The following is a 125,631-nucleotide window of genomic DNA, read 5'->3' on the forward strand; positions in this document are numbered from 1 at the left end:
AATTTCTGCAGCCATCGCCATAAATCTTGTGCTGTCCGAGCCCATACACTTAACATGAACTTTTCCCGAGCAGGTTCATGCATTACTCATATAAAAACACAGGATCTCTTTGTGTTTGCCTTGGACCTGCTTAATAACAAAGAGGCTGCAGGATCGCCGTGCCCGTGAACGCCTCACAGAGCTGCTGGAGCGTGAAGTGCCGACACCTCCACTTACCTCCACGTGTGAACATCTCTCCTTTTTTCCACTCCCTGCTCCATAACACGGCGTCGCTGGGATCAGACATGTTCACAGCAGAAAAACAGGAACTTCATGTGGCCTTCTCCTCTACGGAAGCCCGTCTCCACCAGCAAAAATAAATAGAACCTTAGCATTTAAAACAATTCTAAACCTATACCAACTCATAAATAATAATCAGCAGACTTTTACTGAAAACGTCAGATCGAGCTGTCAGATTTCTGTGATTCAAAGATAAAGCTGTGTCATTTTCTGCTGCATGTTAGCCTCCATCAGGGCTGCTGTCACCAGTTTGTGATTTTATGGACAGGATCTGAAGGTGCAGCAGGGGGTTGGGAGGTTTCTGGTTCCAGGATTTTTGAATTTCAGCTCAGTTTTGTGCAGATGATGTGGCTCTGTTGGCTTCAACAGCTGTAGGTCTGCAGCCAAAGCTGCTGTGATGAGGATCAGATCTTCTGAGGCCGTGGTTCTCTGACAGAAAACACCGGCTCGCTCCTCCAGCTGAGCAGAGTGTCAAAACCCAAAGAGAAGAGGCTGAAACCAGGGTGACAGATTAGACTAGAGCTGGGCAATTAATCGAAAAATAATCGAAACCGACATTTAGAGCCTATAACTGACGAACACCTGCCATGTCAATTATTTCATTTTTTTTCCCTTGCAATATCTCGCTCTACTAAAGCACCACCCCCTTAAAAACATGTGATAGGAAGCCAGTAGTTTCATGTCAGCTGTGTATTTTGATTTCAGTTGTCTCAGTAAATAACCATGACTTTTTAATCTATGCATGTTCCTCTCAGTTATTCGTTTTAAAATTATACAAATATTTACAGAACAAGAGTGGGAGGTTGGGGGTGGAAGAATCCTTAATTGACTGTAATTGAGGTAAAAAGCCCAAATAAACCAATTCAAGGGCCCTGAAAATGCATTTGTTCTCCACCATCCATTTAACATCCATCCATGCATCCATCCATCATCTATCATCCATCCATACATCAATGTAATATCCATCTATCCGTCTATTTATCATCATGCACCATCCATGCATGCAAAGATAGTTGATGATCCATCCATCAACCATCCTTCAGCCATTCATCCATCTGTTCATCATCCATCCATCAACCATCATCCAGCCATGCAGTCATTGATTCATCATCCATCCATCCATCCTTCCTCCATCCTTCCATCAGTTCATCCATTCATCTTTCCATCTATCATCCATTCATCCATCCTGAGGTGTTCTCAGCCAGGTATGTAAACCCTGCAGAGTTTTGAGTCTACTCTGGGTCTCTTCCCAGCAGGACATGCCCTAAAGACCTCCACAGGTAGGTGAACAGGATGACTCCAGATCCTCACCTTCCTCCTTTATATTTGAAGGAGCAGCAGCTCTTTTCTCCAGGCTAAGCCCAGCCCTGATGAAATGTTTGTATCCATGATCTCTGTCAAAGCTCATGAGGTAGAGGTTAGAGCTGGAAAGAAGATCAACCGGTGAATAACAACCTTCTGCCTTCTGGCTCTGTTCCCTCTCACTATTGTGGTAAGGATGGAGCAGCTATTTCAGCTTTAAAAGCGATTTTCTTTTCAGGCTTGTTTTTCTAGAGGAGGTTGGGGGTGAGAGAGTGAGGACTATCTGTGGGAAAGGAGCCACAGGCTGGACTTCTACCTGGTCCCCTTGATTATCTCTGAATTTTAACTTTTACATCTTAGGTTAATGCTTTATGACATTATTTTTCCCCATCAACGTTTCTCTTTCATTCATCGTTGTTTTCTACTGGCAGTCTTGGGTCTCTGTACTTTTCTTTGACTCATTCCACCTCCACCTTGAGCTGTAAGAGAAAAACCCACAAACACTTTCACATCTTCAAATCAGCAATTAAAACCTCAAAGAGCACATTTGGTTTTACTTTGGATAATTCGGCTGAAACTCTGCGCAGACGGGAACTTTTACGCCGCCACCAACAGACGAGCAATTAAGCAATTAGAGTGGTGTGATGGAGCGAGCCATAAACACCTCTGTGCTGCACAGAGGAGCAGCTCAGCACGCTCCACGTCAGCCGCTCCCCTCGCCATGATTAATAGTTTAATTTCTCTAAATTATTTAGACACACAAATAATTTGATACAACCAGGGGCTATTAGCACATCTAGTAATAGACATGTTACACTGATGAAAGCTTTAATTTGTTTTTAGAGCACTTACAGGGTTAGAAAGCCACCACACGCCCCATCATCAATCATGTGTCACTTAGCAGCAGAGCTAGATCAGGGCAGAAATGCAAATATGAGCCTAAATGCATGCTGTCCAACAGCAGGCCTCGTTGAATCTCTGAGAACTGTTTTCACTGTAAAGAAAATTACAAGCAGCCATCCATGGAGGATTTATCAGCACAGAGGACGGACAGATGGATGGATGGATGGATGGATGAATGGATGGATGCATGGATGGATGGACGGATGGATGGATGAATGGACGGACGGACAGATGGATGGATGGATGGATGGATGGATGGATGGATGAATGGACGGACGGATAGACGGACGGACGGACGGATGGATGGATGGATGGATGGATGGATGGATGGATGGATGGATGAATGGACGGACGGATAGACGGACGGACGGACGGATGGATGGATGGATGGATGGATGGACGGACGGACGGACGGACGGATGATGGATGGATGGATGGATGGATGGATGGATGGATGGATGGATGGATGGATGGATGGACGGACGGACGGACGGACGGACGGACGGACGGATGATGGATGGATGGATGGATGGATGGATGGATGGATGGATGGATGGATGGATGATGGATGGATGGATGGATGGATGGATGGATGGATGGATGGATGGATGGATAGATGGACGGACGGATGGATGTATGGATGAATGGATGGATTGATGATGGATGGATGGATGGATGGATGGATGGATGGATGGATGGATGGCTGGATGATGGATGGATGGATGGATGGATGGATGGATGGATAGATGGACGGACAGATGGATGTATGGATGAATGGATGGATGGATGGATGGATGGATGGATGGATGGATGATGGATGGATGGATGGATGGATGGATGGATGATGGATGGATGGATGGATGGATGGATGGATGGATGATGGATGGATGGATGGATGGATGGATGGATGGATGGATGGATGATGGATGGATGGATGGATGGATGGATGGATGGATTGATGATGGATGGATGGATGGATGGATGGATGGATTTTGACTTTTAATTTTATACTTTGAGCATCTCAACTCAGTTTTGAGTTTTCTTATAATATTTAGAGCTTTAAGATTCATAATTCAAATTTTTAATCCATATTTTGACCTTTTTACCCAATTATTTCTTTTTACCTCATATTTTCAACCTCAAACTTTGACTTCATTATCCCATAGTCTGACCTTTTAGACTCACAATTTAAAATTTTGAATCATATTTTGAGTTTTAATTTCATGATTTTAAATTTTTTTTTGTATTTTGACCTTTTAAACTCATGATTTTGACTTTCTTTTATTATATTTGCCTTTTAAAAAACATTATTTTTCAATTTCTATTTCATGTTTTGACCTTTTTAAACTAATAGATTTACTTTTCTCAGATTGTGAGCCTTTAAACGTATCTTTTCAACTTTTTAAATGTCAAAATCATTGATCATCATATATATATATATATTATTACCAATGAAACAAGGTTGACAGTTTCTGGTTAAAAAGGTGACCCTGTTAGGCCCTCAGATAGTCCTGAATCCAGAATCTGGCCCCTGCTTAGAATGAGTTTGACACCCCTGATTTAGAAAAAAATGTTGGAGTTTGGACCCTAAATTAATAATTAAATTAAATTACACAAAGAGACAGGATAAAACACGTCATTACAGAAAGACATGCATGCAGAAATACATCGTATTTTTTTAATTTTTCCCAGTATAGTACAGTACAAATAGGGCAGTTATCCAGAAACTTCCTTCATATCCTGAAACAGCTGTTATCCACAGAAAAGCAGTTAAAGAAATAATGAGACAAACACTGAAATTTACCAGAGGAAAACCCCAAAAATACATTGATGAATTTAGGTTTCTTGTCACACATTAGCAAACTGCTGGAAAGAGCCTTGTGACCCACTTTTAGGTCCAGACCCACCTGTTTAAAACCACAGTCACAGAGCACCAGATCAGCCAGGAGAAATTTATCCACAGCATTCAGTTGCAGTAGAAGGTTTCAACCTGTAGAGGGCAATCAAGCGCACATTTTTAACAGATAATGTAGAATTTAAATACTTTGTTCTAAAAAAGAAAGATTTGGATCCTGACTGATCAACAGGAAATACACAGATACATGAGGTTACATCTGGAAACGGGCTCTGAGGGTTTAGGTAGTCCTTAAAGATGAACATGAACTTTGTTTGACTTGAATTTCTGTTTCCATGTCGTCGCTGGGAGGAGACTGTCTCGTCTGAGGTGTGTTTGTGTGACATGTTTGGGTGCAAAATGAAACAAAAGCAGAATTATTCAGACCATTCAATCCCTGCTGGTACTGACTGAGAGCTCAGTGTTGCATGAAGTTCAGACGGACTACAAAGCTGCTGCTCAAGGTCGGCCATGTTCCCCTCATCCCCTCCTCCTGCTCTCACTTTAACCATTATTTTTTTAAACAGATGTTTTGTTGTGAGGTTCAAAAGGTGGCAAAGCTCACAGAGGATCCTGTATTACATCTGTCCTGAGGTTTTCCTCCTGAACCGGCTCACATCTGTCCTGAGGTTTTCCTCCTGAACCGGCTCACATCTGTCCTGAGGTTTTCCCCCTGAACCGGCTCACATCTGTCCTGAGGTTTTCCTCCTGAACCGGCTCACATCTGTCCTGAGGTTTTCCTCCTGAACCGGCTCACATCTGTCATAAAGGTTTTCCTCCTGAACCGGCTCACATCTGTCATAAAGGTTTTCCTCCTGAACCGGCTCACATCTGTCCTGAGGTTTTCCCCCTGAACCGGCTCACATCTGTCAAAAAGGTTTTCCTCCTGAACCGGCTCACATCTGTCCTGAGGTTTTCCTCCTGAACCGGCTCACATCTGTCATAAAGGTTTTCCTCCTGAACCGGCTCACATCTGTCATAAAGGTTTTCCTCCTGAACCGGCTCACATCTGTCCTGAGGTTTTCCTCCTGAACCGGCTCACATCTGTCATAAAGGTTTTCCTCCTGAACCGGCTCACATCTGTCATAAAGGTTTTCCTCCTGAACCGGCTCACATCTGTCCTGAGGTTTTCCTCCTGAACCGGCTCACATCTGTCCTGAGGTTTTCCCCCTGAACCGGCTCACATCTGTCCTGAGGTTTTCCTCCTGAACCGGCTCACATCTGTCCTGAGGTTTTCCTCCTGAACCGGCTCACATCTGTCAAAAAGGTTTTCCTCCTGAACCAGCTCACATCTGTCAAAAAGGTTTTCCCCCTGAACCGGCTCACATCTGTCAAAAAGGTTTTCCTCCTGAACCGGCTCACATCTGTCCTGAGGTTTTCCTCCTGAACCGGCTCACATCTGTCAAAAAGGTTTTCCTCCTGAACCAGCTCACATCTGTCAAAAAGGTTTTCCCCCTGAACCGGCTCACATCTGTCAAAAAGGTTTTCCCCCTGAACCGGCTCACATCTGTCAAAAAGGTTTTCCCCCTGAACCGGCTCACATCTGTCAAAAAGGTTTTCCTCCTGAACCGGCTCACATCTGTCCTGAGGTTTTCCTCCTGAACCGGCTCACATCTGTCCTGAGGTTTTCCTCCTGAACCGGCTCACATCTGTCCTGAGGTTTTCCCCCTGAACCGGCTCACATCTGTCCTGAGGTTTTCCTCCTGAACCGGCTCACATCTGTCCTAAAGGTTTTCCCCCTGAACCGGCTCACATCTGTCCTAAAGGTTTTCCCCCTGAACCGGCTCACATCTGTCCTAAGGTTTTCCTCCTGAACCGGCTCACATCTGTCCTAAGGTTTTCCTCCTGAACCGGCTCACATCTGTCCTAAAGGTTTTCCCCCTGAACCGGCTCACATCTGTCCTGAGGTTTTCCTCCTGAACCGGCTCACATCTGTCATAAAGGTTTTGCTCCTGAACCGGCTCACATCTTTCCTGAGGTTTTCTCCTGAACCGGCTCACATCTGTCCTGAGGTTTTCCTCCTGAACCGGCTCACATCTGTCCTAAAGGTTTTCCCCCTGAACCGGCTCACATCTGTCCTAAGGTTTTCCTCCTGAACCGGCTCACATCTGTCCTAAGGTTTTCCTCCTGAACCGGCTCACATCTGTCCTAAGGTTTTCCTCCTGAACCGGCTCACATCTGTCCTGAGGTTTTCCTCCTGAACCGGCTCACATCTGTCCTAAGGTTTTCCTCCTGAACCGGCTCACATCTGTCCTAAAGGTTTTCCCCCTGAACCGGCTCACATCTGTCCTGAGGTTTTCCCCCTGAACCGGCTCACATCTGTCCTGAGGTTTTCCTCCTGAACCGGCTCACATCTGTCATAAAGGTTTTCCTCCTGAACCGGCTCACATCTGTCATAAAGGTTTTCCTCCTGAACCGGCTCACATCTGTCATAAAGGTTTTCCTCCTGAACCGGCATTTCCAGCGTCTTGACAGCCTTCAGGGTTAAGATGTTCTGAATTAGATTTGAATTACAACCACTAAATGCCCCTGTCAAAGCTAATTTCCTCCTGAACCGGCTCACATCTGTCATAAAGGCCCTGAACCGCTCTTATAGGAGAGGCTTAAACAAAGAAATACTTGGAGGCAGCGCCCCAGAAATTGTCACAGTGTAAAAGGGTAATAGGGAGGTATTTCTCAGCTAAGAATGCTAATCCACGCTCGCTCTGCTGTGGTGGTTTGGCTCATAAAAATCAGTAGAAATTTTTCTTCAGAGTTGTTTATCTGCAGATAATTAGATTTGAATTACAACCACTAAATGCCCCTGTCAAAGCTAATTACGGCTGACACTGGCCATGTGCGAGGGGCCGCCTCGCTCTTATAGGAGAGGCTTAAACAAAGAAATACTTGGAGGCAGCGCCCCAGAAATTGTCACAGTGTAAAAGGGTAATAGGGAGGTATTTCTCAGCTAAGAATGCTAATCCACGCTCGCTCTGCTGTGGTGGTTTGGCTCATAAAAATCAGTAGAAATTTTTCTTCAGAGTTGTTTATCTGCAGATAAAAGCCAAACTGCATTATTTAGAGGGAGGGTGGCTTTTTATAAACTTCAGTTTAACTTTTTTTTTTACTGATTCTAAGCAGGTTTAACCATCATTGGTCCACCAGATCCCTCTCAGTTTGCCAATGGAGAAGGAATTCCACAGAGAACCTTGATCCTACGGTGGCCCTGAGGGTCAACTAATGATTATGCCTACAAGTTTCTGTAAATGCAGAAATATTTCCTAAAACCACTGCTTACTGTTATGAATAAATAATAATAATAATAATTATTATTATTATATATTTTTTTTATTATGTTATATTTCGTAACTGCAAAAATATACCAACACTATGAATAAATAAATGTCGCCACATTTTTCAGCAACAATATTTTAACATTGCAAGCTTTTTATTTTAATCATAATTGAACTTCCAAAAACATCCCATCCATAAAATATGTAACTCTTTGCAAAAAAGAAAAGAAAATTCACCAAATAGGAAAAAACAAAAATACTCCGCAAGCAGTATTCAATCTTCTACATCAAAATATTTAATCTATTAAAAATAATTCAGTTCCTGCAAAGAATATTTAGTGTTGGGCAGAAACATTTACATTTTTCTAAGTCTGAACTCTTTTTAAATGCTCTGCATGAATATATTTAATAAAAATTATTTCAAATCTTGCAGCAAAAAGAAGAGAAAAAAAAAACAAAAACACCCACACAAGAAATGTCTGCCGAACAGAAAATATTCAGAAATATTGTTCACCTCTTTTGGTAAAAAAAAAAAATATATATATATATATATATATTTCAACTCCAGCATCCAATGTATAGTAATTTCCAAGAAAAAATAATTATTTGATGTTATGTCAAAAAAGCTGTTTAGAAAATGTCTTTTTTTGAAGCAAATATTTTAACTTCCACAAAGAAGTCCACCTTTTTTGGCAGACCAGCTAATAAATGTTCTAATGCTTTCACCTTCTGTGAAAATATGTCAAAGCCATTAAAATATATTAGACCTTCCACCAGAGCCATCTCTTGTGAAGGGGGAAATGATTCACTTTATTGCAAAGAATATTTCATCTTCAAAAATGTTCTCCTCTTGATGTGAAATCTATTTAAACTCCTGCAAAAATGGCCCTTAAAAGGCAAAAAAATAAATACATTAATAAATTAAATAAATAATCTTATCTTGAAAGAAAAGTCACCCTCCACAGAATAATTTCCCACCTATGTGAAAAATGTTTCACCCTCTGCAAAGAAAATCTCCTCTTCTGCAAACAGTTTCAGCTTTTGTGCCTTGCACAACAATCCCCCTCCTCCCTGCTCTTCTTCCTCACATCAGGAACATTTCTCTGTTAGAGCACACTCCTGTAGGTACACAGTTTGATCCTCTAGGTGGCGCTATGAATGTCGTTGGTTTGAAAATCCACCAAGAGGAAAGAAGAAGAGAAGACCATGGACCCACTCTGGTCAGTATTTGTTTATGTATGTGGACCATGGAGTCTATCCTGCTACTGCTGATCCTTTTAGAGACTCCCACAGCTCCCCTCTTCCTACCTCCACGTCTACCGTGCAGCTCAGAGGATAATGTGCTAGAGCACGGCGGCATTCACATTTCCCACCAGCTGTGACTGAGTAAACATGGATCTGGATTGATACTGCCTCTATAAGTGAACAAAATAAAGCCTAAATATTCTGAAATGTTTGTGTAGTCCATTGAAACATCTTTGCTTGATTTTGAAATGTATTTGTATTCATAAAACATTTTAGTCTTTAATTTAATTATGTTTCTTGTTGTCATGAACTATTTTTACAGTTGACCTTCAGGGCCACCGCACGTTTAAGAGGGACAGGCGTTCAGAAGCAGCTCCATCTCTCTCGGCGGCTGCAGATGTTTAAGCTCACTCTTCCTGACACGGTAATTGCCCGGGGAGCCGAGGTATCGTTAAACGACGCTCAGCGTGGCCTGCAGAAATGAAAGGACGATGAAATGAATTAAAATTCTTGTGTGAAAAGCTGAAAATAAACAGCGAGCCTGACGTGGCACCGACGGCCCACAGAGATCGACTCTGGGATTTCTCACAGTTCAGACTTCCAGCACTGACACGGCGGCGAGGCCGGAGTTCTCCTCACCTCTGTGACAGCTCAGGTGTGAAAGTTTCACCATCAGGAGTCCCACCACCCCAAGAGCCTGGAATTAAACCAGACCAGGAATAAGACCAGACCAGCAATTAGACCAGACCAGGAATTAAACGAGACCAGCCGGGAATCAAACCAGACCAGGAATTAAACCAGACCAGGAACTCTAGACCAGACCAGGAATTAAACCAGACCAGGAATTAGACCAGACCAGCAATTAGACCAGACCAGGAATTAAACGAGACCAGCTGGGAATCAAACCAGACCAGGAATTAAACCAGACCAGGAACTCTAGACCAGACCAGGAATTAAACCAGACCAGGAATTAGACCAGACCAGCAATTAGACCACACCAGGAATTAAACCAGACCAGGAATTAGACCAGACCAGGAATTAGACCACACCAGCTGGGAATCAAACCAGACCAGGAATTAAACCAGGCCAGGAACTCTAGACCAGACCAGGAACTCTAGACCAGACCAGGAATTAAACCAGACCAGGAATTAGACCAGACCAGCAATTAGACCAGACCAGGAATTAAACGAGACCAGCTGGGAATCAAACCAGACCAGGAATTAAACCAGACCAGGAATTAGACCAGACCAGCAATTAGACCACACCAGGAATTAAACCAGACCAGGAATTAGACCAGACCAGGAATTAGACCACACCAGCTGGGAATCAAACCAGACCAGGAATTAAACCAGGCCAGGAACTCTAGACCAGACCAGGAATTAAACGAGACCAGCCGGGAATCAAACCAAACCAGGAATTAAACCAGACCAGGAACTCTAGACCAGACCAGGAATTAGACCAGACCAGCAATTAGACCAGACCAGGAATTAAACGAGACCAGCTGGGAATCAAACCAGACCAGGAATTAAACCAGACCAGGAACTCTAGACCAGACCAGGAATTAAACCAGACCAGGAATTAGACCAGACCAGCAATTAGACCACACCAGGAATTAAACCAGACCAGGAATTAGACCAGACCAGGAATTAGACCACACCAGCTGGGAATCAAACCAGACCAGGAATTAAACCAGGCCAGGAACTCTAGACCAGACCAGGAATTAAACCAGACCAGGAACTCTAGACCAGACCAGGAATTAAACCAGACCAGGAATTAGACCAGACCAGCAATTAAACGAGACCAGGAATTAAACGAGACCAGCTGGGAATCAAACCAGACCAGGAATTAAACCAGACCAGTAACTCTAGACCAGACCAGGAATTAAACCAGACCAGGAATTAGACCAGACCAGGAATTAGACCACACCAGCTGGGAATCAAACCAGACCAGGAATTAAACCAGACCAGCCGGGAATCAAACCAGACCAGGAATTAAACCAGACCAGCTGGGAATCAAACCAGACCAGGAATTAAACCAGGCCAGGAACTCGAGACCAGACCAGGAATTAAACGAGACCAGCCGGGAATCAAACCAGACCAGGAATCAAACCAGGCCAGGAACTCTAGACCAGACCAGGAATTAAACCAGACCAGGAACTCTAGACCAGACCAGGAATTAAACCAGACCAGGAATTAGACCAGACCAGCTGGGAATCAAACCAGACCAGGAATTAAACCAGACCAGGAACTCTAGACCAGACCAGGAATTAAACCAGACCAGGAATTAAACCAGACCAGGAATTAGACCAGACCAGGAATTAAACCAGACCAGGAATTAGACCAGACCAGCTGGGAATCAAACCAGACCAGGAATTAAACCAGACCAGGAACTCTAGACCAGACCAGGAATTAAACCAGACCAGGAATTAAACCAGACCAGGAATTAGACCAGACCAGGAATTAAACCAGACCAGGAATTAGACCAGACCGGGAATTAAACCAGACCAGCCTGGAATTAAACCAGACCAGCCTGGAATTAGACGAGACCAGGAATTAGACCAGACCAGGAATTAAACGAGACCAGCCTTGAATTAAACCAGACCAGGAATTAGACCAGACCAGGAATTCTAGACGAGACCAGGAATTAGACCAGCCCAGGAATTAAACGAGACCAGGAATTAGACCAGACCAGGAATTAGACCAGACCAGGAATTAAACCAGACCAGGAATTAAACCAGATCAGGAACTCTAGACCAGACCAGGAATTAATCCAGACCAGGAATTAGACCACACCAGCTGGGAATCAAACCAGACCAGGAATTAAACCAGACCAGCCGGGAATCAAACCAGACCAGGAATTAAACCAGACCAGCTGGGAATCAAACCAGACCAGGAATTAAACCAGGCCAGGAACTCGAGACCAGACCAGGAATTAAACCAGACCAGCCGGGAATCAAACCAGACCAGGAATCAAACCAGGCCAGGAACTCTAGACCAGACCAGGAATTAAACCAGACCAGGAACTCTAGACCAGACCAGGAATTAAACCAGACCAGGAATTAGACCAGACCAGCTGGGAATCAAACCAGACCAGGAATTAAACCAGACCAGGAACTCTAGACCAGACCAGGAATTAAACCAGACCAGGAATTAAACCAGACCAGGAATTAGACCAGACCAGGAATTAAACCAGACCAGGAATTAGACCAGACCAGCTGGGAATCAAACCAGACCAGGAATTAAACCAGACCAGGAACTCTAGACCAGACCAGGAATTAAACCAGACCAGGAATTAAACCAGACCAGGAATTAGACCAGACCAGGAATTAAACCAGACCAGGAATTAGACCAGACCGGGAATTAAACCAGACCAGCCTGGAATTAAACCAGACCAGCCTGGAATTAGACCAGACCAGGAATTAAACCAGACCAGGAATTAAACGAGACCAGCCTTGAATTAAACCAGACCAGGAATTAGACCAGACCAGGAATTCTAGACGAGACCAGGAATTAGACCAGCCCAGGAATTAAACGAGACCAGGAATTAGACCAGACCAGGAATTAGACCAGACCAGGAATTAAACCAGACCAGGAATTAAACCAGATCAGGAACTCTAGACCAGACCAGGAATTAATCCAGACCAGGAATTAGACCAGATCAGCCCAGGAATCAACCCAGACCAGGAATTAAACCAGACCAGGAATTAAATCAGACCAGCCTGGAATTAAACCAGACCAGGAATTAGACTAGACCAGGAATTAAACCAGACCAGGAATTAAACGAGACCAGCCTGGAATTAAACCAGACCAGGAATTATACCAGACCAGAAACTCTAGACCAGCCAGGAATTAGACCAGACCAGGAATTAGACCAGACCAGGTATTAGACCAGACCAGGAACTCTAGACCAGACCAGGAATTAAACCAGACCAGGAATTAGACCAGACCAGCAATTAGACCAGACCAGGAATTAAACGAGACCAGCCTGGATTCAAACCAGACCAGGAATTAAACCAGACCAGGAACTTTAGACCAGACCAGGAATTAAACCAGACCAGCCTGGAATTAAACCAGACCAGCCTGGAATTAAACCAGACCAGGAATTAGACCAGACCAGGAATTAGACCAGACCAGGAATTAAACCAGACCAGGTATTAAATCAGACCAGGAACTCTAGACCAGACCAGGAATTAAACCAGACCAGGAATTAAACCAGACCAGGAACTCTAGACCAGACCAGGAATTAAACCAGACCAGGAATTAGACCAGATCAGGAATTAAACCAGACCAGCCGGGAATCAAACCAGACCAAGAATTAAACCAGACCAGGAATTAGACCAGACCAGGAATTAAACGAGACCAGCCGGGAATCAAACCAGACCAAGAATTAAACCAGACCAGGAATTAGACCAGACCAGGAATTAAACCAGACCAGGAATTAGACCAGACCACAAATTAAACGAGACCAGGAACTCTGGACCAGCCAGGAATTAGACCAGACCAGGAATTAGACTAGACCAGGAATTAAACCAGACCAGGAATAAGACCAGACCAGGAATTAGACCAGACCAGGAGATGAACCAGACCAGGAATTGAACCAGACCAGGAATTAAATCAGACCAGGAATTAAATCAGACCAGGAATTAAATCAGACCAGCCTGGAATTAAACCAGACCAGGAATTAGACCAGCCCAGGAATCAAACCAGACAAGGAATTAAACCAGACCGGGAATTAAATCCGACCAGCCTGGAATTAAACCAGACCAGGAATTAGACTAGACCAGGAATTAAACCAGACCAGGAATTAAACGAGACCAGCCTGGAATTAAACCAGACCAGGAATTAGACCAGACCAGGAATTAAACCAGACCAGGAATTAGACCAGACCAGGAATTAAACCAGACCAGGAATCAAACCAGACCAGGCATTCTAGACCAGACCAGGAATTGGACCAGCCCAGGAATTGGACCAGCCCAGGAATTAAACGAGACCAGGAATTAAACGAGACCAGCCGGGATTCAAACCAGACCAGGAATTAAACCAGACCAGGAACTTTAGACCAGACCAGGAATTAAACCAGACCAGCCTGGAATTAAACCAGACCAGGAATTAGACCAGACCAGGAATTAAACCAGACCAGGAATTAGACCAGACCAGGAATTAAACCAGACCAGGAATTAGATGAGACCAGCCTTGAATTAAACCAGACCAGGAATTAGACCAGACCAGGCATTCTAGACCAGACCAGGAATTGGACCAGCCCAGGAATTAAACGAGACCAGGTATTAAACCAGACCAGGAACTCTAGATCAGACCAGGAATTACACCAGACCAGGAATTAGACCAGACCAGCCGGGAATCAAACCAGACCAGGTATTAAACCAGACCAGGAACTCTAGATCAGACCAGGAATTAAACCAGACCAGGAATTAAACGAGACCAGCCGGGAATCAAACCAGACCAGGAATTAAACAGGACCAGGAATTAGACCAGACCAGGAATTAAACCAGACCGGCCGGGAATCAAACCAGACCAGGAATTAAACCAGACCAGGAATTAGACCAGATCAGGAACTCTAGACCAGCCTGGGAATTAAACCAGACCAGGAATTAAACGAGACCAGGAATTAGACCAGACCAGGAATTAGACTAGACCAGGAATTAAACCAGACCAGGAATTAAACGAGACCAGCCTGGAATTAAACCAGACCAGGAATTAGACCAGACCAGGAATTAAACCAGACCAGGAATTATACCAGACCAGAAACTCTAGACCAGCCAGGAATTAGACCAGACCAGGAATTAAACGAGACCAGACAGGAATCAAACCAGACCAGGAATTAAACCAGACCAGGAATTAGACCAGACCAGGTATTAAACCAGACCAGGAATTAGACCAGACCAGGAATTAAACCAGACCAGCCGGGAATTAAACCAGACCAGGAACTTAAGACCAGACCAGGAATTAAACCAGACCAGGAACTTAAGACCAGACCAGGAATTAAACCAGACCAAGAATTAGACCAGACCAGGAATCAGACCAGACCAGGAATTAATCCAGACCAGGAATTGGACCAGACCACAAATTAAACGAGACCAGGAATTAGACTAGACCAGGAATTAGACCAGAGCCTGGAATTAAACCAGACCAGGAACTCTAGACCAGCCAGGAATTAGACCAGCCCAGGAATTCAACGAGACCAGGAATTATACCAGACCAGGAGTTAAACCAGACCAGGAATTAGACCAGACCAGCCATGGAATTAAACCAGACCAGGAATTAGACCAGACCAGGAATTAGACCAGACAAGCCTGGAATCAAACCAGACTAGGAATTAGACCACACCAGGAATTAAATCAGACCAGCCTGGGAATTAAACCAGACCAGGAATTAAACGAGACCAGGAATTAGACCAGACCAGGAATTAGACTAGACCAGGAATTAAACCAGACCAGGAATTAAACGAGACCAGACAGGAATCAAACCAGACCAGGAATTAAACCAGACCAGGAATTAGACCAGACCAGGTATTAAACCAGACCAGGAATTAGACCAGACCAGGAATTAAACCAGACCAGCCGGGAATCAAACCAGACCAGGAATTAAACCAGACCAGGAACTTAAGACCAGACCAGGAATTAAACCAGACCAGGAACTAAAGACCAGACCAGGAATTAAACCAGACCAGGAATTAGACCAGACCAGGAATTAAACCAGACCAAGAATTAGACCAGACCAGGAATCAGACCAGACCAGGAATTAATCCAGACCAGGAATTGGACCAGACCACAAATTAAACGAGACCAGCAATTAGACTAGACCAGGAATTAGACCAGAGCCTGGAATTAAACCAGACCAGGAACTCTAGACCAGCCAGGAATTAGACCAGCCCAGGAATTAAACCAGACCAGGAATTATACCAGACCAGGAGTTAAACCAGACCAGGAATTAGACCAGACCAGCCATGGAATTAAACCAGACCAGGAATTAGACCAGACCAGGAATTAGAACAGACAAGCCTGGAATCAAACCAGACTAGGAATTAGACCACACCAGGAATTAAATCAGACCAGCCTGGTAATTAAACCAAACCAGGAATCAAACCAGACAGGGAATTTAACCAGACCAGACCAGGAATTAAACCAGACCCGGAATTAGACCAGACCAGGAATTAAACGAGACCAGCCTGGAATTAAACCAGACCAGGAATTAAACCAGACCAGGAGATGAACCAGACCAGGAATTAGACCAGCCCAGGAATTAAATCAGACCAGCCTGGAATCAAACCAGACTAGGAATTAGACCACACAAGGAATTAAATCAGACCAGGAATTCTAGACCAGACCAGGAATTAAACCAGACCAGGAATTAGACTATACCAGGAATTAAACCAGACCAGGAATTAAACGAGACCAGCCTGGAATTAAACCAGACCAGGAATTAAACCAGACCAGGAATTAGACCAGACCAGGAATTAAACCAGACCAGCCGGGAATTAAACCAGACCAGGAATCAAACCAGACCAGGAATTATACCAGACCAGAAACTCTAGACCAGCCAGGAATTAGACCAGACCAGGAATTAAACGAGACCAGACAGGAATCAAACCAGACCAGGAATTAAACCAGACCAGGAATTAAACCAGACCAGCAATTAGACCAGACCAGGAATTAAACCAGACCAGCCGGGAATCAAACCAGACCAGGAATTAAACCAGACCAGGAACTTAAGACCAGACCAGGAATTAAACCAGACCAGGAACTTAAGACCAGACCAGGAATTAATCCAGACCAGGAATTGGACCAGACCACAAATTAAACGAGACCAGGAATTAGACTAGACCAGGAATTAGACCAGAGCCTGGAATTAAACCAGACCAGGAACTCTAGACCAGCCAGGAATTAGACCAGCCCAGGAATTCAACAAGACCAGGAATTAGACCAGACCAGGAATTAAATCAGACCAGCCTGGGATCAAACCAGACCAGGAGTTAAACCAGACCAGGAATTAGACCAGACCAGCCATGGAATTAAACCAGACCAGGAATTAGACCAGACCAGGAATTAAACCAGACCAGCCTGAAATTACACCAGACCAGGAATTAGACCAGACCAGGAATTAAACCAGACCAGGAATTAGACTAGACCAGGAATTATACCAGACCAGGAATTACACTAGACCAGGAATTAAACCAGACCAGGAATTAAACCAGACCAGGAACTCTAGACCAGACCAGGACTTAAACCAGACCCGGACTTAAACCAGACCAGGAACTCTAGACCAAACCAGGAATTAAACCAGACCAGGAATTAGACCAGACCAGGAGATGAACCAGACCAGAAATTAGACCAGACCAGGAATTAAATCAGACCAGCCTGGGAATTAAACCAGACCAGGAATTAGACCAGACCAGGAATTAAACGAGACCAGCCGGGAATCAAACCAGACCAGGAATTAAACCAGACCAGGAATTCTAGACCAGACCAGGAATTAAACCAGACCAGCCTGGAATTAAACCAGACCAGGAATTAAACCAGACCAGGAATTAGACCAGACCAGGAATCGGACAAGACCAGGAATTAAACCAGACCAGCCTGGAATTAAACCAGACCAGGAATTAGACCAGACCAGGAATCGGACAAGACCAGGAATTAAACCAGACCAGCCTGGGAATTAAACCAGACTAGGAATTAGACCAGGAAATAGACCAGACCAGGAATTAGACCAGACCAGCCTGGAATTAAACCCGACCAGGAATTAGACCAGACCAGGAATTAAACCAGACCCGGAATTAGACCAGACCAGGAATTAAACGAGACCAGACCAGGAATTAAAGGAGACCAGCCTGGAATTAAACCAGACTAGGAATTAAACCAGATCAGGAACTCAAGACCAGCCTGGGAATTAAACCAGACCAGGAATTAGACCAGACAAGGAATCAAACCAGACCAGGAATTATACCAGACCAGAAACTCTAGACCAGCCAGGAATTAAACCAGACCATGAATTAGACCAGACCAGAAACTCTAGACCAGCCAGGAATTAAACCAGACCAGGAATTAGACCAGACAAGGAATCAAACCAGACCAGGAATTAAACCAGACGAGAAACTCTAGACCAGCCAGGAATTAAACCAGACCAGGAACTCAAGACCAGCCTGGAATCAAACCATACCAGGAATTAAACCAGACCAGAAGTTAAACCAGATTAGGAACTCTAGACAAGCCTGGAATCAAACCAGACCAGGAATTATACCAGACCAGAAACTCTAGACCAGCCAGGAATTAAACCAGACCAGGAACTCAAGACCAGCCTGGAATCAAACCAGACCAGGAATTAAACCAGACCAGGAACTCTAGACCAGACGGGAATTAAACCAGACCAGGAATTAAACTTGACTTGGAATTAAACCAGACCAGAGCTTTAGACCAGCATGGAATATCCCCAGGAGTTCAATTCAGAGCACTTAGCTAAAAATGTTTTAAAAAAATAAACAGGAGAAAATTAACATCAGAGTGATTCTAACTGTTGAGTGATCATCAGATTGACTCTGTGACTGTTGAGTGGTCATCAGAGTGACTCTGTGACTGTTGAGTGGTCATTAGAGTGACTCTGTGACTGTTGCATGGTTTTCAGATTGACTCTGTGACTGTTGAGTGGTCATCAGAGTGACTCTGTGACTGTTGAGTGGTCATCAGAGTGACTCTGTGACTGTTGAGTGGTCATCAGAGTGACTCTGTGACTGTTGAGTGGTCATCAGAGTGACTGTGACTGTTGCACGGTCATCAGAGTGACTCTGTGACTGTTGAGTGGTCATCAGAGTGACTCTGTGACTGTTGAGTGGTCATCAGAGTGACTCTGTGACTGTTGAGTGGTCATCAGAGTGACTCTGTGACTGTTGAGTGGTCATCAGAGTGACTCTATGACTGTTGAGAGGTTACCAGAGTCACTTTGTGACTGTTGAGTGTTTAAAACAAGATAATAAGATAATCAGGAATAAACCAGAACTTTGCTCGTTTGTCCTCAGGTATTTGTTTTGTGATAAATGTTTTATTTAAAGTTACTATTTTTTGTTAATTATCTTGCCCATTTATCTTTATCACCTGTTTTTTCAAAGCGTTCAGATTGTGGCATGTGCAGCTGATGTAATGAAATCAATGAGTGATGGAGTTTATAATTAATATCAGTGAACACATTTGTGATTATGATTTCTGCCATAAAGGAGCAGTCCTATTAGAGCCTTTATATTTTTATTTAACATGTAGTACTCTGTATTCCAGTTTCAGAGCTGTTCCTGTGAAAGTCAAATGAAATCTGGTCTGCGTCCTATCAGCTCTGGGTGCTCTGGCTGGGCAGGGACACGTTTATGTCCGTTACATTTTTGTTTATAGAGGAGAATAAAAGTTTAAATCAGCTCTATCGCTGCCAAATGAAATCTCAGAATGTTTTTTAACACTCAGTATTAATGCGTTTGCGTCATTTTTGTACAGACGTATTATTGTTTTCTCTCAAATGTCCTTCTGGAGCTTGGAGTGGTTTATTCGTGTTTACAATGGCTCTCAGGAGCTCTGATGTCATCCCGCTCTAAAACAGCGCTCCAGCAACACCTCGTTACTCGGCCCGCTCGCCCTGCTGTTGCCTTTGCCCCCTCAACCTCTCGAGGTGCCCATTTGGTGACGCACACAGGACCCCCTTTCTGCAGAAGCCTGCCCCTGACCCGCTCAGCTGCCCCCCCCGGTCCTTGGTGTGCATTACATACAGCAAGTGCAAATTAGGTTAGTGAGTAATATCCAGCAGACGGGGGCCGCCGGGGCCCATGCCAGCGCTCATGAGTACGTTAAGGAAAACAGTTACCGAGCTGTGATTATCAGGGGGGGGATTAGAGCGGGATTTGGCCGGCCGTAAATATATCACAGCTTCATTAAACATGGACAGAGCCAGAGGGAGCAAACGGGATGAGGGCTTTGGGACAGGGGCTGTGGGGGCCTCTAGTTTGGTTTGCAGGATCGGGGTTGGGGGTCTGGTCAAGGCTTAGCTAATTCTCTTAGAAGGGGGGTTGTGAGGACTGAAAAACCCTCTGAGAGCTCTTCATTAGGAAACCCCCCCCACCCCACACCACCAGTGCAGCAGCATGAAACAGCTGAGGGTGAAAGCTGAGAGGAGCCTTGATTTGGAGCGTTTATGCCTCATCACTGTCCGGTGGGGGCTCAGTTTACACCGCAGGGGGGCCGGGTCACCAGTAGCCAGATTAGCTTTGATGCAGTTTGGAGAAATTTCACAAACAAGCAGCAGAGTTCAGAGGGATTATTTTGTCTGAATTGATTCAAGAAATGTGCAAAAATGCAGCACAGTGGCAAGACACGACTTTTGGTTTTTGATTAAAAAAACGGCAGGAGGTAAAACTTGGATGACCATGGAGAGCAGTGGTTTTCAATGGTGTTGCCTGGTTGAGGCAAGTCTTGCTGTTCCTTGAGATTTTGGTTTGATCTCAGGTGTGCTTTGGGCAAAAAAAATTTGAAAAACATGGATGACTGTGCTTTTATGCTGCTAAAATCACCAAAAAGCTGATTTCATTACATTTTTTATTAGAAGACCATGGCTCAGTCCCATTTTTAAGTTCACCTCCACCCCTTGATTCTGAGAGCCTCCTTTCCTCATCAGACAGAGGGTGGAGAGGTGAAATCATCCCTCTATGAAAGAGGATGGCCCTCCAAGATCCTAAATTTGTGTCCAGCAGTCGTTAACAAGGCCACACATAGAGGGGGAAAGGTGAAAGCTTTCTGGTGCTGAAGCTTTGGAGGGAAAACGTACATCTATACAAAATGTATCAATCTGATCTACATTCTCATTATCACTACAGATGCGTGATACTGGACGTTTGTTGATATCTGATTTTCCAAAATTAACAGTGTCAGTGTAGCCAATACAGAAATCAATACAAAAATATAGATCTAGTTAAGGTATAAGACTTCAGGCCATTTAACAAGAAAAAGGTCAAGGAATGAGGATGAAAAAGGACAAGACTTAATATCTGTTGGTACTGACTAAAACTCTATTCATTTAGTGCATATGGCAGATATTTAAGGCTAATAACAGCCCATATATACGGCTGATTTAGAACATTATTTACAGCTGATAAAAGCCAGTATTAACTGATCATATAGTCTGATATTCTGGCTAATAAAGACTGATAATTACAGTAGATGTAGACTGATAATTAAAGCTGATATTGGCCCATATTTAAAACTGCAAGAGTCCCAAATGCACAAATGAAATAGGCTGAAAAGCCTAGGTGATGTATGTTAATATTTAAAGCTTATTTAGAACTAAAATTGTGGGTGATTAAAGCTGACATAAGCTGGGATTTACAGCCAATATAAGCCATATATACAGATGATTTGGCCTATTACAACTAATGCAGTCTGATAATTACAGCAGAGATAGACTAATATTTAGAGCTGATATTGACTAGTATTACAGGGGCCAGTGCTGGAGTATTTACAGCAGGGGCCGATACTGGAGTATTTACAGCAGGGGCCGATACTGGAGTATTTACAGCAGGGGCCGATACTGGAGTATCTACAGCAGGGGCCAGTGCTGGAGTATTTACAGCAGGGGCCGATACTGGAGTATCTACAGCAGGGGCCGATACTGGAGTATTTACAGCAGGGGCCGATACTGGAGTATTTACAGCAGGGGCCGATACTGGAGTATTTACAGCAGGAGCCAATACTGGAGTATCTACAGCAGGGGCCAGTACTGCAGTATCTACAGCAGGGGCCGATACTGGAGTATTTACAGCAGGGGCCGATACTGGAGTATTTACAGCAGGGGCCGATACTGGAGTATTTACAGCAGGGGCCGATACTGGAGTCTCTACAGCAGGGGCCGATACTGGAGTATTTACAGCAGGGGCCAGTACTGGAGTATTTACTGCAGGGGCCAGTACTGGAGTATTTACTGCAGGGGCCAGTACTGGAGTATTTACAGCAGGGGCCAGTACTGGAGTATTTACTGCAGGGGCCAGTACTGGAGTATTTACAGCAGGGGCCGATACTGGAGTATTTACAGCAGGGGCCGATACTGGAGTATTTACAGCAGGAGCCAATACTGGAGTATCTACAGCAGGGGCCAGTACTGCAGTATCTACAGCAGGGGCCGATACTGGAGTATTTACAGCAGGGGCCGATACTGGAGTATTTACAGCAGGGGCCGATACTGGAGTCTCTACAGCAGGGGCCGATACTGGAGTATCTACAGCAGGGGCCGATACTGGAGTATTTACAGCAGGGGCCAGTACTGGAGTATTTACTGCAGGGGCCAGTACTGGAGTATTTACTGCAGGGGCCAGTACTGGAGTATTTACTGCAGGGGCCAGTACTGCGGTATTTACAGCAGAAGGAGAAGCCACCATAATAACACTGTAATATTAGACTCCTGCTCCTTATTTTTCTTTCAGATCCTGCATGTGTCATGTTGGGCTCCCTCCTACAAATAGGAATTGAGGGTATTACTCCGTGGTATTCCAGTCTGGCTCATGAACAGACGATCCAAATGGAAGCCAGGTCCCATCTCTCTGCCACAAAATGGCATGGCTGTTAAGAAGGAAAATAGAAGAGACGAGAGGCTGGGAGATCAGATTATCATTAAGTAGCACCAGATCTGCTGGTATTTTGTCGAGAGATTTGGGTCTTAAATCTCTGCTTCAAAGTGGCTAATTACGCTAAGTCCTGATTTCATGGTCACAGCTGCTCTTTATTACCAATCACAACAGCTCAGCAGACTTCTGCGGCCGCTCGGCAGCACGAGAAGCTGCGGCTTATCTCTGCCGTATCCATGTCAGAGAGACGCTCAGCAGAAACATCTGGACTGATAACTCTGTCTCGTCTTCATCATCATCAGCAGAAACACCAGATTCCAGGGATTTACCTTTACTGTTAGTACAAGAGCAAAAAACCCTGTGAGTTCTTGCTCATCACCTCCCTGGATCCCTCTCCCTTCATGCTCCGTCTCACCACTCGCTCGCACTTTAAAGCAGCATGTCACACTGGATCAGCAGCCGTGGAGGCTCCAGTTAGAGCTCAGACGTCTACACGCTGTTCAACTTCCTGCAGTCATCGGCTGTCAACAGCACGTCACGTTTCTGAGCCTCCCTGCGAGGACGCTTCAGCCTGCTGGGTATGAAATGGAGGGATGGATCATACTGGGCTTTTGTTGACCTTTAATATGCTGATAATTCCAGACTCTCCCCAAAGAGAGGCTGAGTCAATCAGAGTTGAGAGAGGAAGTAGACAGTCTGAAAAACTATCCCCACTCCTAATTTATTTCTTTCTTTGGCATATTTGCCATACTTAAATGTTTAAGATCATCAAAAATAATTTAAGATTACACAAAGATAACCAGAGTAAGGACAAAATTCAGTTTTTAAATGATGAATATCAATTAAATAGAACCAGTCTGATGAAGTGAAATGTCATCATGGCGCCATCTAAAGAAATTCAAGAACAGATGAGAAGCAAAGTCAGTCTGAAATGTTACAAAGACATTTCCAAGGCTTTCAGACTCCAGCCAACCATGCTGAGAGCCATTATCCACAAATGGAGAAAACTTGGAAAAGTAGTGAACCCTCCCAGGAGTGGCTGGCTACCAAAATGACTCTAAGAGTGCATGGATGACTCATCCAAGAGGTCACCAAAGAACCCAGAACATCTCAAGACCTGCAGGCCACAATGACTCAGTGTTCATGATCCAACAATAAGGAAGAGACTGGGAAAAACATCCATGAGAGAGTAACAAGGCAAAACCACTGCAGACCAAAAAGAACACAAAGGTTCATCTCACATTTGCCAACGACTATCTCAATGATCCCCAAGACTTTTGGAGAAATATTCTGTGGACTGACGAGACAGGAGGTAAACTTTTTGGAAGGCGTGCGGCCTGTTACATCTGGGGTAAAAAATCATCATAGCAACAGTCAAACATGGTGGGGGTAGAGTGGTGGTCTGGGTCTGCTTTGCTGCTTCAGGACCTGGACCGCTTGCTATGATTGATGGAACCATGAAATCTTCTCTTTAGCAGAAAATCTTGAAGATAATGCTCGTCCATTGAAACACACCAGCTAGTCCACCTCTGAAAGAAACATAAAAGGAAGGTTTTGGAGGGACCTAGTCAGAGATAAGGGGTCTGGCTGCAGACTATTCTTCTGACGGCCACTCTCACAGACCACTCTCTAATCTGAGAAGCCATATAATCTTAGGAAGGAAGTGCCATAAACTGCTGGTATAAAATATTTCCAGTTTTAGATAAAACAAAAACAATCATCTTTATTCAGAAACTGTCTGCCACTTACATTCATGAAATAACCACATTGCAAATGTTACAGACTGATTAACATGTCGTTATTAAAGCAGAGGAAAGGCTCAGAACTCTAATCCAGGGATTTCATTATTTTAAAAACCCATTTTAGAAATAGTTACATGAACAGTAGCTTGCTTTAGCTTTGTTAGCCTTAGCTAAAGCAAACGTAGCGATCCTAGCTACATAAGCCATTGCAGCTATGTTTGCTTTAACAACTCAAGATTTAGCAAACATGGCTAAAGCTACTGTAGCTAGATAACTTAGCGACATAGATAACATATCTCAGTAGCTTACATAGCTGCTTTGTGGCTTAGCTTTAGCTAGATTAGCTACATAGCTCTGTAATATGTAGCTAAGTCAGCTTTATAAACGTGAGCTTTTGCACTCATAGCTAAAGCTAACTTAGCTATGTAGATAACAAGGATATGTAGCTTACAAGCTGCATGAGTTTAGCTTTTGCTATGTTAGCTACATAACTACATCAGTGATAGCAAGGCTAGCTACATAACTGTTATCTATAGCTTAGCACATTTTAGAAAAGTTAGCTTCAGCAAAATTAGCTGAGGCTAACTTTGCTGTGTACATAATGTAGAAACATGGCTTACATGGCTGCTTTGCTCATTTAGCTTTAGCTACATTAGCCATGTAGCTCTGTTATCCATAGCTACATAATTCACATTACTACACAAGCCAACGTAGCTAAGCAAATTTTAGCGATGTAAGTGTCAGCAAATGTAGCTAAAGCTAACTTTTGGATGAAGATATTGGTAGCTAACATAGCTGCTTTGTGAGCTTAGCTTCAGCTACGTTAGCTGCATACAATACACAGATAACATACAGAGCTTAACAAATGTATCAGACCAGCTGTCATCTCTGTCTCAGAGACCATCCAGCATCATGAAGTGCTTTAATGCGGACTCTTTCATTTTCAGTCAGCTCTTCACATTTTACCATTTTTAACAGGAATGAGGAATTTCAAACTGAATTCACCCAAATTTGAGCCGGCTCACTGGGCTTCTCTGAGAAGTCAGAAATGAATCAAGCATAACATTCAACCACTAAAACTCATTTTTCTGTTCAGGAATGACAGTAAATAACTATAATCTGACATATTAATCAGAAATATTAATGTGCTTTACTATTTTTTCAGTTTTTTTGTAAATCAGTAAATTTGAAAATTCATGGATAACAATAATAATTCTATTTAGCATTAAAAATATCATTTGGGTTAAAGAGCTTCTACATATTGGTGTATTAACCATTGCAGAAACATCAAAATGATTTTGGTAATTACCAATGCTGTTAATTTAGGGCAGCTGTGGCAGAAACCTGACTGTGGTTAGGGTTAGGGTGGGCTAATACATTTGTTAAGCACTGTATCTCCATAGCTTACATATCTGCTTTTTTGCTTAGCTTTAGCTACGATAGCTACATAGCTCTGTAATCGGTAGCTAATTCAGCTTTAAAAACGTGAGCTTTTGCACACATATCTAAACCTAACTTAGCTATGTAGATAAAAAAGATATGTAGCTTACAAGCTGTTTTGTGAGTTAAGCTTTTGCTACGTTAGCTACATAACTACATTAGTGATAGCTATGTTAGCTACATAACTGTTATCTATAGCTTAGTATCCTTCAGAAATGTGAGCTTCAGCAAAATTAGCTAAGGCTAACTTTGCTGTGTACATAGTGTAGATACATGGCTGACATGGCTGCTTTGCTGGTTTAGCTTTAGGTACATTAGCGATGTAGCTCTGTTATCTATAGCTATGTAATTCACATGACTACATAAGCCAATGTAGCTAAGCAAGCTTTAGCAATGTAAGCTTCAGCAAATGTAGCTAAAGCTAACTTTTGGATTAAGATATTGGTAGCTAACATAGCTGCTTTGTGAGCTTAGCTTCAGCGATGTTAGCTACATAGCTTATGTAGCTAACATAGCTATGTGAGCCTTGCTGGCTGTGTTAGAATGACCTTTTTTCTGTTCGCAGACTGCTTACTCAGCTTTATTTAACGTTTTCTAACCAGGTTCCACTGGTCAGGTCTTTTCTAACTTCTGGTTTCCCAGCTGTTACCTCTTAGCTTTAGCAGAACCCTGAACGTTTTAGTGTGTATGTCTGTTCTGAGATATGAGGTGTCTCAAATGAACGGCCTGTGAGAGTGGCCATCAGAGATGAACAGTCTGCAGCCAGACTGTCTTGAATCAAACCTAAAATCTGACTTAAATCTGACTGATGCTGTGGCATCTTAATCTTGCGAAGCAGATGGATTTGCCCATTTCCTTGTTTCTCACTGGCGAATCCATCTTCAAAGCTCCAGTCTGAACCGTTTGGGCCCGGTTAGAAAGTGACAGGACCAATCAGCTAGGAGGGGCGGTACTTTCAGTTGCAGCAGAGTCGTGACGTAAACAGGCAGCAGCAAGAGCTGGTGCAGTTATGGAGGAAGAGATTAGCGTGGATGCTGCTGAAGCGCCAGTTTGATCAGAACTTGACCACATTTCTTTGTTGAAAGAAGAACAAAGAACAGCAGTGAGTTGTTTTCTTTTCAAAAACCACAAAAGTCGAGTACTGACATGTCTATAGTCGTCATGTTTCGCGTTATTCCTCAGGAGCTGCGCACGCGCAGCTCAATAGCGGCTACGTCACGTTTTGTTGCTCTGATTGGCCTGTAGAGATGTGACGGACAGAACGTTCATCCAATCACACTCCAAGTTTTTTTCAAAGCCTCTGCCTTTTCTCAAACATTTCCTATTGAAGCTTTCCCAGATGGATGTGTGAAACTAATCCATCTGGCGTGTCCGGTTAGTGGCATCTTGACATTTAAGCTGATATGAAAAAGGATGTTATCTAAATTTGCATTAGTTGCTCCGCCTTCTTTAAAATTCAAGTAAACAAGAAGGTTTAGCCAAATTTAAGTCTGTTTCTCAGTATCTAAGACTTTAATGACCTTCAGACCTCCTCATGTACTGGTTAGTCATTATACAGTCAGATAATGCTCTGACAGCGTTACCCATGATGCTCTTTGTCTAACAGCCGTCTCTCTCTGTCTCTCAGAGAATAAAATCCTCCACGTCTCTTCCAATCCGTCTCTCTCTCTCCCTGACTTTGACGATGTGCAGAGTGAACCTGATACTCCGACAGAGGAGTTTGACGTGATCAGCGTGTGATTGAAAGCGACACGCCGCTCTCTGTGGTCCAGCGCTCTGAGCTCACAACAATCACTCGACTTAGTTTCTCTTTAATAAAACATGTCTGCTGCTGGCGTGCTTGGCCTCCACCATTCCAGACGCAATCAGACTAATATTTTTGTCTTGAGTTACTAATGACTAATAATCACAGGCTAACATAGTGGAAACACTAAACTCTGCTTCTCTCTGCTGCATGAATCCTCCTCAGAGGCAGGATGACATTTTGGCTGAAGATCCGTCGTGTAACGAAGCGCAGCTCCAATAAAAAGTCCCTGATAAACTCTGTGTGCTCTACCTGCTCAGCGTCAAGTCTGATAATGGGGCTGGATGTGGACTTTATAACTGTATGAAGCTATGAGTCAGTGGTTATGACAACGCTCCACAAAGTCAAAACCCTTCTGCAGAAATGATTGGCCCTTAAACCTGGAAATGAATTAGCATTTTAGCATTGATTGTACTTTCTTTATGTGTCAAGTGCCTGACCCTCATTGGTTTTATAAGACACCAAAAATACCCCCCAGAAAAATCTGTGCATTACAGTCAATGACAAAGTCGCATGATCTTTTCCCTGCTCAGCTTTTCTTCCAGGCTCTGCACATAAAATCTTTAACAAAAAAAGGTTTCTTCTCCAAAGCAAAACTCATGTTTTGCTGCTTTTCATGTTTTTCATAAACGCTTAACGTTCCGTCTCCATCTTTCTTGAAACAATTACGTCAAACATAGCACAACCCACTTACCCTGCACGCGCATATCGAACTAAAACAACAATGGCGGATCACAGGGCTGTGTTCGTGCTGCAGAAGCTACTGAGCTCATTAAGGCTTTTACAGCACAATCTGATGCTCTTTTATCACCACCAAGAACAGTGGACACCAGATGTTCTTAGATCCTCCGTAGAAAACAACCAAAAGAAAAATTTCTGTCAGTTTTCTGTGATCTTCCCTTTTTTGGTGCATTTCCGTGGCAGTGTTACAGCACCACTTACTGGCTTGGCATATAAACTACAGCGTTTCAGTCATTTTCAGTGGTTCCATAACCTGACACTGGGAATCCATCTGGGAAAGCTTCAATAGGAAATGTTTGAGAAAAGGCAGAGGCTTTGAAAAAACTCGGAGTGTGATTGGGTTAATGTTCTGTCTGTCACATCTCTACGGGCCAGTCAGAGCAACAAAACACGTGACTGCTATCGAGCTGTGCGTGCGCAGCTCCTGAGGAATAACGCGAAACATGGCGACTATAGACATGTCAGTACTCGACTTTTGTGGTTTTTGAAAAGAAAACAACTCACTGCTGTTCTTTGTTCTTCTTTCAACAAAGAAATGTGGTCAAGTTCTGATCAAACTGGCGCTTCAGCAGCATCCACGCTAATCTCTTCCTCCATAACTGCACCAGCTCTCGCTGGCCTAGAGAAGTCTTGGACTGAAAAATATCAGTGTAGCGACACCGCCGGCCATCAGGCGAACTACAACAACATTGTGTGGCTCGCCGACGACGGCGCGCTCCTTGCTCATGAACGAGCCTCCGGTTTATCAGCTGATACGCAGACCACGGTGATTTACCGGCATCATGTATACAGAGGAGGTAAGTGAAGTTAAAAGTTCCACAAACTAAAAATAAAAATGAATAAAGTATATTTGAACCTCTAGAGCGGACACAGCACAAAATTAAAGGACGATATTTTCGGGACCATTTTTATGAATGAACAACTTCGCTACTTAGTGCAGCATTGACCAATTTTATTGTCTTTTTACGTGTGTAATGTGTGATGTGTATTGAATGGGACGCGTTTTAGAGCAGAAACAACAGGGCTAACGTTGCTTAGCTCTGCTAATGGAGCCTCGACCACAGATATCAGATAGCTGATGTGTTGAAGACATTTTACAAACTAAGTATCAAAAATAAACTCAGTAAGTTGAGTCCAGTGCCAGGAAGCAACAAAAAGATGCAATATTATCCGGAAAACACTAAATGAGCAACGTGACATTCTCATCATTTGGATAGCATCTTTGTAATCAAGCTAACGTGATGTAGCATATGGCATAAAACACTACATTGTATTTCATGGTCCAGAGTGATGCCTAACCTCCTCAACAGAAAGACGGCCATCTCTGGATCGGTATTTATCCCGAGCGAGGCTCCCTCCATTTCTCATATTTATCCATATTTATCCTCGATGTCCCCCTGCGTCGGTCACACTCTCTTTTAGCTTGACGGGCTTCAGCAGATAAAACTGTCTTAGTTTTTTATGTTTTCGCAGAGTTTGTGTGGGTGTTTGGGCTGAGCTAGCAGAAGCAGCCTTCTCCATTCAACACGCCGTTGTCAGGTATAAACAGAGCAAGGGGGCGCGCATTACGTAGTACCCGACGTCACTTCTGTTGAGATTTCGTGGAAAATTTGTCCCGAATTCCCGAGAAACGACTCCACAGGCTTATACAGGCAAACAAGGAAGACATAAAGAGCCTCATTGTTCACATCGAGATAGGTGCGCACCGTTATATACTCAAAAATGGGAAGTTTTAAAGCAAAAATCTTACATAGAGCCCTTTTAACGGGAACACTGATAAACCTGGTGCTGGTTACTGGTTAGACTGGAATGAAAACTGGAGGCTGAGACTGGCCTGCATGGAAAAGGCAAGGATGGAATGTTTTCTAAAGGTTTTCTCTATTGAATTCTCTCATCATCTTTCTTAAGCCTGTTAAAGACTTCAGTGTTGGTGAAGCTGGGGATGTTGGGGCTTTTTCTAGAGTAGGCCATAGTTGTGGTTTGAGCCTTTGAACAGAAAGCTGTGCTAAGAGACAAAACTTGTGACACGACTTTAAAATGATTCCTGGTCATTCTTGATGGATTTCTGCTCCTTGGAGGTTTGGTATCACGCTGTGTATCTCCAGTGATGAAAACACTCTGTGTGGGTGGAATAATATCAGGTTTTTTCAGTTTGAATGAAGTGAACAATTAGTGTAAATGCAGCGAGAGCGTGACAGCTTGAGACCTGAGATAACAAGACACCGGGTGTGATATGTTTTTGATATATTATTATCTGTATAATAAGTTTTTTTCCTCCATGATGGTGGCCGTGAGTGTGTTTCCCTCTCCATCAGCAGACCTAATATCAGACTCTGACTCCTCTCGTTCAGCGGCCTCCTATCATATTTAAAGCCTGATGATTGACTCCCCCCCTCCTGATGATGGCATATTTCTCATTTAGGTTAAATCAAAGAGACGTGGTGTCAGGCCTAACCGCTGCTCATTACCGCCATCGCAGGAGTACAGGGAGCAATTTACCTGCAGAGCAGCGGTAATGCTGAGTGGAAATAGACCGAGCAGGAGCTGAAATGATGTTTTTAATTATGTGGCACCTCTCCAGGCGTTCCCATGCTGAAACACGGGCCGCTGACATCCAAACTTCATTTCAATATTTGCAGACAGATGGGGGAAGGAGGGGAGGTGGGGGTGTTTGAGGGTGTGTTAGACATCTTTACACAGCGACCTCTGCTCAAACAAAACAGCAGCATCGCACAAAGTTGTCATGGCGTTGATTATCTGTTTAAGCGGGCGCCGTAGGCTCGTTTTCCTGTCGCTAACTCTCTCTAAGGCTTCAATCAGCAGCTTGATTCTCATTCATCTCCACTCTGAGCTGGTTATCATGACCAAAGCTGATCCTGCTGTGAGATCAGAGAGAAACTGTTAGAGATTCAAATAAAACAAGAATCAGAGAAATTAAAAGTCCAAAGTCCTGATGAACCCTGAGACCGGTCTCCACTCCCACTGAGGACAAAAACACATTTATGAAACATTAGAACGCTCCATCACGGTTCATCAGATGGTTAAAGATCCAGTTTGTTAAATAGATAAACTATACATGTATGAATAAAAAATAAATACAGTACCTTTAAAAAAATTCACTCCTTTAGATGTTTTACCCTTTTATCAGTCATGGTCATTTTAATTCTGATTTTCTGACAAAATCCATAAAACTCTTAAATGTCACGGTGAAAACAGATTTCTACAGGTAATGTCAACCAAGCAAAAAATATACAAAATAAAAACTAAAAAAGCACTCAGAGAGCACAGACCTCCACCATCAGCCCTCTTTCCCAATAGTGAAGACTCCTTTAAAAACATTGCTGGATCCAGACGGTGATCACTCCCAAAATCAGTTCTTCTTTATGCCATTTCTGACATTTCCTGAAAATTTCGTGAAAATACACCCATAACTTTTTGAGTTATGTTGCTAACAAACAAACTAACTAACTAACAAACGAACAAACCCACCCGATCACATAACCTCCTTGGCGGAGGTGATAACTTTTTTTGTATAGTACAGGTCCATCTAAAAACTGTAGAATATCATGAAAAAGTTCAACATTTTTTGTCACTCTTTTCTGAAAGGTAAACCCATGTATTATATAGACTCATTACACATAGAGTGAAATATTTCAAGCTTTTATTTCTTGAAATGTTGCTGATTATGACTTACAGATAATGAAAACCAAAAAATTAGAAAATTACTCAGAAAATTAGAATATTACATAAGATCAGTTTAAAAAAGGATGTTTTAAACAGAAATGTCAGGCTTCTGAAAAGTACGTTCACTTCTATGCATCAATACTTGGTTGGACCTCCTTTTGCATGAATTACTGCTTAAATGTGGCATGGCATGGAGGCGATCAGCCTGTGGCACTGCTCAGGTGTAATGGAAGCCCAGGTTGCTTTGATAGCAGGTCATCTGCATCATTTACGTTCTCATCTGCTCTTTTTAACCCTTTGCTGAAGCATCATACACATCTTGACTGAAAACAGAATCCCTGGTTGTTTGGACTGTACAAGAAGCTTTTCCCTTCATCAGTCCTTACAGATGTTTCATTTATTATTATTATATTTACTGTGATAGAAGACGACAGTGGAGAGATTTGGAAACAGGGAGGAGAGTGGGGAAAAACATGACAGCAAAGAGCCGCAGGCCGGATTCAAACCCGGGCCGCCCGTGTACATGGGGCATGCCTTAAACCACTCGACCATCTGCACACACCCCTATCTATGATTTTGTGTTGGATTTCAGTGATTACCTCTCCGGTCATCACTAATGATGTGGACTGTTTTCCCACTGACAGCGTGCTGCTTTGTTCTGATTCAGATGATAAAACGATAAGGTTGCTGTGTTTTTCTCTCAGGCTGTAATGTGTAACCCTACTACTGCGTTTAGATAGACCTAGCTAGTGGAGACGTATGAGTCTGTTTAGGTAAAGACCCAGATATTCATCACCTCTGGCTCAGGCCCTGCTGGTGTTAGTCTACACTGAGGATGAACCACAGCTGATCCAGAAGCAATAATCCTGATCTACCTGTCACACACTAGTTAATCAGGGTATATCTGACTAACAGGGAAGGAGTAATGGATTAAAATTTACTTTAACAATCTGCAGCAGTGGCACAGGGCATTAAAGTTTAACATTGAATGTAGACATTGAGGTGTGAGTGCTGAGTAGCTGCAGCTCCAACAGCAGACTCTGCAGGTCACTAAAAGCCCTTTATTTCAGAGGGGAACCACTCACAGGGGTCTCTCCTTCATCCAGCATATTTATTTGAGCTCTCTGTTGTTTTTACAGCGCAGAATAAATGGATCATGTGACACAGCAGGAGTCTGCACATTATCAGCACAGCTAATAAGTCACCATTAAGCCGCTCATTCCCACACAGACACAGGCCTGATGTCATTCAGCTCCCAGTCACAGGTTCTCAAAACTCTGCTCCATTTCTCTGGCAGAGAGGAACAATAAAAAAGATTGAAAGTTAGCTGGACGAGGAAATGTCGAGGTTCAGAAATCAGCTGCTGCTATGAGACGTTCGCGCTAACCTGACCCGAGGCGTCATTGTCCTGCTGCACAGATGAACAAATCTGATGCTCTGGCGAGTCATTAACCAGCCGGTTAACCAATGAGAATGCTCGTTCACAGCGCGGTGTAAAGCCGTGATATTTACATCATGTGACCATGCACTTAAAGCATTCCTTTAAAGGCGTTTAAGTGAATTAAAACAATCCTTTTGTAGTGTTTGTTAGTGTTTGTGTGCATGTGGGTGGGGAATGATAACTACTTCCTGAATTCATGGTCACATGACAACACCTTTGTTCCACATAGCCCACCCCCCCATCACTACTTCAGCTGTCCAGTGTATGAGGGACATCATGATAGTCACCTGTCTGCAAACTGTCCACATACAACCTCAACTCCAAAAAAGTTGGGGCGCTGTGTAAAATGTAAATAAAAACAGAATGCAATAATTTTCAAATTTCACACATATTTAATCTACAATAAAGCATAAACAACACATCAAAACCTGAAAATGAGAAATGTTACCATCTAATGAAAAATATTGGCCCATTTTGAGTTTGAAGGCAGCAACACGTCTCAAAAAAGCAGGAACAGGGCAACAGAAGGCTGGAAAAGTAAGTGGTACTAATGAAAACCAGTTGGAGGAGCATTTCACAACTAGTTAGGTTAGTAGGCAACATGCAGTTTAGTAACATGACTGGGTATTAAAGGAGCATTTTAGAGAGGCAGAGCAGGGGCATAGCTGGGGATTTTTGGCCCCAAGAAAGAATATCCCCCCCCCCCCATCCAACTAGCCAAGCAACAAATGTTGCTTCATTTTTACAAATCTGTGCATTTTAATGCATTTTTGAACAATGATTTCCCAATTTATGAGCAATACTTTTTACAATGATTAAATTAAATTTACTTGCATTATTTTGCAGCACTGGACTATACCATTTGGACATTTTTAAGGGAGGAGCAGGGCCCTTAGTATTGTATTTTACCCTATTTAAAACAAATTTCAGTCCAAGAAATAAATAGATGAAAACACACTTTTCATTGCAGGCTCCTGAAGGGCCCCTCCCTACTGTGGGCCCAGGTCAGTACCACTTTAATCAGTAATCAGTACCCTTTCCCCCCTGTGCTACACCCATGGGCAGAGTCTTTTAGAAGTAAAGATGTGCAGAGGTTCACCAGTCTGCTAGAGACTGCATCTAGAAACTGTGGAACAATTTCATAAAAATGTTCCCACAACATAAAATTGTGACAATTTGAATCTCCCTCCATCTACAGTCCATAATATCATCAAAAGATTCAGAGAATCTGGAGAAATCTCTGTGCACAAGGGACAAGGCTGAAGATAATACTGGATTCTGGTGACTTTAGGGGGCCCTGCATTAAAACAGGCATTAACTCTGAACCAAAAATCCCTGCATGGGGCTCAGGAACACTCATTGTTTGCTGTGTCATCCACAAATGACCATTAAAGCTGGATCATGTGAAGACGTCACATGTAAACATGATCCAGAACGGCTGCCGTCTTCTCTGAGACAACTCATTTAAAATGGACTGAGGCAAAATGGAAAACTGTTCTGTGGTCAGATGAATCACAGTTTGAAAACATTTTTGGAAACCAGTCGTGCAGGCTGAGCAGATATTTATTGATCTTTGGTGAGATTGTTAGTCTGGCATATTCTGGACAGGTGTTTTTATTGATCTTTGGTTATATTGTTAGCGGTATTTGCTTTGTTGTTGTGGGCACTTCTGCATTTTCATTCAAAGAAATACTCATAATGAGGAGTTTCAAACTAAATCCTCAGGTTAAGCTCTTCATTCTCCTCTGTGTCATATCCCTAACCTTCAACAGTAAAGACTGTTTAGTTTCTCTGTTAGCTCAGTGTGAACTCTGCCTCATGGTGAGTCCTCCTCCTGCAGCCCGACTCTGATCTTCGTCAGCAGCACCCTCTTTATTGGCTCCGTGTGAGGGGCCGTCGCAGTGTGAGCAGGACAGCAGGTTTAACGGGCCCCGGGGAGCCAGCAGGTACACAGGATCAAGTTTCAGCCTGGATTTAATCTGCTTACAGTCAACTTATCTGACCGTCAAATGCTCCTTAAACCAGCCTTTATACTGCTCTTTATTCATAAATGTTCATTTTTTCATTTTTGATCATGCAACTGTGGATACATCTCCAAAAGGATGATCATATCGCGGTGTCAGGAACAGTTTTAAAGCATTAATAATAATAATAATAACTTTATTTGTATAGCACTTTTAAAAACATGGGTTTACAAAGTGCTTTGAAAAGTGCAGAAGCAAGTACAAAAACAAAGCAACAACCCAGACAAAAGACAGAAACAGAACATGACATCTAGACAGATAATAATTCATCTACATCGATAAAGAGCGACAATATAGAACCAAACCTAGATGACCTGTGATGCCATGCAAACTAAGACATCACAGACGTCAATCAGAGTGCAGTCATGAACTGCACAGCTAAGACATCATGAACATCAGGATGCAGGCAAGACACAGACATCAGTACCATAAAATGATAGGAACCCAGGCAAAGCAGGAACCCAGCTACACAGGCTGAGACCGAGAGGACCAAAATTAAAGACATAAGAAATTAAAAGAGAAACAGTAAAATGTAAATAAGAGGGCAAAACAGATATTAAAACAGGGTGAAACAAGCTCTAAAACTGTAAAAGCAGTAAAATTGATAAGTATTATAACAGAGGTAAACATAAGGGGAAGCAGTAAAGGAGAGATTAAGAGGAAATTAGACTAGAATATGTAAGAATCTGTGAGAGGATAAAAATTATAAAAATTAAATAAGAAGATGAGATGAAGATGAGACGACATCACATAAAAGCCACTCTATAAAAATGAGTTTTAAGAAGTGATTTAAAAGATGTCAATGATTCTGCATGCCTTATCTCCTCGGGCAGGTCGTTCCAAAGTCGAGGGGCTCTGATGGAGAAGGCCCTGTCACCCTTAGATTTGAGTCTCGACTTTGGAACGACCAGGAGGTTCCCACCCGAGGATCTGAGGCTGTGGGCTGGGACATAGGGGAATAAAAGTTCTGTAATATATTCTGGAGCCAGACCCTTCAGTGCTTTAAAAGTAATAAGTAAAATCTTAAAATCAATTCTAAAAGTAATGGGTAGCCAGTGTAAAGATGCTAAAATCGGGGTGATGTGATGTTGTCTGTTAAAACCAGTGAGAAGCCTAGCTGCTGCATTTTGAACCAGTTGAAGGCGAGAGAGGGATTTTTGGCAGAGACCTGACAGGAGAGAGTTGCAATAGTCCAGACGGGAAAAAATGAGAGTGTGGATTACCTTTTCCAAATCTGTCTGGTGGAGAATTGGTTTTATTTTGGCAATTGTGCGTAAATGAAAAAAGCATGACTGTATAACTTTATTGATGTGTGTTGTGAAGGTGAGGTTGGAGTCAAATTCTACTCCTAGATTTCGAGCTGTTGATTTAATGTTTGTGGACAAAGGACCAAGGCTGTTAGTGATTGTATTGGGAGAGTTTGGAATATTGAAAAGAATGATTTCGGATTTGGAATTATTGAGTTGTAGAAAGTTTTGTGCCATCCAGCAGTTAATATCATTAACAATAAGATCCTGTGTCTACAGCTCAAAACCAATCAGACCACTTCTCATCATGGTTTATGTTGTTGACTCCTGTTTTCATCAGTAGACTTCATAAGATGTTTGAGTTTTACCGTTTTTGTTTGACTCACTTCCAGCTCCTGACTTTCTGGTGTTTGAAGAAACCCAAAATAATCCTTTGTCTTTGCTTTCAGCTTGCTGGCAGACACGCACCATGATCCATGTCAGCAGTGTGGGGGCCAACTCAGTCTGGCATGTGAGAAGTGCTCTGCATCATGAAGTTTTATGGCTGCTGCCATCTGCTGGTTTAATGGTTAACTACATCTTAAAACCACACTACATTAACACTATTGAATACGGCCATTTCCATGGCCGTAGATGTTGTCAAAGCATCTTTGTCTCTATATTCAATAACCCACAAGACCTCGGTGGTAGTAATCGTAACTTTACTTTATTGATTCAATAACCCACAGGAGCTCAGAGATAATAATAGTAAAATTACTTTATATATTCAATAACCTCCAAAAGCTCAGTGATAATGATGGTAACATTACTTTAATATAAGATTTTCCTTTATTAGTCCCACAGGGGGAAATTCTGATTCAAAAACCCACAGGAGCTCAGTGGTGATGATCGTAACATTACTTAATGATTCAATAACTCACAGAAGCTTAGTGATGATGATCATACCATTACTTTATTGTCGATATACTGGGCTACAATTATAAAAAAAAAAAGAAAAGAATCCAAACAAACAAAATTAAAGGTATCTGTGATCCATAAGGTGCAGACCGCAAACCACTGCAGCTCGGTATTACAGTATGATTGAGGAGTTTCTTTTCCAATGTCCCTTACACGCTCGCTGCAGGTTATGATGGCCCAAAATTCACCGCACTGACATCATCAGTCCATCACCCAATGACACGTTCAGCTCCACTCTGCTGGTGTTGGCCCACTCTGAGGGCTCTGAGCTGGATTTATGTGCTCATTTCATGCTGCCACTGTTAAACAAAGGGGATTTAATCCACCGTTCACATTGATCACAAGTTTTTCCCCGAGCTTAAAGGAAAAATCCACCCAAAAAAACTTGCAGTGTTTGAAATGGTGCTGGAAGTCTTCATTATTGGGTCGGTCAGATACCTGGTTGAAATATCCATCACAGAACTTTTGAACATCTAACATTTCTTCTTAGAATAAACTCATCAAGATGATTCAACATTAAACTTGATTAAGAACAAAAATCAGGGCAAACATGCACATTAATACTCTTTGGCAAGCAACATTTCTATTCCAAAAAGGCAGAGATTTAGTCAAAGATGCCCATAGGTAGAATGGTTTATTCACTTCATCTGTGTTCAGTTTAATGAGCTGTACCTGGGCCCAGTTTCTGCCTATTAAAATGGAGAAATCTTAGCAGAGCCATTCAATTATTTCATGGTCCCTTTTGGGACATCAAAGTTTAGTAAATTATGTCTAAAAGAATTAAAGATGGTAAAACTGTTTGACTTTCTCCACTTGATTGAGCCTGCAGCTGTTGAAGCTGCTGTTAAGGCTTCGAGTGATCAGATTAAAACTGACAGGATGAACTGTCGAAGTTCTTGTTTTTATCATTCTACCTCAGAAAACAGAAGTTGCTGCTCTCCCTGCTGTTTGTTGTGTTTAAAATGAGCCATTTCTTTTTGACTAATGCTGCACAATCTCAAATAAAAGCAAGTGTCAAAAATATCTACATCTATTCACAAGAACACGGAAACGTCTCATTTCAAGACCAGAGAAGCTAACTAGGGCAGCTTTACTGTAAATATCTGCCAATGGGGTGAGAACAATTTGCTCTACTGTCTTCAAATGTTTTAAAATCTTGTTTCAAGCCTGATTTGGCTCCAAAGCACAAGAACAATATTGGGTGGATTTTTCCTTCAAGCTTGAATAAAGGGCTGTGGAAGGACTGACGAACACAGCTCCGACTGTGATGCGAAACTGTGTTTTTAGGATTATATGGTCATGATACCAAAGTAGTCAGTCAGTTATTCAAGGGTCATTTAAGTCATTTATGGGCATGTTAGGCCGGCCACACAAAGACGATTCTCAGTTAAACCACAGACAGGACAGCCCTGCCCAGAGCAGTCCGTCCATCAGAGTCAGTCTTACAAACGTGAAACCTCCAGAATGCTTAGGCTACGATCATGAAGCTAGTCTTCCTTTGTTTGACAGGGAACATTAAAATAGTCATTTTTGACTAAAAACTTGAGTTATTTGGCCAAATTATTGATCTTAAATTTGTCCTCTGATCATTGGTGGTGGGTCATAAAGTCATCTAGAGCGTAGCTAGTCCTGAATTCGTCCAGGTTTTCTCTAGTCTGCTGATGAACTTTCCTCCCACAGCCCCTCCTCTAGTCTGTATTTGAAACTCGATTCGTCAAACACCGGCAGCAGAGACTGAACCACCAGTTAGTCCTCTTTAACATTTCATATATACACTTTTTTAATTCTGTTTCCTCCATCGTTCACTCCCTTTCACACTCTGACATGAGGTAAAGTATGGCGCCCAAGTGCAATGCTCATTGTGCTACATGTACAAAAAAGAAAGGAACAAAATGAAAAAGTCAATCCGCCTGTACGAGAAAACCGCTCTGAGAAACACTCCTCTCTCCTGCACCCCCCTCCTTAAAAAACAAAAACAAAACCAGAGACCGTCGTGGTGTTTAAAGCCGGGTTCAATTATTTCTGATGCTTACTTTCAGTCACAGAGCGAGCGTGGCGCTGTACGAGTGATTCACATTCTGTGTTAGTAGCCCCGCCCCCCGTTAACGTGGAGACTTGCTGTGGTTAGTGTGTAGTAGCTGGGTGGGAATTTGTGTGTTATGGACTGTGACTCTGTCATCAGATTGCACTCTTTTTGACAGAGATTGATCATTATTAACATTTTTACTGAGTTCCTATTGTTTTTATATAATTTTATAGCTAGCTATAGCTAGTTATGATTGGAAGATAAATATAAAAATGGTCTGAGACCTTAGTGGTGGTAAGCTGTTAGCAGGCTACAAAAATGATCGTCAGATTAAGCAAAGAGAGAATTTTAATACAAGCTATCCTTGAAAACTATGAATTCACAGATACAGATTATTAGTCGCTTACAAGGGCAATGACTGTTATTTGCTAGGCACTGATCAAGGAAAATAAAGAATTTAGCCCTAGCTCTATCAGGAACACTGGAGGACATGCCAGACCCTCACTGTCTCAGTGGCACCCAGGATTGAGCTCTGATTGGCTACTACTCATGTGACAGCTAGCCAATCAGATGGTGTTGTCTACAGGAAATGTGGTGAGGCTGTGAAGGGTGAAAGTAAAGCCAGAGGGGGAGACTAATTTTGCAGTGGAACCAAAGTACATGACTTTTGGATTCATTGACCTTATTGATTATCTGTAAAATACATTTCCAGTACCGCTAAAATATCAGCCTCAATAATGGGCCAGCTTATTAGTTTGATTATGTAAATCCTGTTGGATTTATCTCTTTGTTTCATAAAGTCTGAGCTCCAACCGCACTTTAAATAAATCCTGCTTTGGTCACATATTGTCGTCATAGAGCTGATGGTTGGGAACCACTGGTTTGAAGTGAGAAGATTTTTTTTTTTTTTTCTAACGAGGCAGAAACAGAACAGCTCTAAATGTTCACATTATGTCCGGGTAACTGGGATCCCTAAAACAACAACTCCAACTGTCCCTGGAGATGCTCAAAGCATGAAAATCTGCAGTGGACACTTTATTTAAGGGATTTATTTTGCCAAAACTTTCAGCTAAGGACCATAGCTTTATTTATATTTTATTTACAGGTACTGGGAGCTTGAAGGCTTGTCTTCTTGTGTTGGGGGCTAGGGGGCGCTGTAAACACAGAATGGGGGAAACATAGAAAAGGGCCTTTAGAGCCACCAGTGAACTTTAGCAGCATGTATTTGGTCTGTTAGAAGAAGCTGGAGAGAAGACTCCAGTTTGATAACCTTTTCAATAAGGTTTCAAATTCCTAAAATAAGCTTCTTCTGTTTTTTGGGGGTTTTTTTTTTGTTTTCTTTTACCTCCATGTTGAAAAGAGTGCAATCTGATGACGTCTACAAGCACAGACCCATCTGATCAGTGAGTCTGGTTTCTTTGAACCAGAACACTAAAACCAGATTCTTCACTGATGAAACTCAAAGCTAATGAGAAAAAAAAACCAACAGTTCTGTGCAGAGGAGTAGACTTCCTGCCCCCCTCCCCCTCCCCAAAAAAGTGTCAACCTCAAGTACGGGAGGGGGGAAAAACGCCAACGCAGCTCCCTTCTACAGCCTGATGGCCGACCAAAAGGACAACCAAACCAAACAGATTTCCAAAAATTAAAATTAAAAAAGGTCAAATAAAGAGGTATTATAGTTACAGTGCAAAAAAGATGAGAAATTCAAGCTTAATACAAAAACATAGCACCAAACAAAAAGAAAAAATAATAAAGACAAGAAAAATGCATGCAATTAACTGAGGTATTCAGGTGAAAAAAGGGCTTATTGATGAGAAACAAAGACATTTAGCAATAAAAGGCTGGTATCCTTCTCCTTAGGAATCGACTTCTTCAACCTGTCACATGGGTCATAGCTTTGGTAGGATGTCAGGAACACTCGATTCTGCACGTGGGATTGGTAGAAAAGTCTGCAGCATTTATCCAAAGTGTGATATGTCTCTCTTTTTTATATCAAAACTGGATGATTGGCTGAAAGACGTTTTCATCGGCTCTTTGAATCCAAACTGACTGGTGGAGATAATGCCATAAACATTTGATGTGGATAGAGAGGATATCCGTAGATTCTAACATTTACAGAAGCTGTCCAGTCGTCATGGTTACACAGAAGCTACAACAACATGCAAGCAACCTCCATGTGGTTAAAAAAAGGAGTTTAAATTACAGTAACTGGGAATGTTGAGACAGGATATGAGGGCGAGCCTCATGGATTCTTCTTAGAGATTTATTTAGAGACTTTGCTACGTAGATGATTTTGGTGTCAAAGTAACAGACCCTAATGGAAGAAGTGCAAAAATGATTCAGAATACCTTTTCAAGGCAGAGGTGCCACCAGGTTCTCTTTTGTTGCTCCAGTGGTATCCGTTCGCCACGTCTGCCGTTAAAACTGACTGGCACTAGTGCACAGGCTGAGGAGTTTAGCGTTTTTGTTTCTTTTCTTCCCACATACTCTGGTTTACACCGTTGATTGAACTATGTACAGTCTATTAATGATAAGCAGAAGCATCGCCTCACTGACACCGAGGTTAAAACAAATCACAAACAGTGAGGGGTAGACGCCGCCACCTGACCTTTTTTTTTAACACTTAGCTAAACGTTAATAAAGCACTCGTGATAACACAAGCAGAGAGGGAAAGGAAAGATTGTGTTTGCGCAAAAAAAAGGGATTAAAAAGAAAAAAGGTAGGAGATGGGATGTGAAATCTGTTGAGAGATCAGTCTGCTTCTCTGGCGTCTGCATCTCCATGGCGAGCGTCACGCTGGGTTTTGGGAAGCCGACGTTGCTTTTTCTCCGTTAGCGTCTCTAGCTTAGGTGCTAATGCTGAGCTCAGTTGTTTTGGACCTGAGGTTGATTGGCTTTGAGGCTGCGCAGAGCTCGACGTGCCGCTGCCGACTTGGCAATCCGGTAGCTGCGGCCAACTCCTTTGAACTTGCCCTTACCGACGACCTCCACTGTTACCCGGACTTTCCCGTCGTACGTCCTCTCTGCAGGGCTGCACACAGAACAGAGGATCCCAGTGAGAACCAGGTTTTAACCGAACCCTAACCACTGGACTGTTAACCCTTTCATCCTTAGGTCCTTTTTCAGTGTTCAAGCTTGAAACTGACATACCCAAATACAACTGAGTTTCTCTGCAACTACAAAGTCGACATGAACACGCTTGGCATCAGTGCTAAGAGAACTCTTCACAGGTTTCAGCAGACGTGTAAAATCCTTGTAGGAGTTACTGGGACTGAGTAAATAAAGATGGAAATTAGCATAACTGATTTTTTTTTCTACCGATAAATTGTTACAGAGTAACTCTCTCCTGTGTCACTGGCATGAAATATTGTTGAAGTATTGCTATGACTTAGATCAGGGGTGTCAAAACTCAAACACAACAGGGGCCGGATTTTGAATTTGGGTCTAACAGGGCCAATATTTAACCATTGAGTGTCAACCTAAATGATTTTGAGATTCTAAGGTCAACATCAGAAGTTAAAAACTCAAAATCTGAGATAAAAAGTCAAACGCATAAATTTTAAATGTAAAACATGACATTTAAAGTCAAAACAATGTTTTTAAAAAGCAAAATATGAGATAGAATACTGAAACTATGATTTTTAACAGACAAAATATGAAAAAGTCAAAATCATGAGTTTTAAAGGTCAAAATATGAAATAAAATTAAAAATCATGAGTTTTAAAGGTCAAAATATGAAATAAAATTAAAAAATCATGAGTTTTAAAGGTCAAAATATGAAATAAAAGTGGAAGTTAAGAGTTGAAATGGTCAGCAAAATGGAGATAAAATTCAAAATCATGATATTTAACAATCTAGATATGAGATAAACATCGAAATCTAGAGTTTAAAATGTCAAAATATGAAATAAAATTAAAAATCATGAGTTTGAAAAGTAAAAAATGAGATAAAAGTCAAAATTATGACTTTCAAAGGTCAAAATAGGGTTTTAAATTAAAATTATCAATCTAAGAGGTAAAAATATGAGATAAAAATTAAAAGTTATGAAATGTAAAAGTTAAAATATGAAACAAATGGTGAAAACCATAACTTTTAGTCATTATTGTGAGATGCAATATTGAAAATATAGAGAAAACAAATTTCTCCTATGTTCCTGAATTTGTATTAAATTATTTTTACTTTTTCTAATTTTTATGACTCAGCAAGGATTTTATAAATCATCAAGGTTAAGTTTACATTTTTATGCTGGAGGAAATCTGCAGACCTCATACCAGTGGGCCAGTTTTATTAAAGATATCGTATGATCTGGTGGGCCGGGTATAACTGTACTAGGGGCCGGATTTGGCCCCCGGGCCTTGAGTTTGACACCCCTGACTCAGATAATTATGCTCTGGGGCTAACGGCTTGTCTAAAGCTGTTTATATTCCACGTTTAAAATAAATATCACTGTTAAAATAAGCCTCATAAACACGAATCATAATTTTAAATTGTACCAGTAAATGGCTCTGTAAAACAGATCAGAATGCACCAGAGAGATGTTCTGTTTTTAAAATGTTCTGCCAATAACCTTGACCCCCTCACCTGATGGTGGAACGATGAGTGAAAAATATTTAAATATTTAAAGGATTGACCAGAAGAACAATAAATAAATGATAATAGACTTGACTTGTAAACTCAGTATTTGTGCAAAGAACTTGTTTTTTTGGACAGTAGCTTAGAAATTAACCTTAAAAATCAGAATAAAATGAACCCTGATATTATTTGAGATTTTGATTTAGCCCTAAAATAATCCTGATATGATATTTGTTCCAAACTCCATATTTACATTTTGTTTAAGATATAAAATGCAGCATCTTTGCTTTCCTAGCATTAAAACTACAGGACTATTAGCTATGAAAGTGATGTTGTACCTGAACTTGGCAGTTTCTGGTTCCATCTCCAGCAGCTCCCTCACAGGAGAGCGTGGCACATTGGCAGAAAATTTCTCTACAAAAAGAAAAGACAATTTAGAAATTAAAGTCACAGAGGACATCATGAACATCTGTAGGTGTTTAATTCAAATGTCTCTATTCCTGAGTATTACAGATCACAGTCACTGAATCAAATACAAAAGCAGGTAACCCTTTCCTCACCTATGAGAGGCCTCATCATTGGATAATAAACCTGCCACACAGTCTCCAGGGACATCCTGCTGTCCATGTAGATCGCTCCAGCTAAAGACTCAAAGATGTCCCCCATGGCCTTCGGGACCTCAATGTCTTCCTCTTTCTCCTCGTCTTCTTCAGAGCGGCGCAGCTGGAAGTTACAAAAAATATATATATTTTTAGAGCTCCAGTGGTTGAAGGATTATTGGAGTTAATCTGAGAAAGCAGCTTCAGCAGCTGCTACTGACAATGCATTCATCTTTACAGCTGGGTTTGATGCATTTGGACTGAGTACTAGGGCTGGGCAATTAATCGAAACTTTGATTAAATCGCCAGATAGTCTGCAGCAATTTTTGAACCGCAGAAGGTGCAATATTTTTTAACCCTGAATTTGCGTCCAAATACTGGTTTGAAACTTTTTTGCGGCATCAGAGATGTTATGTGTTACATAAAGGGCTAAACAATTTGCAAAATTGATTTTTTTTTTCCAATATTGCGATTTAATATGCGATCATTATTAGATTACTCAACTTGTGCATTTTTCAACAAATTCAAGCAATAAATCAATATTCTGACCTACATTCAGCCAGGAACACTCATACATTTAACCATTTCACTGCAAAATGGATCTACTAGAGTTTTACTCTGCAGAGAAGGATCTGCTCTAAAGATGCTGCCTGGGTTAGTCAGCAGCCGCTTTGACTTTTAGAGAGTTCATAGCTAGAAACCCTCATATAGATGGACACATAGATGACCATGTGTACTGAAATAATTTCAGAATCAATTAATCCACAGTAGCATGAACCTGAAAATGAGGGTGAAACAAGCTTTAAGCTATAAAGGAGGCAGCTGGGGTGGAGGAAGTTAAACTTTTAAAGCTGCTGCAAAAAATGAATGTATTATCCTTGTTGAATGTTATATGTATGTCTATGTATATTGTCCCTTGAATTGTGTACAACGGAGCTGCTGTTTTAATGCAAAACAAATTTCAGATCTTGCATCTCACAATAAAGTATTATTATTATTATTACTTAGATTATTTTCCCCAGTCCTTCAGCCCTACTGAGTACTAACCCTAAAATCAGTCAAACTTCAGAATAAAGGCATCGTTTGAAAACATGAGTATTCTATCATTGAAACAAGACTAGGTTAAACCAAACGGCAACCTTCAGTCCTAAAAAATGAAGCCAATGCGGAAGTGCAAAAAATTGCTATACCGCGAGTGTCCACTTGAGGCTGGCTGCAGGAACACCAGAAGTTCCGTCTGCACACATGTTAAACAGCCAGTTTTGACACTAGAAATAAACTGGTTTACAGCCTGGTTCAAAACACCAAACGTGTCTCATTAGCTAGTTTCTTATTGTGCTCCCTCTGTACGGGGGGTGAATTTTTTTATAGCTATCTGGGATGCCTGTAGAAAAGCCTGACTGAAGTGTGTGTTCTAGCAGAATGATGTTTTGCTGAGGTGTGCTGTCCCTAATGTCTGTGGGCTGAGAATTTAGGAATCCCAGAAGTTCAAAACATAAAGCCCTGTCAACAGGAAACAGCTAACCTGACACGCCAGATCAACTCATATCCATTGCAAGAATAAATTCGACATACATCTGAGAAAGCTAAAAATAAATTAGGGATGCATGATATTGGATTCTTGCTGATATCCACATACTGTCCCCCCTAAGGTGAGTCTCCAGTTGCCCAGGGCTGAGTGGTCAAACTCCCCACCAGCCACTGCCAGGCCAAGCACTTGATACCAAAGTAGACAGCCCCCTCACCAGGTAAGGGCAACAACGAGCCCTTCGCCTGCAGCCACCAGTGCGGGGTTGTTCATAAACAATGATGGGGGCTATCGTTTAGATGTGTTGGAGATGTAGGACATAAACCCATTAATATGCCTGCTCTGGATAAGGTTTTAATGTGTTGTTGATGTTTATTACCATAATGAAAATGCAGATGTTAGAGACACACCTAGATGCCTTTGATTTTTAAAGTTTTTCCCCACAGGGCAGATGGCTCGTGTCATGACTGTGTAAATTTTGTCTTTATGTGAAACTTAAGCAGAGAGTCTGACTTTGATTGCATGTTTTAAATATATTGTTATTTTTTTTAGAACTTCTTTTAAATGTTTGCCTTTACATTGATCAGACGGCTAAAAAGAGACAGGAAACTTGGGGAGAGAGACAGAACCATGATTGGGATTTGATCCTGTGTACAATGCGTCAAGGACTACCTCTGTTTTCTGACGCCCATTCTACCACCTGGGCTTAACTGACGCCCAACATGTTTTAAATTTAATAAGGCAGGTTTGAGTGTCAGAAAACTTATGAAGCAGCTTTTAAGACCTGGTTAAAAACTGTTGACAGAGTGAGATGATTCACTGACAGACTGACAGGAGCATGTTACGGTTTAAAACATGCATTAGCAGCTTCATGGTGTTATTGTTCCTCTGATTTGATGCATAGTGAGCAGTGGAGTGGTACCAGATCATTGCAGCACATTGCTTTATTTCTTTCAGCTGTCTTTCTTTTCAGGATGCTTGTGTATGTGCCTGTTGAGCCTTAGGCTCATAAGTACCTCTCCTGCAGAATGAGAGGAGATCTGGTGCCAAGATAGCCATTTCCAGGCAAATTAAATCCAACTGCATTTTCTGCTCAGTGCTGAAATCTTTGGAATATGAAACAGATTCATAGAAGCTGACAGCCGTGTTATTCAGGCAGATCTCTCTGAATGCTGGGGGAGAAAAAACATCTACAACAGCACAGATAAGGTTTCTTCCTGCCAGCTTTTGTTGTTCACTTCTGATGCAGAAATAGGACTTACCTCAGAGTCCATGCCCTGCATCTCGTTCTTCTCTAGCTGAAACTGCACAAAGTCGTCGATGACATGGAACAGCTCAGGCGAGATTGCCTTGAAGTACTTGTGGTAGTCGTACTTGACGGCCAGAGAGGCAAAGATGGTGTTGTTGACGAGAGCAGAGCGCAGGTCCGTCAGCACGCCAGGGGAGTGCTGCCGTGGGTCTTCATAAAGGTGCTTTGTTATGAGGTAGTCTAGAATTGCATCTCCGAGGAACTCCAGCCGCTGGTAACAATCTGACGAGAGAGGGCGACAAACACCAGGGCAGGGTTAAAATCAGAAGAGATCTGGTGAACAGGGGCGTAGCAGATATGTTGGTGGGTATGGTTGAAAGCATGTGCCGATATTATCTTCATCCCTAGTTTGCATTTAGAATATTTGAAAAATACATTTTTTCCTTTTATAATTCTGAGGTTATTATTTTCAGAACCTTTTCAACAAACTGTTTTAATTCATATTAAAAATTAAACCTCTTTATCACCTTACTCTCTCTGTTTGTCCCTCACTCTCACACATCTCTGTTTTAAAAAAATGTTCTTCAGATTGTACTGCTGGGATTTTGAATCTCAGCTTAAATATGACCAGCAGCCTCCTGTGCCATTAAAACAAATGTTTTATGGACTGAAACTAACGTAACTTAAAAAGAAACATACAAAACATTTGTACATTATGTACTAGTATACAGTTCACCCTACAGTACTATTATACAGTTTACCCTACAGTGATGTTCTAGTATATTCCATTTCCCAGTGATGAAGCCGTGTCCAGTCTGACCTGTGATGGTGTTGTAATGGTATGAGGCATGGGTGAAGGCCTGCAGCAGGTAAGCCTTGTTCTGAAAGGTATAGTTGATCTTCTTTTCAAAGTTCTCAAAGCCAGAGATGAGGTGGTTGAGGGTCCGCTCTGCATCCGGATGGTCCAGCATGCAGCGTGGAGGGATCTTCAGCCAGCCATAGCACTGGTCGACAGCTGTGTGCCGGCTCTGCCCCTCTGCACTCGTCAAGGTCCCTCTCTCCAACGGCAACACCTGAAGTCAGATGAACAACTTTTAAGAACTCTAGATACAGGGTGTGTAATTCATCAGTTTCATCACCACACCATGAGGTAAAATATAATAGGTTACAGTAAGATCAGATAAGATGAGGTAAGCTAAGGTAAGGTAGGGTTTGGTTCGTACATTTGCTGCATTTGTTTTGTCGTTGATAAGTTCAGGGCTTATTGTACAGAACAAAGCATCCTAAAACAATGTCTTCATGAACCAAAGACCAAGACTGTGGTAAAGCTCAAAACCAGGACACCTGAGCCTGATGCTCAGTGATCTGTAAACCAGTCTAACCAGTTAAACCAGTCTATAGTAGACCATAATTTGTAAACCAGTAGTAGTAAAGCTGCCTAACCAACTAGTCCAGTGGTTCTCAAATGGTGTGCCTTGAAACAAGTCTAGGTGTGCCTTGAAAATTAGTCTGACTTTACATAAGTACTACAACTATGCAAAAACTAAAGAGACTATAGCCAGTGTCTTTACTGCATGCAAGCGATACATGTTCTTTTGCATCATATAGCATTGCATGCTCACTGTCTGTTATCCGTGAAATATGCAAATGTAAATTTGCATATAAAAATATGACATCTCATGCTTTTACTTAGAAAATCGGAGGTATGGTGCCTCTAACAGCTGTGAGCCATATAGTTTTGTCTCCATGTTAGCATAAGTCAGACCATAAAAATTCATAAATGGGTATGGAGAATATCCATGCAACACAATCCTCTATGTAAAACAAGCTAAAAAGTTTCAGGAGTGAGAAAAGTAGAAGAAAATGAAGAATATCCTCTGGTGGGACACTCCTGGTGTCTTGTCATCCTTTGTGCAACCTCTCCCCTTGCTACTTGTCCATCTTAATAGGAGCAACAGAGAGAAAATAGGAACAGGGTGAGTGGGGATAAACCTGGGGAGCTGCAGTGCATCACTTGCAGAATGTCAGGATGCTACAAAAGGAAACTCTGTAATCAAACTGATGTAGCTGGTCAGCTTGCTTTTTGGTGTGCCTTGGGCAAAAAAGTTTAAAAAACCATGGAACTAGTCTGTGGCTGACCTTGAGACCCAGGGAGCAGAGGAACATCTGAGCCGCTCTCTCTCCACAGCTGGTCAGGTAGCAGCCCAGCAGCGCCTCCACACAGTCGGCGATGCTCTTGTCAGCGATGCACTGCTCCGTGTGAAGGTCGTACGAGATAGACTGCTTCCCCAGCTCGGCTCCACAGTTCTCCTCCGACGGATTCCAGAAGCCAACCACAAAGTCGTCCTCTTCTCCAGCCTTACTGGGGTCCAGGTAGCACATGGCGTCCCAGGAGCTATAGTCAAACTCGTCAGCAGGGGGTCCACTGGGCGCCGGCTCAGAGGGGAAGTGGGCCGTGGTGGGATGGAGGGGCTTCTTGGGCGTCTTCCACTCGTATGAAGGTGCAGAGGCAGGGCTGAGAGGGGGAGGGAAGCCGCTCAGAGAGATCTTCTTCCCAAAGGCTCCAGATCCCAGGAGCATGTTGTCAATAAACTTGATGTGCTCCTTGTAGTACTCCAGGTCATCCTCCATGTTCACTTCATCCTTGGGCTCGTCCTTCAGCATCAACTCAGCCTCATCGGCCACCTCCTCGACCTCCTCCTCATCCTCTTCATCGTATTCGTTTCCAGAGCGCCCGTTGGCTAGAAGCTCCTCTTTGGCCTGAAGATGATGAATGCATAGAAAAATAAAAGAAGAGAAACTCAAATTAAACAGATTTATGACCCTTTACAGGATAAATTGTCTGCAATAAGATGATGAATGAGTTCAGAAATCTGTTCCCCATTGGTGGCTCAAAAGGAAGAGTTCAACCACAGCTGATTACAACTTTTCTTGGAGTCATGGTTTGGTTTGGCTACTTCCCTCAAACACTACAGGGACATTGTAGTTGTGGTTTGGAGAAATGGCTCATCTAATGAAAAATGAAGCTGTAAAACAAAAGCTGTGAAAACAAGCATCCAGACATAAAAAAAATCAATCATAACCGACTGAAAACATCTTTCTGTGGTCTGCTTTGAGCTGAAAACATGATCACAAATCTAAACCACAACAGCAACAATCAGCTCATTTAGGAGCTTGTTGAGGCCTGATGGGTCAGTTTGAGTGCTGAAATTACTCCATGAATCGTTGTCCTTCCAGATTTTTCTCAAGAGCTGCTAGGATTTTTTTTCAGGAACAAATAGGTGTATGTTGAGGTATGAATGAAGTATATTTTTTTGCAGAAGAAGAAAGAAGAGACAACCATGGGAGTCACTCGGGTCAACATTTGTTCCTGCTCTTTGTGGACAATGGAGTCCATCCTGCTACTGTGGATGTTTTTATTATTTTTGAGACGCAGCTCGGGGGAATAAATGGGCCCCTGCTGCACGGATGTGATGGTCTACGAAGAGACAGCAGAAGTTTAGAGTGACTCTACTCATTGACTACCCTATTACTAAGATAATAACTCCCCCTTACCATGCATGGGTACACATTAATCATGCCCCCCAGCACCCCTGTTTACTACACTTGACAGATATGGATCAGACCAGAGATGTCAAACTTAATCACAGCAGAGGCCGAATTCTAAATTTGGGTCCAACCTGAGGGCCAAACAAGGTCAACATTTAACCTTAAACTGTCCACCTCATTTTCACCAGCAATGAATTATGGGAGGAAAAAACCTTAGCACTGATGATAAATGATTTTGCGATTTAAAACAGTAAAAGTGGTAAGTTTAAAGGCTCAAAATCTGAGAAAAAAATTCACACTTTTTAGCTCAAAAGGCACTTAAAGTCAAAATCATGTTTTTAAAAGGCAAATATATAAGAAAGAAAGTTTAAATCATGGTTTTAAATGGTCAAAGCATGAGATTAAAATTTAAAATCATGAGTTTTAAAGGTCAAAATATGGGATAAACTTCAAAATCATCCGGTAAAAATGTCAAAAAATTTTTTTTTGAGTTTTACAGGTCAAAATATTACTTAAAATTTAAAATTGAGGATACAAAAGTCCAATTTATAAGATAAAAGTGAAAGTAAGGAGCTAAAAAGGTCAAAACTTGAGAAAAATAAATCTAAATCGTGACTTTAGGGGTCAAAATATTACTTAAAAATTCAAAATTGAGAATCTAAAAAGGTAAAAAATAAAATAAGTTAAAAATGTAAATTAAAAAGGTCAAAAAATGAAATAGAAGTCAAAACCATGACTTTGCGTGATAACTGTGAGATGCAAAATCAAGAATATAAAATGAAAACAGAAATTTATTTTCCCACATTCCTGACTTTATAACTAGTTTTTCTATTTTTTTACATTTTTATTTATTTTCATGACAGAACAATGATATATTAAATCATCAGGGTTGGGTTTACATTTTTAAATGGGAGGAAATCTGCAGACCTCAAACCAGTGGACCAGTTATAATACAAATATGATATGACCTGGCGGGCCAGGTATAACTGTACCATGGGCCAGATTTGGCACCCAGGCCTTGAGTTTGACACCCCTGGATTAGACCATTGGTTCCCAATGGGGAAAAATGACTCCCCAGGACCCCTCCGCTTTTCTGAGGTACACGCAGGAGGGCTCCAAGGAAAAATGGTCAGAAAACACCGGATTAGACAACTGTTTCTGCACAAATATGGTGAATCTGTGTTGTACAGGAACCCACCAAACAACTATTTTGTGGAACATCGAGATAAGAACCCCACATATTCATTTTGAGACTGGGAGTCATGGAAAGGAGTCTGAAAGGCTCGTTTGAGGCAAGACCCTCGGCCACATAGAAAGCATGGAAGTAAGCTCACTCTACATCCTGGATGTTCTGCCCATTTTATAACAGGAAACAAACATGAGACCCACAGGCATGAGAATAAATGGAAATTTAAAAAACAGGTAATTCCATGGAAAGTATTCAAAAGAGATATGAAAACGAGTGCATTTAGAACCCAAATTTGCATTTATTCTAATATCTGATGCTCTTTTATGCACATAGAGTTCTGTCTTCAAACCGTCTGTGCTCTAGCCTTAATCTTGCCCAGTGTTTTAGTCTTTGCTCTTAACGTTCCTCTCATATGATCCTTTTTGTGGCTTGGGAACTTGGAGAACAAATATGTGGAGGTCAATCTGACCATACTGCTTATTATCCAGAGGTCCAGTCTTCATTTTCAATAAAATAGTAACTGTCCTAGGTGCCTACATCTCAACGCTTCCTCTGAATTGCATAATTATCTGGATTTTTTTCAGCAATGTGAACCTAAGTGTGGCGGTTCGTTTGCGCCTCCATCATGACCTGCGTGTAGCACGCTACGTCACTGTAGGCTAAAGAACGCCTGAGATGGCACACAGACACATTTACCCTGAGTAATAATAAGTAGAACAATAGCCAAAAACTGCTGACCGACATGGACAATATGAACAAGAGGAACGGTCGTCTGTTTTATGTCTGGTGTTCAGTTTAATGGGTGACATGTTCACTGATGATAACGACTTGAATGAGTCCATGGTTGTCTCAATAACAGCCTGTTGAAAACTTAAAAGGTCTGCTTCGAGGTTTTTCCCCAAAGTTTTATCTTCTAAACATATTTTAGACATAAAAGAAAACATTCAGGGTTTTAACAAAGCTGTAACTACGAGTACCAAAGACCCATTCAGCAGAAAAGTCACCAGTTAACACGGTCACTGGTTAAACCATAACACCTGTTCTCCTGCAGCATCATCAACAGTGAGAGCTTTAGATTTATCATCATTTTTTCCCTGACAAGCTTTGATAAATACTTTTCTTACTCATGTTTACACGTTTAAACACAAATAAATGCTCTCATCGTTTTAGGTTTTACTTCATGAATTTATGTTATTGTTATCAGCTGATAAAATGCTACAAGTAGGCAAAAAAACAAACAAATCTTCTTAAACACATTTTTAAAAATATCTTTTTAATGTCAAATAATTACTTGCAGCTCTTTAGAGCAGGGGTGTCAAACTCAATCACAGAGGGACCAGATTCTGAACTAAGGTCTAACCTGAGGTCCTACAGGGTCCACATTAAACCAAACTGTCAAGCTAATTTTCACCGGTAATAAAAAATAACCCTAACCCACCCTAAGCACCGGGGAAAAAATAAGCACAGATGATAAATTATTTTGAAAATTAAAAAGTCAAAATGATAAGTTAAAAGCCTCAAAATCATTTTAGTGCAAAAGGTCAAAACACAAAATTAGATGTAAAGATAACGCTTTAAAAGGCAAATATATAAAAAAGACAGTCACAATCATGATTTTAAGGCCAAAATATGACTTGTAATTTAAAATTGTGAACCTTAAAGTTCAAAACAGGGGATAAAAATTCAAAATTATAAATTGAAAAGGTCAAAAAAAGAGATAAAAAGTCAATTATCCATAGAAAAAAACAAAATATTAGGCAACAGTCAAGATAATAAATTGACTTTGGCCATATATGAGATAAAAAATCAAAAAATACATGGAAAAAACCTAAATAGTAGCGAAAAGTCAAAATAATAAATGTAAAAGGTTGAAACATAAGATAAAAATCCTAATAATAGATAGAAGTCATAATTGTGCTATGCAAAATTGAAAATATGAAATGAAAACAAAAATAATGTTTTTTTTCTAATTATTTTTAATCTTTTTTTTTCTACATTTTTATGACTTCAGGATATTTGATACTTTCAAGGTTAAGTTTACATTTTTATACTGAAGGGTAATAATAACAATAAAAATCTTTCTTTATCCTCACTATCCTGTCCTATCTCAGTGTAATAATACCTTTATTACCTCTGACAAACATCTGATCACAGAAGAGAGACAGATAAACTAATCTGACAGCTTTTTAAACTCTTTATGGAGGTCAGCCTCAGCCAAGAATATGGATATTCTGCCATCACATCTCTTTACCAGAGAACTTCTTTTCAGCTGGAGCTTTTCTGTCAAAGATCATGTTTACTTAATAAATCTGTTTAAAAATGCAGTTTATTCTAAAAAAAAACAGTTAAAGTTAATTTGTAATCACTGCAATAAAGAGTAAAAACATAGATTAATAAAACAAAAAGATCTGGTCTCATTGATGAACATTTCTCCTCAGAAAAATCTTACAACCAAAAAGAGTAAAGTGTCTATGTGAGCCTTAACATGTGACACAATCATCCACAGGTAAAATACTGGCTGAGCCAATGAATACACTTGTCCTACTGACACATTTTCTTTCTCCTAAAGTTACATTTGTTTCACCTTGTGTTGCATTTCTGGATTACTTCATGGCCTTTAAAATAAAATCTATGATAAATGAATAAAGTTTTTTTAATTGTTTAAATGCGTGTGCTTTCACCTCAGTTATAAGCCTGTTATTTGTTTGCATTTTTCTTTTTCAGCTGTTTGGTATAAAGTCCTTTATTTCTGGTTTGTAATCTATGTTTTCCCTTTTTCTTTATATTTTTCAGGACTCAATGAATAAGCAGAGCTGAGAGTAAAGGACTGTGAGGCCACAGAATTAAAGCCTTGTTACAAAACAAGGTCCAAGTCTGCCCTCTAGTGGCACGAAAACAGAACAACAATGACTAGCTTTATTTCAGTCACCGACCTCCTCTGAGTCCAGTTTGTCCGTGCTGCTCTTGTCCTGGTTGACCACGTATCCGGGAGGCAGCCAGTTGACTGGGGGGTCAAAGATGGACACCACCATCCTGCTGGGGAGACCTTTCTTCTTCCCCAGACGGTACAGGTTACAGTTACTCACCTGGGCAAAGACACATCAGCACATTAGCAGCCAAAACCTAAAGTATATAAAACAATCACAGTTGGTGGTCGAATTCAGGGTTCCTGCACACTTTTAGAAATCTAATTTAAGACCTGAGCAGAGAAAAGTTACAACATTTTACACAGAAAAAGGTCAAAAATTAAGGGTTGGGGGATTTCTCAGTACACCAGACCAGAGCAGAATTTTCCAATTTAATATCCTGTTAAATAATTTTAATGGTATCGGACATAAACACTCAAATTAGATGATTTTTGGTATAATTAATTTAGTCACTATACAGTATAGTGATATTTATCCAAACATATTTTATCAGGTGTGCTGTGAGGAAACTGTGGGGAAACCTAAACATTTATGAAGTTTGGTTTAAATAACTGGACTAGTGTTTCACTACAGTTCAGGCTTTATCTAATCACATCCAACACCTCACTGCATTCTGGGGAATCTTCAAGCAATCTGTGGTGAAAATTCAGTGACAAAAACAAAATTATTGATAAAAATGTCAAAATAAGAATACAATTCCCTTTATAATGCTCTCCTTCTAGCTCGTTTGATTTTTTTGATTGTATCATTGCCATTTTTAAACATGAGAGGGGTCTCTAACTGTTTAACTGAAAAATTCTGCTTCAACACCTAAAATCATCAAGACTTTTTGGAGCAAGCTGAGGATTTCACCAAAATAAGAGGATTAGGTTGTAAATGTTGGGCAGAAATACTCTTTAATACAAGTTTTTATTAACGTCTTAATAATCCATTTTAAAGGTTTGTAATCCACATAAACTCTGTATCAGTCTTTCCCTGCATCAGTGACTGCTTTGACAGATTTTAGATGATTTCTCTTGTTTTTGCTGTTCAGGTATAGATAAATTGTGTTTATTTATTCTGTAAAGCATGCAGTGTAATTGCTAAAATCCTAATTTGTTAACTTTGATCTCTACTTTCTCTAAAAAGTAATAAGCCATGGCTCTGTGAATTTAATCGTTGGAAAATATATATGTAGTTTCTCTACAGAGACACAGACATGTGAACATATGAACAGGGAGCTTCTAAAAGCCAACTCTTTCCTGCTGTTTTCTGGAGCAGAAGTCTGTCTGTGTGGTTAAAAACATTTCTTCTTTCTTAAATTATTTTACTGATATCTCTATAACCTTGGTTCCCAACCTGGGGTCTGGGAACCCCTTAGGGTGGCACCAGAAATCTCAGGGGGAGAGGGGCAAGGCTCTGTCTGCCCTGAGGTTGTTAAAATTAGATTTGCATATATGAACAGAAGTCATGGTATATCACTTAGAAATAATTCAAACAATGTTTTTTGGGTAAAAGAGACTGTGTTTATGGCTACTTTGTTTGAATGTACACAAAAAATAATGACAATTTGTATTAAATTTGGCCACAAAGTATCACTATTTTTTTGTGTGTCAGTCATGGGGGGGGGGCTCAAGTTTCCTTAGATACTTAGATATTCTCTCAGCTATAAACTGGCTATAACTACCTCTTACTGTAGTGTGCAAACAAGAATAATTAAAATCCTATAAATTTAGCAAGAGAACAAAGATTTGATAAAGACACGTTTTAGTCAAGGGCCTTTCAAAACTGTAGACATCTCAGAAGTAAAAATCAGACTACATAAGGCTGTCCAAGGATCCACAGGAACCCCAACATGGCCACATAGGCTGTTTCATATCTCTGCTGCATGGCATATATATCACATCTATCTGGGAAATCTCCCATACCAAGTGTTTGGGCAGGTTAGCTCAGGTATACGCCAGTTTGTCACCCCTGGTCCTGCACTGCTGCTTTTCTCATGGCCATCATCCAGGCCTGCCCAGTCTCTACAGGAATCCTCCCAGCTGACCGCTCCACAATGCATGCAGCCACCCCAAATATCTGATCCAGCCTGCCGGGTCCTAGGCACTCAGTATGCGCTGAGCAGGATCAGGCCTGGGAAAGCACGCCAGGTGCCTGCAGAAGCACAGCTGCTACCCCTGTAACGATCAGCTCACCCTTCCCATCCCCGCTCTCCTGACCACGACAGCATTAGACACGCAGCCTAACAAGGGCAGGACTTTCAACTCACATGTTTCAGTCCTACTTCAGACTAAAGATTCAGGACTAGACATGATGAAACTCACAAGTGTTTATGGTGGGCTGCTCTGCAGTGTTGACCAGTTCACACTCCTGCAACTAGAGGAGGCGATGCATCATTTCCAATGACTCTCACTGTCACACAATTTAGAGTAATTTATTTTTTAAGATATTGCATAATAAATCCATCTCTACAACAGAGACAGTCCTGAACATTCACAGTTTAATGTTTTTGATAAGCATAAAATCAGAGTGTTAGATTCCTGCTCATCACTGTACACTGTCAAATCCACTGTCCTCACCACTGTAGGGTGATAGTGCAATTTCAAAGCATATACAAACAAAAAATGCTTTACTCGCTCGGTCTTGTTATAAAAAAAAGATATCTGCACAGGATCATTTATTTAGATAAATTTAGCTCCTACAGCCTTATTAACTCATAGAGCACCATGCATCCTGCTTACAGCTGATGGAGGAGACAGGAGTGTTTGCAGGGGTAAGTTTCTGGGTGAAAAGTTAGAAAATTTATAGAAGTGATCATTTTCAAAATTCACAGCATGTATATGAATGCTCGCTTTGTTATGACCTTTCAAACTGAGACTCCTCTTTTACATTTATCTGATTATAACATCCTAAAACCAGCTGTCAGCGAATCACAGGAAACATCATCATCCGACAGCTGCAACCGTCTCCACTGACATCCTAAAATGGTCTTGTTGCATCTGAACCGGACTCTAAGAGACCACAGCCATTACATGCCTAGACTGTACTTTCTAAATCTCATGCACCGTCATCCTTATGATTAGCCCCACTGTGTCTCACCTTCTTGCTCCTCATGTAGCTGAGTCGTCCCTCATGAGCGTCAGGGTAGGTGCAGAACAGATACGTGGTGATGGCATGTTTAAGGAAAGAGTCTCCCAGCATTTCCAGCCTCTCCAGGTTGAAGCCGTCGCTGGCGTTGGATAGGGTCAGGGCCTGCAGGATAAGGCCCGGGTTCGGCCCCAGGCTTTTGGGGGAGTCCCCCGCCTCGGCTCTGTGCTGGGGGGCAGCAGGGAGGTGGGCTGCCCCGCTGCAGACTGAGGTAGCTTTATTTCTGTGGTCTGTACATTCATGACTGGGCTGCTGAGGACTAGAGCTGGGACAGGGCTGCACACAGACTGAGGTAGAGCTTTGTATTGATTCGGGGCTCTGCAGCTCGGGGCCACCGGGCTGCGAGCATTGGCGATCGTCACGTTGGTGAAGGTGCTTGGGTTGGTGGCCGCTGTCGTCACAGTTGGCGACCTGGGCAGTGCCGTTGGTTAGGTTCCTGGTGCAGGGGGTCTCCCCAGGTTTGGAGGGAGAAGAGTGGTGGCTGTTGGGTTGTGTGAGGGGGTCGGGGTCAGCGGTTAGAGTCTCTTGGTGTGTGCAGGGACCCTCGTCATCCTCCCCACAGGACTCGGAGCATGTGATGAAGGTTTTACTGTCGATGGATCTCTTCCAGCCAAAGTCCAAGTTTGGATACCTGCACCAAAAAGACAACATCTAGATGATGACACTGGCTAGACGTAGAAGAGTAAGAAAACCCAAGGTAACTAAAGCCAGAGTAACTAAAGCCAGATTAACTACATCTAAAGGAACTGAACCCCAAAGAGTAACTGAAATGAAAGCAAAGAGTTACAGAGTAACTACATGTAGAGTAAATTAACCCAGAGCAACTAAACCTAAACTTAAACTGAAGCCAGTGTAACTAAAAATAGAGTAACTACAGCTAATGTATCTTAAAGCCATAGTAACAAAACCAGAGTAACAGAAGTCAGTGTTTCATACAGAGGTTAAAATTTAGCTGATAACAATGACAATGTTTTAAAAAAGATTTTTAGCCAAATTCTATGCTGATACTGGTATTTTTCTCAGATACTTCTTTTGAAGAAACACTCCAAGTAGGCTAATATTTTCCCTCACATTTGATCATGAAGTCAGATCAGAGTTCAACTGTTTTCTGTTTTTTTTTTTTTTCTTTTTTTTGCCCTGCAAAAATCTTATTGGATTGGGGCATAGAGGGCCTAGTGGTTGGGTGGCACCGACATCAGCTGATGCTGAATCGCTGCCTCTGCATCTCTGAAAACTGGATTTATAAAACATATATCTGACAGTGGTTCGTTTTCAGAACACAATGATTTCATGTGTCAGACCTGAAGTCAGGGGGGAGGGTCTGGGCTCCGACTCCAGCTTCAGTAGCAGTCTGAGCTCTGAGCTCCTCAGCTGTCAGGAGGCAGTGAAGGCGGTAGAGGATGCTGGGTAGACACACTGCTTTCCTCCACAGAGAGGCTGGGATTGGATGGATGGCACACAGCTCTGGAACCAGAATCTGGGAAAAAAAAAAAAAAACTCTTGGTTCACTTAGGGAACAGTTTGACTACAAGAGCCACTGGTTAGTAGTGATGATGATGATGATGATGACGACGATGGTGATGATGATGTTTTATAGCTTAACATAGATCTCTCTGCTTAGCTGAAAAAAGGCTTTAAGGACTTTCAGAGCTCCTGTGGGTGCAGCTGTTACCTGTTTGTTCTGCAGACTCTCCCACTTGGCTTTCCTCTTCTCTGCACTGCTGAGCGGCAGAGCTTTACCCTTCTGGTTCAGGTGGCGTGGGGTCAAAAGGTTCAATCTGAAAGCACAAGAACCAGTTTATTCCAGCAGTGTTTACTTGGATACCTACTGACAATGTGCTGTTGGCGACTGCTAATCAAACTGAAGCCAGAGGAGGGATCAAACCAGGTTGGAAAACACAACAACGTCAAATAAATCATTGCCATAGCAAGTTACATATTTTTCAATGTACCATTTTTCTAGACAGCAAACTTTGTCCTCTCAGGGTGACTAAACTTTATTCTATCTCATGTAATCAGGACAATGTAATATAAAAGTTTAATACAGAGCATGGCACTAATGTACTGAACTCATGCTGTCCAAACCTTTCTGTTTATTTATTTGAGGGTTTTTTTGTTAGCTCACATCAGTCTTTCTATAGCAGCAACACGGGAGATTCAAGCAGAGGCTCACTAGCAGGGATGGAGGTGAGAAACTTGACTAATGACCAGTAAATGTCTGGCCAATTAACCAACTTTCTGTAACAGTGAAGGTTTTGAACAGATTATTACGTAGGAGGATGGATTTGTATCAAGAGTATCAGTATGATTCAAACTTCACACATCTATGGATGACCCATCATTTCATTTTTAAATCCCATCCATTAACATTTGACTGTGGAAATCCAGGTTCTGCTGACCTAGAGGAGGTGTGGTCCACATCCAGAAGAGGCTGGTTCAGGTTCGACAGGTCCAGGTTGTACTTGGTTTTGTAGTACTCAGCAAACGTCTCGTACTCCGGTGACGGGAACTTGCTGAGCGGCGTCAAGTCTGTGTACACGTCAGCAACGTAAAAGCGGTGAGGCTGGTCGAAGTTACGATACCTGAGAGAGGAACAGAGTGGTTATATAGAATTATTAAGGAGGAACAGAGTAATTATATAGACTATATGATGACACTGTAACTTGCATACTCTCTATATGTCTCATTTAAAGCCACAGCTGTACCTTGGAATGATGACAGCATCCTGGTAGTCCTCCAGTTTGAAGGTGAAGGGGTTCTGCTTGGTGTACTGAGTGTTAGGAATGCCAGTGCGTGCCTCAGACTTCTCAATGTCCTCCATGAACTTAAAGTCCATATCAAGTGTGTTGGTGTCCCCAACTAAAGACAACAGAACAAAGAATTCAGAAACACAACGTGTCTCTTGAGGTAACAACCCATATAACACCTAAAATACAATATCATACATTTGAGTAAAAAGTGACTCTGCTGACCAACATTCAGACCTACACTCACTTTACTGACCAACATTCAGACCTACAGTCACCCTGCTGACCAACACTCAGACCTAAAGTCAATCTGCTGACCTACATTCAAACCTAAAGTCACTCTACTGACCAACATTCAGACCTAAAGTCACTCTACTGACCAACAGTCAGACCTAAAGTCAATCTGCTGACCTACATTCAAACCTAAAGTCACTCTACTTACCAACAGTCAGACCTACACTCACTCTACTGACAAACATTCAGACCTAGAGTCACTCTACTGACCAACAGTCAGACCTAAAGTCACTCTACTGACCAACAGTCAGACCTAAAGTCACTCTACTGACCAACAGTCAGACCTACACTCACTCTACTGACCAACATTCAGACCTAAAGTCACTCTACTGACCTACATTCAGACCTAAGGTCACTCTACTGACAAACATTCAGACCTAGAGTCACTCTACTGACCAACAGTCAGACCTTAAGTCACTCTACTGACCAACAGTCAGACCTTAAGTCACTCTACTGACCAACAGTCAGACCTACACTCACTCTACTGACCAAACAGTCAGACCTACACACACTCTACTGGCCAACAGTCAGACCTACACTCACTCTACTGACCAACAGTCAGACCTAAAGTCAATCTACTGACCAACATTCAGACCTACACTCACTCTACTAACCTACATTCAGACCTACACTCACTCTACTGACCTACATTCAGACCTAAAGTCACTCTACTGACCTACATTCAGACCTACACTCACTCTACTGACCAACATTCAGACCTAAAGTCAATCTGCTGACCTACATTCAGACCTAAAGTCACTCTACTGACCAACATTCAGACCTAAAGTCACTCTACTGACCAGCATTCAGACCTAAAGTCACTCTACTGACCAACAGTCAGACCTAAAGTCACTCTACTGACAAACATTCAGACCTAGAGTCACTCTACTGACCAACATTCAGACCTACACTCACTCTACTGACCAACAGTCAGACCTACACACACTCTACTGGCCAACAGTCAGACCTACACTCACTCTACTGACCAACAGTCAGACCTAAAGTCACTCTACTGACCAACATAAAGACCTACACTCACTCTACTAACCTACATTCAGACCTAAAGTCACTCTACTGACCTACATTCAGACCTACACTCACTCTACTGACCAACATTCAGGCCTAAAGTCAATCTGCTGACCTACATTCAGACCTAAAGTCACTCTACTGACCTACATTCAGACCTAAGGTCACTCTACTGACAAACATTCAAGACCTAGAGTCACTCTACTGACCAACAGTCAGACCTACACTCACTCTACTGACCAACAGTCAGACCTACACTCACTCTACTGACCAACAGTCAGACCTAGAGTCACTCTACTGACCAACAGTCAGACCTACACTCACTCTACTGACCAACAGTCAGACCTAAAGTCACTCTACTGACAAACAGTCAGACCTACACTCACTCTACTGACCAACAGTCAGACCTAAAGTCACTCTACTGACCAACACTCAGACCTAAAGTCACTCTACTGACCAACAGTCAGACCTAAAGTCACTCTACTGACCAACATTAAGACCTAAAGTCACTCTACTGACCTATATTCAGACCTAAAGTCACTCTACTGACCAACAGTCAGACCTAGAGCCACTGTACTGACCAACACTCAGACCTAAAGTCACTCTACTGACCTATATTCAGACCTAAAGTCACTCTACTGACCAACAGTCAGACCTAGAGCCACTGTACTGACCAACAGTCAGACCTAAAGTCACTCTACTGACCAACACTCAGACCTAAAGTCACTCTACTGACCTATATTCAGACCTAAAGTCACTCTACTGACCAACAGTCAGACCTAGAGCCACTGTACTGACCAACATTCAGACCTAAAGTCACTCTACTGACCTACATTCAGACCTAAGGTCACTCTACTGACAAACAGTCAGACCTACACTCACTCTACTGACCAACAGTCAGACCTAAAGTCACTCTACTGACAAACAGTCAGACCTACACTCACTCTACTGACCAACAGTCAGACCTAAAGTCACTCTACTGACCAACAGTCAGACCTAAAGTCACTCTACTGACCAACATTCAGACCTAAAGTCCCTCTACTGACCAACATTCAGACCTAAAGTCACTCTACTGACCAACAGTCAGACCTAGAGCCACTGTACTGACAAACATTCAGACCTAAAGTAACTCTACTGACCAACAGTCAGACCTACACTCACTCTACTGACCAACAGTCAGACCTAAAGTCACTCTACTGACCAACATTCAGACCTACACTCACTCTACTGACCAACATTCAGACCTAAAGTCACTCTACTGACAAACATTCAAGACCTAGAGTCACTCTACTGACCAACAGTCAGACCTACACTCACTCTACTGACCAACAGTCAGACCTACACTCACTCTACTGACCAACAGTCAGACCTAAAGTCACTCTACTGACCTACATTCAGACCTTAGGTCACTCTACTGACAAACATTAAGACCTAGAGTCACTCTACTGACCAACAGTCAGACCTACACTCACTCTACTGACCAACAGTCAGACCTACACTCACTCTACTGACCAACAGTCAAACCTAAAGTCACTCTACTGACAAACAGTCAGACCTACACTCACTCTACTGACCAACAGTCAGACCTAAAGTCACTCTACTGACCAACACTCAGACCTAAAGTCACTCTACTGACCAACAGTCAGACCTAAAGTCACTCTACTGACCAACTTTCAGACCTAAAGTCACTCTACTGACCAACAGTCAGACCTAGAGCCACTGTACTGACCAACATTCAGACCTAAAGTCACTCTACTGACCAACATTCAGACCTACACTCACTCTACTGACCAACAGTCAGACCTAAAGTCACTCTACTGACCAACAGTCAGACCTACACTCACTCTACTGACCAACAGTCAGACCTAAAGTCAATCTGCTGACCTACATTCAAACCTAAAGTAACTCTACTTACCAACAGTCAGACCTACACTCACTCTACTGACCAACATTCAGACCTTAAGTCACTCTACTGACCAACAGTCAGACCTTAAGTCACTCTACTGACCAACATTCAGACCTAAAGTCACTCTACTATCCAACATTCAGACCTAAAGTCCCTCTACTGACCAACATTCAGACCTACACTCACTCTACTGACCTACATTCAGACCTAAGGTCACTCTACTGACAAACATTCAGACCTAGAGTCACTCTACTGACCAACAGTCAGACCTTAAGTCACTCTACTGACCAACATTCAGAGGTAGAACGCAGTACGCTGAATCAGCCATTGTGGGCTTGAACTCCAGTGCAGGTTTCTCCAAGCGGAGGATGTGGGAGAAGATATACTGGTGCAGGCGGGTAATGAGGTCGAGTTGGGAGGTGGTGAGAGAGAAGCCGGATTTTAGCAGCTCGATGGAGATGGTCACCTCACCCGAGCGAGTGTACACGGGGAAATGTGGGATCTAAAGCAAAGAAAATATGAGCATCAGTTACCATCAAGAACACGGACTGAAAGGACGAAATACTCTAATAGAGGCTAAGATGGCCACATACTCGAGGTATGGGTTTGGCAGTCAGGATGCCGAAGCACCTGGTGGTGTCCTCAGGTGGGTAGAGCTTCCTCCTGCGGAAGTTGAGCTCGTCAGGGAGAGGTGTGGTGAGGACCATCCCGATCACATATAGGTAGTACGTCTGCTCTGGGACGGCGTAACTGTCCCGCAGACACTCTGGTATCTGAAGAGGACATGTGGATGGAGAGACTTTGAATTCTATGGTAGAATGAAAAACTAATTTTCAACCACATTAATGCAAGCTCTACATATTGTCTCTATCAGGATTCTCAGGATCCCAGTTTCTCTTGATTCAACTGTTCATACCACTTCATATTTTGGATGTTTGGAGGAGGGACACTTGATCTGCTCTGCCCAAAGACTGCGTGATAATCAGGCTGCTGGGTCTGCAGCAGAGCCTCCTGTCAGAGCTGACGGCAGTGTTGTGCTTAAACGGCCTCATATGTAGATGAACAGTGAACCGAACAGTTTGATTTTAAATTCATGCATGAAATGTGAGAGTAGTTTACTGTGGAGACAGAGAATGACTGCTCACATTGCGGGTTACCCAGAGCTCTGAGAGCAAAAGTCGTTTCAAAGTACAAGCTTGATCTTTGTTTCCTGCTATGAGCCAACTGCATTTTCACACAGTGCTTTTGATTTTGAATCGTTTCCAGGGAAGATAAGTGGATGAACTCACTTGAAATTTTTTATGTTCTGATGGAGTCCCTGATGAACCATTCTTAATAATTAACAATAATCATAGCCTAATAATAGTAGTAATAATAATTAGTGTTGCTTCACATTTCTTTATTTCCCCTTGTACCTTAGTTATGCACATGTTTTTCATTTTCTAAAAGTCAAATACCCGTAAAACAACTCTAATAACCTCTGAGCAGGTATGGCAAACAGCCTGAAATATTACTAATATGTCTATCTTAGCCCTTTCTATAAGTGGATACACCTCATCTGCAGTCTAATATTGCTATTTAACAATGACAAACTTGAAATACTCACCAAACACCTCTTTTATCTCTGATATCTAATTTGCAACACGTGTGTGTTTAAAAAAAATATGACTTTTCAACACAAGGAATAAACAGCAGTTTAGTACTTTTATCGTGTCTCCTTTAGTGTACAGTGCTTAACAAATTTATTAAGAGTAAGAGTAAGGTTTATGCCACAGCTGCCCTAAATTAACAGCATTGGTAATTACCAAAATAATTTTTTATCTTTCTGCAATGGTTAATACACCAATATGTAGAAGCTCTTTAACCCAAATGATATTTTCAATGCTAAAATAGAATTATCATTGTTATCCATGAATTTTCAAATTTACTGATTTACAAAAAAACAAAAAATAGTAAAAGTACATTAATATTTCTTGATTAAAATGTCAAATTATAGTTATTTACTTGCATTCCTGAACAGAAAAATGAGTTTTAGTGGTTGAATGCTATGCTTGATTCATTTCTGACTTCTCAGAGAAGCCCAGTGAGCCGGCTCAAATTTGGGTTTAAAAAGGTGAATTCAGTTTGAAATTCCTCATTCCTGTTCAAAATGGTAAAACGTGGAGAGCTGACTGAAAATGAAAGAGTCTTCATGATGCTGGATGGTCTCTCAGACAGGTGGTCTAATAAATTTGTTAAGCACTGTGTATGTTGGCTAACTCAGCTGCATTACATCCATGATAAACACATGAGCTTTCTCACGGCTTTAGGGTAGCACTGCCTCCTCTTGGTAGAGCCAGGTCGGCCTGGTACGCTGGTCTCTTCCTCGTCATGAAGGTCCAGCTCCTCCTCGTACTTTACCGTCTCCTTCCCCACCGGCATCAGGTGATCATCCAGCTCACCTGGAGAGCAGATAATTACCTTACAGGATACAGGATGCAGCCTACAGCTCTGCAACTTCCACTTTGAGGTTGATTATGACTTTACCTATTTTGTGGAGTTTCTCACAGCATAGTAGTGCAACAGCTTTCTCTGCCAGTCTGGCACAGTTCATGATAGGACCCTGTAAAGACAAATCAATGAATGTATGAGGCTGGAGAAGTGGATGAATGATTGTCCAAGTTACCAAGAACTTATTAGTATTTATTATGCATATGTGAATAAGCTTCAATCTCTGTATGATTCAACTGCCTCAGAGACATTTCGTTAGACTGGCTTGTTGGTTTTGTCTTTTAATCTGTTAAACCCAGTGCAAAAGTTTTCATAGCTGATCAAACATTCAGGAAACAGCTGCAACCATCCACAGAACTAAACCCTTACCTTAACTGGGACTCTGAGCGGGGAGTTGATGGGCAGGTAGAGTGTGGACTGGAAGCGTCCGTCCTGCATCTCCACAGTTCTACATTTAGGTGCCAAGTGTGTGAACGGGTCACTGGGCAGCCGAGCACAATACCTAAACACCAGAGAATCAGAGAAACCATCAGAGGATGCTAAACAGTGAGTCAGATTATAAACATTAGAGAAACCAATAGAGAGGGTTCTCAACAGTTAATTAATTTCTTTACTAGCCTTTCAGTATCATCACTCACCTGTTGATGTGTCCAATGGCTGTGTTGATAGTGACCCGCGGACCTCCATCCTCCGGGCGAAGCACATAGGGAGGGAGGATGTTGTCATCGTCCAGAACCTGCTCCACCTCAAAGTCACTGACCTCCACTGACTTGGAGCACTTGTTCCTTAAGATCTACGAGCAGAGTAAGACCTGTGTGACTACTGAAATCCCTTTGAATCATCCTAAAATAATGAAGTATAACTTAAATTCCTTTGAATCTCTGGTTAATAACGAAGTATAACCTGATCACTTTAGGATTATTAATGCTATTATTAGAGGAACCATCACCTTCTCTATGGCCTTGTAGGTAGTGAGATCGTCCTCGAAGGCTTTGGTCCTCTCGCTGTCAGCCAGCATGATGTAGTTGGAGACAGGGGCTCGAGCTCGGCCTTTGGACTGGACATAAGATCTGTATTCTGTGGGCAGATCGAAGCGCACCACCAGGTTACACTTTGGGATGTCCACACCCTCCTCCACAATGCTGGTGGCGATCAGCAGGTTGGTTTCATGAGCACGAAATTTGCGGAGCACCTGTTAGACAAAGAAAAGGACCAAAAAAGTTGAGGTGGAGTTTAAGAGTCCCATCACAGCAGGAAACAGGGCTTTTAAAAGACAGTATCACTTTCCTGTTTTCGTCATGGTAAATGAGCTGAAGCTCTTCACATTGCAGGTGACACACCCAGGCAATCGATACTGTTCACTTTGCCTCTTGAGCCCTCAAGTTAAGTTGATTTGACTTGTACAAGTGCTTTGTGGACGAGGTGCTTCAGCACAGTACAATTGCTCATGGTGTTTAAGGTGCATGTGAATTATAATCGATACCATTGTTCATTGGGACAGTCTTTTAAGAATGGAATCTTCATGATCTTTCCTCTCACCTCCTCTTGTTTCCTGAATTCAACCTCCATCTGTTTGTTTCTCGGCTGGTTTTTGCCGATGCTGTGGCCAGTGATGAAGTTGCTGCTGATGTAGGCCAGCTCCGGGTCCTGTTTCCCTGCCTCTTTGATGAGCCTGATTAAAACAAAGGAAAAAAACACAGAAAAGTCAACTATTCTACTGCATTCACTGCAAGACGGGGGCTTGAGGTCTTTTATGAGGATTTCATAGAACAGGTTAACATGAAAGTAATGAAAACTAGTTCTACAGCACAGTAATAACTAAACAAATAAGCAGAATAGTGAATTTCAGAAAGACAGTAATCAGGCACTTCCTTGAAAATAAATACTATCAATAACCCCATCCAAAAATGGAATACATCTCAACTGTAGATGTTTGTACTTGATCAAACATAGCCGTAATAACAACAAAGATGTACCGGTTCAGGACGACAGCGGTGTATCTCCTCTCCACAAAGATGATCCCACACAGGATATTAGTAAAGGGTGAGGGGAAGTTAGCTTCAGGCCTCTCTTTAGCTTCCACCTCCTCATCCTCGTCCTCATCCTCCGAGTCGCTCCAGGACACGTAGTTGTCCTGGTTGCGGTTGTTGTACCACTCCACGCTCTCAAACTGCTGCCGCTCGAAGGGTTTGTACTCATGCAAGATCTCCAGCAGCCGCAAGACTTTGGGGGTGACGAACTTGAGGTCGAGGGAGGCGGGGGAGAAGTGCTCCTCACAAAGCGCGTGCACTTTGCGCAGGATGGTGTCGGTGAAGAGCAGAAACTTGCGGTTCAGCTCCTCCTGTTCGTGTTTGATGTACTTTTGAAGCTCTCGCACCATGATGCCCGCCGCCTTGTCAGCACACCACGGCCCCAGAACCTGCAGCACGGCCCGGCAGTCACTCAGCACCTGGACAGGAAGGAGACCAGACTCATTATTGAGGACCAGAATCAAGCTTGACTAGAGCATTGTTGAAAATGAAAAGGAGAGCTGCTTGGACCAGTGGTAGCCTCAGGACCCACCTCCACTTCTCAATGAGCAATCACGACCCAATTTTCTGAACATCTCAAAGAAATCCAGTTTATTAAACAATATTATTACATATTAAATTTTATGGGGCCCAAGCCTATGGACAAGCATGTCATGTTCTCAAAATAAAGCCAAGAGCCTTTAAGACAACAGGATTTGTTTCGGCTCATTTTACCTGTTTAGAGATGAAGGTGGGGTCACGGTCCTCCCTACAGACAGGCATGTTGCAATCATTCAGGAAGTGGAGAGCTTCATCCAGTTCCTTCTGCAATCGAGAGGAGAGGCCACTCTTGTCCACATAGGGACCACAGTCCAGAACCACCTCTCTGGGCTGAGAGGCATACCTGAAACAGAGCACACATTGTCACTTTTACTGGTTTTAAAAGGTTTTTCCCTGATCTCAGGCAGACAAGAGTTGCAAGTCGATCTACTACCCATCATCTGAAAATATCAGACATTTATTTCTATATCCACATCTCTTCAGAGGCTCAAAAATTGCCTCAAATATTTTACTGTTAAAAATTTTACCATTATAGTCCTCCAAAATTATGCAAATAGGGATACACAATATTGATTTGTTGCTCATACCTGATATGCCAAAATGTACATATTCATTTCAGCTGCTTCTGATATCAGTAATGGTATAAAAAGATAATTTAGATCTATATCAGTCCATTATAGTCTGTTGGTCCCAACTAAAACCCCAAAAACTTATTCCTAAATAAAGCGGATATTGACAGCCAATGCAAGCCAATATTGAAAGCCAATAAAGGCCAATATTTACAGCTGACATGGCTCAAAATTAATAGCTGACATAGGCAGATATTTACTGTTGACATAGGCAGATATTGACAGCTGACATAGGCAGATATTTACAGCTGACATAGGCAAATATTTACAGCTGACATAGGCTGATTTTTAAAGCTCACATAGGCAGATATCCACAGCTAATATAGGCAAATATTTACAGCTGACATACGCTGATATTTACAGCTAACATAAGCTGATATTTACAGCTGACATAAGCTGATATTTACAGCTAACATAAGCCAATATTTACAAATGACATAAGGCGATATTTACAGCTGACATAAGCCGATACTTACAGCTGACATAAGTTGATATTTACAGCTGACATAAGCCGATATTTACAAATGACATGGGCTGGTATTTACAGCTGACATGGGCCAGTATTTACAGCTGACAAAGGCAGATTTTTACAGCTGATTTAGGCCAATATTTACAGTTAACATAGGTCGAAACTGACAGCTGACATAGGCTGATATATACAGCTGATATAGGTCATTATTGACAGCTGACATAAGCCGAAATTTAAAGCTGGCATAAGCCGATATTTACAGCTGAAATAAGCCAATATTTACAGCTGACATAAGTTGATATTTACAGCATCCTTAGTTGATATTGACAGCTGAGATAAGCCAATATTTACAGCTGACATAAGCCGATATTTACAGCATCCTTAGTTGATATTTACAGCTGACATAAGCTGATATTTACAACTGACATAAGCTGATATTTATAGCTGACATAAGCCGATATTTACAGCATCCTTAGTTGATATTTACAGCTGACATAAGCCGATATTTACAGCACCCTTAGTTGATATTGACAGCTGACATAAGCCGATATTTACAGCTGACATAAGCCGATATTTACAGCATCCTTAGTTGATATTTAGAGCTGACATAAGCTGATATTTACAGCTGACATAAGCCGATATTGACAGCTGACATAAGCTGATATTTACAGCTGACATAAGCCGATATTTAAAGCTGACATAAGCCAATATTTAAAGCTGACATAGGCAGATATTGACAGCTGACATAAGCCGATATTTACAGCTGACATAAGCCGATATTGACAGCTGACATAAGCTGATATTTACAGCTGACATAAGCCGATATTTAAAGCTGACATAAGCCAATATTTAAAGCTGACATAGGCAGATATTGACAGCTGACATAAGCCGATATTTACAGCTGACATAAGCCGATATTTACAGCTGACATAAGCCGATATTTACAGCTCACCTGGGCCAGTATTTAAAGCTGACAAAAGCAGATTTTTACAGTTGATTTAGAACGATTTTTACAGTCAACATAGGTTGACACATAGGCTGGTATACACAGCTGATATAGGTTGATATTGACAGCTGACATAAGCCGATATTTAAAGCTGACATAAGCCGATATTTAAAGCTGATATAAGTTGATATTTACAGCCGACATAGGCTGATATTTACAGCTGACATAGGCCGATATTTACAGTTGATATAAGCTAACGTTTACAGCTGATTTAGGCCGATATTTACAGTTGATATAAGCCAACGTTTACAGCTGATTTAGGCCGATATTTACAGTTGATATAAGCCAACGTTTACAGCTGTTTTAGGCCGATATTTAAAGCTGACATGGGTTAATATTTACAGCTGATCTTGACTGAGGATTATAAAGTTAAAATCAGTTCAAGTTGTCTTCATGGCCATGGTTATGCCCATGTTATCAAAATCAGATAAGAATTGGAAAATCGACTCATGTTTAGCCAGATAACTAAAACATGGGTTGGCAGTATACACAGAAAAGTAGAGCCCTGGTTTAGGTGTAGAACAGGGCTGTAATAACCTGTCCAGGACGACCAGGTCAGTGGCAGTTTCAGCATTGCTCTTCAGGATCCTCTCCAAGTTCTGGATCTTGTGCTCCAGCTCTGACGGGTCACACTTCCCATTCAGAATGGAAGCTGTTAGGCCAAGGATACGAAAGCTACCTGAGCAGCCCTCAAACAGCTGCAGACACGCCAAGAAGAGACAAAGAAGTCATTTACAATTCATCTAGAGATCAGTTTATTTGTTAGTTTTACTGCCACAGCCTCACCTTCATGATGTCACAGTATGGGTGGTCTATGATGGCCAGGTGACAGTCATCAAACACCACCAGGTTGATTTTAGACAACTCTAAGATTCTGTTCCTTAGAACGTGCAGGAATATGTGGCAAGTCATGACCAGCACCTGGTGGAGAGAACACCAACGATGACAAAGAGACAATATTATTCTCAACAGAGAGTACTGCTTCATTCAGAACTATTTCATCGGGGATAGGGATGGGCAGTATGGCCTAAAATTTATATCACATCATATTTTTGCGATATTGCAACACTATCACAATGTTTTGAAATGTCCTCTTAGTAGCTGTATAATGTTTAATTCAGCTATAAATGACACCAGTAAGGGGATTAAAATAGATTGTTTAGTTGAGATTTAAAAATAAAAAATGTATGCAGAAAGGGGGAAAAAATCCATTTCAAATTTAGCGCACCATTTCATTAAAAAAAAAAACACTTCATTCAAGCCTTTACTAAAAAAAATCAAAAATACATAATCATGAAATACTCGGTCTTCTGTACTGTATGTATAAAATGTTTTCTGTGTTGTTTACTACTGCTGATTATAAAATGATTATTTCCCTCATTAAGGGTGAAGCAAACCTACACAAAACTCACCAATCCTGCATGAAGGCCCAAACCCTGCAGTCTAGTCCACCATTCAGGACAAAACCCTTTTCTGACAGGTTTGTAACACGGGAGCGTCTTTAGACATTATTCAATAAACTCTCCTTTGTGGTTATAGGGAAAAAGCTCATTTGGAGGTAGGAACTTTTAAACTCCTTGTTGTCCGTGTTTTGAACTGTTAGGCTGAGATAAGGCTCTGTAGTTGTGGAGAAGAGGATCACATTTGTCCGCTGCTGGGCCGTCTTCTCTCGGACATGTACAACTCTAGCAGGGAGTTTTCAGAAAAATGTTTGCACCCAGGCAAATTACGTATCCTGGGTGGAGTGTATGAGATTTTGAATCCTGGCTTTTCAACAACACTGGGCTTATAACTTTAGCAACATGTTGTGTTACTGCCACCGTTATCTCGGCATCATCTTGCGGCATATTTCAATGATTACTGTGTTTAGTTCAACCTCTTCCTTTTTAGATCTGAATCACTGCAAGATGACAGATCCAGCACTGTTCCTTGTCTGTCTCTGAATGCCGCTGACTCACTGCTTGAGGTCCCTCCACACCAGATGCAATTTTTTTAAAGCAAATTATTTGCACAAAATATTTATTTTTTGACCCTATAGCAAGTCAATGCAAGCTTCCAGCCCTAATTGGGGATTGAATATTAAACCTAACCAACACTGTTTAAAAATCACAGTATGATGGTGTGGAGCTGACTTATTTAGACAGGACCAGCTCACCTGATTCTCCATTATCTCCTGACTCCACTGTTGATCGGGCCATGCTGAGGTCTCCTCCAGATCTGTGTACTCTCCTACCTGGAGGTCTGAGTGAGTCCGGACTGCAGCTGCCTGCTGAGCTACAGACAGAGCTGGACAACAAATACCAAAGAATAAAACAGCTTTAATTAATAAACACACAAACAACAGAAGGGTGTAAGAATGTGTCCTAACAACAGGACAGGTCAGAAAGTAGACTGCATCAGGCGGCATTGAATGATTTTACTGTCCAAAATACAGCCATTAAGCAGGCCTTGAATTGAGCTGCTGCATATTGAAGTTTGGAAAAGGCTGGGCTAGGCTATCTGCACCCTGAATTCTTTATCAGTTCATGCCTAAACTCAAAGCCAAATGCTGCATCAAAACTGTAAAGCAGCTGCCCATCACTAGTGGCCCCTGTAGTGCTAGTTAAGGGCCACTACCATGCAGTCTTTATGCTCCTTAACTTAAATGTTAACAACTTTCACAAGGGCTGAACCATTCTGAAAAAGTGTCCAATCATGACTTTTTTGACTTATCTTGTAAATTCAGTATGAGCTGTTGTATTAAAGGGAATGATAACTTTTATGCTATTCTAAATTTGATTAGCACACAGCAGGGCCTTGATGTCATATTTTACCTTCAGCTCAGCTCACTTGGAAACTCACCAGAGGCAACACCAAAAAAGAGCAGCTACTATCACTAATGAAAAAAATAAAAAAAACAAAAAACAAAAAAACAAGTAAAGTGGAGATGAGAAAAGCTCCATCATCTCTGCAGGTACCTGAGTTCACCAGAAAAACCGTCCTCTTGGCATTTTCTTGGTAACTTCCCCGGATTTGGTGGGAGAGCTCTTTTGTTAGAAGTACTGCTATAAAGGTCTTCCCTGAGCCAGAATTCAAGCAGACAATAGTATTATGTTCAAGAGCTGCTTCAAGAAGTTCTACCTGTGGAGAGAAAGTCAAGAGGCAGACGGTGAGCTAATGAGGAGTCAGAATAAATACTGGACTACACAAACTAAAGACAGAGCACACCAGCAGCTGGTAAACACACTGTCACCTGATATTTCCTAGGCGTGTAGATGTTATCGTGGATCGCCTCCTGCTGCCACGGCAGACCAAAGAAAGGCCCCATGGGTGAAGTGGCAGGGGTGACAAGCTGTAGGCCTGCCATGCTTCAAAGAGGACTGGGCTCCTCCAGTCGTCCACTTTATCTCATATCATTATCCTCTCCTTCACCGGTTCACTGAAAGAGAGGAAAAGATGCTGCTTTAATGTGAGGGCATCAAAGTTGGTCTCGAACTGAATAAAGAAAGGTACAAAGACCACTGTCCCTTTCACCATAACCACAGAAAACAGAAACATAACCCTCATTAAGAAGGGCACAAGCAAGACTGTCTTACTACTGCATCTACTGTAATTACTGCCCTCACCATTTTACCTACTGTAACAACTGTAACCACATTCCTAACCCTTGCAACCACTGTAACAACTGTATCCACTGCAACAACTGTAACAATTGTATCCACTGCAATCATTGCAACCACTGTAACAACTGTATCCACTGCAATCATTGCTACCACAGTAACAACTGTAGCCACCACTGTAATCACTGTTTCCACTGTACCAAACAATGCAACCACTGTACCCACCATTGCTACCACTGTAACCACTGTACCTTCCACTGTAACCACTGTACCTACCATATTAACCACTGTACCCACCATATTAACACTGTAACCACTGTACCTACCATATTAACCATTGTACCCACCATATTAACACTGTTACCACTGTACCTACCATATTAACCACTGTACCCACCATATTAACACGGTAACCACTGAACCCATCATATTAACCACTGTACCCACCTTTGCTACCAATGTAACCACTGTACTTACCATTCTAACAACTGTAACCACTATTGTAACTACTGTAACCACTGTACTCACATTACTACCACTGTACTCACTATTGTAACCACTGTACCCACTGTACCTACCATTGCTACCCCTGTACCTACAAATGTTACTACTGTAACCACTGTACCTACCAAAGATACTACTGTAACCACTTTACCTACCACTGCTACCACTGTAACCACTGTACCTACCACTGCTACCACTGTAACCGCTGTACCTACCAAAGATACTACTGTAACCACTTTACCTACCACAGCTACCACTGTAACCACTGTACCTACCACTGCTACCACTGTAACCGCTGTACCTACCAAAGATACTACTGTAACCACTTTACCTACCACAGCTACCACTGTAACCACTGTACCTACCACTGCTACCACTGTAACCGCTGTACCTACCAAAGACACTACTGTAACCACTTTACCTACCACAGCTACCACTGTAACCACTGTACCTACCACTGCTACCACTGTAACCGCTGTACCTACCAAAGATACTACTGTAACCACTTTACCTACCACAGCTACCACTGTAACCACTGTACCTACCACTGCTACCACTGTAACCGCTGTACCTACCAAAGATACTACTGTAACCACTTTACCTACAACAGCTACCACTGTAACCACTGTACCTACCACTGCTACCACTATAACCACTGTACCTACAACTGCTACCACTGTAACCACTGTACCTACCACTGCTACCACTGTAACCACTTTACCTACCACTGCTACCACTGTAACCACTGTACCTACCACTGCTACCACTGTAACCGCTGTACCTACCAAAGATACTACTGTAACCACTTTACCTACCACTGTTACCACTGTAACCACTTTACCTACCACTGCTACCACTGTAACCTCTGTACCTACCAATGTTACTACTTTAACCACTGTACCTACTAATGTAACCACTATAACCCATATTGAAACCACTGTAACCACTATACCTACCACTACTGTAACCTCTGTAACTACAACTGTAACCACTGTACTCACTATTGTAAGCACTGTACAAAGCATTGCTACCACTGTAACCACTGTACCTACCATTGCTACCACTGTAGCCACTATTGTAACCACTGTGACCCCTGTACCTGCCAATGTTACCACTGTACCTACCATTGCTACCACTGTAACCACTGTAACCCCTGTACCTACCATTGTTACCACTGTACCTACCATTGCTACCATTGTTACCACTGTAACCCCTGTACCTACTATTGTAACCACTGTACCTACCATTGCGACTACTGTTACCACTGTAACCACTGTACCTACCATTGCTACCACTGTAACCACTCTACCTACCATTGCTACCACTGTAACCACTCTACCTACCATTGCTACCACTGTAGCCACTATTGTAACCACTGTGACCCCTGTACCTGCCAATGTTACCACTGTACCTACCATTGCTACCACTGTAACCACTGTAACCCCTGTACCTACCATTGTTACCACTGTACCTACCATTGCTACCATTGTTACCACTGTAACCCCTGTACCTACTATTGTAACCACTGTACCTACCATTGCTACCACTGTAACCACTGTACCTACCATTGCTACCACTGTAACCACTCTACCTACCATTGCTACCACTGTAGCCACTATTGTAACCACTGTGACCCCTGTACCTGCCAATGTTACCACTGTACCTACCATTACTACCACTGTAACCACTGTACCTACCACTGCTACCACTGTAACCATTGTACCTACCACTGCTACCACTGTAACCACTGTACCTACCACTGCTACCACTGTAACCATTGTACCTACCACTGCTACCACTGTAACCACTGTACCTACCAAAGATACTACTGTAACCACTTTACCTACCACTGCTACCACAGTAACCACTGTACCTACCACTTGCTACCACTGTAACCACTGTCCCTTCCAATGATACTACTGTAACCACTTTACCTACCACTGCTACCACTGTAACCTCTGTACCTACCAATGTTACTACTTTAACCACTGTACCTACCATTGCTACCACTGTAACCGCTCTACCTACCATTGCTACCACTGTAGCCACTATTGTAACCACTGTGACCCCTGTACCTGCCAATGTTACCACTGTACCTACCATTGCTACCACTGTAACCACTGTAACCACTGTACCTACCATTGTAACCCCTGTACCTACCATTGTAACGACTGTACCTGCCATTGCGACCACTGTTACCACTGTAACCACTGTACCCACTATTGTAACCACTGTAACCACTAAATCATACCAGAATGTTCTGATAGTTTTTTCTGATGTTGGAGTTACATTGCTGGCTGAGTGACATTTCATGGGTTTTTCTGTTGTTGGGGTTTTGTCTTTCTTGTGATGTTTTGCTGTTTGTGTTTGATGCTTTGTTATTGTGATTTTGTTTATTGTCAAAGCACTCTGTAAACCTCTGTTTTTAAAGGTGCTTTACAAATAAATTTTTTTATATATTTTATTTTAATCCCATTTTAAACAGCGTTTTTCCCAAACATATCACCCGCATTCTCACATTTTAAGCACTACTCCATGTCAGCTATGTGTCCCAGCGTAATTATGCATTACGGATGAAAATGATTATTTAAATACCTAACCATGCAGACTGATTATGATCCAATGCAAGTTTATGTTCCGTGGTCCTTTATAGTCAGCTCCTAAACACACACTCTCTAGGTTTATACAGTTAAACAGATAAAACACTCCTCTTTCTGTTAAAACCTTAACTCAGCCGAGGTGGTCTAAAATATTTCATATGTAAGAAACTAATGTTTAATTAATTTCCTCTCCCCCATTTTCCTGAAAAATTATCCTAAATCTCCCACAGTATTTATCAAGTGATATTATGTGTACAACTAAACTTTTTTAATTACTGAAGGCAGCCTGTCTATTTTATTTTTAATATAAAAGGGAGACCTGGCCTGGGAATTGAGCATTTCCTCCACTCTAGATGGATAAATGCTGACCTTTGTGAGGATATGACCATATGCCCAGATTTCTGTCATACAAGTGTCTGATTAATGAGCACCAGTACTCCTGCAGACGTTACTCAGACCCTGGCAGTCACCAGTGCATCAGAGTGGACTAATCACAAGGCTGGAGGTCTGCACGGTTTTGAACAGTGCTTACATTATTTAGGAGATGCATGTCGGCTACTGTTGAGGGTTCAAGGCTAAGCTGACCTAAGGACAGACCTCAGAGAGGGGCTCACTCCTAGCTTTAGATCTAATGTGCTACCAGAGGAATGTCAGAGCTGGAAAAATGCAAAAAAAAAAAATACTTGTTTTACACATTGAAATACTTACAGATAATATGTGAGACTTTCTGGATAGGCAGACAAAACTCAATCTGGGCTTCATGATCAGTGTTCTCTGTTTCAACACCTGATGCTTCCCCTCATTTAGGCAGAAACACACCTGAGCAACAAAGAGGAAGAAACAGTGTTATTCTCATATACTTCAGACTTATACCACAATTCAGTTATTTACAAAGCAGAGTTAGACTGGCTGATGAATGGGTTATACTCAAGAATCCCCTCAATCACAATGCATAGAACATGATGGGGAAGGATTCAATTAAGTTTGGCTTCAATAAAAACAACTTATCAAGCCCACTCTCTAAAGTCAAAGATCTCACCTCTCCACAGGAGGACAGGGGCAGGGATTTTTGCTGAGGCTGACGTTTCTGCAAAAATAGAAGCACAGCGCAAAAAGAGAAGGTGAGGAACAACGAGCGAAGCTGAGTTTGATCTGCAAGGTTTTCAACACATTTTAGTCCAAATTTAGACTCCCAAACATCATAAGGAGGCGTTTCACCACAGCTGTATTGTAGGGATGCATGATATTTATTGGCATAATGTCAGACCTCTGTTTCTGTAGTGAAACTTCTCAGTATTACTGTGTTTTTACTATCATACCAAAGGTAAAGCGTCCGGTATTACAACAACTAAGGCTGTCAAGACGTGGAGACTTTGATACCTCCATATACTTTAAACTGGTTCAGACTCAGGCCCAGCCATCTAATCCTTAAATCTGGTTCAGCCCTTTTCAACCAATCAAGTTTATCTAATGAAAAAGTCCTACTATGGAATAAGGACAGTACCAAACATTAGTCTGTAACATCTTGGCTGTGTTCTGTTTCATCTGGAATCTTTTTAAAGCTAAAACTGCATTTTCTTCAATCTGAAGTCATTTTTACATGTTTAACTACATTTTCGTTTGACCTGGACTCTTTTTCACAGCTTTAAAGTTGTTTCTGTATAATACAGAGTCATTTTAACAGCTTTAAATGAGTTTCTGTTGAAGCTGAAGTCTTTTTAGGGACTTTAACTGCGTTTCTGTTTCGTCTTGGCTGTTTTTAACAGTTTTTTTATTGCTCTGGACCCTTTCAAACAGCTCTAACAGTCGTTCAGATTCATCTGAAGTCGTTTAAGCAGCTTTAATATTGGTTTAGTTTCCTCTGGAGTCTGTGCAACAGCTTCAACATCATTACTGTTTCCTCTGGAATCTTTTTAGCAGCGTTTCTGTTTGAGCTGCACTGAAATCGTTAGTCAGGCTATCTCCACCTGCTAGCATGGCTAACGAGACGGCTCGCTGCTGTCTGTAATAATCAGGCTAATTATCGGTTATTAACCTGTGTTAGTATTAATCAGTGAGCCTGTCTGGGTTATTGATAGGGCTATTTTTAGAGAGAAACACCAATATCACAGCATGTAGAGCCACTGAGATCTACCCAGCCACCGTGTCAGACTGCATGCTAGCCACGTTAGCCTACAGCTGGGTTATAATTAGCCAACAGCTCGCTCCGCCGACACACCGCATACTGAGCCATGGTCCTCGGTTCATTATCTCACCTGTTGTCTGTTTCTTTGTTGATAACGTCGCTTTAAACACCTGTATTAGTTCGTTCATTCACTAATGCTGTCCTCCACGGTGGGACCGCTTCCTTCCGCTGGGCCTCTGCTACGCTAAATATTACGCCAACTGCGTAACTGTCCGACCGGAGGTCTGCGCGCGCAGATTGGTGCGTGACGTAGCTGTCCCCTGACGGCCGAGCTGACTGCTGTTCCCACAGTCCAGGCAGACTTTTACATTCTGCAGCAGAAACGCGCCTTAGCGTCCGACTACAGCAGTGATACTCAGCGTGTGGCTGTTTTGTCCGGATTTGTGGCTCCTTTATTTCCTAATTTCAAATATTATCCCCACAGAAAATCTTAAAAAGGAAAACTTTGGCCTCAGAAATTATCCAATGCAAGTCACATTAGTCAGTTTGTTTCCAACACATATACAGTGATTGTCAAAATAAATTGCCAGCCTTTTTTTTGGTCTGTTTATTGTCATTGTCCTTATGTGCAATTTTTTTGCACCTTTTTTTGCCATTTGTAATCAGTTTTTGCTGCTTTTAGCCCATTTTTGCTACTTCTTTTTGCCCCTTTTTACCAGTTTTGCCCTGCTATCCTGCTTTTGAGATTTGCAATTTGTTTTCCCTATTTTGCCACTTTTCGTCAAGTTAAGCTGCCTTACCATTAATTGCCCTTTTTTGGCCTATTTTTGTCCATTTTTGTCAATCTTTGCTGCTTGTTGCCCATTTCAGTCACTTTTTGGACTTTTTTGCCATTTCTTGTAACTGTAACTAATATCTTTATCACTTCTCACCCATTTTTGCCACCTTTTTTCCTTATTTTTGTCACTTTTCACCAGTGTTTGCCTCTTTTATCCTGATTTTGCCATTTTTCTCCCTTTTTTGCCATGTTTTTTCTGTTTGAGCTGCCTTTTGCTATCAAATGCCACATTCCCCCATTTTTGCCACCCTTTGCTCATTTCCCCACCTTTTTGCTACTTTTTGCCAATTTAGTCACACAGCCCCCCCCAAACCATGTTTTGGTCACATTTTGCCATTTTATGCCTATTTTGCCCCCTATTTTCAGCTATTTTCATGCCACATTTTTGCTGCTTTTCGACTATTTTTGCCAGCTTTACCTTATTTTTATAGCCACTTAAGACCATTTTTTTCGCTACTTTTCACCACTTACATTGTGTCTCATGCAAAGCTATTTTTCATCTATTTGGCTCTTTGGTTGAGCAGGGTTGAGTAACACTGCTATAAAGGAAAAGGGGTGGCGGGCTTTCGGATGTGTAATTGTGGTATCAGATCAGTGGGTGGTGTTATTTTACAAGGAAAAATTAAAGGTAAAATTTTGAACGCACATGTTCTTGGAGGATGGGTAATTCTAGTTGTTGAAGGGCTAATGGACTCAGTTTTTTTTAACAAAGATACAACTAACAGATCCAGAATAGACTTGTGGTTATTCTAAAATATATTTCATAAATACAAAAATACAACCGGCAGTCTTTACTGACCACAAAATAGTTTCTTTTAATTTCTTGTAAAAAACAATGAAATAATTCATTTTGTAATCATCCTTAATGAATGACAACCAAGCTTTAGTTACCCAAACAGTGATTAGCTACTGCTGGATAATGACCTTAGTCAGTAAGACTGAGGTTAAGACTCGACACGATTATTGATGACAGTCTGAGATTATATGAGGAAGACCGATCAACAGACATCTGCAGTAAGATGCTGCAGATGTTTTATCAGTCTGCTGGGGAGGCAGTGGAAAACACAAAGATGCAAGGCGTCTGGACAAACTGGTTAAAAAAGCTGGCTCTGTGGTCGGAATCGAATTGAACTCATTGGAGGATGAGGAGGAGAGACGTGCACTGAGCAAGGTGGAGGCCATTCAGAGAAACATGGATCATCCACTTCATATCTCCCTCAGTGAGCAAAGAAACAACGGTGGTGAAAGATTAGAAAATCTTTCATACCATCAGCTATTAGACTGTATAATTCTACAGTAAACAGATGAGACTCCCAGACGACTGAATTTTCCTTCAGGGATAAATAAAGCTCTTCTATTGTATTATCAGGGATATCAGATTAATCTTAAAAGTGATTGTTTGTAAAGATTATTACCAGTAGTTCAACTCTGTTCATAAGCATTTATAATTTTAAATTTTACATTACCTAGGTATTATGATGTCTTTTTAACTTGACATGTTTTTGAGCTTTGTTATGTGTCTACCAGGATGGTTATGTTTTCACTGGTTCTTCTGTTGTGTTCCCTGCTTGTGTTATGATGCTTTGTCTTAATTGTGATTCTGTTTATTGCCAAAGCACTTTGTAAACCTCTGTTTTTAAAAGGTGCTATACAAACAAAGTTATTTATTATTATTATTATCTAATAGCATTGTTTGAAATATAGAAATACTTACAAATGTATAAATAAACCCTAATGTATACATCCCAATAAATATGTTCAATATAAATAATAACATGCTGCTACTTTCCAAACAAGTTTAATTTTCTGCTAAATTCACCACCAGGTTCCATGCGGACCGGATAACTGGCCCTAGCGGGCCGGACCTGGCCCGGGGGCCAACGTTTGAGGATCCCAGCTTTGGAGCGTTCCAGCAGACTACACTACCCAGCATGCAGTGCGCTGTGAGAGAAGCAGGCTGATAGACAGCAGGGTATCTGCAGTCTGCAGAGGACTCGGTGCGGGACTGAACTCTGCATATAGGACTCCGTGCGTGAACACCGTGCGCATGCACGTCGTAGGGGCAGAGCGGCTGACGTCAGGTCTCGGGCTGATGATCAAAGTGCAGACAGATCAGACAGGAAACGGATCAGCGCCATCATGGATCGGTTCACGGGTCCTGGTCTGACTGCGGGATCAGCTGCCGGTCTGACGCGGGTCCTGGTGGTCCTGACAGTCCTGGTTTGGTGTTCGGTCTCGGTCCGGTCCCATCCTCAGTGTCTGGACTTCAAACCTCCTTTCAGACCGACGTCACAGCTCACGTTCTGCGTCAGGTACGCTCAGTTCGGCTGCTGTGACGTCGACAGAGACCAGCAGCTTATGAACAGGTATGACGTCATCGTGGGTCAGTTCGACTACCATGGATTCGCCACCTGCGCGAGCTTTATCCACGAACTGCTCTGCCAGGTAGGTCGATCACCTGCACCCATGATGCACCGCGGTAACGATCGATACTGCACACAAACACAGGCAGATAAACATGCAAACAGGCAGAAATCCTGCAGGTTCTAGTTTCAGTAAGTCTGCAGGGATCCACCAAACTACCATTAAACCACAGACTTTAACAAAATAATCCTGCAGGTCATAGTTTCAGTATGTGACCATCAGTAGACTCATATGAAGGCATTTGGGGGACTTTTGAGGGGCCTGGACCTTGATACTGGGGCCAGGGGTCCTTCACAGGTACTCTTTAGGATCATTTAAATCTATTTATATGGTTTTTATTTACTCTTGGTCCCTTATTTCCGTTAAAATACCTGTCTGAATCCCCCAGAGTCATAGCAGACCTCGTGTTTGATGCTCACCTGTGCCCATAAATATGGTGACCTGTTCTTACACTATAGATCACTGGTGTCAAACTCAAGGCCCGGGGGCCAAATTCGGCCTGTGGAAATATTAAATCCAAGATGCTCTCATATTTCTGTTCTAACTGGCCCATCAGTCTGAGGTCTGCAGATTTCCTCAGTTAAAAAATTTAAACTTATCCTGATGATTTAGGATATCCTTGATAAGTCTCAAAATCTGAAAAAGTAAGGAGTAAAAATATTTAGATAAGAAGTCAGGAAAAGAAATTAATTTGGGTTTCAATTTCACATTTTCAATTTAGTATCTCACAATTAGGAGTCATACTTAGGATTTTTGCTTTAATTTTCACACTTTGAGCATTTCAACTCATAGTTTTGACTTCTTGTATAATATTTTGATCTTTAAGATTCATAATTCAAATTTTTAAGTGAAATTTTGACCTTTTAAACTCATGATTTTGACTTTCTTTCTAACATATTTGCCTTTAAAAAACATTATTTTTCAATTTCAGTTTTATGTTTTGACCTTTTTGAAATAATAAATTTACTTTTGTTCAGATTGTGAGCCTTTAAACTGATCTTTTTTAACTTTTTAAATGTCAAAATCGTTTATCATCACACTAAGTTTTTTTTTTTCCATATCTTATTACTGAAATGAGGTTGGCAGTTTCTGGTTAAAAAGGTGACCCTGTTGGACCCTCAGGTTAGTCCTGAATCCAGAATCTGGCCCCTGCTGTGACTAAGTCTGACACCCCTGATTGATTAAATGATTAAATGATTATCTTAATTACATCAGTAAATTAAATCTCTAATTAATCACTAAATGATTAAAATATTTAATCAGATATTCACAATCAGTTTTAAAGGATAATGTCAGTTAAAATTAATTATATAAATGTGTTTATCCAGCACATTTCAAATGAACTGATCTGACCTTATCAGGACCAGCTGGACTCAGACATGTACTTCACTCTGGTCATAAAACAATCAGACCTGTGGACTCAAATAAAACAGCTGAGAATTTAAAGCAGTCAGTATGGATTCTGGGTTTAAGTATTAGATGAAAGAGCTATCACTGCTTATTGTAAAATAATGGACAAGAACACAAACCTTTCCAACAAGAGAAAAGTATGACTTGGAAAAATCTGACCTGTTCTAGATTTGTACAGTTAAGACAATATATCTTAAAAGAAATTGGGAAAAAATGAAACAAATAAAGAATGTAATGATAGATTACAGTTGATTATGAAGACTTAACAGTACTAACAATTTGATAATTTCCTAACTTTACTCAGGGATCATAAAGGGCAGAAGAATTACCAATATCAAAAGAAAAGGAATTAAATTAAAAGTTTACAAGTGAGAAAATATGTGTGAAACTATATTCTCAACTCCTTAACCATACTGGCTATTTTATCACTCCTAAATTACACATTTAATGTAGATTTCAAACCTGTAAATGTTGAAGGGACTGTGAAGAAACAATATTAGTAACACAATAAAACAATTAAATCACATCATAAAAGAACTAGGGCTGTCAATAGATTAAAATTTTTAATCGCGATTAATCTCACAAATTACATAGTTAACTCACGATTAATTGCAAATTAATCACACTTTTTTGTCTATTCTAAATGTATCTTACAGTACTATTTCTCAAGATTTAAATACCCGTATCAACACAAGTGGACAAAAATGCTTTCTTTATGCAAATGTTTGTTCAACAACCCAAAACAACAACAGATAAAGTCCAGAACATTCTCTAGTCTGAGCTCAAAGATACTGAACGCTGCAAAAATCTGCTGAGAGCATAACATGGTAAACTCAAGCCCAACAGATGGAGATACTGACCTTAATGTAACACTACTGAATAATACCACAATGTAGAGTCAAACTTTAGACTTCTAGAAGTTACCTCCTCTGTTCTCAGCAGCTGAACACAGAACAACAGATCTCATCATCACACATGGACATAAAGAAGTCAAGTCTCTGCTGAGAGCTCAGCAGTAAGGCACAGACACATCTAATGGTGTTTCACTGTTCTGATGTGAGTAAGGTGGACACATCTGCCCTGCTCAAGACAAAAAGCAAGTCATTACTTAAAAATGTCTGCTATTATTTATCAGATTTTTACTTTCAAACTAAAAAATGTAGTCCAAATGTAAAATAAATGCTGACAGTACGAAATGACTGAGAACTTTTAAGGTGTAGTAAGAGGACTGAACCATCTCTTCATTCTTCAGATCATAGAAGAGCTACAGATTTAATCTAAAACCATTTTTTCTTCCTAAATAAAGGAGAGCCACAGTCTAATAATGCTTTCAGCTTCTATTCTGATACTCTACAGAGCTCATTCACTAACCCCTGCTCTCCTGTCACACACCAGCCTCTGCTGCTCTGTCTCCTCCTCCTCCTCATGATGCAGCTGTACATTCACCAGCATCAGACAATCTCCTACAGGGACTGCAGAGTCTTTGACACTTTTGCAGCATCTTGATTGACTGTTATTTAAATTTGGCGTTTATTCACAGTTCCAGTCGATCGTTTTAGTAAGTTTCGTTTTTTTCTGAATACTTTCACTTTCAAGCAGGAGCTGCGTGGGGATGAGAGCGGACCTTTAGGAGACGTGCTGGACCAGTCAACAGTTAATAGTGCAGCTGTGGTGCTGGTTCATGGCAGATATAACAGCCTAAATAAATGAATAAATCATACTGGCCCAAAAGTGCGTCGGCACACTGGGAAATGCTCGGTATGCCAGATAGCGAGTCCATCCCTGCAGAGTTTCTGAGTGTCTCCATTGTAAACAAATCCAGCATGGCGAGGGGGGCGGCTCTCTGCATTAGTGGTGAGCATGGCCAGCGAGTGGTGTGGGCTATATAAGACTCTACGAACTTCCTGTAACTCCGTTCATGTCGACAGTAGGAGAAAATAACTTCAGTTTTATCTGACATGATCTGAAAGCTGAACCTGTCATTCAGAAGTCTCTGTCCTTTATCCAGTTCTACTCGCTTGTACAGCATCACGACGGCACCGCTTCCTGGTCTGGCAAACTACGGGATGGGTCGAGGGTCATACAGAACACGCATGCATTAATCGTGCGACAAAAAATTTAGCGGCGTTAAAAGTAATTTGAGTTAACGCAATATTAATGCATTAACTTTGACAGCCCAAAAAAGAACAAATGTGTGTCAAATTCGAATCGAAATTATGTCAATAACTATTGCTGGGCCATTAACGGCGTTAACGTGCTACGTTAACGCGAGACTCTTATCACACGATAAGACAATTATTGCACGTTAATCTATTCACTAAAGGGGCTTACGGACACACTGCCGAGCACATGTAGTAGGCTACCAACACGCCTCCAGTCATTTCCAGTGGGAGGAGGGCGGAGGTTTGGGTCTGCTGTGAGCAGGCTTAAGCCTGATTTATACTTCTGCGTTGCGTCAACGGCGTAGGTACGCCGTTGACGCGACGCCATTGTTGACCATTCGAAGTTCTGCGTCGAGGGAACGCGTTGCTCTGCAATTCACCGCCATGACGTGTGTGGCTGTGTGTATATGTGTGTGTGGTTTCAGAGGGGTCACATCCGAGCGGCCGTGTCGCTCTCTGCCGAACTGGACGTCTGTTTGTAATAAAAGAGTGGATGCTTGGGTGTGTGATTACAACCGGCAGTCAATATTACATGTTGTTTGCACATAAGCACAAACCAGAGGTTTTTGTTGTCCGTCACTCCTTTAAAATCCCGCTGGATCCATCCTGACAGAGAGCTTCATACAGTACACGCTCGTCACAGCACTAAGACAAGTTGGAGTGTTATGAATTGTGAGTAGGCTACAAACGTGTGCCTTCATCTGTTGTATTTCCATGACTGGTATCATGGACACTACGGTGTTAAAGTGAGGTTCAGCGAGAGAGAGAGAGGGAGAGAGAGGAGGGTCAAGCAGTGGTGAGCAAGCAAGAGAGAACAGGTGCTGGTCTGAATCATCATTCACCCATCTCTGTTAGATTTCCATGGTTTAAATCCACGTGATAAATGAGCAAACTTTGGTGTTTAAAGTGAGGGTTCAGTTCAGTGGTGAGCAAGTGAGGTGTTCTCAAGCAGTCTGTGATGCACTTTCCTTAATATTTAGATAGGTCAAGCATTTTTTTAATGTCTTCGGCAAAATTCAAATCTAGTATTTTAATTTAGATTAATCTAGATTAACTACAGGATTGCAGTGAGATTAATCTAGATTTAAAAAAAAAAATCTATGCCCAGCATTATTAATAACATAATACAACAATAAAATCACAATGATGGGATGCTGATGTGGTGCCAGCCTGTGTTAAATTCTTAAAACGAGTTTATCCTTTTCTTAAAGCACTCCTGACAGGGTTAAGGTGAGAGACAGGAAGTAGCACTCTGTCTTGTTTTAAACACTCCTCCCCCTCTTTTCCTCAGGAATGTTCTCCATTTGCAGCTCATCTTTTCGATGCCGAGGATCCGAGCACTCCAATGAGAACCATCCCTGGACTGTGTCCGGATTACTGCTCCATGTTGTGGAGTAAGTGTCGCTCCGTTCTCCCCCTGCTGTCTGACGACCCGGTGGTCTCTGGACTGAAAGACGATGAGTTTCGCCTCTGTCCTTACCTGCAGCTGAGCGACGCCGACTACTGTTACCCCCACCTCCTCAGTAACCATAGACTGACTCACAACCTGGGCCACGTCCAGTCCAACTCTGACGGCTGTCTGCAGCTCTGCCTGGAGGAGGTCGCCAACGGGCTGAGGAACCCGCTCGCCATGGTGCACGCCAACGACGGCACGCATCGCTTCTTTGTGGCTGAGCAGGTGGGCCTGGTGTGGACCTATCTACCGGACCGGTCCAGACTGGAGAAACCGTTCCTGAACATCACAAAGGCAGTGCTGACATCATCATGGGAGGGAGATGAGAGAGGATTCCTGGGTCTCACCTTCCACCCAAACTACAAGTACAACGGAAAGCTATATGTGTACTACTCTGTGGAGGTCGGCTTCGATGAACGGATACGCATAAGCGAGTTTCATGTGTCCACCAGTGACATGAACATGGTGGATCACACCTCTGAGCGGTATGTAAGAACATCAGGTTTAAAAACCCAGAATGTTTTGTCCTTCATCACAGGCTTTTCATGTAAATCCGCCCGACGCTGATGCGCTCTGAGCGTGTGCTCTCCCTTTAAGAACTGGTTTAAGCACCGAAGACGAGAGAAAACAATGATAGATTATCTCACCACTAGTGCTATAATGATGATGGTGGTGATGATGGTGGTGGTGATGGTGGTGGTGATGGTGGTGGTGATGGTGATGGTGGTAGTGGTGATAATGAGGATGATGGTGGTGATGATGATGATGATGATGGTGGTGATGATGATGATGGTGATGATGGTGGTAGTGGTGATAATGAGGATGATGGTGGTCATGATGATGATGATGGTGATGATGATGGTAGTGGTGATGATGATGATGATGATGATGATGATGATGATGATGGTGATGATGATGATGATGGTAGTGATGATGGTGGTGATGATGATGATGGTGGTGATGATGATGATGATGATGATGATGGTGATGATGATGTTGGTGGTGATGATGATGATGGTGATGATGATGATGGTGATGATAGTAGTGGTGATGATGATAATGATGATGATGATGGTGGTGATGATGATGATGAGGATGATGATGATGATGATGGTGATGATGATGATGGTGGTGATGATGGTGGTGGTGATGATGATGATGATGATGATGATGGTGGTGATGATGATGATGATGATGGTGATGATGATGATGATAATGATGATGATGGTGGTGATGATGATGATCATGATGATGATGATGATGGTGATGATGATGATGGTGATGATGATGGTGATGATGATGATGGTGATGATGGTGGTAGTGGTGATAATGATGATGATGATGATGATGATGATAATGGTGATGATGATGATGATGGTGGTGATGATTATGATGATTATGATGGTGATGATGATGGTAGTGGTGATGATGATGATGATGGTGGTGATGATGATGATGGTGATGATGATGATGGTGATGATGATGATGGTGATGATGATGTTGGTGGTGATGATGATGGTGATGATGATGGTGATGATGATGTTGGTGGTGATGATGATGATGATGATGATAATGGTGATGATGATGATGATGGTGGTGATGATTATGATGATTATGATGGTGATGATAGTGATGATGATTGTAAAGGTGATGATGGTGATGTTGATGATGGTAATGATGATGATGATGATGATGATGAGTTGTGCAGTCCATGGAATCTACTATCAGGCCCGGAAACAGTAACCTCTGTAACGGCTCCAGCCTGCTCTGGTCCCATTTGAGATGAAGACATAGTTGCTGGAGCGAGGCAAACTAGTTCCTCTGAACCCACATCTAGAGTCATGCAGATAATCCAAAATTCTGATCCATTTTTGTTGCATTAGCAAAATTGTTTCCCCTACTATTATATCGGGGGGCAACCCGCCCCCATTTAAGGTTGGGTTGATTGTGTTTAAATGTATTTTAGTGCCAGGTCACAACAGAAGTCATTCAAGGATACCTTTCCTATAGAGCAGGTCTACCTTGTCCCTTCATTAAACAAACTAAATAGCCTTGTGTTATCTTGTAAAATAATCTTGTGTCCTGCTTGTTTTCAGTAGCGTGTGACAGGGTTTCAGTCAGAGCCAGCAGTAACCAGCACTTTAGTGGATTCAGTGACACACTTCTTTAGCCTGTTCAGACAGCCTTAGCCCATCAACCAAACGTGGCTGATCTTCTCAGGCTGTGATGCAGACTAGGACAGCCAAGCTGGTGTTTCACCACCCAAAAAGATTCTATCACTTTTGCTGCTGCCACCTGCACCTTGTCAACCATGCCACATCAAAGAAAACAAGCTGCAGCTCAGAAGCGATGCACCTGCATCCAGCTCCCTTGCCAGCCACCAAACGGACCCAGCACTAGTCGCTATTTTTGAGACGTGTGTTCTGTTGACATCTTTATGTTGTGGTCATTTATTGTTTGCGTTAATGACTTCCCTTTTTTTGGTGTGATGTGTTCAGGGTCATCCTGGAGATCGATGAACCAGCCTCGAACCATAATGGTGGACAGCTGCTCTTCGCAGACGATGGCTTCTTGTACATTTTCACCGGAGACGGGGGTATGGCCGGAGACCCATTTGGAAAATATGGGAATGCCCAGAACAAGTGAGACATGCTTTTTAAGGTTTCTGAAAGCCGGGACAAAGGAGAGCTCTTTAAAGTCTAGTGTGTTCATGTTTGGATCAGTGAAGAGGATCTCTTATCGTCTCTCTTTTTCTTCTTCAGGTCAGCTCTGCTGGGTAAAGTTCTTCGTATTGATGTGGATGACAATGAAAGAGGTCCGCTGTATAGAATTCCTCCCAATAACCCCTTCATACATGAGCGCGGAGCTCGCCCTGAGATCTACGCCTACGGCGTCCGGAACATGTGGAGGTGTTCTGTGGACCGGGGCGACCCGCTGACCAAAGAAGGCAAAGGTCGAATCTTCTGTGGGGACGTGGGTCAGAACAAGTTTGAAGAGATCGACATCATTGAGAAAGGACGAAATTACGGCTGGAGAGCCAAAGAAGGCTTCTCCTGCTACGACAAGAAGCTGTGCGCCAACAGCTCGCTGGGTGAGACGATTAGGAAACAACCAAGGTTATTCATATTTAAGAAGCATTCACTTTTGTTTGTAGTGAAGCTTTATATCAGGGGTATCAAACTCAAGGCCCGGGGGCCAAATCTGGCCCCTGGTACAGTTATAGCCGGCCCACCAGATTATATGATATCTTTATTAAAACTGGCCCACCAGTATGAGGTCTGCAGATTTCCTTCAGTATAAAAATGTAAACTTAACCTTGATGATTTATAAAATCCTTGCTGAGTCATAAAAATCAGAAAAAGTAAACAATAAAAGTAATTAAATAAAAATTCTGGAACAAAGGAGAAATTTTTTTCTCTATATTTTCAATATTGCATCTCACAATAATGACTAAAAATTATGGTTTTCACAGTTTATTTCATATTTTAACTTTTACATCTCATAACTTTTAATTTTTATCTTGGTAACTTGGATTAATAATTTTAATTTTAAACCCTATTTTGACCTTTTAAAGTCATGATTTTGACTTTTATCTAATTTTTGACTTTTTAAACTCATTATTTTTAATTTTATTTCATTTTTTGACATTTTAAACTCTAGATTTCGATGTTTATCTCATATCGAGATTGTTAAATATCATGATTTTGAATTTTTTCTGACCATTTCAACTCTTAACTTCCACTTTTATCTCACATGTTGACCTTTAAAACTTGTGATTTTTACTTTTTTCATATTTTGTCTATTAAAAAACATGGTTTAAATATTCTGTCTCACATTTTGCCTTTTAAAAACATTGTTTTGACTTTAAATGTCATGTTTTACCTTTAAAATTTTTAAGTTTGACTTTTTATCTCAGATTTTGAGTTTTTATCTTCTGATGTTGACCTTATAATATCAAAATCATTTAGGTTGACACTCAGTGGTTAAATATTGGCCCTGTTAGGCCCTCAGGTTAGACCCACATTCAGAATCCGGCCCCTGTTGAGAGTCAGTTTGACACCCCTGCTTTTCATCATTGGGAAACCCTGTGAATTCTACATTTATGCAACGCTAATTTTCCCCTGCAGCAATTTTCCTCTCTTACAGCTGTGTTTACTCCCTAAAACATGAATTTCTTCTTGGCTGAGACATTTGGATGCTCTTCCATAACATGTGATGCATTTTCAGACGATGTACTGCCGATCTACGCATACCCTCATAAGATGGGGAAGTCAGTGACAGGCGGATATGTGTATCGAGGCTGCGAGTACCCCAACTTGAATGGGATGTACATCTTTGGAGACTTCATGAGTGGGTGAGCTGCTTTACAGATGCTCCACAGCTGAAATGTAAACATGCACGTAAAAGGAGCAGAGACAGCTTTCATTGGCTGGATGTCAGCTGATCAGGACTTTAGTATGAAGCTCTTTTAATGACCAATTATAATTAAATTATGACATTATTTGAAAGGTGCCTATTAAAAAAATGCATTATTATTATTTTTTTTAAATTATTATTATTATTATTAATATTTTTTATTATTATTATTTGTACTATTAATATTATTACTTTTTATTATTATTAATATTGTTTTTACTATTATTATTATTGTTTATAATTATTATTTTCACTATTATTACTGTTATTATTATTATTATTATTATTATTATTATTATTATTACTGAAACCTTTGAAAAGCTTTATAAAACAACGAGCAGGGTTATGGTTAGGACTAAAGCAGAAAAATATTTCATGTTTGAAATCTCTAACGGTGGCGTTCATTCACCTGTGTGTGTTTTTCAGTCGTCTGATGAGTCTACAGGAGGACGTGTTGTCGGGTCAGTGGCGGTATAATGAGATCTGTATGGGGCAGGGTCTCACCTGTATGTTCCCTGGTCTCATCAACAACTACCAGCAGTACATCATCTCGTTTGCTGAGGATGAGGCGGGTACGACACACACCAACACACACATACCGTCGTTCTTCATGCATTCACAGTGCCTATAAAATGTCTTTACCCCCTTTAAATGTTTGACCCTTTCATCAATCTTATAAATCACACATAGTCAATATAATTTAGGTTTTTGGCTTTTACAAACAAACCTCTTTCATGTCAAAGTGAAAACAGATTTCTACAAGGTAATGTCAATTAAATAGAAATATGTAATATAAAATAAACACCCCTTTAAAGTGACTGAGCTAATCCAACAGAGGTCCAGGCAGTTGGTGCTAGAAGTCTCACAGTTAGAGAAATGAGGATCAGCTGAGGTCAGTGAATGTGTCTTAGTGAGTTTAGGATAAAGACACCTGTGTCTGGAGGGTCACAGGTGCACCAGTATTCCTGGCTACCATTACACCATGCTGATGGGAGAGACTCTGCAGACAACAACTGTTGGCCGGGTTCTTCACCAGTCAGAGCTTTATGGGAGAGTGGCAAAGAGAAAGACACTGTTGAAGAAAACTCAGATTCAATCTGGACTAGAGTTCACCAGAAGGACTGTGGGAGACTCCATGGTCAAGAGGAAGAAAGTTCTTTGGTCTGATGAGACCAGAATGGAGCTTTGAGACCATCAGACAAGACGCCTAACACTGACATCACCACAAACACACCATCCCCACTGTGGAGCACGCTGGTGGCAGCATCATGCTGTGGGGATTCTTGTAAAGATAGAGGGTAGGGCTGGGAAATTAATCAAAAATTAAATTAAATCGCAGAATGGCCTGCTGCAATTTTCAAATTGCAAAGGTTCAATATTTCTTTGACCTGAAATTTGTGTCAAAATACCAGTTTTAGCCTTCTTTCTGCAGCAGCAATGTTACCCATGACATATACAATCATTAAGGTGCCATTGTTTTTAAAATAGTTTAAAATCTGTCCTTCTTCATTTTTTTACTTTGTCTTATCAAATATAGGAATGACAAAAACCCTACAATGTAATAATCCATATCCAATTTGCAATACGAGTCAAAGTCATCAGAATTAGACACTTTTAAAGATTTGTTCAGCCCTTGATTAGGAATAAAGAAAGTTAAGAAATAATCGCATATCAAATCACAATTGCAAAATTGGGGGGAAAAAAACGCAATAAGATTATTTTCCAAAATCGTTCAGCCCTAGTAGAGGGGGAGGTTAATGTGGCAAAATCTAGGAAAATCCTGGAGGACCATCTTATTCAGTCTGTGAGAGAACTATGGCTTAGGAGATTCATTTTCTAGCAGGACAATGAGCCGAAGCATCCAGAGAAAGCTACACAGAAAGGGTTTAAAGACAACAAGGAGAATGTTCCAGAGTGGCAGAGTCAAAGCCCAGACCTCAGTCTGATAGAGGATTTGTGGCTCAACTTGAAAAGGGCTGTTCTTGTGTTTCACATACATGAGCCAGACATGGCCATCGAACAGGCCGGGTGGATCTATCACCGTGTAGTTCTAGAGCACCTCCTCTTTTTGCATTCTTCATACTGGATGGAAATAAAGTAACGTTGGTTCAGTGCGTCAATCAAAGGTTTGTAGGTGTAAAGCAGAAACGATGTGAGTCTCCTCCTCCTTAGAGTCAGACTTTGGGACGATCTCAGGGTCTAGGGTGTTATTAAAGCCATGAGATTTCTCAGACTTCACCTGGTTATCCAACCATGCGTAGATCGTACTCATCCTGGCGTCCATGTCCAGAGCATTGATGACATCGTACTGCTTAAAGCCATCTTCATCAGCTTCAATCTGATCGTGGGGCTTGAAGAAGTCATCCCGATGGACCACACAACAGTTGGGCAGGCTTTCAGGCTGTTGATCCCTGTCCAGCCTGAAAGAGTCCAGACTTATACTGATCATGATGAGTTTATAAAATCAACCATGCTCAGTATAAGTGAGGGAGTGAATGCTTTTGAACTGTATGTCATTGTACGTTTTTCCTCTGTTCCCAGGTGAGCTGTACTTCATGTCTACCGGAATCCCAAGCGCCACGTCACGCTCAGGAGTCGTTTACAAGATCGTTGATCCTTCAAGGTGATAAATAATCAATCAATTACATCATGGGTGTCAAACTCAAGGCCCGGGGGCCAAATCTGGCCCATGGTACAGTTATACCCGGCTCACAGGATCATATCATATTTGGATTATAACTGGCCCACTGATATGAAGTCTGCAGATTTCATCAACTGTAAAAATGTAAATTTAACCTCAATGATTTAAAATCTTTAAGTCAGAAAAACATGAAAAAAAACTAAAGAGTAAAAATATATCAGCTAAAAAAATCAGGAATGGGGGGGTTATTTTGTGTTTTCATTTCATACTTTCAATATTGCACCTCAGAATTACGCTTTAAACCTATGATTTTGAATTTCTTTTTCATATTTTAACCTTTTCAATTAATAATTTTAACTTTTATGACACATTTTGACCTTTTGGATTCACACTTTAACATTCTGAGTTATATTTTGACCTTTTTAACTAAATATTTCAAATGTTTTGACCTTCCTAACTTTGACTTTTAATCTCATATATTTACCAGTTAGACTCAAAATTTATGATTTGAACTCATATTTTGACCTTTAAACTCATGATTTCATCTTTGTATCTCATATATTTACTAATACAAACATTATTTGGACTTTGAATGTGTTTTTGCCTTTTGATTTAAAATTTTTAACCTCAGAGTTTGAGCTCTTAAATTTATCATTTTGAATTTTTTTTTATTTCCAGTTTTTTTCGCCCATAATTTATCACTGGTGAATATGAGTTGACAGTTTATTGTTAAATGTGGACCCTGTTAGGCCCTCAGGTTAGACCTGAATTCAGAATCCGGCCCCTGTTGTGACTGAGTCTGACACCCCTGAATTACCTGATCAGTTAACACACCTGGATATTTAAGACTAACAGACCTGGATGACCATGATGTTCAACCTCTGGTATCTTCATTAGAGTCGTCCTCTTCTGATTTTATTGATCTTTGTGTTTCAGACGGGCGCCACCTCGCCACTGTCACTACGACCCTCAGCCAGTCAGAGTGAAGAGTAACCTCATCAAGTTCGTCCCTCAGGAGAGTGAGTCTCTCTGTCTCAGACCATCAGCTGATTGAGAATCAACTAAGTGCAGATTGATCTGAAATCTGGACCATCTCAGTCCTTTCTGGTTTATCTGGATGAGTCTGTCTAGTATTTATGCTTTTATTTATCTAACTACATTTATTTTATTGTATTTAAATTCATTTTTTACAGGTCCAGTGCATATTAATTATGCCAGATTGGGCTAAAAGACTACATGAACTCTGCGGCTCGACACAGTGCTTCTGTTTCCTCCTCTATGTTGGTCTGCCCTGAAATGTCTCTTTTCTATATGGTGCATATTCTCCCACCTTTAGCCAATCAGATCCTTCGCTCAGGCCGGCCGTGGCCAGCATGCATTTGTGCAATAATCAGATGGTTACGTTTAAAAAGTGTTGGTAAAAATGGAGTGGGTATGTTTCAGCAGCATTTATTGATAAATCTCCTGTTCTTTGTGTGTCAATCTTTAGGTTTGATTGGGGAGGAGCCTCCCAGCAGCCTCAGAACTGAGGCTCCGCCCACAGAGTCATTTGATTGGCTCCAGGAGCTCATAGACCGTTTGGGGGAGTTGGGGTTGGACCACACCACAGTCCCACCCACCACCAGCACCCCCAAACCCTCCAGACACCCAAGGAGGAAGGGTCGGCGCAGGAAAGGGAAATCCAGAGCAGAGAATCGTCCGGAGATCCGAGACGGAGCGGTTAGGCTGGTGGGGGACGAGGAGGGGCGGGGCGACCGGGGACGGGTGGAGGTGTTTGTGGGCGGGGAGTGGGGCACAGTGTGTGACGACCTTTGGAGCACCAACAACGCCGCGGTGGTCTGCAGACAGCTGGGCTTCAGATTCGCTCTGAAAGCAGCCAAAAACTCTGAGTTTGGTGAGGGGCGGAACCTTCGGATCCTTCTGGATGACGTGCAGTGTGAGGGGAACGAAGCCACCCTGCTCGACTGCAAACACGCCGGCTTGGCCACGCACAACTGCGCCCACTATGAAGACGCCGGAGTGATCTGTGGAAACTCTGACTATGTTATTCATGTATGAACAACAAAATTCAGCAATAATTATCAAAACACAGTCTAAAAAACAAATATGAGCCAATTCTGATTTAATGACAGGAAACATGGAGTCTTAAAACAAATATGAGCCAAATCTGATTTAATGACAGGAAACATGGAGTCTTAAAACAAATATCAACCAAATCTGATTTAATGACAGGAAACATGGAGTCTTAAAACAAATATGAGCCAATTCTGATTTAATGACAGGAAACATGGAGTCTTAAAACAAATATCAACCAAATCTGATTTAATGACAGGAAACATGGAGTCTTAAAACAAATATCAACCAAATCTGATTTAATGACAGGAAACATGGAGTCTAAAAAACGGTTTGAATGAAATCCTGATAAAAACGTGGTTGAATGTTAACATTCTGTTTTCAACAAATTTAAACAGAATATTAAAATGTGAAATACTGAAAGTGTTGACCTGATCATAAGCAGAGAAAAACTGAGATTGCTGATATTTTAAGAGACGGGTTAATGTAAATGTAAATCCTTTATGAATGTAATCCTTTTTAGTGTTGATATTAAGTGTTTTTAATAGTTCAGACTGACTTGGATGTTGATTTTTTTTGCACTTTGCATGAAGTCAGAAACATGTTGACGTCATATTTGCTCACATGATGAATGTTGAATACTCACTGATGAATGTCTGATGTTTTATAATCATTTTTATAATTGTAATAAAGATTTTATATTTACTGCTGTCCCCACTTTTACCCCCACCACATGTTAAAATGATGTATTTGAATAAACTTAGACCTTAGTAGAGGTCTTGATATAATAAAGCTTAATATCAGAGGTTTATCAAAGATTTGGGAGAGTTTATGGATGTAGTTTTCCTGAATTTAGTAGGGATTTCAGGCAGGACCATTCACTATTTTTGAGCCATTTTCAATGCAGGCGTAAAAATTCCAACATAATTTGTAGATTAATAATAGTTTGACATAAAAGAAACAACAAATGCTTTAGACCTGCCATTATGTTCTTAATTTTGTCTTCTTTATTGTGAAACCAGGGTCAGGGTTAATTATGGATCATTCTACAGCTTGTGCTGTCTTTATTTAAGCTCCACAACATAATGAAGGCTGGTGGCTAATAAGCATAAGAGTTTATAATTGGCACTTAAATTTTCAAAAAGGGTAGAAGAGCAACATGAATGTGTGAATTTTTACTTTTTAAGGCCCATAGGTCCATATCAGATGATAAAATATGATAAAAATAACATATAATGATTAAAATGAAAATAAAGATAAAATACAACTGTAGAAAATAAATGACAATTAAATCAATACAAAATAAATAGATATACAATAAAATAATATATTCATTTAATTATTTTATTTTGTTATTATTATTTATTTAACGTATAATAATACATATAATAATATATAATAGTGTGCAGTAAATATGATAATAAATGGAATAATTATAATACACATATTCAAAACAAATGTTTTGTAAAAAGTCCAAAGCATTGTTGTACAGGGTCTTAAAAGTAAAAATTCAAATAATGTGAATGAAATTTAGATTTAGTGAACAGAGTCTGTTTGTCATCATCAGTTTCTTTAGAAGAGATCAGTGATGATAATGATTGAATCCGAGGAGAGGGCCTGAGGCAGAGTGACACCAAAACTGCTGTAGACTTCATCCATGTGACTGCAGATTGATTTATTTAGTTGATGGAACTAAGAGATGGTTTTATTCTGATTTAACCAAACAGACCGTTTTTATTTGTTTTATTCTGATTTAACCAAACAGACCGTTTTTATTTGTTTTATTCTGATTTAACCAAACAGACCGTTTTTATTTGTTTTATTCTGATTTAACCAAACAGACCGTTTTTATTTGTTTGAATCTGTTTTTAAAAAACAGACCGTTTTTATTTGTTTTATTTTGATTTAACCAAACAGACCGTTTTTATTTGTTTGAATCTGATTTTAAAAAACAGACCGTTTTATTTGTTTTATTCTGATTTAACCAAAAAGTGTGTTTAATGCTAAAAATGGTAGGAAGAAAAGATATGGTTTAACTTTGTATGAGAGGACAAAATGTTAAATATTTGACAAAAATGACCCTGTGATTCTACAGATAAAGACAAAAATGACCCCTCTGATTCTGCAGATAAAGACAAAAATGACCCCTCTGATTCTGTAGATAAAGACAAAAATGACCCCTGTGATTCTGTAGATAAAGACAAAAATGACCCCTCTGATTCTGTAGATAAAGACAAAAATGACCCCTCTGATTCTGTCAGAGGACAAAAATGACCCCTCTGATTCTGTAGATAAAGACAAAAATGACCCCTCTGATTCTGCAGATAAAGACAAAAATGACCCCTCTGATTCTGCAGATAAAGACAAAAATGACCCCTCTGATTCTGTAGATAAAGACAAAAATGACCCCTCTGATTCTGCAGATAAAGACAAAAATGACCCCTCTGATTCTGTAGATAAAGACAAAAATGACCCCTCTGATTCTGCAGATAAAGACAAAAATGACCCCTCTGATTCTGTAGATAAAGACAAAAATGACCCCTCTGATTCTGTAGATAAAGACAAAAATGACCCCTCTGATTCTGTCAGAGGACAAAAATGACCCCTCTGATTCTGCAGATAAAGACAAAATTGACCCCTCTGATTCTGTAGATAAAGACAAAAATGACCCCTCTGATTCTGCAGATAAAGACAAAAATGACCCCTCTGATTCTGTAGATAAAGACAAAAATGACCCCTCTGATTCTGTAGATAAAGACAAAAATGACCCCTCTGATTCTGAAGATAAAGACAAAAATGACCCCTGTGATTCTGTAGATAAAGACAAAAATGACCCCTCTGATTCTGCAGATAAAGACAAAAATGACCCCTCTGATTCTGTAGATAAAGACAAAAATGACCCCTCTGATTCTGCAGATAAAGACAAAAATGACCCCTCTGATTCTGTAGATAAAGACAAAAATGACCCCTCTGATTCTGCAGATAAAGACAAAAATGACCCCTCTGATTCTGCAGATAAAGACAAAAATGACCCCTCTGATTCTGTAGATAAAGACAAAAATGACCCCTCTGATTCTGCAGATAAAGACAAAAATGACCCCTCTGATTCTGTAGATAAAGACAAAAATGACACCTCTGATTCTGTAGATAAAGACAAAAATGACCCCTCTGATTCTGCAGATAAAGACAAAAATGACCCCTCTGATTCTGTAGATAAAGACAAAAATGACCCCTCTGATTCTGCAGATAAAGACAAAAATGACCCCTCTGATTCTGCAGATAAAGACAAAAATGACCCCTCTGATTCTGCAGATAAAGACAAAAATGACCCCTCTGATTCTGTAGATAAAGACAAAAATGACCCCTCTGATTCTGAAGATAAAGACAAAAATGACCCCTCTGATTCTGTAGATAAAGACAAAAATGACCCCTCTGATTCTGAAGATAAAGACAAAAATGACCCCTCTGATTCTGAAGATAAAGACAAAAATGACCCCTCTGATTCTGCAGAATTAATTTGTGGATTTATTCATTAATTGTAGTGTGTATTTTATAGGTTTACTATTCTTCTACAGTCTATGGGTGAAACAGACGAACTTTACATATTTTAATGTCATAATTGCTCTGATAATCACGTTAAGCATCTTGTTTCTATGCAACGCTCCATTCAGAAAGAAAGGACCGGAAGTTGCGCCCATATTTCACGCAGAGAGTCATGAGGTTAGGAATAAGGTGGATATTAGTAATAAAGTAATATTATTACTTTCCTTTTAAATTTGAAAGAAATAACTCCGACCAAAATAAATCAACCCGTCAGTCATGGCAGAAGAAAACAGAACATACCGTATGTAGTTTTATTATATCTTCGGGTGGCAGCCGTGCGGCTCCATAGCTCAGTGGTTAGAGCACTGGTCTTGTAAACCAGGGGTCGCGAGTTCGATCCTCGCTGGGGCCTATAAGATTCTTTATTGCTTGATCGTTTTCATAGATCATGTTTGTTATTCTATTATTTACGATGGAAGTTTTCTTTCTGTTATTTCTTCAATTGGGAGGAAGACACAGAAGCAGAGCTCTACTGATGCTACATGTTAGCATTTGGCTCTAAGTCTTACTTGGTTAACCACAGTGAATCCACACTGACACTTTGTGGCTTCAGTCAGAACTGCATGAAGTTGAGAATAAACAGACAGCAGATCAGATGTAAATATACACACATTGATCAACAGATTAATTTAACTAACTAGTTATTTAACCGATTAATTAATTAACTTACTGATTAATTAATACAAGTAAACAGACGGTAGCAGATAAGGTGGAAATGTAATAGATAGATAGTCAATTAAATGGGAAATCAAACGTCACACTCTGGTTTGTTGTAGTTTCAGCAACTTGCCACCAGGCGGCATTGTTATCACATGTTCCTTATCCTCTCTCTTTATCTTACAGCAGATTTTATTAAAAAAAATGTCTGAAAACTTAAAGCTGCAAACAGGCAGGTAATTCATGTAAACGACTGGATTGTTTGTATAAAGACAGATGTTTAGTTTTTAATTACCTGAGATTATTAACCCTAACCCTCCCACTCTTCATCCTAATGCTAACAGTCTGGATCGTTTATCATGCTGATGTTAGCGTTGGTGTCTCCTCTCATGTACAAACATGACCCCTGACCTGAGGACAGAGCAGATAGAGGCCAACAATGGTGAGAAATTTATGGAGCTTTAGGCATTCACAGCCAGATCTTCTTCTCACTGTGTGCTCACTGTTGTGTTTCCTCTTGTCTTTGATGGTCTTTTCAGCAGAGTGAACACAAATACTCCTCCTCCTCTTCATCATGCTGTTTCTCTCTGACCTCTGACCTCCGAGCAAACACAGAGCATGTTTTACGGTTTTACTCAGAGGTCTGCACAGACCGACTCCTTCAGAGGACAAGGGTCATAAAACAAAGAGTAAACATGGAGGGGCCGGTTCAGTCATTCAGAGGCACCAGACCCATGCTGTTCCCCAGTTTATCACAAGATACACAGAGATCTACCGTATTATCATTTTTAGTAACACTTTACCACAGCCATAACATCTATTCATAGTTTCAGTCTATAAGTCGACTGTATTACCATTACACCGCGTTCCACATTATTATGCAGATTGGATTTTAGTGTCATAAACATTCATTTTTTTGTTTTTCAGTTAAACTCACAGATGGTGTTGTGTCTTATAGCTCTGTGGATCACTGAAATCAGTCTCAGACACCTGTCATTAGTTTGCCAGGTGAGCCCAATTAAAGGATGTTCTACATTATTAAGCAGGCCACAGGTTTCAGCAATATGGGAAAGAAAAAGGAATGAAAGGAATGAAAACATGAGATATTTCAGGAAACTTTAGCGTGATCATCGTACTGTGAAGAAATTTGAGTCTGATTCAGAGCACAGACGGGTTCCTGCAGATAAAGTCATAATGAGGAAGGTTTCTGACAGACTAATTCATCAGATTAAGAGAGCAGATGCTAAAATGCCATTACAAAGCAGCAAACAGGTATTTGAAGCTGCTGGTGCCTCTGGAGTCCCACCAACCTCAAGGTGTAGGATCCTCCAGAGGCTTGCAGTCGTGTATAAACCTACTATTCAGCCCCCCCTAACCAATGCTCACAAGCAGAAACGGTTGCAGTGGGCCCAGAAATACATGAAGACTCATTTTCAAACAGTCTTGTTGACTGATGAGTGCCGTGCAACCCTGGATGGTCCAGATGGAGGAGTAGTGGATGGTTGGTGGATAGCCACCATGTCCCAACAAGGCTGTGACATCAGCAAGGAGGGGGCGGAGTGTTTGGGCTGGAATCATGGAGAGAGAGCTGGTAGGCCCCTTTAGGGTCCCTGAAGGTGTGAAAATGACCTCAGCAAAGTCTATGCCGAAGTCACCCCTGCCCCCGCAGACTCTAGGGAGATCTTCTCTATACTTGATGTAGCTTGCTTTGGTGGAGTTAGCAGCAGAAACACAAACAAATTATTGAAGAGATCTGAGGCACTCAAAAGGATCACTTAAAAAACTTTATTTCATCATAAAAATGTAGGAGAACATGTTTCAGCGATGCAGGCCTTCATCAGGACGTTTGAATGAAGAGATCAGCTGATCATCTCTTTGCTGTTAACTGTCTGATGAGAACGTTCTAATCAGTGCTCTCTGGCCTCTTTTAGTCTGGTCTGAAATTAATACTGCAGTCAGACTACCTGTTATAACTACAGTTAAATCCAGATCCAGCAGTCCAAGGGAATCAATCAAGGAACACTTCATTCATTCAACAGCAAGTCCAGGATGACCTGTTCATGAAGAGTCCTCAATGATTGTGGTCTAGCCCCGACCCTCTTCCTTCCAACATCATCTCATCGGCCATGATTAGTCAGGTGCCTCGGTGTAGGACGTCCTGTCTCTTAGCTCTGTGATCGCCTGATATGACTCGGGAACCATGGTAACAAACATAGGGACCAGCAAAACGCTGGACATCCAAGATAGTGTGGAGTCTAACAGCAGTCCAGCCCATTTTTTGGAGGTCTGTGAGATCAGTACTCTCTGGCCTCTGTTAGTTGAGTCTGAAACTGGTGGTCTGGGGGATTGGGGGTACAGTCCAGCCCATTGTTTGGCGGTCTAATGGCGTGGAAGCGGCTCCAGTCCCCCTTACAGAGGATCCAGGGCAGGACGTCAACCTGGTAATGGAGCTCTGCTGAGAACTCGGTGCTGATGAGGTCAGGGGATCCGGCGCCGCTGCCCCGTGTGATCAGCCTCATCTGGTCGTCATAGCAACAGTGCTGAGCGGCCAGCGTGGTGCTGTGATAGGACAACATGGAGCGGATGCAGAAGCGTGCTGAGGGTTTGTAGATGTCAAGGCGTTCTTTGGTTCCGCTGGCATCCCTCCAGCGGTACGTTCTCCCAAGGTGCAAATCGGCGATGTTGACAGCCCTGTAGACGACCTCAGATGGGTAAGAGCAAGGGCAGCTGGGTAATTCTGTTAATACCTGCTGAAGGTACTTCAGTAGGAAGTCGTTCTTACAGCTCAGCCACTGCTCACAGCTGTCCATGCCTGAAAATATAGAAATAAGTATATTTAAAAATCAAATAAAAATTTAAAATTTTGTCTAAACCTGAAAATCAGTTCATACTCACTTTTGTGAATCAGGTTCTTACTGATTCAACTGAATCAGTTCATACTACCCTTTTTAATGTTCATACTGATTCATTGGAAATTATTCATACTAACCTGCTGTCAGAGCATTGGAGCCACTGGTCGTCTGACTGTGAGGACTTTCTGTCACGGTAAGATCAGATTCAGTAACAGAGGGATCAGATTCTGTAATAGAGGGAGAATATCCACAGTAAAAAATAAATTCATAAAAAAGGACAGTATTGCATGACCCAGCTGTTCTCAACATGATTACTGTGTACTCCATGAGGATACATGGAAAATGTAAATGTACTTCTGCTGAATACAGCAGGGTTACATTCAGTTGTCAAATCAGTCCTAAACATCTCCAATCTCTTCAAAAACCATCATTTCCATGCAGCATGGGCCCAATTCATCCTCTAAACTGTAGGCAGATGTGGAATTAGGAAGATGGTTGTTGGTTAGGGTCTCTACAATGGAAAAAAAAACATTCGTAATAACAGGATGGTCTATATCGTCCACACAGAGCACAAACTAATGTTGACCTGAATGGTTGCCCTGGTTGTCACTGCTTTCTTCTTCTTTGCAGACATGCAAACCACCAACCAACTACCTCCACCTGCGGTTTTAGACCGTATACAAAGAACAATGTCACTGACATAAAAGCAGACCAAGAGGAGAGAGGAATCATGTCTGATGTGAAAATGCCCTATCTCTCCATCAGTAACCCTCTGATGGGAGTAATTCTAGAACTGCACCAAATCAGGTTATCGATTTGTGATCAAAGTGAAGATCATACCTGGGCAGTTCAAAAGGTCACAGGACCGTGACTCAGTGGCTGTGCACGCATAGCCGCAGGAACGTGTGCGTTTCTGAGTGCCGTGTCCACAGGTGGCGCTGCAGGGGGCCCACGTACTCCAGTCGTCCTCAAACACTGGGAAAAGAGCACACACAAAAAAATGTGATGACGATGACAAAACATGGGGAAAAAATGAAAAAACAGTTGGAAAAATAGGCATGGAACCACAACAAAGGGCTATAGAGACATGCGAGGACAGCATGGGACTATAGAGACATGTTAGGACAGCATGGGACTATAGAGACATGTTAGGACAGCATGGGACTATAGAGACATGTCAGGTGAGCATGGGACTATAGAGACATGTTGGGACAGCATGGGACTATAAAGATATGTGAGGACAGCATGGGACTATAGAGACATAGAAGGACAGCATGGGACTATAGAGACATGTGAGGACAGCATGGGACTATAGAGACATGTTAGGACAGCATGGGACAATAGAGACATGTAAGGACAGCATGGGACTATAGAGACATGTTAGGACAGCATGGAAGTATAAAGATATGTGAGGACAGCATGGGACTATAGAGACATGTCAGGTGAGCATGGGACTATAGAGACATGTTAGGACAGCATGGGACTATAGAGATGTGTTGGGACAGCATGGGACTATAGAGATGTGAGAGGACAGCATGGGACTATAAAGACACCTAAAGGACAGCATGGGACTATAGAGACATGTTGGGACAGCATGGGACTATAAAGATATGTTAGGACAGCATGGGACTATAGAGACATGTTAGGACAGCATGGGACTATAGAGACATGTTAGGACAGCATGGGACTATAGAGACATGTTAGGACAGCATGGGACTATAGAGACATGTTAGGACAGCATGGGACTATAGAGACATTTGAGGACAGCATGGGAGTATAAAGATATGTGAGGACAGCATGGGACTATAGAGACATGTTAGGACAGCATGGGACTATAGAGACATGTTGGGACAGCATGGGACTAAAGAGACATGTAAGGACAGCATGGGATTATAGAGACATGTCAGGTGAGCATGGGACTATAGAGACATGTTGGGACAGCATGGGACTATAGAGACATGTTGGGACAGCATGGGACTATAGAGACATGTTGGGACAGCATGGGACTATAAAGATATGTTAGGACAGCATGGGACTAAAGAGACATGTAAGGACAGCATGGGACTATAGAGACATGTTGGGACAGCATGGGACTATAAAGATATGTGAGGACAGCATTGGACTATAGAGACATAGAAGGACAGCATGGGACTATAGAGACATGTCAGGACAGCATGGGACTATAGAGACATGTTAGGACAGCATGGGAATATAGAGACACGTCAGGTGAGCATGGGACTATAGAGACATGTTAGGACAGCATGGGACTATAGAGACATGTTAGGACAGCATGGGACTATAGAGACATGTGAGGACAGCATGGGACTATAGAGACATGTTGGGACAGCATGGGACTATAGAGACATGTTAGGACAGCATGGGACTATAAAGATATGTGAGGACAGCATGGGACTATAGAGACATAGAAGGAGAGCATGGGACTATAGAGACATGTTGGGGCAGCATGGGACTAAAGAGACATGTAAGGACAGCATGGGACTATAGAGACATGTTGGGACAGCATGGGACTATAGAGACATGTAAGGACAGCATGGGACTCTAGAGACATGTTAGGACAGCATGGGACTATAGAGACATGTGAGGACATTATGGGACTATGGAGACATGTTAGGACAGCATGGGACTATAGAGACATGTTGGGACAGCATGGGACTATAGAGACATGTGAGGACAGCATGGGACTATAGAGATGTGTTGGGACAGCATGGGACTATAGAGACATGTTGGGACAGCATGGGACTATAGAGCCATGTGAGGACAGCATGGGACTATAGAGATGTGTTGGGACAGCATGGGACTATAGAGCCATGTGAGGACAGCATGGGACTATAGAGCCATGTGAGGACAGCATGGGACTATAGAGACATGTCAGAGACATTCCACATACAGCCTCTAGCTAATTGAACAGGCCTGACTTAGACTTAGATACCAAAGTACTAAAACCTGGGTCACTCACAAAGAGCTACAAATCTGCAGAGGATTTCACTGCTATCCATATAAATTGCATTTGTTTCTTTCTCACCGTAGGTATCATCTTTTGTGTCCCAGCCATTGTCCCAGTGACCCCTCCAGTCCCCGCCCACGCCACTGAGGACAGACTCTTCATGGTCAGAGATGTGGTCCTTGGGTTGTTTGTCCTGACCTGCCCTCTCGTTCTCCAACTGATAGGGGTAATCCCAGAACAATGGCCAGAACAGCTTCCTGTGGCTGCTGGCCCACATCGATGATGTCCCCGACCAGTCGCTACGCTGGCTGTCTTTGGCGAGATCCATCTCGACCTCGGTCTGAGCATCATCCACCACCTCAATGGTCACCTATGAACATATCATCACCAATGGGTTTGTGCCAAATTCTACAGAAATCCAGAGATCTCACAAGCACAGATGTACAACCAGCTAAAACCATGTTGCTCTGTCCTCTGTGCTGAAAAGACATAAAAACTGTGATGCCACTGCGGGACGTTTAAATAAAGATTAGATTAAAGACGAGCATCATGAAAGAGTTTATTGTTCAGCAGACGGAGGATGGAAGGATGAACTGATAACTGCATGACAAACAGGTCTGGACAGAGGGTTGATTTCATCTGTACAGACACAGCTGAGACTCAAACACTCAGCCGTACACAGACGATGGCGTGTTTGAACACAACTCAGTACTTTAGTTTGTTCATGAACAAAGTTTACATAGACATCAGTATCTCTGTTATAGGTCTTATTCTGGTGTTGATCATAGAGCAACACTGAGATGTGGTTTGGGCACATTGCTGGTCTCTGTTCCTGCATTTTAAGTATGGATAGTTTAGTTTCTTCTGATAATCTAATCTTCTCTGTCCAACAGACAGACAGTCACAGTGTCAAACTTTATTTCTCTTCATATTCAGACCACAAAAATAAACATTTTTCTACTCTGCAAGGCGCTGGCCTCATCGTATGTCTGCACACTGACCTGCTGACTATTTCTGTCCAAACCTCACATGCTTGTGATTTGGACTTTCTGCCCTTTCTTTGATTTCTCTGAGCTCTGTGGAGATGTTTGAGGTTCAGCATCTCTGTGGAGCTTCCTGCTGTTAAAGGTCCAACATGAGGAAACTTTATACGCAGCTCTGACTCAAAGCAGCTGTTCAGACCAAACAAGCAGAATAAAGAAAGACCTGATGATGAGAACTGAGATGAAAAATGACCAAGGACCTGAGGATCAGCCCCCTCTCATGTGACTGATGGTTTATACCTAAAACACAAATATTCTGAGAATTTTCAAGAAGAGCTCAGAACCAACCCTGAAAGTTTGATTAAGTGATTTAGAAAGGGACAGAAACTTTTACTTACAGCTGGTTCTCATCAGGTACCCGGGCCCAGATCCGAGTACATTTCACGCTAAATTGGGGTTAATTTGATCAGTGTGAACATAAGTGTTCATTTCTTACTTACCAGAGCGGTCTTGGACTCCATGCATGTGAGCACAGGTTGTGGGAGGTATGAACACAACTGTGACTGGCTATCATCAGTGAATAGAGCTGTAAAGTCAATTCTAAACATCTACTGTCTCTATAAAACCATTGTATCCTCTCAGCATGGGTCCATTACAGAAACTTCTGTGTGGAGAACACCGGACCCACCAGGACTAGACGGTGTTTCTCAAACAACAAACTCTGGATTAATCCTGACATTAGGGCTCTTTTTAAAGGAGAAGAAGAGGGCCTAAGTCAGGAAACATAGAGGAGCTGAAGACTGTCCAGGGGGAGCTGGAAAATCACGGAGGGGAGGGACAGATATACAGTCATGGATATGCACCCCTGGAATGTTTCCAGAAAATACACCATTTCTCCTACAAATTGTTGCAATTACAAATGTTTTTGGTGTACATATGTTTATTTCCTTTATGTGCATTGGACCAACACAAAAAAACAGACGAAAAAAAAAAATTGGCATAATTTTACACAAAACTCAAAAAATGAGCCGGACAAAATGATTGTCACCCTTTTAAAACTATGGGTAAAGCATTTGATTTCAAGCATGTGATGCTCATTTAAACTCACCTGTGGCAGTAACAGGTGCTGGCAATCTAGAAATCACACCTGAAGCCAGTTAGAATGTCTAAAAGTTGACTCAACCTTTGTGTTGTGTCTGTGTGTGTCACACCAAGCATGGAGAAGAGGAAGAAGAGCCCAGAACTGTCTGAGGACTTAAGAAGCAAAAAACAATCTCAAGGTTAAAGGCCATCTCCAGAGATCCTGAAATTCCTTTGTCCACTGTGTGTAATATATCAAGAAGTTTATAACCATGAATCTGTGGCTAATCTCCCTGGACGTGGACGGAAGAGAAAAACTGACAAAAGAATGCAACGCAGGATAGTTGGAATGGTGGATAAACATCCTCAGTCAACTTCCACACAGATTCAGGCTGTCCTGCAGACTCAGGGTGCAAAAGTGTCAGCTGGGACCATATGTGGTCATCTGAATGAGATGAAGCACTATGGCAGGAGACCCAGGAGAACCCCACTGCTGACAAAGAGACATAAAAAAGCCAGACTGGAGTTGGCTAAAATGTACCTGAGTAAGCCTCAATCCTTCTGGGAGAACATTTAGTGGACAGATGAGACTAAGGTAGAGCTTTTTTGAAAAGCACGTCATTCTACTGTTTACAGAAAACAGAATGAGGCCTACAAAGAAAAGAACACAGTACCTACAGTCAAACATGGTGGAGGTTCAAAGATGTTTTGGGGTTATTTTGCTGCCTCTGGCACTGGGTGCCTTGACTGTGTGCAAGGAATCATGAAATCTGGAGACTATCAAAAGATTTTGGGCCGCAATGTAGGGCCTAGTGTCAGAAAGCTGGGTCTGGGTCAGAGGTCATGGGTGTTCCAGCAGGACAATGACCCCAAACATACCCCAAAAAGCACCAAGAAATGGTTGGAGACAAAGCTGGAGAGTTCTGAAGTGGCCAGCAATGAGTCCGGATCTAGATCCCATTAGGGCTGCCACAAATGATAATTTTTTATGTCGACTAATCTGGTGATTATTTTTATGATTGGTCGACTAATCGTGGCTATTTGGTATACTATTTTGGATCCCCGTTTTACCTTGCTTCCTTATGCATGCACACCTGTGAAAACTTAATGGTTTAGCAAACTGCCATGACATGTCAAGTTGCTACATCGTCAAGGTTTGTTTTTCCTCTAATATAAAAGTATTAAACTGATAAGTAAATTGCACACTAAATAGCGTTACTGAAAAAAACGTTACCTTAACAAATATTAAAGATGGTTTTCCGACTGATTAACCTACGGCACCAATGTTATAAGTAGGCTACTGGAATTAATCCTCGTGCCTGAAGCACAAAGGGCTCAGTAACTCAATGCAAAAAAACTAAAAGATATTCATGCAACTTGCAAACTTGCCCACTCGCGGTATTTGAAGACGCAGTAGCTACAGTGTGTTTACGTTTTCAGGCGTTCGTGCATTGCCGTAGTGCTGCCATGGTACGAGAGTTTGACTTGACACAGTCTGCAGTTGATTTGTTTCACCAATTTGTTTTCTGTAAAATGTTCCCAAACTTTAGAAGCTTTGGGTCGGCTTTTTGGTGTGTTCTCCGTGCTTTCCGCCATGCTTAACTTCTTCTTCTTAGTTTCTGTGAATAATGTAAACAGTGGGAGTGATACTGCCCCCACCACTTCCTATAGTGAACTGCAAGTACAGATGAGTCCTTACCGGCCGGTACTAGATTTTACCGATATAAAAAACAATAATACGACGTGTCGACACTTGAATTCCCGCGTCAACAAATTTTTATAGTCGACACAAACGATGATGTCGACGAATCGTTGCAGCCCTAGATCCCATTGAACACCTATGGAGAGATCTCAAAACTGCTGTTGAAGAAGCACCCTTCAAATCTGAGAGACCTGGAGCAGTTTGCAAAAGAAGAGTGGTCCAAAATTCCAGCTGAGAGGAGTAAGAAGCTTGTTGATGGTAATAGGAAGAGATTGGTTTCAGTTATTTCTTCCCAAGGGTGTGCAACCAAATATTAAGTTGAGGGTGCCAATAATTTTGTCCCACCCATTTTTGAGTTTTGTGTAAAATTATGTCAACTTTGTCTTTTTTTTTCTTCTGTTTTTTTTTGTGTTGCTCCAATGCACATAAAGGAAATAAACATGTGTATACCAAAAACATTTGTAATTGCAACAATATCTGGGAGAAATGGTGTATTTTCTGGAAAAAATCCAGGGGTGCCAATACTTTTGTCCATGACTGTAGGCAGAATATGGAGGAACCGCTGAAGGAGAACAATGCCAGGGGAGTTTGGAGAGACCTCACAACCATTTCAGGCCACCAGGAGCTGAACTCCCAGGCAGGTTTGAGGAGATATCTGCACTCTGTCCAGACACTCCACCCCCCACCCCCAACCCATATACACAGTATTCAGCTCACCCCCACCTCCAACCCACACTGCTCCTACACAGTCCCCCGCCTCCAACCTGTCCCTTACATCTGTTTAACCTGAGCCTGAAACTGGGAAGGATGCCACACCTCTGGTAGACGTCCTGCGTGGTACCCGTGCCAAAGACCCCGCATTCCAAGGACCCTAGCTGCTACAGGCCGGTGGCCTGAACATCCCACCTCATGAAGGCCCTGGAGCAGCTGGTCCCTGCCCATCTGCACCTCCTGTAGAGCTTGTCCATGGACCCACTGCAGTTTGTGTACCAGCATGGCATCTAAGTAGATGACACCATCATCTTCCTCCTCCAATGAGCTCTGTCCCACCTGGAGTCAACACCATCAGGCCAGACACCCTGAGGGACAAGCTGGAGCTTTTGGGAGTGGACCAACACCTCACAAGCTGGATTGTGGACTACCTCATGAACTGCCCACAGTATGTGAGGACCCAGGACTGTGTGTCAGAGACTGTCCTCTGCAGTGTAGGAGTCCCCCAGGGAACGGTGCTGGCGCCGTCCCTCTTCACCCTCTACACTCCCACCTGTCATCCACCCGCCACCTACAGAAGTTCTCTGATGACTCTGCCATTGTCATGAGGCCGACAGGCCATACAAAGGAGTCATCCAGGACTTTGAGGACTGGTGCCAGCAGAACCACCTCCAGATTAACACTGGAAAGACCAAGGAGCTGGTTGTAGACCCCCCCCCCCCCCCATCACCACTGAACATCCAGGGAAGGGACATTGAGAAGGTGACATCTCATCAGTACCTGGGTGTTCATCTGAACCATAATCTGGACTGGACTGATAACATCACTGCACTTTATGCTAGAAGAGGGTCAATAGCAACAGCAAAATAAGCTGGTTGGCACTGGCAGAGAAGATTTGGCAAATTTTTCAAGGGTGCAACCCACATACTCAGCTCTGCTGCTCATCCCACAAATGCATGTTCCTTACAAATGTGGCATCATTTAAGGGAAATAAACAGGCTTTCCTGCGGCATAAGATTTAGTGCCAAGTAGCATTGTTACAACAAAGAAATAATCTACCAAACACAAATTTGCAGACCAGATCAGACCAGACCAGAGGTCAGGGGCCTGAGTCTGTTTGGCTTGTGTTCACACTGATCAAATAAAGCAGCTTTTAGGGTCCAGTTAAGTCTGATCCAAATGTAAATCTAGCCTTGTGGATCTTAACGTACCTGAATGTTGGGGTTCTGGGAGCTCATGTCTGCGTTGGCAAGTTCTGGAAAGTTCCGCAGGTTGAGGATGAAGATGGTACTGTCTTCTTCAGGTGTCAGTGAAGGAAGGACCCCATGCACCCAGTGCAATCTGGACCAGGAAGATGCTGGAGCAGATGATGGAGTCTGGAGCAGATTCTCTTGCTCACGCTCCTCAAGAGTCCACATGTCTTTACCATAACTATGCTCTGCTGATACCTGAGAAGAGAAGAACAGTGAACATTATTCTTAATATGACAAAGCATGTGTTTGTTTGTGGAGTTTAAACAGTTCCTTCAACATACAAAGAACAGACAGGATTCTATCTGACTGTGATGGTATAGGGTACGGGGGGGGGGGGGGGGTTCGGGTAGGGTTAGGATTAGTAGGGTAGGGTAGGAAAGAGAAGGTTAGGGAAGGATAGGGTAGAACTGGTTAAGGGTTATCTTTAGTGTGTATATAGTATGGTTGGGTATCAACAGTGTGTATATAGTACAGTTGTTGTGTAACTTAAAGATCATGTCCTGGTCTAAAGTCAGAAATGTAAGTCTTTAAATATAAATAAATGTTATCCATGTCATGTATTCATTTGCAGTAAAGCTCATGTGTCTTCATTAAAACACACGGAGGAAAATAAGCCAGCATGCTCACAGTTGTTGGACATTTGAGAGTGTCTGTACCGCACATACCCTCCACAATAAAAGCACAACTTAAACTTGAACTGGCTGAAGAATTTGACGCCCTTCACCACATGTAGCTGCAGCTTGGACTTCTTTACGAGGATGAATAGGCAGAGAGACGCAGGGAGGATCTATATGACAGATATATGTTCCCGAATGAAACAGAAGTGCTCATCGATGAGACCTCGACCATAAATTATGCTCTCCTGTGCTTCCGATCTGTTACATATCCTTCCAAGTGGCCCTTAGCTACCACCATGACCTAAACAGCATCTCCACCATCAACAGACTCAGGCTCTGTACATGCTAGCTCCAGGTAGTGACAACACTGATGCTACCCTCACTACCACATGGCCCCTAATGGGCCCCTACCCCATTTAAAAAGACTGATGGGCGTCAAGAGCCAGGACAACACCAAGACTGTCAGATTGGTGCGAACCTCCGTTCCCTGGTATTTTATCTGACCAGTCCAGTAACACCTCTGGGACGATGGACGGTGAGCCCTGGCATCACAGAGCCCCTCCCCTTCACATTAGATCTCATTTCCCACCATGCAAACATGACACATTCTCTAATCATTCCTACCCTTTGGCATGGCAATCAAAGCCCTAACAGCATTGCCATCTTTAGTAGACAATGGCTCTTATGAAAGCTCAAAGTAGTGATGAATCATACTACCCACTAGGGATGAACAGCACAGGTGTTTTTCCTTTATTTACACCAGCAATATGTACAAATTCATCATGTTATTTACAAACAAATAATAAATGAAGATCGAGCAATTTCCAGCTGACATAGACTGATATTTACAGCTGATATAGACTGATATAGACTGATATTTACAGCTGATATAGACTGATATAGGCCGATATTTACAGCTGATATAGACTGATATTTACAGCTGATATAGACTGATATTTACAGCTGATATAGACTGATATTTACAGCTGATATAGACTGATATTTACAGCTGATATAGGCTGATATTTACAGCTGATATAGGCTGATATTTACAGCTGATATAGACTGATATTTACAGCTGATATAGGCTGATATTTACAGCTGATATAGGCTGATATTTACAGCTGATATAGACTGATATAGACTGATATTTACAGCTGATATAGACTGATATTTACAGCTGATATAGACTGATATTTACAGCTGATATAGACTGATATTTACAGCTGATATAGACTGATATTTACAGCTGATATAGACTGATATGGACTGATATTTACAGCTGATGTAGACTGATATTTACAGCTGATAAAGACTGATATAGACTGATATTTACAGCTGATATAGACTGATATGGACTGATATTTACAGCTGATGTAGACTGATATTTACAGCTGATAAAGACTGATATAGACTGATATTTACAGCTGATATAGACTGATATAGACTGATATTTACAGCTGATGTAGACTGATATTTACAGCTGATATAGACCGATATAGACTGATATTTACAGCTGATATAGACAGATATAGACTGATATTTACAGCTGATGTAGACTGATATTTACAGCTGATATAGACCGATATAGACTGATATTTACAGCTGATATAGACTGATATAGACTGATATTTACAGCTGATGTAGACTGATATTTACAGCTGATATAGACCGATATAGACTGATATTTACAGCTGATATAGACTGATATGGACTGATCTTTACACCTGATTTAGACTGATATAGACTGATATTAACAGCTGATATAGACTGATATTTACAGCTGATATAGACTGATATTTACAGCTGATATAGACTGATATAGACTGATATTTACAGCTGATATAGACTTATATAGACTGATATTTACAGCTGATATAGACTGATATGGACTGATCTTTACACCTGATATAGACTGATATAGACTGATATTAACAGCTGATATAGACTGATATTTACAGCTGATATAGACTGATATAGACTGATATTTACAGCTGATATAGACTGATATAGACTGATATTAACAGCTGATATAGACTGATATTTACAGCTGATATAGACTGATATAGACTGATATTTACAGCTGATATAGACTGATATTTACAGCTGATATAGACTGATATTTACAGCTGATATAGACTGATATTTACAGCTGATATAGACTGATATTTACAGCTGATATAGACCGATATAGACTGATATTTACAGCTGATATAGACTGATATAGACTGATATTTACAGCTGATATAGACTGATATTTACAGCTGATATAGACTGATATAGACTGATATTTACAGCTGATATAGACTGATATTTACAGCTGATATAGACTGATATTTACAGCTGATATAGACCGATATAGACTGATATTTACAGCTGATATAGACTGATATAGACTGATATTTACAGCTGATATAGACTGATATTTACACCTGATATAGACTGATATTTACAGGTGAAAGTATTATTCTAAATGAAATCCATGCATTCATCAGCAGAATAGAAGTAACTTCCTTTAATTAGCTGACTTACTGTAATATGATGTGTTTGGGGTCAGCTTGGTTAAATGAATATTAGGAAAATGTAAGTAAATGTCACGGTGTGATCAAACCTAACACAGGTTAAAAAAAAAAGGTTTATTTTTGAGGATAAACTAGAATGAATCTATCTGTCAGGAGGAGACATTTCTGTGTTAATCCATCAGAATAGAACCATGACCTTTTTAACTCTTAGACCCCTAAAGACTAAACAGAGATATACCTATCCATGTTGCCCAGCCCTAGAACTAATGTAGGGACCAGTGTTGGCCTTACCTTTGGATCTGTCTCCGTAGAGTTTCTGTCGATATTCGTAGGAAACCCGCAGACTGACGTGAGGAACACAACCACCAACAGCACAGGACCCGTTAAACCCCGGTCCGGACCCGCTTTCCTCCGCTCCATCAGCCCTGATACTCAGATCTTTCCTCAAAGCTGTACCAATCCTCTAAAACCTTCCAGATTATATTTAATCCATCAGATCTTTTGGGATTTTTCTGGTAAACTCAAATCGTTTACACTTCCATTAGACCCCTCCAAACCCTGCAGAGAGCTCTAAATCCGTTAGACCCCTCCAAACCCTGCAGAGAGCTCTAAATCCCTTAGACCCCTCCAAACCCTGCAGAGAGCTCTAAATCCGTTTGACTGTCCGTTCTTTGGTGTCAGGTCCTGCAGAAAGTTTCACCTCTAAAGTCGTTTGCCTCTTTCGTTCAGTCCCTTCGTGTCTCTCCCGTAAATCTGCATCTCCGTGGCTTCTCCTCTCCTCATTCTTCGTGACATGAATCCATCAGATCCCCCTAGTCTCTGTGGCCATTTCACGACCGAACAGAACTTTAAATGTCCTCCTTTTCTCAGGCACAAACTCTCCTCCCATCATCGGCTCTTCTTCATGAGTCCGTCTCCTCTTCTCTGCTCGGCTCTGTGATCTGGATCTGCTGTCCTGTTTGCTGCTGATCACCGAAAGCGCACTGGCTTAGCCCCTCCCCCGCCATGTGACGTCATTCAGAGGTATATTCAGGAATGGCAGATCCTCACAAGCTTTTAGAGGTCAGTCACTGGTATGATGGAGATGGTTGATGGTCTCTAAAGCAGGTCTAACAGGGTCACCATTTAACCACAAACTATCAGCCTCATTTTCACCAGAAATAAAATATGAACATAACAGCACTGATGATAAATCATTTGGAAATTCAAAAAAGTAAAAATGGTAAGTTTAAAGGCTCAAATCTGAGATAAAAAATCCAACGTAATAGTTCAAAGATCAGAGCACGATATTAAAAATAGAAAAATAATGTTTTTAAAGAGCAAATATACGAGTAGAAAGTTGAAATCATAGGTTTAAAAGTTAAAATATTGCAGTAAAAGCCAAAATATGGAGTTGAAAAGGTCAAAATATGACTTAAAATTTAAAATTGGGAATTTAAAGATAAAAATGTGACATTTAAAGTCCAAATTGTGCGTTGAAAAGGCCAAAGCATGAAATGAAAAGTCAAAATCATAAGTTTGAGTCGTAATCTTGAGATGCAAAATTGAAAATATGAAATACAACACAAACTATTCAGATTTTTATGGCTCAAGGATATTTTGAATAATCATGCTGAAGTTTACATTTTTATACTGGAGGAAATCTGCAGACCGCATACTGGTGGGCCAGTTAGAACAGAAATATGAGATCATCTTGCGGGCCGGATTTAACTGTTCCACGGGCCGGATTTGGCCCCCGGGCCTTCGGTTTGACACCTTTCCTCTAAAGCAGTGATTCTCTACCTTGGGGTCGGGACCCCATTGTGGATCGCGATAGACTGAGAGGGGGTCTCCAGATGCCTAAAACACAAACCCATAGTATTAAGTTTACACATTTGCCACTTGATGTCAGTTTTGCCAAATTTTCATCTGTTTTTTACCATTTTTACCAACACATTTATGCCAATTAAAACCCATTTTTGTCCATTTTAAACTCTTTCCACCATTTTTTCTGCCTGTTTTTGCCACTTTTAAACCAAATGTTGCCACTTTCTGCATATTGTTGTCCCTGTTGACCCATTATTGCTTCTATTAGCTACTTTTTACCACTTTTTTTGCTCATTTTAACCCATTTTAACCACATTTCACTGTTAATTATGTCCATTTTTTGGCAGTTTAACATATTGCTGCCTATTTTTCTGCCTCAGTTAACCCATTTTTGCCACTTTAAACTCATATCGAACACTTTTTAATCCCCCTCTACTAATTTTTATGCCTGTTTTTGCCCCTTTAACCCATTTTTGCCATTTTGTGCTTATTTTTGCCACTTTCATTTAATTTTTGCCTTTTCTAACTCATTTCTGCTAGTTTCAAAATCCCATTTCGTCACCTCTCTCACCTATTTTTTGCCATTTTCAACCTATTTTAATTCTGTTTTAGAGCAAAGGCATTTACATTTTGAAGAAGGCTCCTTACCTTGGCACAATAGAACTAAAAAATGTTTATTTGATAAGAGTGTTTTTTATTCAGGTTAAAAATATGGATATCACAGCTTAAATTTACAATGGACCATGATTTTGCTGACCTCCCTGGCCCCCCAGTCTGGCTGGGCCCCAGAAACCTCCGCTTTACCCCCCCTCATGGACGGCCTTGTCTCCACATGACTATTCTAGCATGTTCATGGCTGTGTTCAACCACCCTCAGGTCCAGTGGGGGTCCCCGGTCTCTGGCACCTTTATTTTGGGGGTCACGGGCTGAAAAGGTTGAGAACCTCTGCTCTAACGTATCAGAGAAACATTATTGCAGGCTGAAGTTGTCAACAGGATTGTCCATCACATAACAATGAGCTGAAGACAGATGCGACCTCCAAATGAAGTTCTGTCCTGACCCCTGGTTCAAATGTGTGCAGGTTCTTGACCACAGTTTTCACTGAGTGGTGGACAAAATACCTAAGGTCTGTCTTTGAGTAAAAGTATAGATCCTCCTGGTCAAATTTTACTCCAGTACAAATGAAAATAGCTCAGTATTTATTACTTAAGTAAAAGTACTGGAGTACTTGGTTTTAAAAATACTTAAGTATTTAAAGTACTCTTTAACCCTCAGACTAGCCCTTTAAACCACTACAGTGTTTCCTAGGGAACATTTTCTGCACCTTCTTTTAATGATAATTTTCATAATTTGTATTATTTTATTTTATTTTTTTGTTATCACCTCCAGTTCTGATCATGACATAGCACATCTTCGGTCATTTTCAGTATTTTATGTGTTTTTAACCCTTTAAGTGCCAGTTTATTCAATTTTCAGTTCAGCAGAGCAAGGTATTTTCCAAATCTATTAGATGCTAAATGGATGTTTTAAAAATTAATATCAAACATGGTCATAAGTCATTAATTACCAACAACAACAAGTTTGGAGCATTATGACTTTTTAGCAATGTCCAGAAATTGTTAGAAATTATGCAAAAGATGTCTCCCTAATAAACATGTTTGATTTTATACGTCATACAACACATTCCACATTATTATGCAAAAGGATTTTAGTGTCATAAACATTAATATTTAGTTCTTCAGTTAAACTCATGGATGGTGTTGTGTCTCAGGGCTCTGTGGATCACTGAGATCAGTCTCAGACACCTGTGATCATTAGTCTGCCAGGTGAGCCCAATTAAAGGAAAACTACTGAAGAAGGACGTTCCACATTATTAAGCAGGCCACAGGTTTCAGCAATATGGGAAAGAAAAAGGATCTCTGCTGCAGAAAAGACTCAAATAGAGCAATGCCTTGAAGAAGGAATGAAAACATGAGATATTTCAGGAAACTTCAGCGTGATCATCGTACTGTGAAGAAATTAGTGTCTGATTCAGAGCACAGACGGGTTCCTGCAGACAAAGACATGATGAGGAAGGTTTCTGACAGACTAATTCATCAGATTAAGAGAGCAGCTGCTAAAATGTCATTACAAAGCAGCAAACAGGTATTTGAAGCTGCTGGTGCCTCTGGAGTCCCACCAACCTCAAGGTGTAGGATCCTCCAGAGGCTTGCAGTCGTGTATAAACCTACTATTCAGCCCCCCCTAACCAATGCTCACAAGCAGAAACGGTTGCAGTGGGACCAGAAATACATGAAGACTCATTTTCAAACAGTCTTGTTGACTGATGAGTGCCGTGCAACCCTGGATGGTCCAGATGGAGGAGTAGTGGATGGTTGGTGGATGGCCACCATGTCCCGACAAGGCTGTGACATCAGCAAGGAGGGGGCGGAGTCATGTTTTAGGGCTAGAATCATGAGGAGAGAGCTGATAGGCCCCTTTAGGGTCCCTGAAGGTGTGAAAATGACCTCAGCAAGTATCTAGAGTTTCTGACTGACCACTTTCTTCCATGGTACAAAAAGAAGAACCGTGCCTTCTGTAGCAAAATGATCTTCATGCATGACAATGAACCATCTCATGCTGCAAAGAATCCCTCTGTGTCATTGGCTGCTATGGGCATAAAAGGAGAGAAACTCATGGTGTGGCCCCCATCCTCCCCTGACCTTTAACCCTACTGAGAACCTTTGGAGCATCCTCAAGCTAAAGATCTATGAGGGTGGGAGGAAGTTCACATCAGAACAGCAGCTCTGGGAGGATATTCTGACATCCTGCAAAGAAATTCAAGCAGAAACTCTCCAAGAACTCACAAGTTCAATGGATGCAAGAATAGTGAAGGTGATATCAGAGAAGGGCTCCTATGTTAACATGGAACTTGTTTTTTTTTTTTTTTTAAAGATTTATTTTTGGCCTTTATTAGATAGGACGGTGGATAGAGTCAGAAACAGGGAGGAGAGTGGGGAGAGACATGCAGGAAATAGTGCCACGGGCTGGATTTGAACCCTGGTCGCCTGTGTATATGGCGTGCGCCTTAACCACTTGACTACCGGCGCGCCACATGGAACTTGTTTTTGATAGAAATAGCTTTGATTTCAGTAACTATGACCTCCTAATGCTGCAAATACAATGAATGACCATTTTCAGTTCTTTCCAGCCTATAAAAGGTTCTGAAACTCTGTTGTGCAGAATAATGAGGAACAGTGCATTTTGAGTTTTTCACTTTTGCAAAAAGAAAAAAAAAACATATCATAAGGAACTTTTATATTTGCATAATAATTTGGAACACAGTGTTTGTGAATATCAACCATGGAAATTTAAAGATGAAGGCATAAATTGTACCTGGCAGTAGTTTCCAATGTAGGTGTGTCTTTTCAGTGCTCTACATGCTTGGACCAAAATGGGTAATGGCACCATCTAGTGGTTAGTAGTAAAAATTACTGTGATCTGAGATGCATTCAACATTGCATCACAGATAATGGCAGTAACAGTGATACATGATATTGCAAATTTACAATCAAAATAAGCAAATGATTGGTTTAAATGGGCAAATTATGTTCCCAAGGAATGCCAACGTGAGTGTTGTTCCTAGAAAATGCAAATCTTTGTGCAGTTTTGTGCCAATTGCAACAACAGAACACAAATTGTTTCTAGATTTCCTAAACAGAATACTAAGAATGTGCCTGGGCATGCCTAAGAGTTAAAAAGAATTCTAAATGTATTTTCACATTACTGAAGTGCAGCCAAAGACAACATCACTGTAGATTTTGTTATGCTGAGTTTTATTTCTTTTAGAAAACATTTATCATTTTTGAACCAATGCTGGTTTGGTGATGAAGTGGACCTCCTACAGGTGGCAGCATAACCGGATGAAAGTAGTTCACAGTACAGGACAGCATTTCCATATTAATCAGCAAAAATACTGCATTCCTTGTAACAGATCTAGAAGGCAGCCATATCATCATCTCTGGAACTACTGGGACGGACACTCTCACCCTGGCAAACATTTATGGTCCCAACATAGACCCCCCCCTCCCCCCTTAGTCACTCCTTCTTTACAGAACTATCCAACTTCCCTGACTCACAACTCATTCTCAGAGTCGACTTTAATTTAGTTTTAGACCCACACGTTGACCGATCCACCTCATCATCCACAACCAAACCCAAGTCTGATTATGGACTGATGATATCTGGAGATTAAAAACCCAAACATTCATGAATACTTTTCACCTCACCATAAATCCTACTCTGTACAGACTATTGTTTGGTTAATAACTCCATCAGTGATAACATAATCAACCCTACCATCTACACAGTTATATCAGATCATGCCCCGGTCAGTATCACTATTTTAACAGAACACCAATCTCTTCCCCCTCCAGAGAGCGCTTCAATATCTCACTTCTAAAAGACCAAAAACTTCAGGAATACTCTAAACAGGTATGGGCATCCTTCATCAAAACCAATGACACTCCAGGAATAACAGCAGGAACACCATGGGAAACCTTAAAAACTGTCATGAAGGGGAAAAATAATATCGTACTGTGCGTACAAAAAAGGAAGAAACTGCAAAGGAAGAACCAGTACAGAGAGAGGAGAACACCTTCTGCTCTGTTAAACACCTCCTGATTTGATAATAAAGGAACTTCAGAGAACCAAACATGAATTAAACAAAATCCCTACCAAAATCCCAAAATCCCCTAGTGTCTCCAACAGGAAGTGGTACTGAGATAGTGATGAGGTGAGCGTCTCCAACAGGAAGTGGTACTGAGATAGTGATGAGGTGAGCGTCTCCTACAGGAAGTGGTACTGAGATAGTGATGAGGTGAGCGTCTCCTACAGGAAGTGGTACTGAGATAGTGATGAGGTGAGCGTCTCCAACAGGAAGTGGTACTGAGATAGTGATGAGGTGAGCGTCTCCTACAGGAAGTGGTACTGAGATAGTGATGAGGTGAGCGTCTCCAACAGGAAGTGGTACTGAGATAGTGATGAGGTGAGCGTCTCCTACAGGAAGTGGTACTGAGATAGTGATGAGGTGAGCGTCTCCTACAGGAAGTGGTACTGAGATAGTGATGAGGTGAGCATCTCCTACAGGAAGTGGTACTGAGATAGTGATGAGGTGAGCGTCTCCTACAGGAAGTGGTACTGAGATAGTGATGAGGTGAGCGTCTCCTACAGGAAGTGGTACTGAGATAGTGATGAGGTGAGCGTCTCCTACAGGAAGTGGTACTGAGATAGTGATGAGGTGAGCGTCTCCTACAGGAAGTGGTACTGAGATAGTGATGAGGTGAGCATCTCCTACAGGAAGTGGTACTGAGATAGTGATGAGGTGAGCATCTCCTACAGGAAGTGGTACTGAGATAGTGATGAGGTGAGCATCTCCTACAGGAAGTGGTACCAGGCTGGTAATAATAGTATAAGATACTTTCATTAACTCAAAGGTCCCAGATATTGTTCTCCTCTTTCTTAAACCTCACTGCCTTTTAGACTCTCTGTGTCTTCCTCTAACTGTTTCCAGATGCTCCAGGAGCGTGAGCGGCCAGGAGAGGGGGAGGGGATTTTGTGTGTTGGGGGGGGTCAAAGGGTGAAGAGTTTCCAGATGTTTCTGGTGTTTCCTTTTCCTCCTGACTTCCTGTCAGTGACTCACAAACACACCTTCAAACAGCTTCAGCACACTGAAATATTTCTCCTTAATTTCCTCATGTCTGACGTGTGTGTGTGTTTATCAGGCTGTTTTCAGGCTAACACACCCATCAGTAACATCGCTCTGCAAGAGCACTTCTGTCTACACTGTCAGATGCAGTAGGTGGCGCTATGACTGTAGTTGGTTTGTAAATTCATCAAGCAGAAGAGACAACCATGACAGCCATTCAGGTCAACATTAGTCTCTGTTCTGTGTTGTAATGGAGTCTATCCTGCTATCATGGATGACGCCAGCAACGACTTTCTTTCTACTTCCACATCTACCTACAGCTCAGGGGATGAAACGGGCCTGTGCTGAGAGCAATCAACAGTTTTTATGAAGACAGGCAATCAGAGTTGACTTTACAGCTCCACCCACTGATGAGTAGCCAATTCTGGGGCACCGTAGTCTCCACGTCATGCAGACTCTGCCCTAGTACTAGTGTAAAGATAAATATATGGATCAGAAAGATAATCCAGTATGGATCAGTTAACCCAGGGGTTACCTGAGTGTGAGGCGGGCCTCCCCTGGGGGGCGCCACAGAGCTTCAGGGGAGGCGTGGAACCATAAACCTCAAAAAAGGTGATTTGCTTTGCTGACCTCTGCTGTGCATGGAGCAAAATGGATAGACTTATAGTTACTACAGGGACTATGCTATAGAGCAGTGTTTCTCAACCAAAGGGCCAAACTGTTGAAAAATACCTTTGCAAAAGCCAAAATCTAAGAGGTGAAAAGAAGCAAAAACAGCTTGAAGTAGTAATAAAAACCAGATAAAGGTGGCAAAATGGTCAAAAAGCAGCAAAAATGGGTGAAAAGGGGAGAAATGGGGAGGAAAAGGTGGAAAAATGGTCAGAAAGTAGCAGAAATGGGTGAGAAATAAATGAGTGGAAATTGACTAAAATGGGCAGAAAGCAGTGAAGAGTGGCAAAAATGGGCAAAAAAGAGGAAACAAGTGGTTTTTAATGGCAAAGCGTAGTTTCAATGGACAAAGAGTTGCAAAAAATGAAAAAAAAAGTGGCAAAAAATGGGATAAAAGTGGCAAAAAGACGCTGCAAAAATGAGCAAAAGAGTTGGGGGGAAAAGGGATATTTAAGGATGAAAGGCAGCTTAAATGGGCAAAAAGGTAAAAAAGGAGCAAAAAGTGGGATAAAAGTGGAAAAAATGGGGAAAAGTGGAAAAAAGTTGCAAAGTGGCCAAAAAAATATGAAAACGGATATTTAATGGAATTATAACTGAATAAGAGGAAAGGCAGACGTTTAGGACAATCGCAAACCAAAATATCTAAAATATATTAATGTTAAAAATGTTGAAAGATTACACATAAATGTTTGAAATGTTGTTTATACATTAATTTATTTTCAGTTTCACTCGTTTTTGTGGGTGGGGTCCCCTTCTCAGAGGAAGCTCACTCACACACTTTAAAAGCCCTGGTATAAAGGAC

The 125,631-nt window shown here is 41.5% G+C and overlaps 4 protein-coding genes and 1 non-coding gene across 6 annotated transcripts; 2 read left to right on the plus strand and 3 right to left on the minus strand.

Moving 5' to 3' along the window:
* Window positions 1–21,346: 21,346 nt before the first annotated feature.
* On the minus strand, window positions 21,347–22,369 carry LOC121525999 (keratin-associated protein 5-1-like). The gene has a single exon (XM_041812246.1). It carries the CDS (start codon window positions 22,367–22,369, stop codon window positions 21,347–21,349), a length of 1,023 nt encoding a protein of 340 aa, XP_041668180.1.
* A 15,181-nt stretch (window positions 22,370–37,550) lies between these two features.
* Window positions 37,551–80,561, minus strand: dicer1 (dicer 1, ribonuclease type III). 2 transcript variants are annotated; one of them, XM_041813485.1, is made up of 30 exons: window positions 80,437–80,561; window positions 79,221–79,268; window positions 78,890–79,000; window positions 74,711–74,896; window positions 74,436–74,598; window positions 73,634–73,764; window positions 72,265–72,399; window positions 72,016–72,176; window positions 69,549–69,717; window positions 68,781–69,253; window positions 68,344–68,476; window positions 67,754–67,996; window positions 67,443–67,597; window positions 67,174–67,306; window positions 66,841–66,916; window positions 66,616–66,755; window positions 64,908–65,087; window positions 64,603–64,816; window positions 61,047–61,200; window positions 60,741–60,923; window positions 60,014–60,119; window positions 59,643–59,818; window positions 58,294–58,972; window positions 55,219–55,371; window positions 49,687–50,307; window positions 48,368–48,620; window positions 47,561–47,829; window positions 44,732–44,894; window positions 44,510–44,585; window positions 37,551–42,630 (listed from the first exon to the last, which is right to left on the minus strand). In XM_041813485.1, the coding sequence occupies exons 4-30, from the start codon at window positions 74,822–74,824 to the stop codon at window positions 42,465–42,467; spliced, it is 5,619 nt and encodes a 1,872-aa protein (XP_041669419.1). In that variant the 5' UTR covers window positions 74,825–74,896; window positions 78,890–79,000; window positions 79,221–79,268; window positions 80,437–80,561; the 3' UTR covers window positions 37,551–42,464. The 2 variants fall into 2 exon arrangements, with proteins under 2 accessions (XP_041669419.1, XP_041669420.1); XM_041813486.1 differs by lacking the exons at window positions 37,551–42,630; window positions 44,510–44,585; window positions 44,732–44,894; window positions 47,561–47,829 and having other exon boundaries at window positions 48,500–49,488.
* Window positions 80,562–82,956: 2,395 nt separating this feature from the next.
* hhipl1 (HHIP-like 1) lies at window positions 82,957–98,428 on the plus strand. The gene is made up of 9 exons (XM_041813512.1): window positions 82,957–83,589; window positions 88,432–89,078; window positions 91,092–91,235; window positions 91,356–91,684; window positions 92,821–92,947; window positions 93,436–93,581; window positions 95,551–95,632; window positions 96,587–96,669; window positions 97,140–98,428. The coding sequence occupies exons 1-9, from the start codon at window positions 83,284–83,286 to the stop codon at window positions 97,706–97,708; spliced, it is 2,433 nt and encodes an 810-aa protein (XP_041669446.1). The 5' UTR covers window positions 82,957–83,283; the 3' UTR covers window positions 97,709–98,428.
* Window positions 98,429–101,605: 3,177 nt separating this feature from the next.
* On the plus strand, window positions 101,606–101,678 carry trnat-ugu. The gene has a single exon. It is a non-coding gene; the product is annotated as a tRNA-Thr (tRNA).
* A 2,076-nt stretch (window positions 101,679–103,754) lies between these two features.
* Window positions 103,755–117,589, minus strand: LOC121526422 (isthmin-2-like). The gene is made up of 6 exons (XM_041813000.1): window positions 116,960–117,589; window positions 113,488–113,724; window positions 107,879–108,170; window positions 105,676–105,810; window positions 104,973–105,062; window positions 103,755–104,795 (listed from the first exon to the last, which is right to left on the minus strand). Exons 1-6 carry the CDS (start codon window positions 117,086–117,088, stop codon window positions 104,278–104,280), a joined length of 1,401 nt encoding a protein of 466 aa, XP_041668934.1. The 5' UTR covers window positions 117,089–117,589; the 3' UTR covers window positions 103,755–104,277.
* Window positions 117,590–125,631: the final 8,042 nt, after the last annotated feature.

This window comes from Cheilinus undulatus, linkage group 18, assembly GCF_018320785.1.
Source record: "Cheilinus undulatus linkage group 18, ASM1832078v1, whole genome shotgun sequence".
NCBI classification, from domain to species: Eukaryota; Metazoa; Chordata; class Actinopteri; order Labriformes; family Labridae; genus Cheilinus; species Cheilinus undulatus.

Excerpts from the sequence above, each read along its gene's own strand:
- LOC121525999 (XM_041812246.1), bottom strand. The coding sequence starts at position 22,369 with ATGACACATGCAGGATCTGAAAGAAAAATAAGGAGCAGGAGTCTAATA.
- hhipl1 (XM_041813512.1), top strand. The coding sequence starts at position 83,284 with ATGGATCGGTTCACGGGTCCTGGTCTGACTGCGGGATCAGCTGCCGGT. Across the intron at positions 91,685-92,820 it reads GTGCGCCAACAGCTCGCTGG|ACGATGTACTGCCGATCTAC; the intron begins GTGAGACGATTA and ends ATGCATTTTCAG. Across the intron at positions 93,582-95,550 it reads GTTTGCTGAGGATGAGGCGG|GTGAGCTGTACTTCATGTCT; the intron begins GTACGACACACA and ends CTCTGTTCCCAG.
- dicer1 (XM_041813485.1), bottom strand. The coding sequence starts at position 74,824 with ATGGCAGGCCTACAGCTTGTCACCCCTGCCACTTCACCCATGGGGCCT. Across the intron at positions 64,817-64,907 it reads CTGCCAAACCCATACCTCGA|ATCCCACATTTCCCCGTGTA; the intron begins GTATGTGGCCAT and ends TCTTTGCTTTAG. Across the intron at positions 48,621-49,686 it reads TCTGCTCCCTGGGTCTCAAG|GTGTTGCCGTTGGAGAGAGG; the intron begins GTCAGCCACAGA and ends ATCTGACTTCAG.
- LOC121526422 (XM_041813000.1), bottom strand. The coding sequence starts at position 117,088 with ATGGAGCGGAGGAAAGCGGGTCCGGACCGGGGTTTAACGGGTCCTGTG. Across the intron at positions 105,811-107,878 it reads CACAAAAGATGATACCTACG|TGTTTGAGGACGACTGGAGT; the intron begins GTGAGAAAGAAA and ends CTCTTTTCCCAG. Across the intron at positions 105,063-105,675 it reads TGACCTTTTGAACTGCCCAG|AATCTGATCCCTCTGTTACT; the intron begins GTATGATCTTCA and ends CCTCTATTACAG.